The 137,614-nt window shown below is 34.3% G+C and overlaps 2 protein-coding genes across 2 annotated transcripts; one reads left to right on the top strand and one right to left on the bottom strand.

Annotated features, from left to right (window-relative positions):
• Positions 1 to 20,021: 20,021 nt before the first annotated feature.
• Positions 20,022 to 33,531, bottom strand: LOC145242010 (uncharacterized). The gene is made up of 2 exons (XM_080104901.1): positions 33,237 to 33,531; positions 20,022 to 24,200 (listed from the first exon to the last, which is right to left on the bottom strand). The coding sequence occupies exon 2, from the start codon at positions 23,339 to 23,341 to the stop codon at positions 21,923 to 21,925; it is 1,419 nt and encodes a 472-aa protein (XP_079961027.1). The 5' UTR covers positions 23,342 to 24,200; positions 33,237 to 33,531; the 3' UTR covers positions 20,022 to 21,922.
• Positions 33,532 to 52,412: 18,881 nt separating this feature from the next.
• On the top strand, positions 52,413 to 108,647 carry LOC145243055 (uncharacterized). The gene is made up of 3 exons (XM_080106161.1): positions 52,413 to 52,911; positions 60,426 to 66,588; positions 104,405 to 108,647. The coding sequence occupies exons 2-3, from the start codon at positions 65,173 to 65,175 to the stop codon at positions 105,752 to 105,754; spliced, it is 2,766 nt and encodes a 921-aa protein (XP_079962287.1). The 5' UTR covers positions 52,413 to 52,911; positions 60,426 to 65,172; the 3' UTR covers positions 105,755 to 108,647.
• The last annotated feature ends 28,967 nt before the right edge of the window (positions 108,648 to 137,614 follow it).

The raw sequence follows: 137,614 nt of genomic DNA, 5'->3' as shown, positions 1-137,614 counted from the left end.
AGGAAAAAAAAGAAATAATAATTAATTATGGTGTTTAGTTTGGTTATTGTGTTTTTTTCTTTAGGAAAATTCTTGTTTTTGTTTCTGACTTTGCAGAACATGATTGAGTTTTACTAAGGAACAGGGAAAAAACAATAACAACAATGTTTGGTGAATTTAAGCCAGGGAGCCATTATCTTCATGCAACCTGATCTGGTAAACATCAGGTCGATATTAGGTTTTCATATCGATACTTGTGTTATGCATATGTCCATTATCTCTGATTTTGATTAGTTTATATTTTTGCAGGGTGAGCACTTCCTCTCCTGAATGCCATTTGTGAAATCATTAATAAAATTACCAATCCTTTCTGCAATTCAACCATATTTTGTACAAATAAACTTCAGTCTATATCTGACTTGCCCACCAACTCTCAGTCATGAAGGTCCAACAGTTTTTATCTTGTTTTGTTCAATACTATACAGGGACACTTTATTGATTGTATTAGCAATAGGAAATGTAATCCTGCATGAGCGTCACATAAATCCTTTCCCAGATTCTTAAGTAGTTTTTTTTCAAATGATGCCACTCATGAAATCGTTCATAAAATTCACAATTCTTTTTGCTAGCAAATAATATTTGATATAAATAAACTTGATTCTACGTTTGACTTCTCCACCAAGTTGCAGTCACAAATGTCCACTAGTCTTTGTTTTCTCAACATCCAATGATAAGCACATCTGTATATGACACGCAAAACTGTCAATAACACTCTTGGCACACCCCTAGTTTTTACTCATCCTAACGCAAACCAATTAATGAATAGTACCTGGATTGTTTTGCTAGAGATTATTTTTTACATCACCTGACAGATAAAAATCATCTAATTATTGTGAAATCCATTCCAACTCATACCCCTTATCCATTAAAGCTCATACCCCTTACTCATGAAACATTCACGAAAGTGTCCTCACATATAATTGAACATTAAGAAGAGAAACTTGGACAAGGCAGGCGTAGATTAAAGTTTATTTGTACATAATATGGTCGGATTGTAAAAAGGATCATGAATTTTATTTATGATTCCATGGGTGGCATTTTGTTAGATACTGGACAAGTAAAACTACTCGTATATATATATATATATATATATATATATATATATATATATATATATATATATATATATATATATATAATGGTTAGTTGAGAATATCCGAAGATGGAAGGTCAGCTGGGGACAACTTAGTAAAGAATTACTAGACTGTAGAAATTAATAGAAAAGAATATGATGGTCACGACTCAAAGAGAGGATGGGCAAGAGAAGAGGACAGTCAGTTTGGAAGTATGTGAAAATTGTGATGGACTAACAAAATATGAGACAACAGTGATTATGACTTTCTTCCTCATTGATCACTGATTTGGGATGAAAATCAAATTGAATAAACCTTTAGTGCTTATTGAGATATAATTAACAGATTAGCTTCTTTTTTTTTTTTTAAATGTCGTTTTTAGCAAAAAACAATATTACGTACTTAATTGTTGTTTAAAATCTTGAAAATTCACCCAGTGGAAAGTCGTCTATAGTTAAAAGTAATTTTTACAGAAATTGGGTAAAATTTCATTTTTTATATGCTATGAAGTAGATGGTAAAGAGTTCATACACAGGAAACATAACCTGGAACGCATATTTTAGATTACATTATAATGGCGTCAAACCTTTGTATTCAATAGCGTTAGACTTTTTCTTTTTTTTTTTTTTTTAACTAAAAACACATTAGCAGTTGTTCTACTTGATGAATTTTCGTAATTTTTGGATATATTACTATTTTCAACATGGCAATTAAGTACGTAATATGGTTTTTGCTTAAAACGACATATTAAAAAAAATATCATCTGTTGACTATCGTAACAAGGACCAAACCGTTTTCTTTTTGTCTTCTCAGGCAGCATGCCCTCAGTCTGGAGGGATTACACATGGTGCGTATAGGATGAACAGATACAAAAGTATGAATACAATTTGTGAACATTAATGTTTCTGTAAAGCAATGTTGTTTCCTGCTTGTACGACATTAAGGCTGAAACACAACAATTTTATTTTGGCGGTGAGTGAGGTGGGGGGGAGGCTCTGTATTAAAGATTAAAATGCATACATTTTTATCAATGGAGATATCATATTTATAAAACAAGTTTTTTTTAACTTTCTGGCTCCCTGTCTGAGTTTTATGCTTACTTTGTCCGCCTCCACCTCCTTCACCTCCAAAATAATATAACAAAATATGAAACAATGTAAGTACAGCTCACTGACTTTTCATACATATTTATTTCATAATACTAATTAGCATTTAACAAATTTAGTTGGTTGTTTTGTTTTATGGCATATCAACCCTTTTCAGGTTATTTAATGCCGAATCCAGTAATTTTGAAAAAAAAAAAAAGTTTGTCAAAAAAGTTTTTATACGATAAATTCTTTATTGTTTTCAAATATTTATGCATGGATTATTGTTTGGTTGTTTTACAGCATATAAACCCTTTTCGAGTTATTTAATGCCAAATCCAGTTATTTTGAAAAAAAATGCTTCAAGTTCTTTGAGGTATTTTTTTTTTTTTTTTACAATATATCAACCCTTTTCAGATTATTTCATGCCGAATCCAGTAATTAAAAAAAAAAAATTTTTTTTTTCTTCAAGTTCTTTATATCTTCAAATACTTATTCATGGTGTTTGGTTTGATTGTTTTGTAGAAAGAAAATTGTTTTTGCTTTTGACTTTACAGAACATGATTGAGTTTTCAAAGAAAAAGGAAAAAAAAACAAAAAAAAACATTAATATCAATGTTTGGTACATTTTTAGGACTACATTCTGCACAGTACCCAAATGGGGCCTCACCACTGGATATCTTTTAAGGTCATCCCAGGACCTCAAAAATTTAATTGTTTTGGATCAAATATATTTAAAAAAAAATGTATTTAGCATTACATTGTATCCGATATCTGACGTCATTCAAACGCCCCCTCCCCTCCACCACCACTCTTTTCAAAACAGATATCTCCAAATTTGGGGTCTCAGAATTCAACACAATTTATAATTAATTTTAACAAATATATATATATATACTAACTGCATTTGCCTGATGTTGGCTGGGATGCACTGAAGTAATTTTAATTATTGATTTTTATTTGTTTGCACATTTTCAAACTTATACAGAAAAAGAAATAAAGTTTTAAGAGAAATTTGGGTTTATAGAAGACAGAATAATGCAAAGATGTAACGAATAGACTCACACCAGAAAAATTTAAGGTAAAATGGTGGAACCAGCTATGCAGTTTCACTTTATTGAATCAATACATGTGTGTGCGTGTGTACAATCACACACACACACACACACATTTTTTTTTTTTTACAAAGGAGTGACCACTTATCAAAGCCCGTAGTAATCGTTAGTAGTGGAAATTTGATAAATTGGATGACTTAAGGGGACAAATCATCAAGAATTTGTTCACATTGGACTTGAAGACGACCATGTTGTAATTAGTTGGAAAGCAGGAAAACGGAACAGAGTTCCACATATAACTTTCCACATGTAATATGTTTTTATGTTCTTTTGTGTCAGGTGGCATATCCGTGATACTATATATTTCGGGAAGTCCTCCCCTCGTCGAGGGTGTGTTTGACTTTCAAATTTTGGTCATAAGCTTTCCAATTAAAACAGAGTTCATCAAATTTTTATTTTTAAATGATTATTTTAAAATCGTTCACAATATTATCAGTCACCTGGTAGTATCGAAATACCCAGAATTCAAAGAAACCGCCATTGCAAATGGCTAATCAGCACATAATTACATAGCATAAATATATTATGTTTTTAATAATGTAGTTGAGCAACCTGGATTTATTTATATTTTTAAAAATAATCTCTACAATTTGTCATCATGTTTTCCACATTGTATTTGAAATGTAACAAATTATTGTAACCCTTTGTTAATATATCTACTTGCCGTATAACCATTTATCTAATTAGATTATTTCACCTCTTTTTAACCTAAAATCTTGATTTGATAGACAATCTTTTGATACCTTCACTTTGGTGTTAATGTTGTATTTAAATAGTATTTATAATTACCTGATATAACCTTTATAAGCATTTCTCTAAGTAGATTATAATTGTCTCTTTTTAGCCTATAACCTTAATTTTCTGACTAATATTTTAATTTCCTCACTTTGGTTTCCATTTAAGGTTTCTATTTGATGTCTATTCTCTGTGCTGATAGGGTTAATGATCAGACTTTAATTAAAGAAAACTTTTTGTATCGTTTTAGAAATGATCGTACACTGATTGATTGTTAATGTTGAGTTCTTTGTGCCTAAATAAATGATTTTTCCATAAATCATTTTACCATTTGTTTCATATATATATATAAATTGTCAAAAGTTTTGCCATTCTGAAGACGGGTGATACCCAGAAACACATGTCCATGGATGACTTTTTTGCATGAAAAAATATTTAATAAATATTTGAATAAAAATATTGAAATATTTAATAAATAAGATTATTATTATTATTAATAATAATAATAATAAAAGGATACGTCCCAAATAAAAGGGGCAACGTAAATAAACAAAGGGCAGGTAACTCCCTCAATGCTCAGACGAGACCACAGAATCGCTAATAAAAAAATAAATAAATCAATAATAGATCTTATATATATATATATATATATATATATATATATATATATATTTTTTTTTTTATTAGCGATTCTGTGGTATTTGATTGTTATGCTCGCTTGAGTGTTGAGGGAATTATCTGCCTTTTGTTTATATTCATGTTGCCCCTTTTATTTGGGACATATTTTTTTGTTATTAATATTAATCCTATTTATTAAACATTGTAATAATTATATATATATATATATATATATATATATATATACGTTTGCGTATTATTTTTTATTACCGTTTTTTTCTGTTCTGTTTAGTTGTTTATTAATTACCATTTCTACTAACTATATATATATAAATATATGTATATATATATATATATATATATATATATATATATATATATGGATGTTATTGGATATTGCTGAGTATTCTTTTTCATCTTCATGTAAACTTTTATTTTCTTTCAAAAACTCTTTTCTCTACCGTTTTAAAATATTGTGCTAACCAGCAAAAATAGATTTCATCTATATATTTCTTTTGCTAACGTTTTTTCTTCTGAGGAGAAGAGTCTATTTTTGAAACTACATGGAATAAAGAATTTTTCCACATTTATCTTGTATTCTTTGTATTCTATATATATATATATATATATATATATATATATATATATATATATATATATCTCAGCTCACTTGAGCTGGTCTGTGGCTTTAATGGCTTTTATGAGCTGTGACGATGTTTGGTTGTGGAAATAATTAGATATCATCTCATATTCGAAAATCTAATATTCTAATATATATATATATATATATATATATATATATATATATATATATATGAATTGAATATGAACATAATAATTGCTGAGCTTGGCATTATCCAGATAAGTCTCCTCTTGTGAAATTGAACTCTCTTTTTTCCTCTAACGCATTAAGCTATATATATATATATATATATATATATATATATATATATATATATATATATAGCTTAATGCGTTAGAGGAAAAAAGAGAGTTCAATTCCACAAGAGGAGACTTATCTGGATAATTCCAAGCTCAACAATTATTATTGGAACTTATACAACAGAACAACAAGAGTATGAAACGAAGTCACAAAACTATATATTGGTAGATATAGATTGTTTCATTTATTGAATAGAATACAAGCAATTACTCAATAAATGAACTAATCTATATCCACCAATATATAGTTTTGTAACTTCATTTCATACTCCTGTTGTTCTATTGTATATATATTTTTTATAAAAGCCCCCCCCTCTTGGGTTGAGCACTATCGTAAATAATCTTACTCGCTACTTAATTTAGCTGAAAAAATGCGAAGCTCGCGGTTTGTTTACAAACAAACGTTTGAGCCCTTTACGAGTGGCGGATGGATGTTTATTTAAATAGACATTCGGACAGATTAATTACGGCCACCGCTTCCGTAGTCAGGGGGTAGAACTGCCGACTGTCATCACGACGGTTCTAGGTTCGATCCTCGGCTTGGGATAGGTGTTAGTCTAGCGGCACTGATGAGTTGTGAAACAACGAAACAGGACTGTATGTCGATGACTAAAATATATTATATATATATATATATATATATATATAATACATAACAAAAAGTTATATTCCAAAATAAATGATATTGACTTATTTAATTTATTCACTTAATTCAGTTGACTTATACAATTCTTGAAGGAATAAATTATAAGATGATCAATATCATGAATCTTGGAATATAACTTTTTGTCATTTATTCTATATATTGCTCTGTAATCAGATTGAGTGCTTATATAAGGATTGATATATAATAAGAAAATATATTTCTACAGAAATATATATATATATATATATATATATTACTGTTCCATTAAAAGAATTCAGTTCTTTCAGTTATGTTTAATTATGATATTATTTCTCCTATTTCTAGGAATGGTTTCACCACTGACATCCGAGTAAAAAGAAACAATTTAGGCTTTTTAATGAAAGAAAATAAATTTGAGACAAAGTTAATTTGAAAATATGTATTTCATTTGTTTGACAAGATGTGATATTTGAGTGAAGTGTAATTCTAAACTTGTTCCTTTCAGCTGTTAACATAATTGAGGTGCTAAAAGTATACAAAACTAAAATGTTTTCATATTTTTTAGGGCTTCATATCCAATTACTTAAATGAGATTTTGTTTCATGCGAGAAGAGTAAATTACAGGCTGCAAAAATTTTTTTTTTTTGTGTTTCACTTTCTGCAAAACAGTTTTCTATACAGAAATAAAATTCTACTGTAGTCACAACCCATCACAAGGTGAAATTTAAATAATTTTTATGGAAACATCTGTTTATTTCCATTATTCTTTCAAAAAAAAAAAAAGAAAAAGAAATTGTAAAAAAGAAAAATGAAAAATGATGAAATGCAAATTTGTTTTCAACAACAAAAAAATATATCAAAAAGCAAATAAAAAAACAATTTTTAAAATCTATATACTAATGTGTTATTTATTTTGTGTTTCATGCTTACCTTCGAGTGACTGCCATTTAATTGTTATGGACTTCCATTTCTTGTAATAAATAATTTTACCAAAGAATTCTTTATAAGTTTTGGTTTCGGTTTCGATTATAGCTGATGGTACTCCAGTAATCTATTTTGTTTTTAAATAATTTTATCAAGAATTCTTCATAAGTTTTGGTTTCATTTTAGTTATAGCTAAAAGAACTCATTATATATATATAAGTTTTGGTTTTGGTTTCGATTCAAGCTGATACATCTAAGTCATACAGATATATTTTTTTATTTTTGAAATCGCAACTTTATAATATATAAAAATCGATAGAACATTAACTGTATAATAATATATACAAAATCTGCAAGAATTAAAATATACTATTTAAGCATACTTTAAGACTAGGCTACACCAGGCGTCCCTGCTAGCTTAGATAAATACTTTTGTAGTTTTAACAAAAGAGCAATGCCAACATATGAATGAGTCTCCTGTGGAATTTCCACAGATCCCGCTAGTAAAAAAATTAAAAGTATAAATAGAGAAAAATAACAGTAAAAAAATAAAAAATACAGAAAAATAGATAAAAAAATGAAAATAAAAAATTAAATAGAATTTTTCTTAAATAAAAACAAAAATTTGTTTTTAATGTTCTAACCCATTAAAAACTTTTGTTATCGAAAATCTTTTGTAAATACATTATTTCTACTATTATATAAAAGTCACTTTGTGTGTGTGAGTTTCTTCCTCATAAGTTCCGAAACGGCTAAGCCTATCTTTTGCAAATTTCACACAAAGGTATATGTCTGGCAGTGTTCTTAGATATGTTTTGGATAGAAATTAATCTGATAAGTATGGAAAATCGAAAAAATTTGATCCTAAAAATAGTCTTTCTTCCTTATAGACAAAAAAGAAGAATTTTTACATGGGGAATAATTTAAGTTACACCAATCAAGGGAAATAAAATCTCAGCAAATCATTTCTTCTTAAAAAAAACAGATTTATTGCCATCTGGATATACAGCTCAGTGATAGAACATTGTATAATAATACATATGCAATCTGCATGAATTAAAATATCATGTTTAAGCGTATTGTACGACCAGGCATCTAGCTAGTTTGATACTAAGATTTAGGGAGGGAGTCTCGCATCCGTGACGAACCCAAAGGCAGAAAAGAAAGTGAGAGAAAACGTGACATTTTTTTTTTTACAAAGTGGTCACCACTTATCAAGGCCCAGAAGCCATTCGTGGATAAGAGTTATTGTGTGTACAGTACGTTAGTGTTGAGATTTGATAAAGTGTCTTACTTAAGGAGGCGGTTCATCAGGAGTTTGTTTATGTTGGACTTGAAGACATCCAAGTTGTAGTCAGGTGGGAAACAGGCAAATGGAACAGAGTTCCACAGGCGTGCACTTCTAAGAAAGAAGCTTTGTTCATGGAATCTACGTTTTGGTTTTGGCACAGATACGAAGCCATAGTAAGTGAAAAGCATTCAAATTTATCAATGTCAATCAAAAAGTTGACTTGCTAAGTGAATGAGTTCACGCAGGCGTAGAAATGAACGTTGGCTGAAGGCCAGTTCAGCTTTCCGCTGTTTCATTTATTTGTTTCCCAACAAAAAGGGAGTGTCCAAATGAATAGCAATTGTCTGATATGAGGGGTTTCCCCAACATTGATAAAAGCTAATTGCTTTCTGGATTTCCCGGCACGAAAGGTCGGGAAGCTGCTTTCGCTTTCGATTAGTTTCGCTTTTATACAAAAAACACAAACAAACACATGAGCGGATGGAATAGTGTGAATTTTATAAAAGTTGATGAAAATAAATCTACTTCGCAAATTTTAGATATTATAATCTAAGGAGTATATAAAAAGTGCTAAAACATAGTAACCCTCTCGAGAACCTCCACAAAAAAAGCCTTTGCCGGACATACAAAAAATCGCGCCACTTTTGCTTTTTATATAGATAGAAGAAAATACAACTTTGTTATATATGGGTTGTGGAATTGCATTCACTAGCAAAAGATCTAGCTAATTTGCATATTCTTTTAAACATTCATTTTAATTAATTCCCTACTAGTTTTTCGGTTTTCTTATGGGACTAGCGAGGGGTACCCGGCGTTGCTCGGGTGTTTGGAGGTGTGTGTGTGTGGAAACTCCGGCGGTGTGTGTGTGTGTGTGTGGGGGTGAGGGGTTAAAAAAATGTTTTGGTAGGTAAGTATGAGGATCGAACCCGAACCGTTGAGGCAAAGTTGTAAATTAAAGTGTGAAAGAAAACGTGCGACGTTAACAATTGCCCCACTGCGACATGCTAACCGAAACACGTTTGAATTTATTTAATTACTTGGATTTGGCAGGTGCTCGTTTTAATGAGTTAATGAGATCAAGTTTGACTGTGGGATTTTTATTTTCCCCAAGATGTTATAAGAAAAAGATTAATGCAGCGAGCGACAAATGTTGAATATTTATCTTCCCGAAATCAAGCAAATTAAATAGACAGGCGAGCTTCATTGTTAACTGTGAGATATTACGATTTATATGTGATATAAAAAGTTTTAAAAAGTTGTGAAGCGACCGACCGCTTCTCTGAAAAAAGCCTTTTGTAGACATACAGAAAAAGCAAACACACATACCAACATACATACATTTTCGCTTTTATATTTATAGATGATGATCTTTATTTAACTATTACCATAATTATATTAATGCAGATATCCGACATGATTTATACTTGCATAATAGCTGTGTAAAAAGGTTATAGTAAGTACAAACCTCTTTCTATATATATTTATGTATGCGTATATTTGTTTAAAAATTTTGCCTACCAAACTCCTCTGTCAGTTTTTGGTCTACAGACATGAAAGTTAATATATTTCGAACCCATGCGAAACTTTATATTTGGGTTTTAGCTGGGGAAAATCGGTGCAAAATTGTGAAAATTAAAAATATGGAATTTGTCAGGTAAAAGTCGAACGACAGCATTATGAATATGCATGTGTAAGGTAATAGCTATTGGTTCATGTTTTAATTTTTAACCTTGCAGCAAACATGTCACCTTGCAGCAAACATGTCTTCATAGCTCAGGCATTAACGTTAAAGGAAAAAGTAAATCGTAAGCTAAACGTTTTGGTTTCAATTCTTGGTGGTAGCGCACGAGTCATTTTTTTTAAAACTTTTAAAATCATTACTATATCTTGGGTCCAGTATAAGATTATAATAAATACAAAATCTGCATTAATCAAAATATTATATTTAAGCATATTTTATGACTGGGCAATGCCGGGCGGCCTGCTAGTACTATACATAAATGTGGATTGGTTACAGAGACTACTTACAAAAATTTTTTTTTTATTAATTATGAAACTGACTGTATTATTCTTAGTATTTATAGTGTTGATAATATAAGTTAAACAGTAGTTGTAATATTTGAAAGACACTTCAATCTTTATAATTATATAAATACTTCAGATGTTGTTGAAATTATTCTTTTGATCTTAGAAAAGGAACAAGGGTGCTAATGGATTAAATCAAGAATAAAATTAGAAAAGAAAAATGAATAAAAAAATTGTTTTCAATTAAAGAAAAAGAAAAATGAAAAAAAATGAATGAAAAAAATTTTTTTCAATCAAAGAAAAAGAAAAAAATGGACAAAAATGAATAAAAAATTGTTTTCAATTAAAGAAAAAGAAAATTGAAAAAAAAACAAAATGAATAAACAGAAAGCGATTCGAACCTGCTCCATCTACAATAAAATCTGCCTTGCACGCTTGAAAGTCGAACACACATCTGAAGAAGGGAAGGCGTCCCAAAATATAGCATCATGGACACATCACCTGACCGCCTGACGCAAGTGAGAACATCCTACATGTAAAATATTGTATACATAAAAAAAAAAAATATATATATATATATATATATATATATACACATAAATTGAATCAATAAACATGAAACTGCATAGCTGGTTCCACCATTATATCTTAAGTTGCATCAATTTGAGTCTATCCATCACACCTTTGCATTGTTCTATCTTCTATAAACTTAAATTTCTTCATATATACACATTAAACAATGCTTTAAGCAAACTACATTTACCTATTATTGATTTTAATATTTCTACATTTCAACTCATGTGGCCATTGACTTTCTAGTCATATTTTTCTAGTAATTTTTTTTTGTTCACCCCACACAAGGCACATTGCCATTAAGCATAAAGAGTTACTGTGATAGAGGCCAGATTTATAGAAGGCAACCTGGGTGGGGCGTTAAATAGGATATCTGTTTATTATTTGTCTAATTTCTTGCACAAAATTTAAATTCAACAAACTCATAATTCCAAAACGTATTTTCAAATTCACTAATACTTTTGTGATAAAATCAATGGAAGACATTACAATAGGACTACTTCCCTGCAAACTGCAAGATGGTCATCTTCAAATATTTGTTATAAACCGTCCTCTTAAGTCATCAGATTTTGTTTATTCCATTCATCATTTTAAATCCTCTTGTAATATTCTTCATTGTTTAACTGACAATCCATCCATTTCATTACCCCCTTATCCTCTAGTGGCTTTTGGTCTTGATAAACGTCGACTCATTAGTAAAAAAAGTTTTTAAAAAATTAATTAAAAAGATATGTTTGTTTAAATACAAAATTGAAAAATATATTGCAGTACTTGTTCAGAATGATAACAAAACCTGAAAAATTGAATTTCAGCTAAAAGCAATGTCATCAACTTGTCATGTCGAAAATAGCAACATATCCAAAACTTACGGGAAATGATGAAGTAGAGAATTAAATATTAATGAAAATTGCTTTCGAAGAAAATCAGAAATCAAATAAACAGAATAGATCTTATGATTGCAAGGGAGGTAACTGCAATAATGGCTGCATCATGAAAGTAAATGTCATATGTAATAATTAGGGCTACGACAACCAGCATATTCTTTTCATTGTTTTGACTCTCGAGTGTGTATCCGACACAGTTAATCAACCGAGAACCACATCGCTCTAAATAAAAGCATATAAGATATCAACGGATACACACTCGAGAGTCTAAACAATAAAAAGAATATGCTGTTGTCCTGGCCCTAGTAATAATGTTTTAATATTTAACTAATTTCGACATAACAATTAAATAGATAACATTTGTTTCCAGTTGAAATTCAATTTTTAGATTTTCGTTATTCTTCCAAACAAGTACCTATATTGCTGGACATGAATTAGCAATGCACCTAAAGAAGGCTAGAGGTCAGATCAGAGGAAACATAGTAAAGTTATATCTATCCGTTGTCTAAAAAAATCAATGTAAATAATGGTGAATCTCATTTGGAAGAACTCAGATAAAAAAAAAATGCCAACTTTCAGCATTTTTGTGTTTTATTTTTAAATTTGTTGATCAACTGATATTAAATAAAAAAAAAATTTGGTATCTTATGAAATATTGGTTTTTAAAGACTTTTAAATTTAAGGGTCATCTTATATGACAAAATATACTGTATATATATCTATATATATATATATATATATAATATAAAGCTGAACGTCTCTGTGTGTGTGTGTGTCTGGTCATGAATAGGCTCCTATATGGTTGACTATTTAAAAAAAAACTGATTACATATAATGATAGATGATGTATCAAGGATCAGGAATGGTATGTTTGATCTGGCAGAACGGTGGTTCATTAAAATTGTGGGTTTTGCGTTCGCGCCTGGTCCACAAAGTATGGAAATAAAAAATTTGCAAATGGAGACAGAGATGGCTTTATTGTGGGGTTCAAATTCCGCGACCAGCGGCAATCATAACTTCCTGCATTGATGATTCGGGAAGGATGATACACTAGTGTCTGTAAGTATTAAAAATAATCATATATATATATTCAGTATTTTTATTCTTAAAGTGCCAAAATTTAAATTCACAACTTTATTTTGTTTAATTGCAGATTTGGTAACTATCAGTTATTTTAACTTCAGCTTAGATTGGCAATACATGAAGAGACCTACATCCAAGCACCATTCGCAAAATATGATTAAAATATGATAAATGATAAATGTGATTAAAAATGTGATAAACGATAATTATGATTAAATGTGATTAAAAATGTGATAAATGATAATTATGATTAAATGTGATTAAAAATATGATAAATGATAATTATGATAAATGTGATTAAAAATGTGATAAATATTAATTATGATTAAATGTGATTAAAAATATAAATTATAATTATGATTAAATGTGATTAAAAATATGATCAATGATAATTATGATAAATGTGATTAAAAATGTGATAAATGATAATCATGATAATGTGATTAAAAATGTGATAAATGATAATCATGATAAATGTGATTAAAAATGTGATAAATGATAATTATGATAAATGTTATTACAAAATGTGATAAATGATAATTATGATAAATGTGATTAAAAATATGGTAAATAGTTATTATGATTAAATGCGATTAAAAATGTGATAAATGATAATTATGATTAAATGTGATTAAAAATGTGATAAATTATATATGATAAATGTGATTAAAAATGTGATTAATATTAATTATGATTAAATGTGATTAAAAATATAAATTATAATTATGATTAAATGTGATTAAAATGTGATAAATGATAATTATGATTAATGTGATTAAAATGTGATAAATATAATTATGATAAAAGTGATAAAACATGATAACATAATTATTAAGATTAAATGTGATTAAAATATGAATTATAATTTGATTAAATGTGATAAAAATGTGATAAATGATAATTATGACTAAATGTGATTAAAAATGTGATAAATTATAATTATTATAAATGAGATTAAAAAATATATAAATGATAATTATGATAAATGCGATTAAAATATGATAAATGATAATTATGATAAATGTGATTAAAAATATGATAAATGATAATTATGATAAATGTGATTAAAAATATGAATAAATGCTAATTATGATAAAAAGTGATAAAAAAGTGATAAAATTAATTATGAATAATGTGATTAAAAATTATAAATGATAATTATGATTAAATGTGAATTAAAAATGTGATAATGATAATCATGATAAATGTGATTAAAAAATGTGATAAATGATAATCATGATAATGTGATTAAAAATATGATAAATTATAATTATGATAATGTGATTAAAAATATGTGATAAATAATAATTATAAATGTGATAAAAATGTGATAAATTATAATTATGATAAATGTGATTAAAAATATGATAAATTATAATTATGATAAATGTGATTAAAAATATGATTAATAGTAATTATGATAAATGTAATTAAAAATGTGATAAATTATAATTATGATAAATGTGATTAAAATATGATAAATTATAATTATGGTAAATGTGATTAAAAATATGATAAATTATAATTATGATAAATGTGATTAAAAATATGATAAATTATAATTATGGTAAATGTGATTAAAAATATGATAAATTATAATTATGATAAATGTGATTAAAAATATGATAAATTATAATTATGATAAATGTGATTAAAAATATGATAAATTATAATTATGATAAATGTGATTAAAATGTGATAAATTATAATTATGATAAATGTATTTAAAAATATGACGATAATTATAAATGGGATTAAAAATGTGATAAATGATAATTATGAACTGTTTGTGAATTTGATATACTCTAGAAACTTACCTCCTTCAACCAGAACTAAAATACCACACCTGGTATTACTGATCGATTTGTTTGTTAGTATATTGTATCACAGATTGGAAGCCACCAATGACATGTATTAGATAAGCTGATCACGGGGGAGACAGCTGTAACAAGAAAGGGAAAAATGAACAGACATCACTATCCATTGAGCAAGAACTTAAGGTGTGTCAACAAAACAAGCATATGTATGTCGTTGTGATGATGTACGAAAAATAAACCTGACCAGTGAGGGTTGAGGGGCAAGTGTTGCATGGAGAAAAATGATATGAGAATAATATGATGGATGTGCATATAAGTTTTGACTTCAGAAGAAGATTAAACCTGGACAGTATAAGAGGATGTGTGCAGAACAGGAGACTTTGGTGGTATGGTCACATTGAAACAATGGATAAGAGTTCTTGGGTTAGTAGACGCAGAGCAGTTGAGGTAGCAAGGTCAGTTTGCAGGGGAAGGTCAAGGAAAACATGAGATAAAATGATAAGGATGGATTTGAAAGAAGGAGGGATTAAGTAAAGACCTGGTCAGAGATGAGTTAATTTCGAAGTGGATTTCTAGAAGTGTCCAACAAATGCGAGCTTGTAAAGTGGGCGTGATGATGATGATGATGATGAGTATTTCTAGAATGCCACCAAAAGTATTTTCTGATAATGTTATCTATAGCATTACAGGATTAAAATTATTTATCACATTTTTTCCTCACAATTATTATTTATTATGGTTTATTATTATGATTTACTGTAATTTATTATGATTTATTATAATTTATTGATTTGTATTGATTTCATCATGATTATAATGTATTATAATTATGATTTATTATAATTTATTATGATGTACTATAATTATAATTTATTATAATTATGATTTATTACAATAATGATTTATTATAATTATCATTTATCACATTTTGATTATGTTGAATGAAACTGTTTCCTTTTGGCTTCCTCTTTCTATTCAGCAGAAGTCTTGCCGGTGTATACTAAGGAAAAGTTCCTTCTAATTAATAGTTACATGATTCAAGTTTAATTTTAAAATCATAAATAAAAAAAATGTCTTTATTTTGAAAAGATTTTTTTTTAAATATCTTGTAATAAAATAATTTTTTTTATTTTAAATTTAAAAAAAAAATATATTGTTGATATAAACTTTAAAAAAATTTCAATATCAAAACTAAAAAGATGTTTTTATTATAAGATAAAAAAAGAACATCCAAGATTAAGAGTATTTTTTTTATTATATGAAACGATTTTGAAAAAAAAAAAAAAATTCCAAGTAAGACTAAAAAAAATATATTTTGATTAAAACATTTTCTGAATAATAAAACCGTTCCTGAAAAAGAAGCATTTCAAAGTAAAGACCTTTTTTTTTAATTTTATGTATTGTTTTAAAATTAATCTGAAATTACATCAGCATTAATCAGAAAGGACATTTCCACAGTATACACTGGCAAGACTTCTGCTAAACAGAAAGTGGAAGCAAAAAAAAAGAAACAGTTTTATTTAACATTGTTAGGAAATAGGTTGAACATAAGAAAGAAATATCGTAAATCATATTGTAGACATGTTTTACCAGAAGTGAGGGCCAGCTGATCGAATCTGCATGTGAGTCACGTGATCAGATTAGCTGGAGTCAAAGAGTTTGGGTTTGGACGTAGAGGACAGCGGACAGCTTAACAGCCCCCCCCCCCACCTTCATGGGGGGGGGCACTGACGTGTGTGAAAATAAGACCTATGCAAGCAAAGGCATTCACTTTCCATTCTTCTGCGATCGACACTTGGAAGGTGAATAAAAACCATATAAAAACCAATCATCGTTTTGGAATGAATGAATATTCGTCCAAAACAGGTTTCCAGTCTCTCCTCCGAGAACAAGATGAATTCCAGGTGAACAAGATCAACGACGCCTGAAGAAGGTATGTCCAAAATACATGTACCACACACACACACGCACACACACACACATACATACACGCACACACAAAAGCATATGAACAATTAGATATGAATATATCACAAATAGACAGAACATTAGACGATCATACAACGGTACCTCCTTTTATGATAACAACATTAGCAAGGAGACCAGACGTTGCTTGAGGATTCAGTGTGGATCAATGAATGTTTCACACTTCCAAAACTTTTATTGTCCTCGAAATTGACGAAATTGCCCATTTTCCAATTAAATTGATTGATTGCTTCCTCTAGTTGGGGACCCATTGCAGTGCACTGGGAGGAAGCTCCACATGCCTCTCCGCAGTGACTTAGTTCACAATACATTTTAGTTTACATTGTACTGTAGAGAACCTACTGTTCATTTTATGAAGTTATTTTTATATAATGACTTGAATTAAAATTTTAAATGCAAAAGTCAAATATCATGGTTCAATTGTGCTCTCAACAGAAACATTCATTTTGAGCATGCCTGTTTTATCAAAGAATCTACTATTGACTTTTATATGCCGGGCTCTTCTACTTGTGTGGTGATAAAACTTCCTGAATGCACTTAGGCTCTGACTTTCGTTAAAATCAAACTGTTTGATTTTGGATGCTTATTGGAGGCATTCCCATACAAAATAGAAGAACACTCCCAGACACATTAAGTACATTTACATGAAATGAAAAAAAATATTGGCTCAGCCGTTTTAGAGTCCATAGGGAACAAAATTACACACACAAACATAATTTTTAAGCGATTAATGGGAATTTGTAGACATTACAATAAAAATCTCACAAGTTTGAATTATTGTTGGATTATTCCCATTGTTTCTTGAGATTATTTTCAAGATGGCAATGCAAGACAGTTGCTCCTCTCTTACTTATAAAATTTGGCTTTCTTAGAAATAAAGCTACTTGATCATTTTACATGATTTTTGGAATGTAATATCTTCGTTTCTTCATGGGTAGGTACAGATTTTTCTTTATTTTCATTTTTTAAATATAGGGAGAATATTGAACAATGCCGAATATCCTTTATGTCAATTTATTTTTGTGGATTATCAAAATGTTCACTTATCATGTGATCTTGATTTCTTTAAATTTATAAAACGCGTATTCAATTAGAAAAGACATTTTAGATTCATGTGAGATTCAAAACTCAGGTATTGAAATCGTAAAAACTACTGACTTAGTAATGTGTACGCTGCCTATCTTTTTTTTTGTCAACCCAACAGACAAGCTCCAACCAGGTTTCAGCCTCTCTCCCAATGTTGCATCCCTCTGCCTATTTTAAAAGTATTTTAATGGTGGATGCTTCGACGAATTACAAGCCCTTGTATGCCCCTCTACATAAATACTCCCGACAAACCCAACAAACAGCAAAATCCTGCCCCTATACAGTAGAGATCCACAGATGCCAGAAAGCCTTCTATTCTAATAGTTTCTGGCCCAGAACTGCTAGACTTTAGAATTCCTTTCTGGGTTCCTGCTTTCCTGACTGTACCGACATGCAGAAGTTCAAGTGTAATGTAAATAGACATCTTGCTGCAAAATTCCCTAGTGTCCCTGCAATTATGTCCTAAATAGTAACCCCCTATATCAAAATGGTACTGCGCCTTGTGTGGGGTGAAAATTAAAAAAAAAAAGGAAGAAAATGCATTTACAATATTTCTAATAGAAAAAGTAATGCAGGGTTCTTTGTGGAAGTTCAATCCTCAGTGCGGGTGACATTCAAAATAAAATTGTGAATTGCTCAGGATTTCTATCCAATTATGGCTGATGGAACAAGAGTATGCTACACTCATGGATCAAATGAAGGATTCCATTCAAAATTCTATGCAAATTCCCCAAGTTTAACAAAAAAAAATACATCTGAAGAAAGTTGGAGGTTACATTGATCAAAATATTGTGAAAATAACACTGAAGATGAAAACAGTATTATAGTTTTGAGTCGCCCGCACTGAAGATTGAACCTTCAATCTCCAGGAATGTAACTTTTACAACTGAATTTCACCAAGTACTCTATCCACTGTGCCATGGGTCTTTGTGGAAACATTGTGCAAATAATATGAGAACAGTAGTCTGAAGAATCCAAATAATATGAATAATCAATCCTTGTCTCCAAAATTTAGGAATGTAAAATCAACTTTAATTAACCGTGCTATGATTGTGATAGCAGCACTATTAAATGAAAATAAAAAAAAATATTCCGTGCCGTATTTTAGAGGCACCACACAATTTTAAGAGAAAATTATTTTTCTTCAAACATTTCAATTCTCAGTCTTTGTCACAAAGTAAACCTAAAAGTTTTGTTGTGTTGTCCTCCCTTGGTGTTACAAAATGGCCGACATAAAAACTGTTGTAAAATATTAAAGCTCAAATTTTTATTTGCATTATTCAGACTGATGAATTTGTTGTTAGTTTCACAAAGTTTTAACTGATGTAATCCTTGCCTTCTTCAGGTGAATCTTTTCAAAATTAGAAGTCTTTCTGTTTAACTCGGTAATCTTGTAAAATCTCTTAAAACCTCAAGCAGAACTAGTGAACAATGACAAAAACCAAGGCAGCAGAAGGAGCCGAAAGCCACAATAGTTTGCTTAACAGAGACTTCTGTTACTCCTGCTGAACTCTTGTTTTTATAGAAATTGCTCCAGACAAGGCATTTATACACTTGATGTAAAGATGTGTGTGTGTGTGTGTATTTATGGAAATCGCTTAAGACAAAGCATGAAGCCACTTAATGTAATCAGCAAACAAGAACAAAAGATGATTATCAGAAAGACAGGAGATATCTATTAACCTTAGTCTTGAAAACAACCAAGGTTAAAGGTAGGAGGAAAACAGTCAGTACGTAGAGAGTTTTACAAGCGTGCAGTTCTTGGAAAGAAGCTACTGGAATAGGAAGCGGTATTTCAATGAGATATAAAAACATCAAATTGATGGAGACTATTCTTCAAGGCTAGAAATTAGCCAACAGTAAGCGTTTGATAAATAGATTCCAACACAGAAAACAGCAATTTTTTCACCTTTGTCAGAAACATTGCTCATGGAATGTGATGACTAAAGGACAAAATAAGGGAAGCAAGAGTTACAAGTCTGCCAAAAGGAAAATCAACGTCTGCTTTTTACTCTACATGTTGACTCCACGATTGATTAGCATGCGTTTCTTCTTGTCTCTTCACAGACAATAACGTTTGGTTTATCAAACGAGTTTCAGAAATAAATTGTGATTCTTAATTTGTATGAAATTCCTCCATCATTTTTATTTGATATTTATTTTTTTCTGCAGAATTTCAATTTAAGCGTTTCATTCGAAATTCACTATTGATTTTCAAATTTGACAAAAATTTCCAAGTTCAAAAAGATGCACTCGGAGAAAAGTTGGAAGTTACATCAGCAAAAACGTGAAAATAATAAAAAGCATGAAAATAATAAAAATGTGAAAATTTTTTTGTTTCTGAATTTTTGCGATGAAGATTAATTAGTCATATTATTTGAATTCATTGGATCACTGTTCTCATCTTGAGTGTTATTTTCACAACGTGTTGGTTGATGTAACCTCCGACCTTCTTCAGGTGTATCTTGTTGAACTCAAGAATCTTTCTGTCAAACTGGGGAACACTCAAAAATACAATTCCCAAATTAGTTAGAATTTCTACCCAGTCATGGCTGATGGAATGAGAGCATGCTGTTCCATTTGAAATTCAGTGCATATTTTTTCTGAGTTCGACAGAAAAATTCCTAAGATACTCCTAAAGAAGGTGGAAGGTTACATCAACCGAAACATTGTGCAGATGATGAAATTCAAGATGAGAACAGTAGTTTGAAGAATCCAGATAATATGAATGAGACTTTGTAATCATTTAAAAAAAAAGTAATAACTATTCATTTATAATCAAATCAGATTGAAATTTTAGAAAAAAAAACGAATTAGAAAAATAAAATCAACTCTTCTTACAAATGTGTGTTTGAGAGACACTCCTTGCAGTACAGTTTTGTCATTTTGTAATTTTTTGAACAGTTCTTTCGGTTATAGTCAGCTAATATACTTCCTAACTTCTATCATGGCTGCTACTGGAAGCAGTGACTAGACAAATCAGTTCCTTTGCTTTTTTTCTCTCATGCATATATCTCCCCTGTGCATGGGCTTTTTTTATTTCATTTTTCTGATCATTTTTTATTTATTTAAAAATCATTGAAAAGTTTTGTTAGCCTTATTTTAATTAAGAATTATTGAAATTAGTTTTATTCTTTTTTAATTTTTGAAAACACTTTTTGCGCTCTTTTTTTCCTTTTTAAATAATTATTGAAAGCGAGTTTTTAAAATCTTTTAAAACTATTTTGGGATTATGTCTTGGATACGTTTTTTTTAACCTTTGAAGTTTTGTTATTTTAATACAAATAATTATATTTTTATACTTTCATAAACCTTTTTTTATATATAAATTCAAATTAAAAAAAATTTTATTATTAAAATTAAAAAACAAAATATTTCCATAAACATATTTCTTATAAAATTTCAGATAAAAATCTTTACTTTTTATTTTGTTATTAAAAGTGCAAATAAAGATTGTGTTATTTTAATCTTTTTATAATTTTGTTGATTTTTATTGTATATTTTTCAATAATGTCCTTTTCTTATATTTTATTTCAATAAATCACTTCACAATAGAAATACTAAAGAACAATAAAAATGAAGAACTGATTTTCTTTGCCACCGCTTCCAGTAGCAGCCATACCGGAAGTTAGGAAGTATGTTTGCTGACTATAACCGATCTTTCTTTCAAAATTAAAACACAAAAATCACATTTAAATTGAAAACTTGGCATTTCCATCCACCTCTACCATTGAACTCTATCAGCATCGAATTATATTCACTTCAGAGATGAACCCTTTTTTGATTCCATACTATTGATTGTCCTAACTCTGTTCGGCATGTACCATTCTCTTCTTCCTCATCACGCTGTATTTACTGCTGCCTAAATCTACTGCAGGCCAACTCTCCTCAAACCTTCTGCTATCCAACACTGCTGCAGCCTTACTCGTGCAGCAGTGCATTTTCACTGTGGCTCTGTTCTGATGCAGTCCAAATCTGTTGCAGCTAGATCACTGCAACTCCTTTGCTACTGCAGCCCAACTCAGCTACAGGCTGAATGGTGTGCATTTGGAGGCTGAGGCATGGGGGGATGATGGGGATGAGACAGGGGCGCTGGAGGCATGACGACATTAGCACCATTCGGGTTCCACCTGGGCGGCATGGGGAAACCTCTTGTTGACCAGCCGTAGTTATTGTCCCAACAGTTCGGGTTCATCTGTGAGTGAGGGTATGTCGATGCCATCCAGGATGAGGGGATGTTTAATGGCTGGGGTCTAATGGTGGGGAGTGGACTGGGTCGTTGCGGTGGAGGTGGGGCTGGGGCTGGCGGAGGTTGGGTTGGTAGTGGTGGGGGTTCAGAATTCTGTTGTGGGGAAGATGCTGGTTGGGAGTCGGCGACTTTCTGGAGCTCTTCAATCGTGTGCGTGCGTTCGTGGTTCTTGAGGTTGGTCACCTGCGAGAACGCCTTGTTGCAGACGACACAGGAAAAGGGTTTTTGACCAGTGTGGATCCGCTCGTGGTTGCGTAGGTTCGTCTGCTGGGTGAAGGCTTTTGAGCAGAAGGAGCACTGGTAGGGTTTGACGCCGGTATGGGTCCTTTCGTGGCTGCGTAAGCTCGACTGCTGACTGAACACTTTGGTGCAAAAGGAACACTTAAAGGGCTTCTCGCCAGTGTGAATACGCTCATGACTTTTGAGATTGATCAGCAGGGAGAACGCCTTTGGACAAAACACACACTTAAACAACTCCCCGGTGTGGATACGCCTGTGGTTGTCCAGGTTCGTCCGCTGACTGAACGTTTTGCTACAATCGGCACATACATACGGTTTTTCTCCTGTATGTGTCCTCATATGTATTTTGAGATTCCCCTGCTGGCTGAACGCCTTGCTGCAAACTGCGCAGATAAAAGGACGCTCACCAGTATGCACACGTTCATGGTTACGCCATTCTGTCTGCTGCGAAAAACTGCGCTCGCAAAACGCACATCGAAATGGCTTCTCCCCAGTGTGAGTCCGTTCGTGGTTCCGGAGGATTATTTCCTGAGAAAACGCCTTCTTGCAATATGGGCAGTAGAAATGCTTTGCTCCAACACGCTCATGGTTCTCTAGGTTGACCCTGCGAGAGAAACCCTTCCGGCACACACCGCATTTAAAAGGCTTCGCAATAGCCATCGTCCGTTGCACGGGAAACCTTGGGAATTCACTGTTTTGATTAGTCCCTCCACTACTACTACTACCACTACTGATGCTGTTGTTGTTGTTGTTGTTGTTGGTTCCAGATGCACTTTTAACAAGTGGTTTCGGCAGAAAAGAACTACTAAAACTGGAACTTGACATACCACCAATTGAGTACAACGGTAATATTGGATAAATCGGTTTCATCTTACTGAATTCTTCAGAATTGGTACTAATACTGCTAATACTGCTATTAGCATTCGGTTGGTCCATTTTTTGGTAATCCATATTGAATTAGTAATAATTTCAAATCAACATATATATATATATATAAGTTGGATGAAAATTAAAATTTTTTTTTTTTTTTTTACTTCTAGTAAAAACAAAGATCTCTTTTTCTTTTTTTTTTTTTTTTTTCCAAACAGAGAATTAATAATAATATATTTATAGCTATATTTGTATATATTTGTATATATTTGTATATATAAATATATAATTTATCAGTGTGGACACAGTATCAGATTTCCAAGGTATTGGAAGGTTTTCCGCAAAAACTTATCATGCTCATATATGTATATAATACACACGAAGACACACAAAATGGATACTGTATGTTTTTGTTAATTATATGGTGTGGAATCTTTTTTATATAGTGCTTTGTGTCTATGCTTTCTAATGTCGAGACATTTTGAAGATCAGACAAGATGGCTGTAGTCTTGGAACTAAAATCATCAATGATGCTGATGAACATTTTTGAAAAATTATGGTCTTTTACCCGCAAGGCGCCAGAAAAAATGATACAAAAGCTTTGAAATAAACGAAAAACTTTGATTCACTTCAAATTTATGATGTGTTTCAGTCAAAAAAAATAAAGATGGCGGACGTTTCTGATGTACAAATCACAGAGATTCTTAGCAGTTGTAGAAAAAAAAGCACGCTTTTTTTTTTCTAGAAAACAGGATTTCAGTGATTTGCCTATTTTTACATCATGGTGATGAGAAGATAATGTGCAATTGTGCGTGTGTAAAAACAAGAGAGTGCAAATGAGTAAAAAAACTGTATATGTAACAATTGTATCATACAGGGATGATCATGAATTTCCACATTAACTCCATGCAAGAGGATCCACCCGAAACACAAGCAGCATCTGAAAAATAGAAATTTTGATTTTGGTTAACATCGCACAAAGCAGTAATAATAAAATAATTCGAAACACGCAAATGGCTACAAGACTTCATCTCAGCTTGTTTTGAATAATAAAATAATAATTAAAAACAATTCATTTTTTTTTTTTGGATCAACTGGGTCAAGTTTCGTCAGGATCAGGGATCAGTTTTTCAATTATTTTTAATTTTATGCATTATGTAACAGGGTTTTACGTTGCGAGTGAAACAGTCACATTAAGGAGCGATTTTTTTCAAATGGCGACTAGAAATAATAAAACGCCTATTTTTGACGACTTTGTTTTTTACACCGACAATCTTCCAAAGCTCATTGCCGAGTGAAAAATGTCTTTGCAAGCTTTATTTTTGCTTACGTAAAACCAGCAAAGTCAAATCATTTAAACAATAAAAGTTAAATAGAATAATATACTCTTTTTTTTTTTTTTTTGGTGAAGACTGTTTAAAAAAAAACATCTGATGAAATTTGAATGTTTATACGTTCAAGTCTCAACATAAAATTTGGTGCAGATTTAGAATTACTTATTTTAAAAAAAATAGAGGAAAATCTTTATGATGTACGTACTCGTCACGGAATGAAGATGTCATATTCCAAAAGTCACATAGGTTTGGCTAGTAACTTTTCTATTTGGCTAGTAAACGAAAATATTTAATTGTCAAAGGTCAACTAAAGATAAATTTATCCATAGAACCCTGTATAAAGGAGTGCTAGTAGCTTACATTATTAATATTTATAATACATTAAACCAAGAGAGAGGAATGGGCTGAGCAGAGGTGAAAGATAGGCTAGAGAGGGATGTGGAAAGACAGGAAGGGGAAAAGAAAGAAAGAGACAGATTGAGAGAAGTAAAGACAGGATATTGATATTGTCAATACAGGGTGGAACGATTAAATTGTCGCCCTAGGAAAGGTGACATGATTCCATTTACGTTTGATGAAAACTGGCTTTCTTTTTTTTGTTGCAGACCATCTACTAGTTGGCATGTTGTGTACAAATCCCAAGAGCAACAGGAGCCTTCTATCATGTCTGAAAATGACACAATGTTCAACGAGTAAGATCAGAGATGCGCCGCTGTACAACTCATGCTCTCTATCGATCCACCAGGACCATTGCCAGCACCCTCAAAATGCAAATCCAGACAGTTCAACACTTGAGGGCACAGCTCAATGAAATTTCCGGCCAAGGTTATGGTCTTTGGTGTGGTTTCAAGTGAGGGCCACATCATGCCACCTCACATGTTCGAAGTTGACTTAAAAGTCAACACCAAAGTGTACCTGGATGTGTTGAAGAGTGTGCTGATCCTCTAGTGCAATCAGGTGGTTGCTGGCAGACCCTGGGTGTGGCAGAAGGACAGTGTCAGCCCACAAGTCCAAAGAGACCCAGGCTTGGCTTCAGAAGGAGGGCTACGACTTTGTACCCTTCTCTCACTGGCCCGTCCTCCCAGGCATGAACCCACTGGACTACTTCATTTGGTCATACATCGAATCAAATTTACACTTCTAATGATTACTATGATATTGTCCTTTTGAACACTGTACACTCTTTAACCCTTATCCTCGAGTGGCCTCTGGGCCTTGATAAGTGGTAATTCTTTTGTAAAAAAACAAAAAAAAAAACAACACCTCTATCCATTGTGCCACAGCTGAGATCCTAGTTGTAAGAGAGCTTTCTACTCCAATAGTTTCTTCCCCCAGAACCACTAGACTTTGGAATTCCATCCCGGGTTCCTGCTTCCCCAACTGTACTGACATGCAGAAGTTCAAGTGTAATGTGAACGGACATCTTGCTGCCCAACTCCCTGTAACGTGCATCCAGGAGATAAGCGCCCGCGTGTTTGCGTGTTGTGTGGGTACGTGGGAGAGACGGATGAGGGGAAAAAGACTTACCTCGAGACCAGCTCAGCGTTACCGACCAAAAATAGAAAAGAAAGACCAAGATGGCGACCGCCGTCTTTTGTAAAGTATGATGTCTCGCAAAGTCACACAAATTCTCGGAATATGCAAATTTAGCCGGCCTAGAACGACGATAAAAGCAGGTGAGGGGAAAGACGTGGAGAGTGACGATTGAGTTGGCTGGGGAATCGTGTGGCTGTTGCTTCTTGTGCCGTGTTGAGGATATCTTACCGTGTTAAAGAGAGAGTCGGGCGCCATCTTGAATTTTTCCTTACACTTTTTCCTTAGAAGCTATTTCGGCCATTTGGCCTCTAGGACTATGACCGAGTCGAAATTTGACTTAAAGCTCATACCCGAGTTTGACGGGTCCACGTCCATCGTCGACTGGGTTGAAAGGATCGAGCTGACGTGCGACCTTTGTGAGGTGAAAAGGGTACACACTGTGATTCCCCTAAGATTGGCTGGGGGTGCCTTGAGTGTATATCAGCAACTCAGTGCTGCCGAAAAGGGAGATGTCACCGCAATTAAAGCTGCGCTGTACAAGGCATTTGCCATGGATCCTTGTACGGCCTATGAAAAATTTGCTTCCCGAAAACTTCTACCGGAGGAAAGCGTGGACGTTTTCTTCGCTGATTTAAAGAAACTCGCAGTTCTGTTCGGTGGAGGGGTGTCGGAGCGGACGCTCGCGTACGCGTTTGTGGCGGGCCTTCCCACTCGGGTGAAGCAGCTACTGAGAGCCTCAACCAGCGTTTCAACAACGACCATGGAACACTTGATGGAACGTGCTCGAGCCATCATCAAAGATGAGGAGGACCTGGGGGAACCAGTTGTGATGGCGACACAGACAGGCCAGATTGGCGCTCGGGAGATTCCGAATCAGAACCCTGCAAGCAATGGGAAATGTTTTCGCTGCGGCCGACGCGGACATTTTGCAAGGAATTGCACCAACAGGGGGCGTGTGCGCTGTTTTAAGTGTGGTGGTTTGGGGCATCTAGCCCAAAACTGTGCGGGAAACGTATCAGGGGAGAGGACGTCAGCGCCGCCCTGCTCCCCGAGCAAAATTTGAACAAGGCGCAACCAGTAATGACCGTCTACATAAACAGGATACCCTGCTCAGCACTTCTCGACTCAGGCTGTTCGCATACTATAGTGAGCACCAGGCTGTGTCCAAGTTGGACGAAGAGGAAGATCAAAGTCACCACGATAGGAGGCGAGACCCAGACATGCTGTGGAGCTGGAACTGTCAGTGGACTACGACTCGCGCAATAGGGCCTGGATTGCATCTTGGAAGTGGACCGAGGGAATGGCACCGACTAAACTCAAGAATGGGGTTGCAGAGTACCCTATACCCAGTGAGGCCCGAGCAGAATACGAAAGGGAACTAAAGGCGTGGATCCAAGATGGCTGGTTAATCCCCTACCCTCTAATACCCTTGATGGCAGTAGTCCAGCATAACAAGTCGAAAGTACAGCCCGTGCTGGACTATAGGGAGCTTAACAAGCATATTGAAGCCTACACTGCCGATGCTGACGTATGCGCCAGTAAGTTGAGGGAATGGCGTCAGAAAGGCACTAATGTCTCAATATTGGATTTGCGAAAAGCCTATTTACAGGTGCGAGTTGATGAGACGTTGTGGCCGTTCCAGACAGTTTGGTTCCAGGGGCAGAGGTACTGCCTTACACGCCTTGGCTTTCGCCTAAATGTGGCACCACAGATCATGAAGACTATAGTCAACACAGTATTGTCCCAAGAAAAGCCCATGAGGGACTCAACGTCAGCTTACATTGATGACGTATACGTCAATGAAGATGTACAGTCTGCGTTGTGTGTCAAAGAAAAGTTGGCTCAGTTTGGTCTGGAATGCAAGAATCCTGAACGTTTAAGGGAAGGAGCACGTGTATTGGGATTGGATGTTTATGAAGAAGATGGCACCCTGCAATGGAGGCGTGGCAGTGAAATTCCAAGCATCCCCAACCTCGTTACAAGGCGGACCGTTTTTTCTTGGTGTGGAAAACTTGTTGGTCACTTACCGGTCTGTGGCTGGCTCCGCGCAGCTGTTGGTGTGATTAAACGCAGAGCAAATTTAACAACCACGGGTTGGGATGACATATCCAATGATGTCCTACTAACTCTGATGATTAAGGAGACACTGGAGAGAGTGAACAAGAAGGACCCTGCCTGTGGGCGATGGTGTGTTAACGGAGACAACGTAGGTGTGTGGGTTGATGCCAGTTCTTTGGCGTTGGGAGTATCGTTGGAGCAAGGAGGAAACGTGTTCGAGGATGCGTGTTGGCTGCGGCCCGTAACAGATTCTCAGCATATCAACCTGGCAGAGCTGGACGCTGTTGTAAAGGGGGTAAATCTGGCCCTGCAGTGGCAGTCTAAGAAGTTGACCTTGTACACAGATTCTCTCTGTGTCTACCACTGGGTGTCTGACACACTTTCAGGACGGACACAAATTCGTACCAAGGCAGCAAGCGAAATGTTAATACGGAGAAGGCTAGACACGCTAAAAAACCTGGTATCTGAGTATGGGCTATCACTGAGCGTCACTCTGGTGCCATCACATTGTAATCGTGCTGACCAACTGACCCGTGTACCTCACAAATGGTATGAAGCCGCGAAGATGGGAATGGAGATTACTGCTCGATCTTGTGCAGTTGCAATCGACCCATGTCAAATACAAAAAATTCATGCACAGAGCGGACATCCGGGTATCAAGAGGACCCTTTATTTTGTGAGGCGTGCATACCCAGCAGTGACCAAGATGGATGTCAGACAGATCGTCAGAAATTGTGAGGCTTGCCAGTCTATTGATCCTGCACCAGAGCGATGGCAGAAGGGTCGCTTGGAAGTTGAGAGTGTGTGGCAGCGGCTGGCCATGGATATTACCCATTACAGTGGCAAGCCCTTTCTAACTCTCATTGATTGCGGGCCTACGAGATTTGCGGTGTGGCGGCAGATGACCAGACAGGATTCAGCAAATGTTGTTCGCCACCTATCATCCATTTTTTTTGAGCGAGGTGCGCCGGAAGAGCTCCTGACTGACAATGATGCAGCGTTTTGTAGCCAGCAAGTCCGGCAGTTGTTAGATGAGTGGGGCGTCCGACTACGGTTGCGATGTGCGCATGTGCCGTCAGGAAATGGCATTGCTGAAAGAAGCCATCGCAGCATCAAGAGAATTGCTGCCAGGAAGCGATGTACTATTGCGGAAGCAACATATTGGTACAACATTATGCCAAAGGACGGGACGTCCCCTTCAACCGCACCTGCGAATGCTATTTACACATACCGAGTCGGAGTGAAGGGAATCAACACTACGCAGCCAACCGACAAGGGAACATATAACAGATATGAAGTGGGAGATCCAGTGTGGGTACGGCCTCCAGGAAATCGGTGCACCGACAAGTTTAAGCGAGGACACATATCTGGAGTGATTAGCCAGCAGTCTGTTTTGGTCGATGGAACCCCACGACATGTGCGAGATCTTCGCCCAGCTACCGAGGTGCGTCATACAACTACAGAAGAAAGCAGTGAAGCGTCTAGCGATGAGCTGCCGATGCACGGATTCAGTGAGCCCCTTCCAGAGACTGATAGCGATACTTCATCTGATGAGGCGGAACCAGATCCAGAGCCCGAATCTGAAACTGAATGTACCTCTTCGCAGAAGCACACGCACTAAAAGGCCACCCCCCCAGTGCTCTCTATGTGATCATCAGATCAGGGGGGAGTGTAACGTGCATCCAGGAGATAAGCGCCCGCGTGTTTGCGTGTTGTGTGGGTACGTGGGAGAGACGGATGAGGGGAAAAAGACTTACCTCGAGACCAGCTCAGCGTTACCGACCAAAAATAGAAAAGAAAGACCAAGATGGCGACCGCCGTCTTTTGTAAAGTATGATGTCTCGCAAAGTCACACGAATTCTCGGAATATGCAAATTTAGCCGGCCTAGAACAACGATAAAAGCGGGTGAGGGGAAAGACGTGGAGAGTGACGATTGAGTTGGCTGGGGAATCGTGTGGCTGTTGCTTCTTGTGCTGTGTTGAGGATATCTTACCGTGTTAAAGAGAGAGTCGGGCGCCATCTTGAATTTTTCCTTACACTTTTTCCTTAGACTCCCCACATAGTATCCCTGTAGCTTATGTCCCTGATAGTAGCCTCCTACATCAAAGTGACAATGTGCCTTGTTTCGGGTAAAAAAAAAAAAAGGACAATCATTACAATTGTGTGGCTTTTTTTTTTTCTTGGCCTTCGGGACAAGATCAAAGTGTAGTATCTGTTCTTCAGATGCTGCACTTCTATTTCTTGTTCTCTTTCGGTGGAGGAGAAATCCTTCACGACTGAGACAATTTTTATTTTTGTACCTTTTCTCCATGTTAAAAAACGACCCTGGTGTCTAACTCTGTCCCGTGGGGAGGCATAGTAAATAGGTACATTGACTGTTTCTCACATGGACAATTTATATTATGTGTTCAAGAGTAAGTGACCTTAAACTATATCCAGTGGTGAGGCCCCAATTTGCGGGCTTTGGGAAGTGTGGAGCCACCCTTTAATTGCCATTGTTCCCAGGTCGACTCTGACCCAGAGTGGTAGTACCTGTTAGGGTCCCAACTATGGGTTAAATAGAAACCGACTTGAAAACAACAAATATATTCTATTAAAAACTCTTTCTTTAAAATCTTTGGATTCAGCATTAAATAACCTGAAAAGGGTTGATATGCCGTAAAACAAAAACAACCAACCAACAAGAGTAAGCAAACCAGAAAATCTCTAGATCAGCTTAGAAAAGGAACAACAAAAAATTGGGTATCCAAACGTACTGGGAAATTAAGCAGATTAGAAAAATGCATTTTCTCATTTTGCGATTTTTTTTCCATTTCACCAAATTGAGCCACAGTAAGACATGGCAGGGTACAGCTCGTAAATTAATAAAAACAAATAAAAATAAAATGGTCTTGTTTATACATAAACTGTAATGCATCCTAGATTTACTGGGACTTGTGCATATTAACATTCCCGGTAAATTAATAGTTTTCATTTTAGGAGAGTTTTATCCATGGGAAGGAAAAAGCTACCCCCCCCCCCCATGTTAAGAACGGTTAAATTCATCAGGGGATGTTAATACATGCAAGTGCCAATTTAATTTTGCATAAATGGATTAAAAAAAAAAATTTTTTTGCACAATTTTATTAATGTAGATATAAATGTTAACTAACTGGCAGTCCAGCAATCCAGCATTGCCCAGTCATACAATAGGCTTAAAAATAATATTTTGATTTATGCAGATTGTGTAGGAATTATCATAGAATCAATCCTCTATTGATTATTATATTACGAAGGATAATTTGCCCGCTGGACTAATTCGCAAAATTTTTATTTTAAATAATGAAATAATAATGATAATGTCGTTCATCAAATTTTGTCTGTTTTTGTTTACTATATCACGTCAGCTGAATACACTGGTAAAATCACTCCCAATTAATGTTTAGTTTTAAAATATGCAAACGAAGAAATGATTTGCGGCGATTTTAAATGGCACCTCTTCTTTTATCGTAAATTGAACTCATTAATAAGAAAAAATTAAAATAAAATAGTGAGGGTTTGAACAGGGGATCATTCAATATGTAGACGAATGCTCTACGACTCAGCTATATCTCCAGATTATAATAAATCTGTTTATTTTATTTTATTTTTTTTTTTTTTAAAGAAGAAATGATTTGCTAAATGTTTATTATCTCCTTTGGCTGGTGTAACAACGTCAGATATTCCCCTGTAAAAATTCTTTTTTTTTTTTTTTTTTCCATCTATAAGAGAGATAGACTATTTTTAAGATCGGATTTTTTGGATTTTCAATACTTATTGGATAAATTTCTGTACAAAACATATCTAAGAACACTGCCGGACATTTAAATTAGCTTTGTATGAAATTTGCAAAAGAAAGGCTCAACCGTTTCGGAATCTATAAGGAAGAAACTCTTACACACACACACACACACACACAAATTAATAAGAAATAAATCCGATGAACCCAAGTCCAAGCGATAAAATAACAAATTAAAACATTTATATTTTTAAGAAATTGAATAAAACTTGAAGAAAAAAAGAAAAACAAAAAGTAATAAACAATATTTGAGTTCCAAATGGATATTAAATTACTTTTCTTTTTCTTTTTTTTAAGTTTTCTTACTAAAAAATAATAACACACATTAAAATAATATTGAAGATTCAGAGATATTTCAGATCCTACTTCTAAAAATCTTTTTTTCTAACCAAAAACTTATTACTTCACATTTTTAACTTACACGATTAATTATTTGAAATGTAAGCCTGTAACACAATTATTTCAACATTTCCATTAAAAGGAAAATAAGCGGATGTAAATGATAATTTAACAATAATTTTAATTGATGGTTATTAATTGATAATTATTTTAATTGATAATTTTTTATAAATTCCATTAATCAAAAGCACCCCTTTATTCTATCACATTTTAAAATTTACTTCAAAAAAATTTAAAAAAAAAAAAGGCTTCTTTTTGTAGTAATTAAATACAAAGTTTACAACGTGAAAAGAATTGTTTATATAAATATCTGCTTAAAATAATAAATAATTATAATGAAGCCAATGGATTTGAATGAAAGAAAAACAATTAGCTGTTTTTTTTTTTTTTTTTAATTATCAAAGTGCGTGTCCGGCTACATTTCAAGGAAAACTTCAAATTACGATGCTATAAAAATAATCATATACTTTTTATACTTATTAAATAATTAAACGCAAACTAAGTTAGAATTTAAATTTACATTTCACATATTGAGAAATAACAAAAAAATATATATATTTTAAAAATAAAAAAAAATATTTTAAAAGTTGCGCCCCTCTATAAAAACAAGCGGACTGACAAAAAAGACAAACAAATAAAAAAGTTCGAAATAAAAATATACATAAATTAATAATTTTTTTTTTTAAATTAGTAATAAAATTTGCAAACAAAAATGGTAACATATTAAAAAAAGATCAGTTTTTTAACAAAACTAGAGTGGAAATACCACATTTTTGACCAACATATTTTACGCAAAAAAACAAGTCGCGGTTTGCTTTTCAGAAAACTTACGCTATATTTTTTTTTGGTTGACCCAATAAGTATTTTCACCACAAGCACTTGAGGATTTTGGAAAAAATAATTTTTACAACATTTTATCTTCTTTGGAAAATATCACATACACATAAAATTATTTTGTATTTCAACGTCTGTGTGATATAGTGGTCGACATATAAAAGATAAAAGTAAAAAATAAGTTTGAAAAGGGGGAGATAATGGTAAAAAACATGTTCCGAATTGTTCACTTTATTTCTAAAAAAACGAGAAAAAAACGATGTAGAAAAACAAGAGAGGTGTTTATCAGAGACTTGTTGGACAGTACTTGCTCAGACACTGACCACTGACCACCGTCCATGGTCTTATGGCGAAAGGGGAAGGACACTCTATTGAGATTGTCCAGAACTTTATTTCGAGGGGAACAAAAGCACCCTTACACCGGTTCTGTCTTTGTTTTCGTGATTTGTGTTTTAGAAAAAAAATAGCGGAATTTTTTCTTAGTTTTTGCCGTGCCTCATATTATAGGCACGACGATGATCATTTTTGAACGCCTTATCAACGGAATTAAAAAAAAATTATTTAGAAATGGATTTTTCTTAGAAATTGTAAAATACCGGATAAAATCAAGTTTTGTACTTCTTTGTTGGCATTCTTCGTCAGCTTGGAATGCCCTGGAAAAGTCACTTCTGATTAATGGTTACCAGTTTTAAAATATTTTGTTATTTAGAAAAAAAAAAAAGAAAAAATTAAATATAAAAAAAAACAGCCAAGTTTGTTTGCATATTTTAAAACTGGTAAACATTGATCACAAATGACTTTTCCAGGACATTTCGGTTCAGCTGACGTAGAATGTCAACAAAGAAGTACGGAACTTGATTTTAACACAAAGTATCATGTAAATTAAAATTATTCATATATTGATATCAACTAAGGCGGCAGCACTTTTATGCCCGCCCCTGCCTGCCACCAATCACAATTAAGGAATAGAAAAAAAAATCGTCTGCATTGAATATTTTAAAATCGTTTTCAATATTAAAGTATTAAAAAAAGACGCGTCTTAATTTTCAAATGGTTGCCATTGATTGGTTAATTTAAGTCACCTGAGACAAACGCTTGAGTGTGATTAGTAACGGCCATACCGCTCATCTTAGAGTAAGTGACGCTGGGTATTTTCTGGCACTGCCCTGTGAGGTTGATGGAGATGCACGGTTTTGTGTAGTTCTACGAGACACCCACCACTCCACCAGAGACTTGTTTTCTCACGCTTTGAAAAGTGGTTAATATTGCTAATCTTAAGCTTGAGGCGCCCCTACCGGGAAATGCCAACAGAGCTTCTTCTCAGATATTTTATGTAGATCACAATGCTCAACCTCTTATTCGTTATCTCCACTTTCCAACCTCATGTCGCATCATTGTGCGATGGAATGAAGATAATGATATTAATAATAAAAACAAACAGTCGTGGGTCGTTTATTGTGATCTGAACCTGCCAGAGACTCGCCGGCCTGCGATGATGGATCAAATTCAGAAATTCGGAATAATGGTTTTATGCAATAAGTTGCTTTGAAATACTATATCAATGGCTATATTTTTTTTTGGTATACCCTAAAGTTATTTATTTATTTAGTTTCAACGTCATCTGATCTAAACTAATTCATTCACTTTGCTTACAGAATTAAGTTGACAATTCAGTCACGACCATCGTGAATAGGAGGCCTAGTTACTAAAAGTCACATGATCTGCTAACGTCATAAAATAAAGTAGAACAGCCAACACTACTAACTATTATGAAGAATGGTAATTTTCTATTTCAATTCTCAAAGAAATCGTGGAGAAATTAATAAAACTGGTTCAAACGTGACTACATTTTCATTTTCCAAAAGATAAAAAAAATTATTTTACATGTGGACACGTGGAGAATTTTTTCCGTGAAAATATTGTAAAGTTTTATATTTTTAAAAAGTGTATCTCATTCTTCTAGTTTAGATTAAAAATGCACTCATTTTTAAATAAGTTTTCAACGAGATTGTTTTACAATTCTTTTTCTTGCTAATACAACAAACATTATGATGAATTATTTTTTTTTAAGTGTATTTTTTCTTATGAAGATCTAAAAAAGAAATAGTGAATTTTTGGTCAGAAAGTTGTACATTTTTTTTTTTTAAATGTTTACCACATATCAAGGTCCGGAAGCCACTCGAGGATAAGGGTTAATGTGTTTATTGTAGTCATTGGGACAGTAGCGTAATAATCATTTTTTGTGGAAATTTGGTATAATTAGATTATTTAAAAGGACGGTACAATAAGAACTTTGGACTTTAAGATGAAAATATTGTAGTCAGCTGAAAAGCAGACCAGCAGAACAGAGTTCCAAAGGTGGGCAGTTCTAGAAAGCATTGTCTATGGAATCCACATTTACGTTTAGGTACTGATAGAGAGTGATGGAATTTATAGAAAGTGATTTTTAGCTAGATGAGTGTTTTTTATGGAAGATTAGCGAAGAGGGATCATAGATTGGAGCTCAGTCATAAAAATAGCGATAGAGCAGAGGCAGGATCGCAACGTCTGTTCTGTGGGAAAGAGGTTGCAGAAAAAAGAAAAGGACACTGCCCACTAGATTACGAAGTCGGTTTTGAACTCTGTCAAGGCAGGATAGGGTGCTCAGAGCAGCTCCGGCCCAGATGTGGCAACAGTACTCTGTCCTAGAACGTACTTGGCTCTATTTTAGTTTTTAAACTTGTTAAACAAGTTTTACATGCGATTTTTTTCAGTTTGTTTTCTTAATAATAAACTTTTTCACAGTATTATTCATATATTTTGAAGATATCTTTAGTTTTCGATATTTAAAGTCAATAAACGTAGCAAAAGTTTAGACTTATGATAAGTTCTAATTTAATTTCTTTCTTTTAAATTCATTAAATTTCATTGAAACATTTTTTGTATAATAAAACGAATGTTCCGAGTGTATTATTTCTGTCAGGAAGCTTTTTATTAGTATAATAATATTTTTTTATTAGTATAATAATATTTTTAAAATGTAATGTTTTTTTTATTAGTATAATAATATTTTTAAAATGTAATGTTTTTTTTAATATTTTTAAAATGTAATGTTTTTTTTATTAGTATAATAATATTTTTAAAATGTAATGTTTTTTTTTTATTAGTATAATAATATTTTTAAAATGTAATGTTTTTTTTATTAGTATAATAATATTTTTAAAATGTAATGTTTTTTATTAGTATAATAATATTTTTAAAATGTAATGTTTTTTTATTAGTATAATAATATTTTTAAAATGTAATGTTTTTTTATTAGTATAATAATATTTTTAAAATGTAATGTTTCTCCTCATTCAAATGTATGATGATGACAGGCAAAAATATTTAAAAAAAAACTAAAAAAATAAAACTATTTATATATTTATATAAGAAAACTTTAAACTAAAAAGTAAAACTATTTATATATTTATCTAAAAAAAACTTTAAACTAAAATATATTTATATATTTATATAAAAAAACTTTACACTAAAAAATAAAACTATTTATATATTTATATAAAAAACTTTAAACTAAAAAATAAAACTATCTATATATTTATCTAAAAAAACTTTAAACTAAAAAATAAAACTATTTATATACTTATATAAAAAAAACTTTAAACTAAAAAATAAAACTGTTTATACAGTTGTTAAAAACTTTAAACTAAAATAACAAGATTCTATTTTTTTTTGGGGGGGGGGGGGATCACCACTTATCCAGGCCCAAAAGCCACTTGAGGATAAATAATAATGAATGTAAGTTGGTAGTGTAATAATTGTTAATGGTGTAAATTGGGTAGAATTTATTTATTTATGAAGATGACTCAACAAGAATTTGTTTACATTGGGTTTGAAGGTTACAATATTGTATATAAGCAGGCCAGCAGAACAGTGTTCCACAGTTTTGAGAAAGAATTTTGTTCATAGAATCTGTATTTAGATTTAGGCACAGATAGAGTGTGGGGAAAATCGTATATAGTCGTTGTAGCTAGTCGAGTATTTTTGTGAAAGTTTGGCAAGAGGGTACCATAGATTGGAGTTCAGTCGAGCCCTTGCCATGAAAATAATGATAGAGCAGAAACAGGCTTGCAACATCTCTTCTGTAGAAAAGAGGTTGCAAGGCAGAGAAAAGAGCATCACCTACTAGATTTCAATGCCAGTTTCGAACACTGTCAAGGCTGGATAGAGCGAGCCGAGCAACTCCTGTCCAGATGTGGCAACAGTACTCCATTTTAGGGCGTACCTGGCTCTTGTACAGATAGAGGATTGCATCGGTTGCATGAGGGAACTATTTTGTTTAAATGTACATGCAGTATCATGTGTCAGATGGAGTCGTGCTTCAGCTTCTACACGCACTTGAACTTTCGCCGTTAACTGTGTGAATATCATGATACATCTGTGAAAAAGTAAAATTCAGGCACATGGAGGTGTTTTGATGCCAAAAAGAAAATTCAAATTAGTGCCTTTGATCACATCTTAATAGGATCTTGTTGTTTGCGTGTTGTTTCATAATGAGTGGTTGACTAGAATGGAACTAAGGATACAGCATTTGTTTATCAAATAACTACATGATTCGTGTTGTGTTCTAGTGTTCACTTGAATAAAAGTTGATACTTCTTTAGTAGTGGACATGTGATCTTTCTTTATGGAAAATGGTGACCTTCTTTTTCCTTTTTTCTTGTTCAATATTCTGTTGTGATCAAATGCAACTGTAACAGAGTATAGTGACTGTATGCAAACATTGAGCAGTGTGTGAAGTGACATCACAGTAAGGAAAACAAAAACGATGATAAAAAGAACATGTGCATGGATAGAGGATCACATGTCAGAGGTCGGAGGTCAGAGGTCAGAGAAATAGAGCACGATCACGTTTTACTTGAGAAAGTACCTGGAAATAAATGTTGTTGTTAGAACGGAAAAAAAATGAGTTGAGTTATTTACTTGTCTTCTGTTCCTTGCGACATACTCTGCTACAACATGTTGGGTCCCAAGTTTCTTGCATGTTAACGTATATATAAACCTGTACTATGTTACATAGCTAACTCTACTGAAGACATTCTTCATTCTTTCTTTCTAACCATTTAATCACATGACCTAGATGTTAAAAGTAATGTCGACATTTTAATTGCAGTAAATTGTAAGCTAAATAAAAAAAAAAACTTTCTTGTTTCCGATTTTTTTTTATTTTTGCTGTAGCGCCTTTCGATTTGATATTTTTTATCCTTTTTTTTTTTTTTTAACTATGTCAGTCTAGGCAGCAAATGTTTTGTGGACTAGGGGGTGTCTGTTTGTGGTTTTATTCCGCAATGAACACATGCAGTTTTTTCTTCTGCCTTCTCCATGTTGACTCCAGTAAATAATACAATGTTGCAGGGACAAACAAACAAAGGAAATAAATCCAACTCAGCTTTTCATTCTTTTTTAATACAAGTCCTTTATTACCGTTTTTTTTTTTTGTCTCTCTCTTGACGCACACTTAAAAAATCTCTCTCTGCCACTGCAGGGCCACATGTAAATAACGTAAACATAAACAAGTTCTTGATGAGCCGTTCCACTTGTTAACAAATTTACCAAATTTCCATTACTAACAATTACTATATTGTCCAATTGACTACTGTACACTCTTAACCCTTATCCTCGAGTGGTCTCGAAGCCTTGATAAGTGGTTATGCCTATGTAAAAAAAAAAAAAAATGTCCATCTTCCCAGGCAGCGTTTCTCTTTCTGCTCTACTACACGCCGGCCATAGACAACCATTTGTTGTCTTCAACTTTACACGTCCATCTTTGTCAACCGCACTTTTTCTTCTCCCTGACCACGTGGTTTCTTTTTTTCTTTTTATTATCGCGCCAGCTTCTGCACACTTCCTAATTTGCATATGTGCCTTTTTTCGGCTACTGCTGCTAATATCCTCGCAAGCCAGCTATCTTACAGTTCCTGTTGGTATTTTCCCATGCACTCATACACGCTCTGCTACGATGATGTGTCATGCCTCAAAGTAGTACGTATGCATGGCTCACCTTTTTCAAACGAATCGTCTCGTTCTTCAAACAGCTTATTTTTATGCAACTCCAAATCACCTACTTTGCATATGAATGATGAGAATTCACATTATTTTGCATGACCATTGCGCATAAAATCAATTGCGTGTCACCATTTTGGTTTTCCTATTGTTAAGTAACTAAACTTTACAAAATACACAGGTAAGCCATTTTTGCAATTAGTACAATTTTTCATACAGTGTTGGACATGAATTGATAAACAAAAAACGACATTATATGTTTTTTATATTTTTATATTTTTTTTATTTTTTTGTTTTTTGTTTTTGGAATCCAGGTGAGCATTTCAATTCTAGCCAAGCAGGCCGTAGGATTAGTTGGCCAAAACCGTGGTTAGCCAACAACTACAGAGGACAGTAATTATTGGGGATACAGTTATAGGACTCAGCATTCCTATCTGGTCGCATTCATCATCTGAAGAAGGCCAGAGGATGAGTTGGCTAAAACGTGGTGTGACAATAATTATGAAGATGTGGACAAAAATCTTTATAAATATGAATACACACAAAAAAAAAAAAAATGCAAAACGCAAATGTGAAGGAAAAACAAATAAAGATGTACAAAAATTGAAAAGGTTTTATTTTAGAAACTCGTCCTCAAATAAATCTATATATCTATAAAAGTGAAAGTGTTTGTCTGTCTGTGTACATTTCCCTACGCAATAACTCTGTCAATTTTTAGTCTACAGACTCAAAATTTGATACACAGGGTATTGAGATTTGGAAAAATCTTTCTAATCCATTTTCGACCAGAAATTTGGCTGTTAAGAGGTTAAACTTCAACGATTTGACCTTTGAAAACTCTACCAAACTCCTCCGCCAATTTTGGGTATAAACAATTGAAATTTTAGATATAGATTCCTTGGACATGGATCTAACTTAATAACTTGATTTGAGCCCAAAACAATAAATGTTAAGGGGTCATAATAGGGGTTAAAGTTTAAAAAAAATTGACCTCTGCGGTCTCTACCAAATTACTCAGAAACTTTCTGGTCTAAACATTTGAAATTTTACATAAAGGGTATTCAGAGATAGGGCAAGCTTTTTAATCGGTTTGGGTCGAAAATTTGAGTTACCAATATATAAATGTATGTTTGCATGTTTGCCTTAAACTTTCAACAGAGCGACGGATTTTCACAAGATCCATATCGTTTTGAAGCTCGACCCTTCAGATGACGAATACCGAAAAATTGGCTAAAAACATTAATTTCTTCATCCTCAATTGGGCACTTTTCTTCAGGGAATGGTCGCTTTTTTCACCGATATTTTCAAAAGTCATCCCCTCTTTTCGATTGTCCAGCCTTAATTTAAACCTACGTCACTTCTGGTTTGACGGTGGTCGTAACAGCAAAGACGTCAGGTTTTTTTCCCGTTCTTTTCCTCCTTCGAAGTACGGGTTCAAGCCTGCCTTCCTACTACCACTTTTTTTTTTTTTGCTCAACACACACCTCCAAACACCTGAGCAACGCCGGGCACCCATGCTAGTATGAAATAGATCTGTTGTGGTGTAAACATGGAAATGTGATGCTATGTATGTCTTTGGCTAATCTTTGGCGTAAAGTATTTCATGACACTTATATTTTTGTAATTTAAATTAAAAATATACTAATTTACGTTTTTCTTTGCTTTCAGGAGATCCGATCTCAGATACTACTATAACTAATAAAACGAAGAGACAATAGTGTAATAGTGTCTGTAAAAGTGAAACACAGCAATTCAGAAAGTACAAGATTTCTAAAAGTCACCAAATCTTTTGTTTGCAATAGTAGAAAGAGGCTAACTAAAACCAATGGTGATGAATTGACCATGAGCAAGAGTTTGTCAGAAGGGTGCACGGCACAATCAATGAAAATCCTGGCACATCAATGCGGCATCTTGCTAAAGATCTTCAACTGTCTGAAGAAACAATAAGGAATATTACTCATCAAGACCTCGGATACAAATCATACGTTCTTAGGCGAGATCAGTTCATATAAACAAAACCTCTCAAGAGAATCGTTTAATGCATGCAAAATGACTCTTTTCTCCGATAATCATTTCCTAACTCATCAGACCTTAATCCTTTGAATTATTACGTGTGAGGTATCGTTAAAAATGAAGTTAATAAGCATCCTCATAACATCAAATCATCTCTGTAGGACATAATAAGGCTGGTACTCACCCACCCCACTCCTGGAAATGAACAGGGCCAGTTTAAAGGAGAATATATTAAGATAGAAACTAAGCTGACGAAAACAAAGCGAGAATAAAGAATTGCTATGGTCCTGGATATGACCTTAAACTATATCCGGTGGTGAGGCTCCAGTTTGCGGGCTTTGGGGAGTGTGGAGCCACCCTTTAATTGCCATTGCTCCCAGGTCCATTCTGACCCAGAGTGGTAGTACCTGTTAGGGTTCCAACAATAGGTTAAATAGAAACCGACTTGAAAACAACAAATATATTCTATTAAAAAAAATTTCTTCAATCTTTGGATTCGGCATTAAATAACCTGAAAAGGGTTGATATGCCGTGAAACAAAAACAACCAAATAACTAAAAGAATTGCTAATTTGTATTAAAAAATTAGATTGATAATTTTAAAATTATAAACTGTTTTCCTAAAATTAATGAATTGAGCAAAGTTGAGAAAAGTTTGTAAACAGTAACAAAGTTCTAAAAATATAGTAAACAAAACAATGGAGATAGTTGACTGGCTCAACATTTGATACGTGTGAGTTCTAACAATTGAGTGTCAATGTTTGGACTGTAACACTGGCTGGCACTTGTCTTCATTAGTTATTGTTGAAATAATAAAATTAATACAAATGTTAACCTTTAAAAGGAAAGAACTTTATTTGCCTTTTTTACATTTTGGAGTGAATACACCTTTTGTTAATAATGTTCACCGGCAACATACGTCTCATTGGTTTCGGGGCTAAGAGTGCACTGCTTACTCTCCTGTCATGCTGGCTAGGGATTCGTTAAGGAGAAAGAGAGAGAAAGAGAGAAAGATGATAAGGGACTCTGGATAGCAGTTCCTGGTTTGTATTTGGTTTCTAAGAAAGAGAAAGAGAGGGTCTAAGAAACTATTATTTCTTGGGGAATGATATTATTTTCATCCTAATTCTTGGCTTTTAGAGGTGACTCAGGTCAGTCCTACAGGCCAACACATGCTAGCCACATGTGATATCAAAGGTTAACCTGTTATTTGCTTACCGATTGGTATATAAGCATGACAGTTAGCAAGTTAGAGAGAGTTTTTACAGTTAGTGCTCGCCAGAGACACCACTGGCATTTGCCAGAGAAGGCAGCTGACGGTTACTGGGAAATTTTATGGCCGCTTGCGCTGATGATGCCTGCTACCCCCCAGGGTTCCCCACTGCTAATGAACTAACCATCGAACTTGGAGATGTGAAATCGCCCAGACTTTGCCAACTAAATGCGGTTCAGATCCGTTTTTAAATGACTTGTGGAAATGTATCTTCTTTCCTTTTTAACTAATAATTATCATCGTATTCAAACCAAAGCGTTGAGTTATTCTTTTTCTTCTTTTCTTGGCTGAAATGACCATTTTCACCCAACGACTTAGACCATGATGACCAGTGCCATACGATTTGCCCCTATGATCTTTTTTGGGTAAAAATTTGGCTGCCAAGAGGTCAAAGTTGAAAGAGTTAACATTTACAAACTCTATAAAACTCCTCGGCCAATTTTGGGTCTAAACAGTTGAAATTTTAGATGTAGGTTACCTGGACACGAGTCTAACTTTTTAATATATATATATATATATATATATATATATATATATATATATATATATATATATATGCACATAAAGTTATGAAAAGTACATAGGACCCAAGCAAAGCCGGGCTGAACTGCTAGTATGATACATAGATAAAACATAATCAAATTTATCATGAACGGCTGACCAATCCTGCACACTTATAATGCATGGTTATTCTAGAAGTGTAAGCCATGTTTAGTTTCAGGACAGTTTCCGATGGTTAGTTGTTCTACACAAGTCCTGGAGATGACTAGGTCTCAGTAGACAGTTCTCGAGTTGGAATCCACAGAGCAAAAGATTCTTCCCGTGCTGACATGAAGAAAACATATGCAAAGTTGCTACAGAAAGGTTTAATATTTATGGAGCAATTCTGGTTTCTGATTGGTTGGTAGCAGAACGTGAATCAATTCGATTCGTCAGTTCCTAGTAGCATTGTTTATAAATAGAATCTCCCGACTGTGGAGGATCATACTCCATTATAAGACAAAAATATTGTAACAATTATGTTTCACTCATTGCAACTTTCTGTTATTAAGAATGGTCTTTTGCAATGCTGCGATATTCTTTCTGCAAAAGTATTCATTTGTCGACAGTTGCCAAGTACAACTATTAAGTTGAGAAGAAAGAAGTTTTTGTGGAATTTTTAATTTTGATATCAAATGATGTATTTTCAAATAAGTTTTCGTTACAATACCTTTACCTTATATATCATTTTAAAGAGCGTTTTTCGCTCTATCGAATCATTTAAATTACAATCGTTTTAAAACAATTGTGATGTTTTTTCAGAACGTCGAATAAAAGATGGTAAAATAGCAAATTTGCACAATTTTCTTATTTCAATTCAAGCTAGGCTGAAAAGCTACTGAAACGAAGTGTTTGATCCAGGAACCACTTCTGAATGCACAGCACAATGGTAATTTAAGAAATTTTGTACCGGCGATGAAAATCTTAAAGATGATGAGTGTAGTGGTTGGCCATCGGATGTTGACAACGATCAATTAAGAGCCTTAGTTGAAGTCAATTCACGCACAATTGTTCAAGAACTTGTTTCTGAATTAGATATAACATATATGACGATTTCCAACCATGTGAGAGAGATTGGAAAGGCAAAAAAACCTCAATAAATGGGTGCCTCACAAATTGAACAACAACAACCAAAAGAAACGCCATTATCAAGTGTCATCTTTTCTTCTTTGACATAATAAGAAGGACCCGTTTGTCAACTAAGTTGTGACTTGTAATGAAAAGTGGGTTCTTTACAACAAACGGCAATGCTCAACTCAATGGTCAGACACTAACAAAGCTCCATGACACTTCCTGAAGTCAGAGTTGCACCAAACGAAGGTCATGGTGACTGTTTGGTGGTCTGCGACCGGTCTCATCCATTCGTTTTTGGAATGCAGGTGAAACTATTACAGTGGTGAAGTATTGTCAGCTAATCGATGAAATGCATCAGAAACAACAACAACACCCAGCATTAGTCAACAGAAAGGCCCAAGTCTCCTCCACGACGATGCTCAATTGCATGTTGCTAAACCAACCCTGCAGAAGTTAAACAAATTCGGCTACGAAACTCTGCCTCGTTCACGATATTCTCCAGACCTCCCACCTACCGACTACCACTTTTCCAAGCATTTCAACAATTTTCTGCAAGAGAAATGCTAAAAAAACTTAAGCAATATAAAAACCACCTTTATCGACTTCATCGACACCAAAACGCAAGATTTTTAACCTTATTGGCATAAATACACTTGCTTTGTGTTAGCCAAAGTGTGTTGATTCTGATGGTGCTTATTTCAATCAATAAATTTTTGTTTGAGCCGAGATATGTTCATTTGAATTTAAAAGTTAAAAACCACAAGGAATTTCATGTTAACCTGATTGCTTTTATGTCATGATTGTACATATGAAGTTTAGTATTGCGTCAATTGAATTGCAACGTGATTTTTACGAATGCTAAAAATGGTTCTAACTGCTTACTCTCTTTTTTCCTCCATTTTGGTTTCACTTTCTTCCTCACTTCCTAAAGTAAATAAGTTTCACAGGAACATGCGAACTCCAAATTTTTTCCAACCAATAAACATCAAAATAATAAGTCGATATGAAAATGGTAAGCCAGTGCAAAGTTAGAAACTTTTGTCAAACAAACAACCAAAATCTAGAAACTCAGAGAATTCTCAAGCTACACCTTGAACAGGACTCAAGAATGCAGCTCAATACCCCCTCCCCCCCCAACTCTGGCCTTTGGTCTGAGGAGGCAGAAAGGACTCAATGACACATACAAGCTTTCTCCATCTTGCACACACATTCCTACTCACTAGAAGCAGTCAAGTAAACAGGAACAAATTGCTACACACAGCTATACACACACTAACAAGAACAAGGTAAACCAACACACACACATACACAATGCCATGCTGCCAAATACTCACATATGTATATTACTTACACATGCAGTCACACTATGAAAATTTAATTTGTTACTGCTAACCTAACTTTCTTCACTAAACATGTATTTGTATAAATAATTAAAAATAACTTTTATACTCTTGTATAAATGTTTTGTTATAAAATTTCGTTTTTCTCATTTTCACTCATAAAACTTTACTTATGTTTTAATTAGCACTTGATAACTGGTGACCCTTCTTATTCTTTCAATGTTTCATTTATTTACATTTTTATATGCACGTCTGTCTAAATCCATTCATTTTCTTTATTCACTAAAACATAATATTTCATCTCAATTTTTATCAATTGACGGTGTGGTTTTTGGCAATACCCAAAGACACTTATCATTGTCTAATGTGACCTTTATCAAGGCCAGGTACCATGCCACAATATAACTGATTTTTTGATGAATATATCAGTGATTGAATGTGATTATCCAGGTTTGTCATTTCCATGCTAAAAATGGCCAATCTCTCTCCATCCCACTTTTTTTGGCCTTGTGCCATACTTTATACATTTTTATATAAACTAGCTGGGTAACTCGGCATTGCCTATGACTGAATGATGATCAACGAATGTTTTACACTCCCATATTTTTATTGTCATTGAAATCCCCATTTTTAAATCGAATCGAGTTGATTGGTTGAAACTTGTGGTGCTGTTGGATCAAAATAATCAACATTGATTGGTTGCATATATTGACCTTTGACCAATCAGTTGTCTCCTGGAGCTGAGCACCTGTTCGTTTATTTAAGCTAGTGTTCACGAACTGTGCACACAAAGCTGCAGTGAGTGACTCAACTTTCCAAATGAACCCTTGTTAGTCATAACATTACTACACCGATTTCTTGTGGAAAAAAAACCTCTGGTCATAGTTGCTTAGCTACGAGCGTCTCAATAACAACACGTCACAGTCATGGACTACTAAATATAGCGATAGCTTGTTAGTCTAACTACGTAAATCGTATGTGATGACATAAGGACATCTTCCTCATCCCGACTGTTGCTCCATGAGGGAAGAGAGAGTGTCAAAAAAATATATATATTTACGTTACACGTAACGGCATGGTCCTGAACAAATTCATCCCCACAATCCCGAAAATATTGCTGAATTGACATGCTATGCCACCAAACAACATCGTTGAATGGACATGCTGTGTTCCCAAGCAACACCGTCGACCAACATGACATGCCACTGAATAATCTTGTCGAATAGACATACCACGATATGAAATGCAATAACGCAAGACATATTATCAGAGCAATTTTTTTCAACTGCCCCCCGAATGACTCATCGGCCCGTTTTTTTATAATTGTCGGGCGAACTCAATCATTGCTTTGGGGTAAAATGGATGCAGCTCATTAGCAGACTTTTGATTTGCAATCTAAACGTCCTGGGTTCGCTTTTCGCTGCAGCTAGGCACAACTCATACACACAATTCTTGTGCACTTGTGTTTCAGCTGACTACAATATGGTTGTCTTCAAGTCTAACGTAAACAAGTTTTTGATGAGCTGTTCCATATAAGTTAACAAATTTACCGAATTTCCATTACTAACGATTACTATATTGTCCAATTTCTACTGTACACTCTTTAACCCTTATCCTCGAGTGGCCTCTTGCCTTTCATAAGTGGTGATGCCTATGTAAAAAAAAAAAATCTTCCGTGCATGCTCTTCAACCCTCGTCCCTGATCTTGAGATCACACAAATGACGATGCTGGGCAGATTGTTTTTTCCTGGTTCTTCACCTCAATGGTACAGGTTCAGGAACTTCTTCAGTGATACCCTCACCTACCACATCATCAAACTCTTCCTGCTCTGGATCCTTGCATGCATCATCTTCTGAGGAGCTTTCTTCATCTGGTTGTTCGTACAGCAGTGGAGCTTTGTCATCTGATGAGGTAAGTTCGTCACTGATTATGCAATTATGTCAGCATGCTGAGTGCACATCCTTTATGTGGTATGGTGTTCCATCAACTGAGATCGAGTGCTGGCTATTTATTTTATCACTGTTCCTGTGCTGAACTGTGTCGTACATCTTCCCCACAGACTATTCGCCCAAACCACATCTCCCTCCTTGTGTGGATTAGCAACTGTAGTGTTGGGCACTATCACTTCATCGATACCCTTGACACAGATCCTATAATTGTATAGCACATTTGCAGGTGCCGTCATGGCTGTCTTGTCGTCCTTAGGCATAACATTGTACCAGTATATTGCCTCTAAGATCGTAAACTTTGTTCTTGCCGCAATGCGCTTCATTGTGCAATGGGACCTCTCGATTATTCCGTTTACGGAGGGTACATGAGCGCGTAAAGTCAGCAAATGTCTTTTTGCAAAATGCAGTGCAATTCGGTGAGCAATTCGGTGAGCAGTCTCCTTTCATAGAATATGTTCCGCAACTGCTTAATGACGGTAGCAGAATCCTGTCGGTGCAACTGCCTCCAAATAGCAAAATGGTTAGGGCTACAGTCTATCAACGTCAAGTACAACTGAATACCAAAATGGGTTATATCCATAACAACCCTGCTCCAGGTTTCCAGGATGTCAAACTTACCTGACCACAGCACACACGTTCTCTGGATTCTGTCACTTTATAGATCTCATTTAACCACCACTGTGGTACTCAAGTAAGTTGGTCAGCTCTGTTATCATGAAACTTAATGAGCCCTACATGAATTGTTAGTGCATATTCCGAGGCCAAATCTCGGAGTGTAGAGTTTGGTGTGCACTCTCGTCTGTCACGATAACACAGGTAGAGTCCGTTCGTAAATGTATGGTTTTGTAATGCAAGGTTGACGCCTCGCAACACAGCATCAAGCTCAGCTTAATTTATGTGCTTGTCTTCATGCACTGCTCGGAGGCAGCTTGTATCCTATGCCATCGAACCATTGCTTTCCACAACCACGCCTGGAGCAATGGAACTAGCGTCCACGCACATTGTAACACGTAACATGTAACACTGTAACATCTTCTCCACAGATACACCAGTCACCTTTCACTGGATCGACCTGGGCTGCTCTCAAGCAAATGTCTTTGATCATCCATGCTAGAACAGAGTCTTGCACTTTGTCATCCTACCCAGTTGTCATCATATGAGCTCTTTGTTTTACAAACGCCATGGCAACGTGTAATCAGCCACATACCAAGAAATGACCAGTCAGTTTCCCACCCACTGAAAATATAATTCGGTAAGTAAATCTATTGGATACTGCTGGATTGTCATTTCACGCCGCCATAGCAATTTTCTGTGCTTCTCCTGGACATGTAATCCCAATATGCGTGAGCCAAGTCTCAGCTATACTGGGGTCTTGCTTTTCCAGACCAAACTTCTCCAAATGTTCCTTGACATGGATTGCAGAACACACACTTTCATTCACAAAAATGTTGTCAATATACAAAGACGTAGCCATGTTTAGAGTCTTATTCTGGCTGAGAACGGTATTATTAATGGCCTGCATTATTAAAGGGGCATCGTGCAACCCAAATCCGAGGCGGGTGAAGCAATATCGCTGTCCCTTGATCTCTACTGTTTGAAACGATCACAGAGATTTGTCAACATGTACTTGCTAATAAGCTTGGCGTAGATCCAGCACTGCAACATTTGGTTCCTATTGTCACCATTCCCTCAAGTTTTGTAAGCAAACATAATCAACCACACTTTCTGCATGTTCTCCTGCACAACTGCCATCAAATACAGGTATGAGCTTTGGATCGAAGGCCATGATGGCCAAAATAGCTTGTTACTTCATGAGGGAAAAGAGTGCCAAAAAATAATATATATTTATATCACACGTGACACAGCACGGTCCTGAACAAATTCGTCCACACAATCCCAAACAATATTGCTGAATCAACAGGCTATGCCACCAACCAATATCGTTGAATTGACACACCACGATATGAAATGCAGTAATGCAAGACACGTTATCAGAGCAATATTTTTCAACTGCCACTCCCCTTGAATGACTCATCGGCCCGTTTTTTTTATAGTTGTTTGGCGAACTCAATTGTCGCTTAGGGGTAAGATGGATGCAGCTCATTAGCAGACTTGATTTGCAATCTGAAGGTCCTAAGTTCACTTTTTTGCCGGAGCTAGGCACGACTCATATACTGGCACACAATTCTTGTGCGCTTCCATGCATGCTCATCACATTGACCTTTGAACATTTTTTAACTCTTTTCTTTTGGTTGTTCATCAAGACATAAATAATCATAAATTTTGTCATTTACTTTTCAGCTTGCCTAATTTCGATATAATTATTTATTATATTATATTTATATATTATAGGTCATTTATTTGTGCTGCAATCTCGTGATAAGTGACAGAATTTTGTTTTCAAGCAAGTGGTGAAGCTCTTTGGAGTCTGGAATATTTGTATTATTCAGATTACTGCTCATATCTTGAGTGATATTTGCACAATGTTTCGGTCGATGCAACTTCCAACCTTCTTCAGGTGTATCTTGTTAAATCCGGGAATTTGCAGAAAATTTTGAATGGAACTGTTTATTTAATCCATAGGGGGTAGCATGTTCTCGTTCTGTTGGCCTTGGCGGGGTAAAGCCGATACTGCTTTTAGAATGTGAGATGCATAGTAATAATAAATGAAAATGTTGCATGGAAAAACAAAACACAACAACGAAAGGATTTATTTATTTGAAGAAAAAGTGTTGACAGTGTCCAAGTTTGGAAAAATGAAGGGTTAAAAAGTCTTTGGGCTGTCGAAGGTTGATTTTGCAGCAATTATCTTCAGGTAAAAGTCATCAACGCTGGAGCGTCCAGTGGACTAGGACAGGTAAGAGAGAGAAGGGATGTCTTTCTTCAATGATTCTAGACTTCTCTCTGCTGACCAACCGTGATTCCTAAAAGGGCTGAAAAAGTTCTACAAGGAATTTATGCACCCTGCAAACTAATTGATTAGTGCGTGACCAAATCACCTAGCAGAGACATTTCTTCATAAGAGAAAATAAGTCTTTATTTTATTTGTGACTTGCACACTGCTTTTCTTCTACACTGTTTATCTTTTGGTTAGACGAACAAGTGAACCATAATACTCGACTATCATTTATCCATTAAAGTTTCATTTGAGACAGAAATTACAGTGCTTGTATAGTTTAGTGATCTTTTAAACGAGCGCGTTTCAGGTGAAAACATTATTATATACTTACCTGTTATGTTGAAATAAGTACAAATTCCAAAAATTATGAAAAATGGACCAGTATAAGATGTATTTGATGGATTTTTAACAAAAAATCAAACACAATTATGTTATGAGATTTTGTGTTTAAAAATGGTGGACTCTTAATTTAAATCAAGGGCAGTAAGTCAGTTTGTCATACAGAATTGGTTGCACAACTCTTCCACATTAAAACATACTATAAAACTTAATTCGATAAATTATATTTTTTTCTACTGGATTATTTTTTGCAATATTTGGGTCTCATACTAATTTCGAAATGACACGTAACTATGTAATAATCTTTTTACCTGAAATGCGTTAGATTTAAAAGAACGCCAATCTACACAAGTACCGAAATCACTTCCTAACTGACAGTTTAACGGCGTTAAAATCATTTTTGCATAGAGGAGAGAAAAATTGTCCGGCATGATGTTTACATCCTAAAACTTTGCAAGATTTAAAAATTATGTCTTTAAATTGAAAGGAGAGAATATTTTTTCTTACTAGAATTAAAGTCCACAAACAAAAGTCGGTCAATGTGCTCCGTTATGCCAACTGAAGACGCCTGAACATTTTCTAAAAAAAAAAAAAATGACGACTTTAATAGGTTTTGGGGTATGCTGAAAACAAATATCGCAGGGAAAATTAGCGCAAACAGTTTTCAAGATATAAATACCTGCATTATACAATGTATTTTCTAGTAGTTTGAATTGGCTGCCATCTTTGTTGTTTCAATGAAATGGTTCAGTGAGCATGCGCAGAAGAACAGTGAAGTTAAGTCTACGAAATGCAAACGTTTATTCAACGTCATTTCTAGCTAATTCCACCAAAAAAAAAAATAGTTTTCGAGATATAAATGCAATGTAATTTCTAGTGGTTTGAATTGGCTGCCATCTTTGTTTCAATGAAATGGTTCAGTGAGCATGCGCAGATGAACAGTGAAGTTAAGTCTACGAAATGCAAACGTTTATTCAACGTCATTTCTAGCTAATTCCACCAAAAAAAAAAAAATAGTTTTCGAGATATAAATGCAATGTAATTTCTAGTGGTTTGAATAGGCTGCCATCTTTGTTTCAATGAAATGGTTCAGTGAGCATGCGCAGACGAACTGTGTCTACGAAATGCAAACGTTTATTCAACGTCATTTCTAGCTAATTCCATAAAAAAAATTACTTTCAATAAAATTTCGTCAATGTGCACTGGTTGTCCAACCTGTTTATTCCGGAAGCCATTCTTAACATGGGGAGGTTGAAAATAAGAAAATGCCTTTCGGAATACCCCCCTCCAACCTCATGTTAAGAACGGCTTTCGGAATAAACACCCCCAACCTCCCTATTTTAAGAACAGCTTTCGGAATAACCCCCTCCCCAACCTCCCCATGTTAAGAACGGCTTTCGGAATAAACACCCTAACCTCATGTTAAGAACGGTTTTCAGAATTGCGCTGAAAAAAAAAAACTGAGGGTTTGCTGCTTACAAATGCCGCCCGTTCAAACATGGCCGTTAGTGATTTACATTTCAAAATACAGGTATTTATATCTCGAAAAGTATTTACTTGCGCTAATTTTCCCTGCGATATTCCTTTTCAAGATACCCGAAAACCTATAAAAGTCGTCGATTTATCAAAAAAAAAAAAAATGTTAAGGCATCTTCAGTTGGTTTAACGGATTGACCCAAAAGTCTAGTATTATGGTTCATTTGTGTTGTAGTTGTACTTTGTGACCCCCGTCACTATTGTATTCAACGAAACCAGGCATCATTTTATTTCTGTCACAATTTCGTTTTAATATTTACATTCTGTTTTCGCTTTATCATGAAACCAAGAAAGTCCATAAACTAACCGGTGACGCCGGTAAATATTACCCTCCAAAAGAAACACCCGTCCTGGACGTAGTGACCACCACTATATGGTGTAATTTTAATTAAACGTAATTAAAAACAAACACAAATTTGTGGACAGATTCAAACACTAAGCTTCTAACTTCTTTTCAGTTTATTAGATTTCGTACATGTTTAATCATCTCCTTTCTTTAAACTGGAAATGAGACGAAAACCTAAAGGTCTCACAGTTTTTTTTTTATCCGGCGAGATGTTTATGTCGGAGGGACAACTTGCTTCTTCATGACCGCCCATATACTCTGTCCTTAATGGTCATATTTAGTTTACATTTTTTTTTTAAACCGAGTTTTTAAATAGCCAAGGTAAGTGAATTAAATAAAAATACCATGTCGTGTGTATATATGGTGTGTATGTATTTGTTGGGATGTGTAGCAAGACGCAATATGATTAAGTACTATTCTTGTTGTTATTATTATTGAAAAAAAAAAGTACTTGACCAAACGAGTTTGGTAAAACTAAACTTAATTGCGACTTCTTTCTTCATCTCTATTTTTCTTTTCTTAATTTTTGATATTATTGCTATTCTCCTTCTATAAGCAATTATTTATCCCTTAGCTTCAGAAAACATCCCCCCTTTTTTCTTTTCTTTTTACAACTAAAAAAGAAAGAAGAAAAAAGTACACCCTCTTGGGGGTTGGATGGGGTCATAGTCTACGGCGGAGAACATAAAAATCTTACGTAATGTCAGTTGCTGAAAGTACAGTGTTCTTCACTATGGACGCATTTTTCTTTTTTTATTATCGTCTCTTTTTAAAAAATAAATTATTTTATTTTTTAAACATGAGGTTTAGATTTTTTTTCTTTTGGTAATAATTTACCAATTGTCCGGGTCTTGTCAAAAGAGTTTCTTTCGTACGATTTCAAATCAACACCATTGAAATATGGATTTTATTTTATATTCTTTTAAATAACATATATAAACGTAAAATTATTACCAACTTCTTGACCAGGGCGACCATTTTTATTTGTATTTTCAAAATGGCAACCGTGTTCTGTTCGAAATAAATAAAAACAACAAAAAAAAAAAAATTAAAAAATGGTTACTCGTTCTGTCGTAGACAATATCGTCAATAAATGTGTAAGTCGAACATTTTCTGGTTAGGAAATGAGGGTATTAGTGCAGAGAGTGATCCGCGCTATTTTTTAAATCGTATTTCCAAGTTTAATTAAAGTTTTATATGTTTTTTAATTAATTGTAAGGTTGAAGTATAGAATAGGTACAAAACAGTCTCCCCTCCCCATGTTAAGAATGGCTTTTTACATAATAACGTTATTATTTACGTCCGGATCACTCTCTGCACTAGTACCGAAATGAGTGGTCATTTTACCTCACTTCTACTATAAAGTATAAAAAAAATATATATATTTGAAAAAATTCAGGTGTTTTTAGGGTGTTGATGTATAATTTGCTCATAAAAGCAAAAAAAAAAAAAAAAAAAAAAAACTGTTCATTTTTTTTCATTGGATACGTTGGGGCAAAAGGTACAAATTAATCTTTGCTTTAATCCCTTCAATATTGCGTTATTTAATATCGAAATCAAAAGAAAAGAAACCATAACGAAATGATTATAAATGCCAAACGGAGAGATCGCGAATTACAAGGGTTCATACCTTTCCTTAGTAAGTGTACCTATTTACTATGCCTCCCCACGGGACAGTTAGACACCAGGGTCGTTTTTTAACGTGGAGAAAAGGTACAAAAATAAAAAATTGTCTCAGTCGAGATCCTCCACTGAAAGAGAACAAGAAATGGAAGTGCAAACTGCAGAGTGCACTGCAGTGCAGTGGCTGCAGTGCAGCGTTCTAAATCGTGCAAAAGTAAATATATAATAGTTAGTTCCATGTTTGACTGTTTGACAGAGAAACCCGATTCAATCTCGGAAATGGCCGAAGCAATTTACGACTAGAAAGCCACTTTCTTTTCTTTTCTCCGTATTTATTGCAAAATGTGAACAGAACTGTTTAATAGAAATAAAATAAATAAAAATAAATAAAACTAAATAAATAAATAAATAAATAAATAAAACCCAAGTTTTAAGTTGAAGTCAAAAGTCGGTTGAGTTCAGTTCAAAACGTATGGAAGCAGGAAGCGGTAACCCCCTGTGGAACTTTTTATTTTCGTATTTTTTTGGCATGTTTTGAAGGCTAAACGGACTTAAAAAGGTTAACCGAAAAAAGTCAATGTTTCCAAAGTGGGAGGATTGATTTACGAGAACGTTGCATTAGAAACGAAAAGCAAAAGCACCCCTTAAAAATGTTAATTATTATTATTATTTTTTTTTTTTATAATTTGGTAGATTAGTGACCATTCAATAATAATCCACTGAAAAATTTTTTTTAAAAAAGACGAAAATAAAAAAAAAATTACATCCGTGCGACCGACGGTTCAAATTTTGTAGAAGCACAATTTTCTCTTTTCATTTTTTTCTTTTTTTAATTTTTTTTAACGGACGGGATTTTTTAATTGTAATCTAAGCTTTTGTATACTTAATGTCGTCTGCCTTTTTACATTTTTTTTTTTCCGCCGCTTTCAAATCATAAACTGCTTCAGTCATTTCCGGGACTGATTCCAGATTCTCGTAACTAACTCCGTAAGTAATGAATTCGTCTGGGTGCCCATGTAGCGGTCACATTCGAAAGTGAAATCCCTAATAACCGCTACCTTTTATCCATTCAGAACCAGCGCCAACTTTGGCTCACACAAATGCACAATGGCGCGGTCGAAAAATGCTGATTATCTTTGGCTTAGGAGTACAGATGAAGCATCCAACTGGACTTTTTCTTTATAATCTTGAATTACTAGGTAAAAATTACTTTTAACAGTGCTTAATACATAGGTAGTAAGTTATCAAAATATATATGGCAATTAAGCTACATAGAATATTCCGCGTTTCATTCTCATGAGAAGCATAAGCCTGACGAATTCTCATGAGAATGAAATGCGGAATATTCTGTGTAGCTTAATTGCTATATATATTTTCATAACTTACTATATATATATATATATATATATATATATATATATATATATCCACTCTGATGAATATATGAATCAAAACAACTTTTCTTTCAATCAAAATAGCAGTGAGTGCCCATGTGACCGAAAGAAAGTAAAATGAGCCGCAGCAGCTGGGTTCAAACCTGAAATGCGAAAGAAGAAAAAGGAAAAAAGTAACTGGCTAACGCACTAGCTGTTATGGCCATGACGACTTATGACGTCATGACATTGCAAAATAACGTTTTTAAGCAGTTTCAGTTTGCTACGCATGTGTGACTTGTTAAAAATGCGACGCAAAAAGTGACCCCCCCCCTTGCACGAAATGGTCCAGTTGACCACCACAGAATTCATTTTTTTTTCTAATTTTCACATATTATGCATCTGAGGGATCGCTCTTTCAGATGGTGCCAGTTTTGATCTGGTTGGATGCGACTGACGAAAGTTTTTAGTAGACATACAAACACACACACGACTTTCCTTTATATAATAGAAGATAGCATTGAAAATGACTGAAAAACCGCCCCCCCCCCTCGCCATGACGAAATCTGGTTCAGTTGATCTCAAAAGAATGAATAATCTATTATTATACGAAAAGTTTGAATTTGTTAACGTCTCAAATTTTAATGTCATGACGTTATTTCTATCAAACTTTTCAAATTTGATAACTAAGGTTTTGGTTTCAATTCTAGCTGATGACATCTAAGTCATATTTTTTTAAAACTTTTGAAATCACTACAATATATTGGGTACAATATAATAATCAATGAAGTATTGAATCTATAATAATAAATACAAAATCTGCATGAATTTAAATACCATATCTTACAACCAGGCAACGCCAGGCACCCATCTAGTATTTTATAAATTTTAGATATTATTCTAATCAAAAGTATACTAACTTTGTGGATTTTTGTTTTGTGGTTTTTGACTTTTAGCTGAACACACACACACAACTGCCTATTATTATTATTATTATTATTATTATTATTATTATTATTATTATTATTGTTATTATTATCTTTCTTGTAAAATGAAAAGAAATATCAGTCTGATCTTTTTGTTTAGACCTAAATAATATTGCATCCGACAAATCAATGTTTGATTTTGACTAAAGTTTTTTTGAGAAGCATGTTGTAGTTTGCTTGATGCATAGTGTGAAAGGAGTTGTGTTTGAAGGCTATATCAACGTGGTTCATAGAAAACACCATGGACACATAAAAGAATAATGACAATATTAGAAGAAAATTTTCAATAATTTTACGTTTATTTACAAACATAATGTCTTGTATAAGATGGTAGGTGTTGATGTCCCCAATTTTCGAAGATAGTATCTCTTCTTCAGGGGAGAAAATAAAAAGAAACGTATACAACTGTTCGGCGAGGCTTTTCTTTTGTCTGTTTTATTTATTTATTTATTTCCGGAAGTCAGTGTTGCAGACTGGCTGTCAAATCAATTTTCAGAATATGAGTTTTGATGGATATTAAATATTGTTACCATGGTACCATCTGAAAGAGCAATCTCTTGGACGCATAATATGCGAAGTGCACGCCTGTGGAACTCTCTTCCGTTTGCCTGTTTCCCACTTGACTACAACTTAAATATCTTCAAGTCCAACATAAACAAATTCCTGATAAACCGCCCCGTTAAGTAATCCAATCTATCAAATCTCCATTACTAACGATTACTACAATATTATCCCATTGATTACTGTACACGCAATAATCCTTATCCTCGAGTGGCCTCCAGGCCTTGATAAGTGGTGACTCCCATTTAAAAAAAAAAAAATATTAGGATTTATTGTAGCTTTTTTTTTTTTTTTATGATTAATTTTTGTGTATTAATTACATGTTTAACTAAACATATTCAATAATTATGAAAATTATTTTTGTCTCATGATAGCCAGTACAATAAAACTATAATTTTTACTTTGAACAACTATGACGATTCCACCCGAGCAATACTGGGTACATTCATCCATCTATATATAAAAGACAAATGTATGCCCACTTTTCACATTATCCAAGCAAGATGACGATGATGAAGACAATACCAACGAAGATAGACAACCTGGGTTTGTCAAATTGAAATCCAGTTGGTTTCTTAGTACCACTTTACTTTCACTTATGGATGTTGGCCACCTTCAATCGGTCTCTCCTGTATGTAAGCAATTCTAGAAAGAATTGGGGGAAAATCAATGGCAACAACAGAATCGAGCTGATAAAAAAAAAATCATATCATATTGATTTGCATAGGTTTACTTTATCTTGTCATGGTTTTGAAACTCATGCTCTGATGTAGGCCATGTAATCTTGAAGAGTGTTTTGGCTGGGGTCAGAGTGTAGTATCTTTTTTGACACTACAATTCATCTGTTCTGTGCATGGTCAGTGAATGAGAAATCCTTCTAGACTGAGGCAATTTTTACTTTTGTCCCAAAACAAAGTATCCCTGTCTGGGGTGGGGGGGTGGGCTAGATTTTCCCGGCATTAAAAACCGATTTTGTGTTTAATTAGGCCTTTGTCACGTAGCAAGTAAATAGGGACTTTAAGGTATTGCTGAACATACTGAAATACAAAAGAGTTTTGTGTCTAGAAAATAAATGTTAAAAATCCTACTTTAAATAATTTTTGTTTTACTTAAATTTTCTTGATTTATGTATTAACATATTTTATTTCATTTCTTTTTCTTTTGCAGTAAAATTATATAAATGAAAACATCATTTATAATTGTTGTCATAAGTAACTACAGTACTCTGGCTTTGCTACTACATCAGTTTTTGTCGTCATTATGCCAGAAAGATAATGTAAAGAGTCTGTAGGATGCGGCATCAGTCTAATATGCTGTACTTGTGCGAGATTGGTTGAGCTACAATCTGCTTGGTGGATGGATTGGCAGTCATGGACTGCTTGTGTAGTCATCTAGTTCACCAGATTTGATCCCTTCTGACATTTTTCCTGTGGGATGTTGTCAAAGACAAAATCTACTGAACAAAGCTCCGTAATGATGTTTATCTTTCTTCCCATGGTGGGAAGATGTGACACAAGGATTGGAAAATGGAATTTGAAGAGTGAACAGCCTTTAGGAAGACCACTCGAGCTTGCAAAAAATGTATAGGCATCCAATTAGCATTCCCTGGTAGAGGCATCCCAGGGGATTAGCAATAAACTAATCCCTTCTTAAAGAGAAAGCAAAACTTGGAAGGAGCCATATTGTTGACTCAGTTGATTCCAAAAGAATGAATATTTTCTAAATTTTAGATATTATTCATTCGCGGCAATGCAAATCAAGAATATACTTTGTGGGTGTTTGTTTTGTAGTTTTTTACTTTTAGCTGAACACACACACCAACAGGAAAAAGGGCAATGCTAGTAGTAGTAGTATTGTATGGGTTAAACCTCTATACCAGTATTTTTTTTAGCAAGTCTGAGAAATTGTCTTGAGATAGATGGCGTGTCGCATAGTCTCTTTCCAGTCGGGTAACTGGACAGTGTAGGATCAGATGGTCTATGTCCTGGGGATGGAGGCTTCCTTGCACTTTGGGCAGATTGGGGAGTCTATTTGTCTCCACCTATGTTTGTTTACTGCAGTCCTTCAGTGTCTGATCCGGTTTGCGGCTACCTACTGCTTCCTACTATTTGTAGCAAAACCTGGGAGGTGCAAAGTTTGGTCTTCAATGATTTCATTGATGAGTATTGTTTCTTTATTCCTCCTTCCATGTCTCAACTGAGTTGAAATTTTTGATTTTTAGTTGTGGAAGAGCTTTTGGGACTTGCGTCTGGAGATATCTGTGGCATCTTTTAAAATTTGTTGGATTGGTAAGTTTCTGATGTCCTCCTCAACATTTTTAATCCATTTTTGAGTCACCTCTTCTTTCCATATGTGGGGTGGTATGATTGAGCTTGCTGCTGGTAGCCATTGTATTGGGGTTGACTTCAGACATCCTGAGGTAATATGCATGGTTTTTCAGAGTTTTTGTCAATTGATCTTGCTGTCAATGTTAATCAAGTATATACTAACTTTGTGGGTGTTTGTTTTGTAGTTTTTGACTTTTAGCTGAACATACACTCACCAACCCGAAAAATAGCTTTCAACAACGGCCTAAACTTTGTTTGCTTAAGTGCCGAAGGAAAAACTTCATGACATCATCAAACTTAAGGAACAAATAATAGCTACCATTGCTCAAGTGTTAGAGTTGTCAACCAAAGTATGTCACTCAATCCCTGAGAGAGTTTGAAATGTTTTTATGGAAATCGCTCCAGACAAAGCATAAAGCAAGTTGATGTAAGGAGCTAAGACAAAAATATTACTTCAAGCCCAAAAAGTTCTAACGATAAGTAAGTGTGAGATGGAATATTTTGACCCAGAAAACAGCAATTCTTACTTTTTTGTCAGAAACATTGCTCATTAAATGTGAGAACTAAAGGACAAAATAGGGGAAGTGAGAGTTATACATTTGCTGCTTTAATAAACATCATGTTTTATGTGTGTCCATTGTTTTTATTGCTTCTATATTACATTTATTATGTTTAAATAAAATTATATAGTTATTTATGGCAAACTGTGCGAATAAAGATATGTGGTTAATATATGGAATTAGTCAATAAGCATGTGAACAGACTAGTTAAAATAATAAGCAATTAATTTGTTTGTTTAGCTACTTATCCATTATTCTATATATTAGCAATTCCATTTTGTTTGAAAATTTCATGTAATGTTTTAAATCTCACTACACACATATACATATATACACATACACATATACATATATACACATATACATATGTACACATATACATATATACATACTTTTTATTTTCAGTTCCATATCTCGATGTCATCTGCAACTACCAATGCACAAAAGATGGTTCACGATGCCAACAACGGATGAGGGTCACTATCAATAACAACACTCTTTGACAGTTTTTCTCCATGCTGAGAAGATGCCCCAGGATTTCCAGAAATATTTATTTTTTAATGGCACAAAGGTTTTCTTGTGATGTTAAAAATAAAAAACCGGGACATTTCTGGAAACGGACCGGAGATACAAGAAACTTTCAAAAGATCTTCATTCAAATCTTCACACGAACTGCGATGCTTTTTGTACGGCTTTGATTGCCTTTGTTAGAAAGAGAATGATTTGCTTTCCTGCCCAGACCAGAACATTTTTCAACAATGACTTTGAAAGCCTGAAACCTTGGATGTGCAATAACACGGATGATAATTTTACTGGAGACGCATCCATTCTTACGATGTGTTTATTCAGTTTGCGTATTTAGTGATGGAAACGCTGGTTTCAAACTTAAGCATGATAGAGCAACGGACAGGTGGACAAAGCCTCTTTATAGAGATACATGGTTGATTTGAAAAAAAACAAAAACATTCTTATCTGTTTCTATCACACTATAGAAATTGTGGAATCACTTTAAAATAATTAAGACACTACTAGTACGACTACGACTACTATTACAGAAATCATAGAATCACTTTGAAATATAAAATAAGTTCACTAATACTACTTCTACTACCAATACTACCACCACCACCACTACTACTCCTACTACTACCAATACCACCACCACTACTACTACTACTACAACTTTACTCCAGAAATCATGAAATTACTTTCAAATAATTATATAGTCACTACAATAAGAAAACAATACCGCTACTATTACTGCAGAAATCTATATAAATAAAACAGCAGATTTATGTGTGTCTGTCTGTCTATAATTATTTAATTAATAAACTCTTAAACTACTGGTCACATAACACTAAAATTAACAGGAAATAGAAATCATATACCAAGGATGGTTTATAACGAGTAAAATCTTTGCTTGGATGGATGGATAACGCTTACAGACTTATATTGGCAAGTTGAAATGCAAATTGTTCATTTCAACTTGGGGACATATTTTTACTTCTTTCTTTCTACAAATGCTCAAATTCAATTCATTTCTTCAAGTCGTTTAATATTAAATCTTTCTTACGTGTCTCTTGATAGCTACATCGGCAGGAGACGCAGCTGGATTGCCAAATGTTTTGGTTTCGATTCTAGCTGATTGTACCCAAGTCATTTGTTTAACTTTTAAAATCACTACTATATAATAGGTACATAGCGAATTGGCTCTGTGATAACAAATACGAAATCTACATAAAATAAAATGTATTTAAACATATCTTATGCCTAACGAGGCTGCCCTCCCCGCCCTACACTATTAAAGAACTTCTATAATTAACTTACTCATTTTTTATTTCAATTTCTTTTCATTAATAAATATTGGCAAATAAATAATATTTTTAAAAAGTGGGGTTGGATTTATTTTTAGCAAAATTTTTAGCTGGCGTTTGTGAGAGGTGTTTGGTCAGAATTCAAATAACGTGCTACGCAAGTAATATAAGTTGAAAGAAAATTTTAAAATATCCATATAACATTTAGAGACATGACAAATACTTGCAATCACCACGGCATACGTTGTTTGATGGCAGATGCATTATGGCTTCCTTTGAGAAGTTTTCTCTTAAAAATTGATCGAGTATAACTGAATATTTTAAAGCATCCATTTGTATAACGATTAATGAAGACAGTAGATAGCAGATATGTATTGTCGCTATAAAAAAGATTTTGTGTAAAACTTGACCAAGTCCATCAACAGATTTTTACAGCATGTCCTCGTTTTGTTTTTTAATATTTTACTTTAGTTAGTTTGAAGGCATCAAGGGACCCTCTTCTGTAACTTGCACTTGATTCTGTTACATGTAAAATTTATATCCGAGGGCTTGTTTGAGAATAGATGCTGTCCATTTAATTGATGCTATTTATACTTTACTGCAGCTTGGTCCTTCATGGGTAATGTCTAAGTAATTATTTAGTTTTTTTTTTTTTCATTATTATCATTAAACCAGTTGTTCCTATCACAACTTTAGTATTCCTTTTAGGGACCATGTAATTTTTAAGTCGCTCTTCAAGTCTTGATATTTTGTAGTTTTTTTTTTTTTCACATCTGGCTCCGTTTAGAACATAGTCATTCAGGTTCATCTTTTTTTAAATTTTTTATTTAACTTCAGTAAGTTTTAAGATATCAAGGGAGCTAAACCCTCCTGGAGCTAACACTTGATTCTGTTATGATTCAAATTTATATCCGAGGGCTCTTTTAAGAATAGATGCTGTTCCCTTTATGGCTGCTATTTGTATCTCGTTACAGCTTGGTCTTCCAGGAATTGCTTCTAAGTATTTCTGAAGGTTCTTTTTTATTAAACCAGTTGCTCCTATCACAACCGGTATAATGTTTATTTCTTTCAGAGACCATGTTGTTTTTGTGTAGCAATCACAATTGTCAAGTAAATATGTGTACAATGCAGTTAGATTCAAAGTTCGCATATGAAACTATAAATTAGTTTTATTGCTTCTCTTTTTTTTTTTCCTCATTTAAACATAATTGTAATATATTTTACTTTGAATTTTAAAAAATAACTGATTTAATTTTTTCTTTTTGTTTTTCGGTTCAAGCTTTACAAAGATTATATTGATTATTTAAGGTTTTATAGGATTGAAATATATTCCATATTATCTGGATTCTTTGGATTACTGTTCTTATCTTGACTGTTATTCAGACAACGTTTCAGTCAATATAACCTCTGACCTTCTTCAGGTGTATCTTTTCAAACTTGGGAAGCTGTACAGAATTTCGAATGAAACCCTTTATCTGATCCGCAGGAGTAACACGTTCTCATTCCGTCAGCCAAGTCCTAATTGTATTTTTGAGTTTTATTCACTATGAGGATTGAATCTTCAACCTCTAGTAGAATGTGACTTATAAGTATTATATCAAGTACTTTATCCACTATGCCATGGGTCATTCAGAAATATAAAACATATTAATCTTCTAACATATTATGATTGACAACCTCTGGATTTCATAGACAGTGTTAATATGAATCACACGATCAACTAGTGGCGCCATCTAACAACTGAAAAATGCCATTGAATATATATAAGTGTTAACCAGATCAAAGGTTACTTAACTCCAGCAATCCAACAAAGAACTAGTTTTTCAATGTGATTTCACTATAAAGGATACGTGTATACCTTTATGTCTATTCTAGCTGGTTTTGACTGTTTTGGCTGCTTAAAATACTTAAAACATTAAAAATAATAAACATTTCATTCATAACTTTGTTGTAAACACGAAAACAAAATCTTTAATTGATATAAACATTAACATTTTGGGGTAATTTTTACAAAAATTTACTTTTTATCATAAAAGAAAGAAGAAATCAATTTGCCTTCCTGCTTACAATTTAGAAATAGATCACAATAAAGTTGGTCCTTCTAAAAAGAAAAGAACATTTGAACACAAATACTAAATATAAATATTTTACCTCACAAATAAAACAGTGTCATGAAAGAGAATTATTTGTTACATTAAAATCAAAGTAATTATTGAATTAAGAAAAAAAAAGAACATGAAATGATAATTAATAAAATGTCCTTTTTCAAAACCAATATGCAAATTAGTTAAACTTGTGACTGTTATCGCAGAAATAGTACTTTAAAAAAGATTGTGCGTCTATTATGTAAATTTGAATAAACTTGAAATAGGATGTTTTGACTTTATCGTTAGCACAAAAAATTGGCCCAACTTTTGCATTTATTCATTTAGACAATCTAATTTATTCATTTAGACAATCTAATTTATTCATTTAGACAATCAGTTATAATTTAATTTTTATTAATTATTAGCTGTACCCAGCCACGCGTTGCTGTGGCTCAGTTTGGTAAAAGCAAGTATTAGAGCGATTTGTGTTGTGTGCACACATACACAAACACGACTGTAATAACTTGTAAATATGATTTACATAATGTGCATAAGCACCATTTTTATTAATATCATCTACGATTTATTTAATGAAAAATAAAAATAATTTTAACCTATTTTTCTCTCATCTTTTCTACAATTTTATTAAGATAGTGACATAGGGAATTATTCAAATGATAAAATTTGGTATTCAATAATTTTTCTCTTTTTAAAAAATAATCTCTTTCAGCTAATATAAATTGTTAGAAAATTTATTTGTTTTACTCTATTTTTAAATCAACAAAAAATAAATATATTTTTTGACTGAAAAATTTCACTTTTATGAGTTGGACTTCTAGATTAACAGATTTACATTCTAGAACGAGCAGAAAAAAATCCTTTCTACGTTTATTTTGTTAAATATTTTTGCTAACACCACATTATGTAGATATTGGTTTGTAGTAGGAATTTAGTGACAAGGATATTAATATAAAACTCATATTAAACTTTTTTTTTTGTCGTATTAATTTTTTTTTTTGTCGTATTAATTTTTTTTTGTCTTATTAATTTTTTTTTTTGTCGTATTAATTTCTTTTTGTCTGGGTAATTAATATTAAAAGTTAGACAAAACAACGATGAGTACAAATTAAAATTAATTGTAAATTATTATTATTTATTGTGAAAATATACACAAAGCAAAAAAAAATACTGCTGATTCCAAAACAGAAACGAACATAAAAACAAAAACGATCACAAGAAAACAATCTGAAAATGACCATGTACACGGACCAACCCATCTACTCCGACATGGATAATCAGTACAACTACCACAGATGTGGAATGCCCTCCTATCCATCCAGCAATCAGCCGCATGCCGTCACCTATAAGTCCCCGTCACACGTCACCAAAAAACCATACAAGTGTGAGGTGTGTCGGAAGGGCTTTACACTGAAGGCATATCTAAATAAACACGAGCTGGCCTCGTCGGCAGGCAAGCACTTTAATTGCTCGTACTGCGGAAAGGTATTTAGCCAACGTGACAAGCTGAAGAACCACGAACATATACATACTGGGGTGAGGCCATTTAGCTGTGATGTGTGCGGTAAGGCATTTAGTCAACGGACGCACCTCAACAGTCACCGACGTATTCATAGCGGAGAGAAACCCTTTTTGTGTTTGGTGTGCCACAAGGCGTTTGCACAGAAGTCGCACCTCAACAACCACGATCGAACACATTCGGGCGAAAAACCGTTTATGTGTCCGATCTGTCATAAGGCTTTTAGCCAGCGGACGCACCTTAACAGTCACGAGCGTATCCATTCCGGCATAAAACCGTTTGTTTGTTCGGTGTGCCAGAAAGCCTTTGCACAAAAGGACCACCTCAACAACCATGAACGAATCCACTCTGGTGAGCGTCCCTTTGCATGTGACGTGTGCACAAAGGCATTTAGCCAGCGAACACATCTAAATAACCACAAGCGCATACACACAGGCGAGAAGCCATTCAAGTGCGACATATGTCAGAAGGCGTTTAGCCAGCGAACGCATCTGAACAAGCACCAGCATACGCATAGTGGGACGAGGCCCTATAGCTGCGAGGTGTGCAAGAAGTCCTTTTCGCAGAGGTCACACTTGAAGAAACATGGATACGCCCACACTCACTCACACAGCCACTCTCACAGTCACCATTCTCATCCGCAGTCACATGACCATTCCCACGGTGGTTGCATGAACGAACACCGACCAGTGTGTTCTCATTGTCCCAGCCATGGACACTGTCCTTGTCATTCACATAGCCATTGTTGCCACCACAACCACCACGGTCAACCGCAGGCACCCCAGCCACAAGTATCACTCCCACAACCACCACCAATTCTGATGCAACAACAGCAGCAACAGCAACAGCAGCAGCAACAGCAACAGCAGCAGCCTCAACCAGCGCCTCCGCTGCCCACATTACAACCAGGTATGGTTCAGTCCCAGCCGCAACCAGTGATGGCCACAGTAGCGATTGTTAACTCCTCATGCAACCAGAACCAAATAGTTGGGCCAACGTCTGATCCTAACCAGGGTTGGGTTCAAGGATATGGTGTAGATTCATCTCCGTGGGCTGCCAATAGTGTGTGGGGCAGCCCTCCACCTGCTCCCTCTCAAAACATATCAGAATGTAATATAGGGCAGAAACAGTAAAGGGAAATGAGGAAACCTGGCAAAAAAAAAATGTTAAAACTTATCTCCACTCTATGTATATCATATATTTGTGCATAAGTCGGTCTTATATATATTGACTCTAGTTTTTAATGTCGGTAAATGTTTTAATTTCTGAGGAATTGAGCTTTAACAATGTATGAATTTTAACCCATCAAAACTCTTCATTAACATCCACTTCCATCCCCATTGTGAGTAAAACCAGAAGTTTGGTGTCTTTAGTTGAAATTTGATAATTTATTTTTGCACAAGTCTATGACTCTATTTCCCGATGTGGGGAAAATCTGACTCAACAAAAAGATGTGCTCTGAATTGGGGAAAGGATTATAAAAAATTGCTTCAGTTGCAAAAAATTTCTCCTTCACTGAGGAACAAGAACAGAAAAGATTAAATGTTGCATCAGAATTGGCGAGTTGCTTTTTTTTTTTTTTTTTTTGACTGACTTTGGAGTCAGTAGTCAGTTTTTTTTTTTAATCCGCCCTCAAATGTGGTTAAAATAGAAAGGTTTATTTAATTAATCTTTTACATTAAGTGTTGCATTTTAGCATTGAATAACCCCAAAGGGTTGATATGCCATAAAACAAAAACATGCAAATACAACCCACCTTTCATTTTAACATTGTGAGATGAAGAAAACATGTATCGATACACGGTGATACCCCAAAAAAATGCAACAATTCGTGATGAAGTATCATTTGTTTTTGCAAAAAACTATTTTCAATTTTCGTTTCTCAAAAATCGATCAGTGCTTGTTTAGATAGACTTGACAGATCAATATTTTAAAAATATGTTGTTTTAAGCAAAAACAACAGTACATAATGATCATGTCGAGAATAGTAATATATCCAAAAATTATTAAAATTCATCAAGTAGAAAATTATTTATAGTTGAAAGTAATTTTTACAGAAAATTGGGAGAAATTGCATTTTCCCTAGATATAAACACCTTGAAGATTGCAATTACAGGAGACATACTTATTTACCTTTTTGCCAATGTTAGGCTGATGATTTGTTTTAGCCGATAGCGATAGACTTTTTTTTACTAAAAACACAATAGCAGTTATTCTACTTGATAAACCTTCCAAATTTTTAGATATATTATTATTTTTCGACATGACAATTAAATACATATTTTTTTTGTTTAAAACGACATATTAAAAGAAAATCAATTTTTCGACTCTATCTTAACAAGCACTGATCTGTCTTATAGACATGTAAATTTTGTGTGGCAGAAGTCCTCCCCCTCCATATACCACCAGCTCAATAGTTCATAATGTGCTCGATTCAACCTCCTTATAGCTACTCATAGCTGCTCGCACATTAGCTCCAAACATTGTTTCACTATCATGATTCATGAACTATTTGAGTTAATACACTAAAATAATTCTTTAATGGTAAGATTAATTTTTGAAAAAAAAAAAAAATGTACATATTATTTCATAACATGTTTTAAAACTGCAGTTCACATAAGCTCAATAATTAATAGGTTATATCAATTTGAGCTTTCATATATTAATATATGTCATATATATTTTCTATATTCAAAACATTATTAGAATTCAAAGTATTTAAATCAATTTCTGAAAATAACGTTTCCTATATGTATGCACATTTCAGAGATTACAACTTTGTTTATTATTAAAATTACATTCTTGTATAAATATATATTGTATGATGATGATTGCAACGTCTTGCCAGACGAGTGCCACTCCCTCGGACACTTAAAGTCCATGAGCCCAAATGCCTGAGAGAGTATCTATACAAAGATAAAGTTACAGAGTCTTAGCTTTGTATGACAGCTAAATCTCTCTCTCGGTTCAAAATGTTAAGATCCAGCAACAAGCAAGAGCAAGATAGCCAGCAACAAATTAAACTGCAGACCAGCTTAATGCGGGTACTGGTCTCCCGCTTTATGTTTTTTTAAATCAGAGATTTGCTTCTCCTAGAAAGGTTGCCTTCACCACGGCTTACGGGAGTCCTCTCCACCCCAACTCATATATACATACACACAAATATACACGGTGCTAGTTGGCCGTTGACCCCGAAAAAGGGTTCATCTGCCCTTTGAAAAGTCTTGTTTTTAATCCTTCAGGGAGACTAGCTGCCCTCCTCACCAAACAAGTCTGGTGGGGGAACCAGTTTAGTCGCCGGTGACCCGACCATGAGGCAGGTAGTACTGGGTTACATGGTACTAGTAGCATATGAGATGACCTGACACAATAAATATAAATATATATATATATATATATATATATAATTGAAGAATTTTGAGAAATCGGCTTATGCAAGTGCTGAGTCTATTTCTATTTAACAATTTTAGTTAAGGCTTTCTTTTTTTTTCTTTTCATCCTTATATAGTTCAATTCTCTTTTGTAATTATAAACTTTTTAGAAATCAGATTATATAGGTGCTAAGTCTGTGATAAGTTAAATTTATTTATTTTTTTTTAATTTAAACTTCATTCTTTATATATTGTTTTACTCAAAGCTTCTTACGCTATATTTCTACAGTCAAGCAATGTCGCAGTTCACAAAAGCCATGTCAGCCAACAAACCGAAAGTCCAAGACCTGAGTCTCGCTTCGTCCTAATTTTGGCTCATTAGTTAAACACATCTAAACATCATGAGTTCGGATGTGTTTGAGCCTAAATGAGTGTGAAACTTGAGTCTTGGACTTCCAGTTTGTTGTCTGTCATGGCTCATGTGAGCTGCGACGTTTCTTGACTGAACATAATTATATCATCTCTCGCATTCTAAAAATTATATATATATATATATATATGTATATAAATTATTTATTTAAAACCTCTATATTACAAATTTCAGAGACTTACCATGGTTTTATTGCAGGGGATCTGCCTATTAAAGGATTTTAAATATCCAAAGAAATCATCACAGACTCTCAAAATGAAAAACAAATTTTGTGAGTCACTGATGATTTCTTTGCATTTTTAAAAGCCATTGCAATAAAACCATGGTACATCTCTGAAATTAGTAATGTATTGTTTTTTGAATAAATAATTTGTATTTTAGCTCTCACATTTGCGATCAAGCACTTTATTGATTTTGTTTCAATGCACCCTGATGCCCTATAAATATACGAATAAAATATACTATTTTAGTTAATATACTAAAATAATTCTTTAATTCTTATGGTTGAGATTAATTGTGTAAAGAAAAAAAAAAGAATGTTGATATTATTTCTTAACTCCGAGTTGTTTCAATATTGCAGTTCACATAAGCTCAATAATTAATTGGTTATATCAATTATAGCTCTCACTTATTCATAGGGTAAAATTTATTATAGAATAAAGAACTCTACAAATTTTTTTTTCTTGTAGACCTGTTTTTATAGGCATGTAAGTTTTATGTGGTATAAGTATTTTTTCCTATATATGCCACCAGTATATATAGTAAAAATATCTGCTAAGGAGACAAAATTGGAAAAATATAGCATTTGCTAAGCATAAGTTGTCTCTTCTACATTTGCGCAAATATAAATTTGTAGATTAAACAGCAGTCTTTGGATGAGTATGGTTATAGATCACATGGTAATGGATAACCTTGGATAACTATGTTTAATTTTGATTCTTGCTAATGGTACCTAAGTTATTTTTTTTACTTTTGAAATCAACTATATATTGTGTACAATATAAGAATCGATAGAAAATTGGTTATACATTAATAATAAATACATAATCTACATAAATTAAAATATCATATTTAAGCATATCTTTTGACCAGCCAACGTCAAGCGACCTGCTAGTATATATATATATATATATATATATATATATATATATATTTAAAAGAGTGTAGCCATCAACAATTGTGGGTTTTTCAGCCTTTTATCATTTTTTATTTTTAAATATTTTTATAACGCGTTTCAAGCTTTGTACAGCTCTCTTCAGATATATTTTTATATAAAGGTTTTTTAAGTGAAGGGTTATTCTGAAGAACATTTTACATCTAATGATTCTGAGTGTATTTTTCAGAGAAATGTCAGTCTCAGACTTTTGTCGCCAATGGTCAGCGTGTTGTGGGGTCCAATTAGAGTTAAGTTCTTTTGGAGGGGAGGGGGCTATTCATGAATACGTGTTTCTGAGTTTACTTATCATAAGCATGGCTAAACTTTTAACAAGGTTTGAACTCGTAACAACTCGATAAATAACCTGGTGTTTTACCATCAAACCATGGTACCTCGTCAAATTTTATGCACAATTTTTATCGCTTTTAAATGTAAGATCTATTGTTGCTTTACTTATGTTTTTTATTAGCGATTCTGTGTTATTTGATTATTACGTTCATCTGAACGTATTGATGGGGTTATTTGCCCTTTGTTTATATTTAAATGTTTAATAAATAAAATTAATAATAACAACAAAAAAACGTCTCAAATAAAAGGGGCAATGCGAAGAATGTAAACGAAGGACAGATTACTCATTCAGGTGAACGTAACAATTAAATAACACAATTGGTAATAAAAAAATAAATAAAATCAACAATGGATCTTATATATATATATATATATATATATATATATATATATATAGATATGTTTTTTGGGTATGCTCAAAAGAAATATAAGTGCTTGATCAATAGAATGTGAAAGCTAAGGTACAATTTATTTATTTATTTATTTAAAAACTATATTAACATATTTAAGAGACTTGACATGGTTTCATTGACATAGTTAGACCATTACTTATATATATATATATATAGTGAATGAATGACAAAAGTCTATATTCCAAAGTTCATGATGTTGACCATCTTACAATTTATTCCTTTAATTCAGTTGACATTTACAATTCTTGACAGTATTTGTTCGTAGCACAAAATCAATCATTTAATTATTATATCAATTAGTGAATCTATTTTGCCCTTAACTCATCAGAAGAAATAGCAACAATCAATCCATCAAAAGGAAATAAAGTGCGTTTTAACATGATTAAAATTCGAAAATTGGAAGAGAAGCTGTAAATATATTTATAATATGTTTACATTACGCCATTTTGAATTCGGAAAGAATATAAACTTTTGTCATTCATTCATTCTATTGCTCTGTAATTACATTGAGCTTCTTAAATAATGATTGGTATATATTATAAGGAAATAAAGCATATTTCCACAGAAATATATATATATACATATATATGTTAATTGACTAATAATTTAGTTCAAGTATATTTTAACATGAACTAAAAACCAATATTGTTCCAAAAGTGCTGAATGTGTGCATAGAGCTTATAAATAAAATTATATAAATATTGTCAAGGGTCTATGCAAATCGATCAACATTTCTATGTCATCGTCAGGACTGCAATATACATACATACATATATATATATATATGAAAGTAAACTTCTTGATATTGGGACAGAATCAAACACAAAAAGCAGATCTTGTGCACACAAAGGTCTCAATATCATTTCACACAGAGCTTTTTAACAATAATAAAGAATTAAATGTTAATATATTACAATATGATGCCCATATATGTTTAGTAGACAGATCCCACTCCCCTAATCTCAAATTATAAAAAAGAATATTCAAAAACCAGTTCAAGATTATAACTTTAACATAAAATGATAACTGCTTGCAAAAAAACGTTTGGGAACACAAATATTTTTTTGTTAAACATTTATCAAAATATCTTGAGACAATTTTATGTTAAACTTGCATAAAAAAAAAATGAACACTTTAATTTAACTTTTTCAAGTGTTTTTTTTTAAATCTAAATATGTTTACTTGATAATAATTAGAATATATTTTCCAAAATGCTTGAATAACATGAATTTAGAGAAGCTTATGTTGTCGTTTAATTGGGCCAAAAGAATATTCCATATTACAGTAGAACCTCGGGATATGGTGGCCCTATATACAGCTTAATCGCGTTGATACACCAGTTCTTGTCAGATCACTGAAGTGAAGCAACGCTGGGTGACCATTTGGGAATTCTAGGCGTTGTATGTGCTCTCCGCATTTGTTCCTAGTTGTCCTGTACATATACTTCACTTGCCACTGGTATTGAACAATGTCGACTTGGGACAGGTGTGGTTGGAGATTGCGCACCTCCTGCCACAAAATTTCATGCACAGGCACCCCTACGTGGGTATTCATAGTTTGTCAAAGACTGAAGGAACCTTGTCATTTCGGTGGCCCTAGGATACGTGTTTTTTCAGGTTACGATGTGGAATACAATGTTTTTCTGGCTCTTGATTACGGTATTTGCCCTGCCTTATGGTGTTATTTATAATGTTATTTAATTATATACATATGTATTATCTACTGTATTATATACTGTTATTAATTTTTAATGCTGTATTCCGGTGTTCTACTGTATTTGATTGGATAAATATATTCTCCAAGTGCAAACAACTGTTTACAAATAATAAAAAAAAAAATTTGACCTATTAGAAATCATTAATTTATATTCAAATTTTCTTGTTTTCAACTTGAAAAAATTTATTCAATACATATATAAGTCAACATTTGATAAGCTATGATTATTTAAAAAGTTCATGCATTTACTGAATAACTTTTTCAGTTGCTGAATTTAAAAACCCTCTGATTAGGATGTCTCAAATTTCATGAGATGTTTTGCTGGCTTGACAGGCCAAAACTATACTCAGGGCATTCCCTTAAATAATGGTAATGAAGAGCTTCATGATAATCCTCTGTGTGACACATCATAAGTTAATAATTCAAATTCAAAATCTAAAAACAATTACAAGTCAATGCGACATTAAAATGGCCTGATGATACGGTTCGTACAGACTTAAAAAAATCCTTGAATTTTGACTTTTGCCTTGAAAGACTTTACCTTGAAAAATCCTCCAAAATATGGAAAATGTCTTGAAAGGCCTTGAAAATTCTATTCTTTATGTCCAGTAAAAATTTGTGTTGAAATATTAAAAATAAAATAGAAATACTATTAAATTATTTTTAAGTATAAATAAAAATGCCATTAGAATATCTTTTAAATATTGAAAATAAAATCGAAATACATTGTTTTGAAATTGCATAGTAGTATTATGAATACAAGAATTGCATCCCTTTATCACAAAATTACCTCAGGTAATTTTGTGATGAAGGGACGTAACTCTCTTTTTTTCTTTTTTGACCTGGTCTGCTTAGTTTTCAATTATCACAATTTTTTTTTCTCGGGGTGAAGGGGAGTAGCGGCAGCCGCCATAAATATAAATCGCTGCCCCTCTCCCAATTTTTCTGCGGAGGGGACCCTCCAATGGTGAATTCTTTTTTATCACTTTTTTGAATCGTTGTGGATTGTAAAACAAGCCCCAAATTTTGTTTTGAAAACTTGAATTTTGTCTGGAGAAGGCTTTGACAAACTTTGAACAGTCCTTGAAAATTGGCATTGAAAATCTGTACAAAAATTGGATGAGTTTTACTCTTATCAGTTAAACGAAAGAAAAAATGTATTTACAAATTTATTCAATCCCTACTGGATGGATGTTCATCTGCTGGAGCAGACGAAACCCATCTGATCACCTTAGGAATAATGGATGACACGTCCTGGGAGTTTGTTTGAAGTGAATCTGGTTTGCGCAAACCCAACCCCATTCTCAACCAGTCTGATCCAGTGACAGGGCAGGTTCGAGACAGCTGAAAACCAGGTGGGATGCAGAAGCTGCCGATAGTGTAGACGTCCTCCTATATACAGCGCTTGTTATTCCCAAATGGTCACCCATCTAGTATAGGCCAGACTCAATGTTGCTTAACTTTGGGAATCTAACAAAAATCGGTGTGCTAATATGATCATGCTGTATTGCTGTCTACCATGGAATAAAAAAAAAAGATATAATTAAAAAAAAATTTTTACTAATGAATCACCATTTCTCAAGGCTGAAAGCTATTCGAGGATAATTGAATTTGGTACAAATTACTTGAATTAGATTGCATTTTCAGCACTGTTTATGCTAGCAGTTGAAAGGAATTTATTTAGCATGACACTGTATTTGACATAGTTCAAAACGTTATGTCTTTCAGAATGTACAAAAACAAAAAAAAACATATTTCCAAATTGACTTGTACAGAAAAACATTTTTTTTTTCTACATTAAAACATTCAAAGCCATTTATATTTGCTTATCACAAAATATATTCTGTGAACAATGTGCAAGTTTATTTGCCAGAAATTAATAAAGAAAAATTAAATTCTCGATTTTCTGGAGGGGATGGGGCTTCTTTATCAATAAATTTATTTCTAGTATTAACCTTTTATGACCTGGATTATGATGTAAATGATCAAAAATATTTATTGTTAATTTTAGATGACGGCATACTGAATGTAAGCAATGGACAGTTGCAATCTGGAGGTATCTGGCGTCTATCCAGATATCAACTAATACATACAAGGCGTGGTTGAATCAATTCCCACTTTATTTATGCCGTTGTATTCATTTATTTAGAATTGAACTAATTAGTTTAACCAGATCATAAAGGGTTAATTTACTAGAGCGTTTCTATATTAAAAAAAAAATAGAATCCCCTCAATACCATCCATGAAATCATTAATAAAATTCACCAATACACTCTTTTAAGTAATACACAGATACATCCATCAACCAAAATGCCATTCATAGAATCATTAATAAAAGTTACAATCCTTTCTGCAATCCAACCATATTTGGTACAAATAAACTTTAATCTATGTCTGACTTGTCCACAAAGTTTCAGTCATGAATTTCTAAGTTTTTTGTTTTGTTGCTATGCAACTATGTGAAGGAGCGGGAAACTTTGGTGATCATCTCATCAGTGTGATACTATGTGGCCCCACCAACAGGCGCAACCCCAAACGTGTATGCTGTGGATTTTTTGTTCATCTTCTTATGGTCATATCGTCATTTTCTCAAAATGATGGAGATGCATGCTGGTCCACAAGCATAAAAATAAACTAAAACACAGGAAAAACACAAATGCTGATGCTTCACATATATGTTGATTGGATTCTGCATGTGTGTTTCTACCCGCTAATGTTCACATGCACGTTCTGTCGAGGCTGGGTGTGTTTATTGTCATCAGTTCATCCCTCCATCTCCCTTGAACATCCAAGTGACCAACTGCTCTCCGCTGTATCCAAAATCCAATTGCCTGCACCTGAGTTCACGCCTCAACTGACTAAGCATCAGACATCCTCCCATCAAGTGCTGTTCCTATTGTTCGATTCTTAGTCCATTGTTCAGTCCTTTTGCTATCACCATTTGTCACACCCTAATTTAAACCGTACCCTTATTTCTCATTGTCTGTGTTAAGAACAAATTCCTATCCATTGTCTATTGAGAAGGTCTTTTATTACTCGCTAAACCTACTTCTTTTCTTTTGTCATCCTTTATTTTTTTTTCCTACCTCTCAAGCACTCAATGACCTCAGTTGAACATAGTATCCACCAAGTTTCAATTATGAATTTCCAACAGTTTTTTGCTTTCTTACCATTCAACTTTGTGGAGGGGGAGGGAAATTTTGGTGATCGCCTCATCAGTAGGGCATCGCCTCCTGAATAGACTTTACAGTTGCTGGACTATAACGTGCCCCCTCAGTTGTGTTATTTCATAGATAATGTCTATCAAAATAATTCCCGGACTATTCCTGAGCTGAAGAGAATCATCATGGACAAAAGCAAGACAATGCTAAGACAAAAGTGTGTCAGAGTTATTGAAAAAATTTTGTGTCGTATTCAGATGTGCTTATTTTCAGTTGATGCTTGTCCACCCAGTTTTAGTCATGAATGTCCAACACTCTGTTCTTTCATTATTCAATAATAAGCACACCTGGATACGACATACACAATCACCAATAACTCTGACATATTCCTCTCATAGCACTGCCTTGATTTTGGTGGTGATGGCCCTCTTAAGGAATAGTATAGAGATTGTTTTGATGAACATTATCTTTGTGCTAAATGACAGATAAAACTCTACAGAGTTAAAGTCTACTTAGTGTAAAGCCCATTCAAGATCACACCTCTTACTTATGAAACAATCACCAAAGTGCTCCCTTACTTATCACTGAATAAAACAATAAAACAAAGACTGTTGGGTATTCATCACAAAAACTTGGTAGACAAGTCAGATGTAAACTGAAGTTTATTCATACCAAATATGATTGGATTTCAGAAAGGATTGTGGATTTTATTAACAATTCTTTAGGTGGCAAGGTTTTTTTTTCTCTTGAGGGGGGAGTATTAAGTCACCCCATACCTTATACATTTCTCTGTATTATAATTATTTTATGATTTTATATAAATGTAGTAAAAAAATGTTTGGATCAAGTGTAGATTCTGCACTCAAATTATGCTAGCAGCTGAAAGGGACAGATTTAGCATGACACTTATTTGAGATACTGGAAATACGTTTTGCCCCTTTAATTTCTTTTTTTTTTTTTTTTTTTATCATAAAATTTGGTTGTGTTAATTAAAAATATGATAATGAAATGTTTTCTGTACAGACTCAGAAAATAAAAAAAAAATATCCCCGGTGATTTCTTGTCTGGAAGCCAAAAAAAAAAAAATAAATAAATAAATGAAAAATAATAATAATAATACCCACCCTTACACACACACACACATAAATGAATTCTTACAATTTTACTGATTGGATAATTTAAAAAGATTATACAAAAACTTTCATTTTAAATGTGATTGTTTTAAAAAATTAAAGTTGTCAGCCATATTTGATTTGATAACATTTATTTCAATGGTTGTGGAATTGAATAAATCAAAATCAAATTAGTAAAATAACTCAAGACATTTTATTTATCATTGACACAAGCAGTTATCATTTTATTTTCCTTGTCTCATATTATGTATTTGCTATTTTTATTAAGATTCGAAGAATAGCAAGAATGTATGAAATGAATATTTAATAAAAAAAATATTGATGATTTCTTTTTTATATCTAAAGAGTCAAGATCAACTTTATGACAATTTCCACCGAATGATCATAGTTAGTCTTCCTTTGAACCTGAATCTCAATCCTATGTAACATTTAGTCAAATAAAATGATTATTTCGATTATTCAATCATTATTAAATTCAATTTGCTTGTTAAATTGAACAATTTTTTGATATTGTTATTTTTTTTATTTGTTCTCATCGTCAGATGATTTTGAGTCCGTACTCATTTGATATTTCGTTTCAGAATTTTTGAGATGATAATTTTAACTCAAAATTATCAAATGTCATTTCTTTTTATTGTTAACATATATGATGCTTTATTTTCATAAAAAAAAGTAAGAATAAATTCATGAGTTTTTTTTAGTACTTAAAACTTACTTTAGCAAAGGTTTGTTTACGCCAAATAACAGATTTTCACTAAAATTTAAAAATATATATGTAATGGGTTCATTATATTCTGTGATCGTTAATGAATAAATATTGAAAATTTTAAATAAAATACTTATGAAATACGTTTGAAAGCCAAATTACAACGCAATATTATAAAAATAAACAAACATTTACTTTGTGTTATTTGAATTTATTAGACTACTGCTCTCATCTAGAGTGTGATTTTCACAACGTTTTGGTCGATGTAACCTCCAACCATCTTCAGGTGTATCTTGTCGAACTCAGGAATTTGGACAGAATTTCGAGCGGAACCCTTTATTTACTTCACGGGGGTAGCATGCTCTTATTCCATCGGCCATGACTGGATAGAGGTCCTAAGTAACTTGCAATTTTATTCAGGATAATATCACTTATACAAATGATTTTTTCCAAGTACTCTAATCACTGCGCTACGAGTCCTTGCGGACAATTCTGGTATGAATTTTAGGAGTCTTCAATATCAATTTGTTTAAAAATAATATTTCGGCGCTATACACTATCTTCCGAATTGGAAAATACAACCCTGATTGAAAATTTATAAAAATCGGTTGATCCTCTGAATTTGGGTGAATTTTTAAATGAAGGGAAGGAGGATCAAAATGATTATACATTTTGAGGATCAGCCATTCATTTTGCACGTAACTAATTTTAACCATTTGGATTATTCAGATCACTATTCTCTTATGTTTAATTTGTGCGGATATACTACATAATCATGGTCAAGATCAAAGTGTAGTATCTGTTCTTCAGATGCTGCACTTCCATTTCTTGTTCTCTTTCGGTGGAGGAGAAATCCTTCACGACTGAGACAATTTTTATTTTTGTACCTTTTCTCCACGTTAAAAAACGACCCTGGTGTCTAACTCTGTCCCGTGGGGAGGCATAGTAAATAGGTACTACATAATCATGTGGACATAATCATTTTTTTTTTTTTCACATGGTATTCACCACTTATCAAGGCCCGGAGGCCACTCAGGGATAAGGGTTATTGCGTGTACCGTAATCAATGGGATAATATCATAGTAATTGTTAGTAATGGACATTTGATAAAGTGTCTTACTTAAGGGAGCAGTTTCTCAGGAATTTGTTTATGTTGGACTTGAAGACATACAAGTTGTATGTAGGTGGGAAACAGGCAAACGGAAGAGAGTTCCACAGGCGTGCACTTCTAAGAAAGAAGCTTTGTTCATGGAATCTACGCTTAGATTTAGGCACAGATAAAGACTGGGGAAAATTATTGACAGTGATTTCAGCTAGACGGGTGTCTTTCGTGAAAGATTGGCGAGAGGGGACCAGAGATTGGAGCTCAGACGAGCAATTGCCATGGAAATAATGATAAAACGATGACAGGCTCACAACGTCTCTTCTGTGGGAGAGAGGGTTGCAGGGAAGAGAAAAGGGCATCCCCCACTAAGCTACGAAGTCTATTTTGTACTCTGTCAAGGCAGGATAGGCTGTTTTTAGCAACTCCTGCCAAGATGTGGTAGCAGTACTTCAATCTTGGACGTACTTGGCTTTTATATAGATAGAGAATTGCATCAGCAGTGAGATATCTACTGGAGCGGTAGAAGGATCCCACCATTTTTCCAGCGACCTTGGCAACAGATTTTATGTACATGTTTCATTTCAGATCAGGAGCAAAGGTCAGTCCCAGAAGCTTGTCAAAACAAGGAGCCTCCCAAAGACAAGAGTCATCCATTTCAATTGATGCCAGATGGGGATCAGAGTATTGATGATGTAAAAATAGAAGCTTGGTTTTGGATGCATTAAAAGTAACCAGCCACCTCTTCCCCCATTGTACCACGCGTTCAAGATCAGAGGCGAGAGAATCAGTGAGAACTTTGTCATTTACAGCCTTTGATGTGTTGCCATATATGGTTGTATCATCAGCATAGATGTCAACGAATGATTTAAGTATGTGTTTAGGGAGATCATTGATGTAAATCAGGAAGAGAGTTAGGCCGAGCATGGACCCCTGAAGGACACCAGCATTAATACTGTGGCCTTCTGATTTCTGCTCATCAATCACTACTCTTATGAGCCTTACAGAGAGAAATAATTTAATAATTGAGAAAACATTTCCAGTTATACCATAGCTGGAAATCTTGTGAAGTAGACCTTTATGCCATACCTTATCGAAGGCCTTTGATATGTCAAGGGCAATTGCCCTAGAAAGGAAGCCTTTGTCGAGAGATTTACTAATCCTATGAGATATAACCATTAGCACATCTGCTGTAGATCTAGCAGAACGGAAACCATATTGTATGTTACTAAGGTTATTTCTGCTGAGGTGGTTGACTACTTCTTTATTTAATATGAATTCCAGCAGCTTACTCATGACACACAGGAGACTTATTGGTCTGTACTGAGAGGGAGATGACTTTTCACCCGAGTTCTTAAATAATGGCATACTGATAAGGTTTTCCAGGGTGTTAGGAAGCACTTCTTAAGGCAACGCTTAAACAATTTTGTAAGTTTGGGGGCAAGTTTTGGTTGAAGCTTTTTCAACAATATAATTTTTAAAAATATTTTTTATTATATTTTCACCCCAAACAAGGCGCATGCCCACTTTGGTGTAGGGGGCTACTATCAGGGGCAGCAACTACTGGAGCACTATGTTGGGATTTGGGTAGCAAGATGTTGGTTCACGTTGCACTTTAACTTCTGCATGTCAGTACAGTTAGGAACCTGGAATGGAATTCCAGAGTCTAGCGGTTCTGGGGAAGAAACTACTGGAGTAGAAAGATCTTTTACATCTAGGGATCTCTACTTTGTGGGGGTGGGATTTAGCTGCCTGTCGGGTTTGTCGAGGGTGTCTACGTCGTGGGGGCACAAGTGTCTGCAGTTCGTCAGAGCATTCACCATTAAAATACTTGTAGAACAAGCAGAGGGATGCAACGTTTTGTCGATGGGACAGAGGCTGAAGCTTAGATACCAGTTCAGGGCCTATCAGATTGGCGACTTTTTTTAACCTTGTCAAGGAGCGAGAGACTAGTAGCAGATGCACCAGCCCAAATGTGACAACAATACTCCATACATGGGCGAATGGTGGCCTTATAGAGGTACAGGATACTTTCAGGTGTCAGTAGTTTTCTAGCACAGTAGAGAGAGCCTACCTTTTTCGCAGCGGCCCTGGCAATGTTTTCAATATAATTGTTTCAACTCATGTTTCCTGTGAACATTAGGCCAAGCAGTTTGAAAGATGTACTCTCAGACAGGGAGTCACTGGCCATTGCTATTGGTGGCAGAGAAGGTTTCTTGTAATTATTGAAGGAAACCAGTTTAGTCTTGGCAGCATTGAATGTGATCATCCATTTATGTCCCCATTCCACTACAGATTAGAGATCATCCTCTAGTGTTTTTGCCATTTCCTTAGATATGTGTTCATTTGTTTTCCCGTCATGCCTGTTATAGAGTGTAGTGTCATCAGCATATATACTCATCTCAGAGGCAATTTTGTCGGGGAGGTCATTAATGAATATTAGTAATAATAGAGGTCCAAGGATAGACCCCTGAGGCTTTGTCCAGTGAATGGTATATACATTCAGAGATTACAGTGAGGATATCAGCTGTGGAACGGGCTTGTCTAAATCCATATTGTTTGTCAGTCAGAAGTTTAGCATCTGTAAAGTGCTGGACTAGAGCATGGTTAATTATGGTCTCATTTGGAATGCCGTCTGGGCCAGTTGCTTTACTGGAATCAAGATTCTTGATTAGCTTGGCGACCTCACACACAGATATTTGTATGTTGCATAGCGTGTTGTCTGTTATAGAAAGAAATACGTGGAATTGATGTCCTTCGTCGCATAGGGTAGAATTAACTGCAAAGTTCGTGGTAAATAGTTTGGCCTTGTCTGATGCTGATGAAATTACCTCGAGTCCATTGATGATGGTTGGGATAGAATGCACGCTTCTGTTCAGGATCCTGTTTGCTATTTACCAAAACTGGTGGGAACCAAGCCGCTGCTCAGCTACTTTGGATTTAACAGACTGAGCATATAGCTCTCTTGCATTTTTTATTACTCTTTTACAGTGGTTGCTGGCAGTCATGAAAGCTTTAGTCTCAGTACATCTATTACGTTGGTAGCAATGGAAAAAGTGATTTCTGTGCGCGATGGCAGCAGCACATTCTGGGGAGAACCATGGCTGACTGTTAGGTTTTTGTTGGAATTTTTTGGATGGCATGAATCGGTCTATGCCTACAATTAACCATTCACTCAGGTCTGATACTATAGAGGACACATCCTTTTTAAACATGGAATGCAGAGGTAGATCACATATGAATGTATGGAAGCTATCTCAGTCAGCCATAGAATATCTATTATTGTTGTTGTTGCTCCTCCTTCTCTTCATTCCTGGATATGTGAAACACTATTGATGATGAAGGTTGCTGAGAATGTGGTAGGGCTTTTGCAGACAAGTATGGCTCAATGGAAAACGGTGCTGACAGTAAACAGAGAGGAGATGAGGCAGGTAGACGTGGGATATTTCAAGGAGATTTGCTATCGCCACTTCTTTTTGTAATGATAATGATGATGCCACTAAGCATCCTCTTAAAGAGAGAAAAACTGGGGTATAACTTTGGATCTGGTGACAGACGCTTCAACCATCTACTATTTATGGATGATTTGAAAATATTCGGTAGAAATGAAAAGGAAATGGAGAGACTGGTAGAACTTGTGGGGACATACTCAGAAGACATTGGGATGGGGTTTGGGATTAGTAAATGTGCGGTGCTGGTGATGAAAAGAGGAGTAAAGGTTCATTCGAATGGAATAGTGCTGCCAAATGGAGAAATCATGAAAAAAATAGAAGACACAGGGTATAACTATTTTGGAGTATTGGAGGGTGTAGGCATCATGAACAGAGAAATGAAGGAGAAAGTCACGAAGGAGTATCTTAGAAGAGTGAAACTAATTGCAAAGTCGAAACTGTATGGAGGAAACCTAATGAAAGCAGTGAATGCATGGGCAGTCAGTGTTTTGAGATACAGTGCGGAAATTTTAGAATGGTCTGACATGTCGTGGATGTCAAAACAAGAAAAGTTTTAGCAATGTTTGGTATATTTCACATTCGAAGTAGTGTAGCAAGGCTGTATCAAAAGAGCAAAGACGGTGGGAGAGGATTGAAAAGTGTAAAAGATTGTGTTAGAACCGAGGAGATGTTGTTGAAAGAGCATGTAGTTAGAAGTGAGGAGTGGATGCTTAAGGTTGTGGCCAATGAAGTGGAGGTATGTGAGACCAAGGCTGATTATGTGAAACGTATGGATAGAGAAAGGGCAGAGGAACTGGCTAGGAAGAAAATGCATGGAAGGTTCTTCCATAATATAGCAGAAGTGGCTGATGAAAGATCATGGCAATGGCTTAGAGCTGGGTATCTGGCTTAGGATACTGAAGCTTTGGTTTGTGCAGCACAAGAGCAGGCATTAGGAACACGATTGTTCAAAAAAGTGGTTCTAGGAGAGGAAGTTGCTGCAGAATTCCGGATTTGTGGTAAGACCTCAGAGTCAATTGCGCACTTTGCAGCAGGGTGTAGTGGATTGGTCCAGAGAGAGTACCGCAAAAGACACGATCATATGGGACTCTGGATATATTGGGAGGTGTGTAAGAGGGTTGGGATGAAGTGTGCTAGAAAATGGTTTGAGGAGGTGCCTAAAGAAGTGAGAACAAGTGAGGATGGCAAGGTAGAGGTATGGTGGGACAAAAGTGTCATAACGACCAAGCAATTCGAACATAATCATCCGGATTTGGTCATCATTGACAATGTCTAAAAAACTGGCAGATTGTAGACTTTTCAGTACCCTGGGACAGGAATTTGAGAGAGAAGGGGAATAAGAAGTGGAGCAATTATGCTCCTTGGCCTTGGAGATAAGACGTATACACGGAGTTAAAACACAAATAATCCCGGTCGTAGTTGGTACACTAGAAGTAGTATCAAGTTGTCTGGAAGGATAATTGAAAAAACTACAAATCTCCGATGTTTTAGGCGGCTTTCAAACCTCTGCAATTATAGGTACCACCAATATCCTTACAAAAACCCTTGATCTTTGAAGCTCCTGGTTTGAAGCCGGGATTGAGGGAAATCCTCTGGAAATGAATCCCATCCCTTTCCAGAGAGACGTTGATAATCGAAATCAGAATTATTATTATTATTATTATTATTATTATTATTATTATTATTATTATTATTTAATAGGATTTTCAAGTTAAATTTAATTTTTATAGTATCTTTTGTTTATTAAATTGTTAGGTAAAAGTACAGAATAGTTACAAAATGTTCTCTCCATTTCCATGTTAAAAATGGGTTTGTAAATAATAATGTCATTATTTTAGCACGGTCCGTATTCTGCATATGTTATATATTACAATACCCCCACTCCCACCAAGCTTCTGTGTTGTTTGTTCTATTTTAGTTCACAACAAATGAATTCATCTAGGTAGCCTACTAACGACATAATAACACGTGCCTTTCTTAAACCCTAAGTCCAGGTGGCAATAAAAAAAAACCGGAAAGGTGTGCGCGACGTGAGTATGACAGAAGGACCGTTAAAAGTCAAGTTATCTCTCTACTCCCCCCCTTTTTTTTTTAAATAATAATTGGTGAAATAATACAATTTTAATTGGATTGAATATTAAATAGTTGGATCAAATTATCAGCGGTGAAAAGAATTCGGATCAATATCTTCGTGCGGACGACCGGTGCAAATAAACAAACAAACAAAAAAGCTATCAGCTTTATTGATCTATTGATCATTTCCGATATTCTACATATTTTAGTTTTGGGGGGGAAAATGTGCAAGAATTAAGAGCAGATTGAGTCCGTCCGAAAAAAAAAAAAACAAAAAAAGAAGGATCTTTTTTTTTGTTTGTTGTTGTTTTTAAGAAGAGAGAAAAGACGATCGCGAAAAATGGTGTAGAAAAATGCCGAAGAAATTGGTAAGAAACGATAATACAAACCGAACATTATTATTATTTTTAAATGTTTGATCATTTTTTTTGTTACGTCAAATTTATCTGAGGTTTAAAACAAAAATTTATTTATATTTTTTTTTTCAAGTATCAAGGCAATAATTTCGATTAAAAAAAATCGCGAAAACATTGCCAATATGTTAATTCATTTCAATAACAACCTTCTTCAAAGAAAATTTTTTTATCATTAATTGTACGTAATAACAAACACGCAATAAATAACGACACAATAAATAGTTAAATTAATTATTTATTATGCATTTGTTTGTTTGCTGGAATAAATTGTCAGTTGAATAAAAATGTTATTTAGAAACCCGTTTTAAAAGCGTTTAGAAGCGTTGTTATTACGCTTATGTACGTTTTCAGCGTCCAAATTATTTTTTCAAAAAACGTCATTTTTTGAATTGGAATCGAAAATCATTACAAATTAAGGTGCACTTATGTTACCGTGCTATTTTTTTTTTTTTAATAGTATTTTCAAGTTAAATTGAAGTTTCACGATATCTTTTTATTATTATTATTATTATTATTATTATTATTATTATTATTATTATTAAATTGTTAGGTAAAAGTACAAAACACCCTCCCCTCCACATGTTAAAAACGGCTTTCTAAATAATAACGTTATTATTTCAACACGGTAACATAAATGCTTAAGTACCAAAATTTAATGATGTTTATTTTTTTAAGAGAACTTGGTATTTTGCTTTGCTAACTTTAATATTAGTCCCCCCCCAAAAAAAAACGCAAAAGAAAAACACATTTAAATAAAAATAATATACTTCCACAGAATTTGAACCGAGCTTAAAAAAAAAAAAAAAAAAAAAAAAAAAAACTAACCCTACCTAAATTTAAAGTCTAATTCAGTAGTACAGGTTAGTTTTGTTTACACGACATCAACAGTCAACACAGCTAAAAATAAATATACAACAAATAAATGATACCAAAGGCAAGATAAGTTACTCCTCTACCTACCCGGATAAGTTTTTGTATAATTTAACTTATTTTAAAGTGTTTATTTACTTGAAAGCGAAAGTAGTGTCGAATCTGTTGAGTTAGAATAATAAAAAAAATGGCGAATTCGTTGCAACCATTTGGATACTCGATAATCTCTCAAAAAATCGAAAATTAAACAAAATATTCGTAGAACATTACATATTCGCATGGTTGGTGTTGGTGACATTGAATGGTATTCTACCAGTATTTTGTTTAATTTTGGATTTTTGAGCGATTACAGAGAGTTCAAATGACTGTAACGAAACCGCCAGTTTTTTTTGGGGGGGGGGGGCGGGGTTGTTCTAACTCAACAGACTGTGCACTCTACTTTTCTTTCAAATTAAATAAACGCTTTAAAATAAATTAAAAAAAAAACAACAACAACAAAAAAACAGGTAAATAGAGGAATAATTTATCTTGCCTTTGGTAACATTTATCTGTTGTATATTTATCTTTTTTTTTTATCACCCCTCTTTGTTTTGTTGGCTATTGTAAAAAAAATGCCTAATTAAATTTGGATGATTATTTCTACATTCTTATCTAATCATAAACTTGCAATGGACAAAAATGTAGTATAGTTAACAACAAAAGAAAAAAAAGGAGGAGGTGCTAAACTAAGTGTATCAGAATTTTGAGGGAATTTTTGACATCCCTCGCACAAAACTGCGAATAAAATCTAAAAAAAAAAAAAAAAAAAAACCTCGTAATTTCTCTTTTTAAAGTGGGTTGTTTATTTTCTTTATGGAATATACTTCCAAATTAAACTATTAAAGTTGTTTAAAAAGTAATAGAAATATTATTTTTTATTAAAAAAAAAAAAAAAACAGTGTTTACAAAGTGCCGGCGCGTCTTCATGCAGCCATTTTTTTTTTTTTTTTTTTTACGTAATGAAATCAATTGAATTTTACGAGTTAAATATTTTTCAATTTTTAAACTTAAAAAATCTATCAAAATTTTTCTATTGGCTCAATTTTTACGATATTTTCAAGGTCAATGTGAAATTTTATGCTCTTTCCGATAAACCAAATATAATATTTTTGACAAACGTTTTTTTTTTAAATTCATCCCCCCCATATTGAAATGTCTATTAAAATTTTAATTAATTTATGTACCAAAGTTTTATATATCACAAGTTGAAGATAAAAGATCAATAAATAATATATTGTAATTTAAAACAACAAAAAAAGAATAGTTTTTTTTAAAAATTTACTTGTAAAGTCCAAAGTATAAAACCATTTTTTTTAAAAAAAACCATGTTGAATTTTTTTTTTCTTTAAGTGGAAGTTTATGTTATGCTTAGAATGTCAAGTAAATATGAGATGCTTACAACAATTTTTTCTATTTCATATAATGTTTTCTTTTTTTAGATATAAAACCCCCCAAAAAATTCAGTCGATAAAGAAGTATTAAAATATATCAATCAAAAACTCATGTATTTCATTAAGAGAGAAAAAATTTTTTTTTTTTAAATCGGTCAACTGGTTTTTTTGTTTAATAATAAAAACTTATAAGTGAATAATTTCTGTTTTTTAAGTACGAAGAACTGAAATACTAAATTTGGTTTACAGCACGCATTAAAAAGACATATAAATTATGCCCCTTCTACGCGCCGCATTATAAAGGCGAATAAAATCAGATTTATCTCCCTTTATTTGAACAGTTTAAAAAAAAAAATGTGAGTTCGCGTTTGTTTTTAATCCTTGTTTAAAAAAAGTATTTTATTTAAAAAGGACATGGAATATAAGTATAAATATGGTTAAATTCTTAACAATGAACAATTGAACTACTCATCGAATACTAGTTTTTATAGATAAGTAATTATTTGGAATTTATATATATTTTTTATAATTGAAGGAAGTAAAATTTCGTTGTTTTTTTTTTTTTAATCTTTTTTAAGGAAAACCGATTAAAAAAAAACAAATATTGCATAATTTTCTATTAAAGCTGTTATTTTTTAAAATTTAATTAAAAAAAAACTTAGGGTTTAAATTACATTTTTCAAGAAGTTATAAGGTTCGAAAGACAGTAAGTCTAAATATTCCATTATTTACCACAAATTTTTAATGACGATTTCTGACCTTACTAGTGCCAAACATCAGAAAATGTTATATTCTATTGTTGGATGCTGAAATCATCTACAACCAATTTATTTCATAAACATTTACACATTCTTACGTAATAACACGCAAACAAATAAATGACACAACTTATTTATTTATTAAATTAAGTGGAAGTTATTTATTTAAACGATCCAACAATAATTTGTTTGAATGTGATAATAACGCGTTTTCGACGCCAGGTAATGGACCCTTCTTCATCTTTCCAAAAATTTTATCTAGTTTTACAAGTCTTTTGTTGATAAAAAAAAGAAAAGAAAAAAGCCGACTGTTTTAACTGAAAAGGTCCTATTTGTGTGCTGAAATCATTTTTGAAATATTGTTTTTTTGTTGTTGTTATTGTTTATTTCTAATGCGCTGATGAAGCCCAAGTTTGTGCAAATTATAATTTGATCAATAGTTATATTCTTATATGCCAACATGGGGGTGGGGCTGGGGCTGGGGCTGAAACGATGTTGTGACCACTAAAAGTATAATAATATTCTACTAAATATAAGTTCAATTGACCTGTTATGGGGAAAGTATGGCGATAACTTCCCCTTCCACTCGCTCATCAGTATGTCCCGTATTTAAAAATTCAAGTGATCGGTCTTCTCCCTCTCAATACAGACTAATCAATCTTCTGTGCGTCATGAATAAGTTGCTGGAATCTGTGTTAAATAGAGAAGTAATCAATCACCTCAGTAAAAATAACCTCAGTGACATGCAATATGGTTTCCGTTCTGCTAGATTTGCTGCAGATGTGCTAACAGTTAGGTTTAACAAACCTCTCGACAGAGACTTCCTTTCTAGGACAATTGCCCTTGACATATCAGAGGCCTTAGGGTATGGCATAAAGGTCTACTCTACAAAATCTCCAGCTGGAAATGTCTTTTCAATTATTAAATCATTTCTCTCTGATAGGTTCATAAGAGTAGTGGTTACATCAATGATCTCCCAAATCACTAAGATCATTCGTAGACATTTATGCTGACGACACTACCATCTATGGCAACACTTCAAAGACCGCAAACGACCTAGTTCTCTCTGATTTTATCTCCTCTGATCTTGATTACGTAGTGCAATGGGGAAAGAAGTGGCTGGTTAACCTTAATGCATCTAAAACCAAACTTCTATCTTTACATCATCAATGCTCTGATCCCCGTCTGGCATCAATTGAAATGAATGGCTCTCGTCTTGGGGAGGCTCCTTGTTTTGACAAGCTTCTAGGTCTGACCTTTACTCCTGATCTGAAATGGAACACGTAAATCCGTTGCCAAGGCTGCTGGAAAAATGGTGGATTCATTCTACCACTCCAGTAGATATCTCACTGCTGATGCAATTCTCTCCTTGTACCAAGGATAGAGTACTGTGCAGGAGCTGCTAGAAGCAGTGTATCCTGACTTAATACAGTTCAAAATAGATTTTGTAGCCTAGTGGGGGATGCCCTTTTCTCTTCTCTGCAACCTCTTTCCCACAGAAGAGACGTTGCGATCCTGTCTCTGCTTTATCATTATTTTCATGGCCTAACTTTTATGGAAAACACTCGTCTAGTTGAAAATACTATCAATAATTTTCCCCACTCTTTATCTGTGCCTAAACCTAAATGTAGATTCCATGAACAAAGCTTTTTTTTCTTAGAACTGCATGCCTGTGGAACTATTTAGTTTTCCAGCTTTCCAACTAACTACAATATGGTCATCTTCAAGTCCAATGTGAACAAGTTCTTGATGAGCCATCCCCTTAAGTAATCCAATTTACCAAATTTCCTCTACTAACGATGACTACGACATTTTCCCAGTGACTACTGTACACTCATTAACCTTTATCCTCGAGTGGCCCCAGGCTTTGATAAATGGTGAATCCTTTATAAAAAAAAAAGTAAAACTTTCCGAAAATGATTAAATACTTGTGTATTTATCCCCAATTAATGTTGTATATTGAAAGAAAAAAATTATAGCTCTAGTATCGCACTATTGAGCTATCTAAATGTGAACTTTGTTATTTATTTATATGTAATCATTGCCCCAGTCTATAGTCTAAATTTCAAGATGTTGACCATTTTACCGTTTATTTCTTTAAATACGTTGAAATACACAATTCTTGACAGCACCTGTTTCGTAACACAGAATCATTCATGTAATTATTATGTCAAGTTTTTTAATTTATTCTGCCCTTAACTCATCAGAAGAAAAAGAACTTATCAACTTTAAAAGAAAATAAAAGAATATGGGCATGATTGTAAAATTTGAAATTAGAAGAGAAGCTGCAATTATTTTTCAATTTGTTACGCCATGCTTGAATTATATATAAGAGCAAACAGTTAATAAAACATGTTAAAAACTCTTTGAAAAAGAGTTAAAAACATATTTAATCTGGAAAGGAAACACTTAATAAGTGGATAGTCCTTAATCCGCGGAGTTTCAAAGAAATACTTTCCTTCTTCATCAGAGGGTAGGAATTAGAAAAATGCAGGATAGGATTTTGCATCCAAAAGTATTTGATGAAACTGCAAGTAAGTCAAAGATCTTACTTGATAACAAAAAGTGAAGCAGAGGGAATATATAAATATTTTTTTTTTTTTTTTTACATGAGTGTCACCACTTATCAAGGCCCAGAGGCCACTCGAGGAGAAGGTTTAATAGGTATACATTAGTCATTGTGATTTTAGCATAGTAAACAGTGGGAATTTTGTAACTTGGATTACTTAGGGGGACGATTCAATTAGAACTTGTTCACATTGGACCTTTTCTTTTTTTTTTTTTTTTCATAGGTATCAACACATTATCAAGGCCAAGAGGCCACTCAAGGATAAGGGTTAAAGAGTGTACAGTAGAGATTGGACAATATAATAATCATTAGTAATGAAAATTTGTTAAATTTGATAACTTATATGGAACGGCTCATCAAGAACTTATTTACGTTAGACTTGAAGACAACCATATTGTAGTCAGCCGGAAAGCAGGAAAACGGAAGACAATTCCACAGGCGTGCAGTTCTAAGAAAGAAGCTTTGTTCATGGAATCTACGTTTAGGTTTAGGCACAGATAAAGAGTGGGGGGAATTATTGATAGTGTTTACAGCTAGACGAGTGTTTCTTGTGAAAGTTTTGCGAGGGGGGACCATAGATTGAAGCTCAGTCGAACACTTTCCATGAAAATAACGATACATCAGAGACAAACTCGCAACATCTCTTCTGTGAGATAGAGGTTGCAAGGAAGAGAAAAGGACATCTCCTACGAGGCTACGAAGTCTATTTTGAACTCTATCAAGGCAGGACAAGTCCTTTCTAGCAGCTCCTGCCCAGATGTGGCAACAGTATTCCATCCTTGGACGTACCTGACTCTTATATAGATAGAGAATTGCATCAGCAGTGAGATATCTACTGGATCGATAGAAAGATCCCACCATTTTTCCAGCGGCCTTGGCAACAGATTTAATGTATGTGTTCCATTTAAGATCAGGAGTAATGGTCAAGCCCAGAAGCTTGTCAAAACTTGAGGCCTCCTGAAGACGAGAGCCATTCATTTCAATTGATGCCAGATGTGGATCAGAATGTTGATGATGTAAAGAGAGAAGCTTGATTTTAGATGCATTAAAAGTAACCAGCCACTCCTTTCCCCATTGTACTACATGCTCAAGATCAGAGGAAAGAGAATTGGAGAGAACTTGGTCGTTTACTGTCTTAGATGTGGTACCATAAATGGTAGTGTCGTCAGCATAAATGTCTACAAATGATGTAAGGATGTGATTTGGAAGATCATTAATGTAGATCAGGAAAAGAGTTGGGCCCAGGATGGACCCCTGAGGGACACCGGCATTAATACTGTGGGCTTCTGATTTTTGCCCCTCAACTACTACTCTTATGAACCTATCAGAAAGAAATGATTTAATAATTGAGAAGACTTTTCCAGCTATACCATAGCTAGAGATCTTATGAAGTAAACCTTTATGCCATACCTTATCAAAGGCCTTAGATATGTCAAGAGCAATTGCCCTAGAAAGGTTGCCTCCGTCGAGAGATTTGCTAATCCTATGAGATATAACTGTAAGCACATCTGCTGTAGATCTAGCAGAACGGAAACCATATTGAGTGTCACTAAGAAGGTTATTTTTGTTGAGATGGTTGATTACTTCTGTATTTAACACAGATTCCAGCAACTTACTCATGACGCACAGGAGACTTATTGGCCTGTACTGAGAGGGGGATGAGCGATCACCTGAATTCTTAAATACAGGGCATACTGATGAAATTTTCCAGGGAGATGGGAAACTATTCTCCTTAAGACAACGTTTAAATAGTTTTGTAAGTATGGGCGCTAGTTCAGGTTGAAGTTTTTTGAGTACTATAATTGGAATACCGTCCGGGCCAGTTGCTTTACTGGAATCAAGGTTTTTGATTAGCTTGGCAACATCACGTACAGATATACGTATATCACATAGTGTGTTTTCAGATAGAGGAGGAAATATTGGGGGTTGGCGGCCTTGATCGCAAAAGGTAGAATTAGCTGCAAAGTTCTTGACAAAGAGTTTGGCTTTGTCTGATGCTGACGAGATTACCTCAGGTCCATTGATGATAGTTGGGATGGAGCACACGCTTCTGTTCAGAATTCTGTTTGCTATTTGCCAAAACTGGTGGGAACCAAGCCGCTGCTCAGCTACTTTGGACTTAACAGATTGAGCATACAACCATCTTGCGCTCTTTATTACTTTCTTACAATGGTTGCTGGCAGTCCTGAAAGCGGCTTTAGTTTCCATACATCTATTACGTTGGAAACAGTGGAAAAAGTGATTTCTGTGCGCAATGGCAGCAGCACATTCTGGAGAGAACCATGGCTGGCTGTTAGGTTTTTGCTGAAACTTTTTCGAGGGTATGAACCGGTCAATACCTACGATTAACCATTCCGTCAGGTCTAATATTATAGAGGACACATCCTTTTTAAATATGGAATGTAGAGGTAGATCAGTTATAAATGTACGGAAGCTATCCCAGTCAGCCTTAGTGTATCGATATACTGTACGATGGAGAGGTACGTCTGGGGACTTATTACATTTCATTTTTATCTTAATTGATACAACAGAGTGGTCGGAAGATCCAAGAGGTGACAGAACAGAAACTGAACATAGTTCAGGGCAAGTTGTGAGAAAAAGGTCTAGAAGGCTTGCATACTGGCCGTCATTGTCGGGCACACGGGTGGGTTCCTGAACAATCTGAGTGAGGTCATAGGCAATGGAGAAATCATGACAGAACCTCCCCTCATCATCGGTCTTGTTTGAGTGGGTCAACCATTCGACGTTGTGAACATTGAAGTCTCCACATACGTGAATGTTAGCTGAAGGATAAGCAGATAGGACTTGGTCAATTTTCTCAGATATGCTTTTAAAGATAGTAACTCCGCTGTTGTGGGGGCGATAGAGAGTAAATAAAAATGCCGTAGTGTGAGCTAAAGCAACCCGGAAGCACATATAGGGTAAGTTAGGATCTTCCCTGGAGATGTCCCTACCACATGGAAAGCTATCTTTAATATAGGCACATATTCCATGCCCATGGCGATCTTGGGGGTCAGATTTAGAAGTTAAGTTAGAGTATCCTTTAATTGCGAACTCTTCTAGGGAAATAGCCTGTCCAATGCCAGTTTCACTTAAAAATAAAAGGTCTGGTTTAGTCTCCTGTAATTGGGTTTTAACCTCTGGAAGGTTAGAACGTAGACCCCTGATGTTGGAGAAGGAGACATGGTAGTAGGGGTCTACGTTGGAAGTTGGAGAACCGGGTTTAATCGTGTATTTTTTCTTGAAACTTGTCATGATGAAATTTTGAAATTTGTGGACTAGGTCGTCAGATTTACTTAGAGCAAGACAGAGAGGGGAAACTAAGAGAGAAAAAGAAATGAAGAATTTTTTTTTTTTTTTTTTGTAGCTAATGATAAGGTAAAGTCATAACAATTACCCACTAGTATGGCATCGAGAGGCCCCACCAGAAGCTACTGCATGGTCCAGAATCCATTCACCAAATGGCAATACAGCAGCCCCAGTACTTTGCACCTGCTGATAGGACAGCCTCCTTAGTGGTTAATCCAAGGTTCGGGTCCCTGACTATCAGGCGGATAACGTCAGCCCAGACAAAACGTTTACCTCCAGCACCCTTACTAGTGACATGGCTACAAGGATAGACATAGAAACAGAAAATTTCCGCCATCTCTGCCAACTGTTCGCACAAAATACTGCCAACCTAGAAAACAGCTTTTTCTTCTCCCTTTGTCAGAAAAATCACTCATTAAAAAATGAGGACTGAGGGACAAATAAGAAGAAGCGAGAGTAACAGGAGCTGCCGATAACGCATCCACAATGCGTTTTCTACTCTCCATAAATATATATATATATATAAATTTTAATTGATTAAGTTCAAATATATTAGCATGAGCTAAAAATCAATATTTCTCCAAAGTACTCAATACGTGTGTAAGTGTGTGTGTGCAGTCAGCACCAACCCTATTCGGGTTTAACCGGCTTCCTCCAAAGGAGGAAGTTTCATGGGAGTATGAAATTCACAAGCGGTCCCCAGTCGCATGTATATCCCCGTTAGGGGAGATGACGATGTTAGGTTTTTGCAACTTTTTGCAGGGATGTGTCGACGTCCTCCTACATACAGCACCTGGAATTACCAAATTGGTCACCCATTTTAGCAATGACCAGGCTGAACGTTGCTTAACTTTGGTGATCTGATGGGAACCGGTGTGTCAACATGATTATACGTGTGTAAAGCTTAAATAAATTTATATCAACATTGTTAGGAGTCTACATGAATTAATTAATGTTTCAACGTTTTGGAGTCCTGACGAGATATGGAAATGTTGAAACATTGATCTTCTCACTGTAACTTGTGCTTCCAGATAAACTTTTCCTGAATTTTACGAATAGTCAAAGTTGAACCGTCAATGCTATCAGACGTTATGTCTCTTTTCTCATTTCCAGCCATGACTTGGCATAGTTTTCAAAACACTTACAGGACGATATTCATTGTGTTGATGAAACTGTATTAATAACATTGATTTCACACATTGACCTCTTCACCTGTCCTGTGGCGGTTGCCATTAGGGCACTACAGATGACCTGTCAACCAGTTCTCTCCATCCTTCCCTCTCCTCCGAATGTTTGACCACCTCGCTCAGCTTCAATCCTGTCCATTCTGTAATGTTGTCTTCCCTCTTTTTCTTCCTCCTCTGACCGTTCCCTAGAGCTCTGTCTTGGAAAGCCTTTCTCCTCTTGTTGTTGACTTCCTCATTTGTTATCTGGTCTTTGTAAGAGATGCCAAGCAGTCTTCTAAATCATCTCATTTCTGAGTCCTGATTCCTCTTCTCTAATTATGCTATAAACGTCCATGTTTCACAAGCATACAGGAAAACTGAGCGGACAAGGGAATGCATGAGTCTTATCTTTAAGCTGAGCTTGATTGCCTTGTCTTTTCAAATGATGTTCAACTTAGCCAATGTTGAATGTCATATCAAAAATATATGTTGACATGGCAGTTTGCAATCGTCGTTGGCAGAACTCCGGTAACAGTATACATTTTGCTCACTGATACTTCCTATGGTGCGAAACATGAATGATGAAAATGATGAACGTGATGCCTATGTAAAAAAAAAAACAAAAAAAAAAACAAGTCCTACTACAGCACGGAAGAGGCGGTTGCAGCCGCCACTGGGGATAGTGGGACGGTTCACAGGTTGTTGACCTCCAGCTTTTCTTTGGACTCTTTTTGCTTCCTGTTGTTTTTGAAGATTTCAGTGTTTTCATATATTTTTCTTCTCCAGCTCTTCCTGTTGGCTTCCCAGTTGTTTGTGTCAATTTTGGTTGCCTTAAGAATAGATTTCAGCTGATATTTAAAGCGGTGTTTTAACTTAAAAATTTTTTTTTTATTACATTTTCACCCCAAACAAGGCACATTGCCACTTTGATGTAGGGGGCTACTATTAGGGACACAGGCTACAGGGGTACTAGGTGAGGAGTTGGGCAGCAAAATGTCGGTTCATGTTACACTTGAACTTCTGCATGTCAGTACAGTTGGGGAAGCAAGAACCTGGAAGGGAATTCTAAAGTCTAGTGGATCTGGGGAAGAAACAACTGGAGTAGAAAGATCTCGAACATCTAGGGATCTCAACTGTGAAGGGGTGGGATTTTGCTGCTTGTCTGGTTTGTCGGGGTATTTATGTTGAGGGGATACAAGTGCTTGCAGTTCGTTGGAGCATTCACCATTAAAATACTTGTAGAACAGGCAGAGGGATGTTACATTTCGTCGATGGGACAGAGGCTGAAGCTTAGATGACAGTTCAGGACCTATTGGGTTGGCAACTCTCTTTTGAACCTTGTCTAGGAGTGAGAGACTAGTAGCAGATGCACCAGCCCAAATATGACAACAATACTCCATACATGGGCGAATGGTGGCCTTATAGAGGTACAGGATACTTTTGGGCGTTAGTAGCTTTCTAGCACGGTAGAGAGAACTTACCTTTTTCGCAGCGGTCCTGGCAGTGCTTTCAATGTAATTGTTCCAACTCATGTTTCCTGTGAATGTTAGGCCGAGGAGTTTAAAAGATGTGCTTTCAGATAGAAAGTCTTTGGCCATTGCTATTGGTGGTAGAGAAGGTTTCTTGTAGTTATTGAAGGAAACAAGTTTAGTCTTGGCAGCATTGAATGTGACCATCCATTTTTGTCCCCATTCCACTACAGATTGGAGATCATTCTCTAGTGTTTTGCCATTTCTTTAGATATGTGTTCATTTGTTTTCCTGTTTTGTCTGTTATAAAGCGTGGTGTCATCAGCATATATACTCATCTCAGAGGCAGTTTTGTCGGGGAGGTAATTTATGAATATTAGTAACAATAGAGGTCCAAGGATAGACCCCTGAGGCACTCCCGCATTTATATCATATTGTTTAGATGTACGACCGTCGATGACAACCTAGATTTTTCTCTTATCTAAGAAGGATTTAATTATGTTAAGTATTCTACCAGTGATACCCTCATGCCATACCCTGTCAAAAGCCTTAGATATATTTAGAGCTACCGCTCTTCCCTCCCCTGCTTTGTCAAGTGAATGGTATATATGCTCAGAGATTACAGTTAGAATGTCTGCTGTGGAACGGGCTCTCCTAAATCCATATTGTTGGTCGGTCAGAAGTTTAGCATCTGTAAGGTGATAATCTAGAGCTTGGTTAATTATGGACTCAAATATTTTGGCAAAAAGTGGGAGGAGGCTAATGGGGCGGTAATTTACTGGGTCAGTTTTTTCTTGAAAACTGGTACAACAGAAGCAGTTTTCCAGCAGGCAGGAAAGCAAGATTCATTAAGGCATTTGTTGTAAAGTTTGGAGAGAACCGGAGCTACTTCAGCGGAGCACTTTTTAAATAGCACAGCCGGGATGAAATCAGGTCCACATGCTTTTGAAGTGTCAAGATGTTTTATGATAGCATTCACCTGAGAAGGGGTGATTTTCAGATCATCTAGTATGGCTTCTGTCCGCAAAGGAAAGTCCAAGAAAGGGTGGTTAGCAGGGTCCAGTGTGGAGTTGGAGGCAAACCGACTGGCAAGCATGTTAGCCTTCTCGGTTGCTGAGCAAACAACTTCACGATTGTTGGATAGTGGGGGAATTGTTGATTGCCCATTATGTACTACACTGTTGTAGATTTTCCAGAAGTCACGGGTTCCTAATTACCCAGGTAGATACTTACTAGCTATGGTCTATACTTAGATTTACAGCTATCTATATTACATAGCAATAGGTGTCTCTTCCTTAGTTTTGCAATGATAAATACAATAAACCTAAATTCTTTCTGATATTAATTTTCATTTTTTCTTAAATTTTCTTTTTAAACATCAAAACTTGCACCGACATCTTCCAAATCTCATAAGTCATTAATACCATCAGCTGACCATGATATATTACGTTGATCTTCCAAGGATGGAATACTGTTGCCATATCTGGGCAGGAGCTGCTAAAAACAGCCTATCCTGCCTTGACAGAGTACAAAATAGACTTTGTGGCTTAGTTGGGGATGCCCTTTTCTCTACCCTGCAACCTCTCTCCCACAGAAGAGACGTTGCGAGCCTATCCTTGTTTTATCGTTATTTCCATGGCAGGTGCTCATCTGAACTCCAATCTCTGGTCCCCCCCTCGCCAATCTTTCACGAAAAACACCCGTCTAGCTGAATCCACTGTGAAAAATTTCCCCCACTCTATATCTGTGCCTAAATCAAAACGCGGATTCCATGAACAAAGCTTCTTTCTTAGAACTGCACACCTGTGGAACTCTGTTCCGTCTGCCTGCTTCCCACCGGACTACAACTTGGATGTCTTCAAGTCCAATGTTAACAAATTCCTAATGAACCGCCCCCTTAAGTAAATACTTCATCAAATCTCCACACTAACATAATGTACTTGCAATAACACTTATCCCTGAGTGGCTTCCAGGCCTTGATAAGTGGTGATCACTGTAAAAAAAGAAAAAAAAAAATTTGCTCTGTTGGAAGTAAGATGATACAAGACTTTTATTTCATTATTTGATGTCGTCTGCTACATTATTAGGATGAGAATTAGATATTATTTGGATGAGTTTATTAAACGTGAAATAAAAATCAGTTGTAAATAATTTTTATCTTTAAACTAAAATATTTCTAAGCCAATTTAAATGTTCCATTTGCCCTAAAACTAAGGATTTTTTTTTAGAAATTTTTGTATAAAATTCTGTCGCTAATTAGATTTTTTTTTTTTTTTTTTTTTACATCGCGGATTACCACTTATCAAGGCCCGGAAGCCACTCGGGGATAAGGGTTATTGTGTGTACAATAATCAATGGGATAATATCGTAGCAATAGTTGGTATTGGAGATTTGATAAAGTGTCTAACTTAAGGGGGCGATTAGTCAGGAATTTGTTTATGTTGGACTTGAAGACATTCAAGTTGTAGTCAAGTGGGAAACAGGCAAACGGAAGAGAATTCTGCAGGCGTGCACTTCTCAGAAAGAAGCTTTGTTCATGGAATCTACATTTTAATAAAGAGTGGGGGAAATTACTGACAGTGGTTTTAGCTAGACGGGTGTTTATCGTGAAAGATAGGTGAGGGGGGACCAGAGATTGGAGCCTGGACGAGCATTTAGTCACACACTGTTTTCGACCATTTATCTTATTTATTTTATGAAAAAAAAAATGTTTTTATTCAAATCTTATATAAAATTAAACATCATTGAATTTCCTTTTGTTATAAAAAGACTATGAAAACTTTGAAATTTTCTTAAACAAAAAACATTTGAGAATAAAAATTTAATTTTTTTCACTTGTTAAATAACGATCAGAGTAAACAAATATGAATAATTTTGGTTGGAATAAATAAGTGAAGTCCTTCCCTGTCACCCTCTTCCAGTTTTTAGGTTGGAAATGTTTTGAAACTTGAAGTTATAAATTCTGCTGAATGGTAGGTGGAGTTATAAATGTTGCTTTATGTTGGGTTATGAATGTTGCTTTTTTTCTTTTTTTGACAAGCTTCTAGGTTTGACTTTTACTCCTGATCTAAGATAGAACACGTACATACAATCCGTTGCCAAGGCTGCTGGAAAAATGGTGGTATCATTCTACCGCTCCAGTAGATATCTCACTGCTGATGCAATTCTCTACCTGTATAACAGCCAAGTACGTCCAAGGATGGAGTACTGTTGCCACATCTGGGCAGGAGCTCCTAGAAACAGCTTATCCTGCCTTGACAGAGTTCAAAATAGACTTTGTAGCCTAGTGGGCAATGCCCTTTTCTCTTCCCTGTAACCTCTTTCCCACTGAAGAGACGTTGCAAGCTTGTCTCTGCTTTATCATTATTTTCATGGCAAGTGCTCGTCTGAGCTCCAATCTATGGTCCCCCCACCTGGCATAACTTTCATGAAAACTGAAACCACTATTAATAATTTCCCCCATTCTCTATCTGTGCCTAAACTTAAATGTAGATTCGATGAACAAAGCTTTCTTTTTTAGAACTGCACACCTGTGGAATTCTATTCTGTTTTCCTGCTTTCCAACTGACTACAATGTGGTTGTATTCAAGTCCAATATAAACAAGTTCTTGATGCCCTTAAACAATCCATTTTACCAAATTTCCACTATTAATGATTACTACAACTTTTTCCTAGTGACTATTGTACACTCATTAATCCTTATCCTTGAGTGGCCTCAGGCTTTGATAAGTGGTGACTCCTTTGTAAAAAAAAGAAAGAAAAAAATGTGGAGTTATGAATGTTGCTTTATGTTAGGTGAAATTGTAAATTTATTTGATCATAATTTCCAAATTCTTTTGCACTAGTGTTGATGACTATCTTATTATAAAGATTTTATTTTTTGTTGAAATTAACTTTTATAATTTTGATTTGATTTTTCAGGAATGTCTTGGATGAAAAGTCTTAAGGATTTCTATTTCAACCAACTTGGAAGATGACAAATCAAGGAATTTAGATTTATCGATTCTGTCACAATCTTAAAAAGCTCTTCTTTCTGTAGATATGTTATCGTTCATATGAAAACATGGTTCCTTCCTTTGAAGAATATTTTTACCGTTTTGTTTTGAAAATAGTATGCATGTATTTGTTTATCATTATGCCATATTAATCCAAAGATTGTATTGGAAGCATTAGTTTTCTTGATATTTTTGTAGTCAGAATTCTTTCGAGAAAAACATCAGGTACTTACAGAAGGGGCCATGAGAAGGTTGTCATAATTCTAGGTGAAAGTGATTTTTTGTGGAACGAACTGGATTTGAACTTGGAACCCCCTGGTTGTCAGTCAGTGCTGTTAATCACTTGACCACCGTCACCGCCCATCTATTTATTATAAACTTAATTGTTCAGAATCAAGAATATATGTTAACATTATGAATTAATTGTAAAAATTTCACACAAATGCTGAGTAATGGTCTCAATGCACTGATGTTTAAGGAACTAAATTTTTCCTATCAGAATCCCTCCACTAGTCCAGTAGACTGTGGAAGTGATGCTGCTTAAATTGTCTTGATCTTTTTCAATCTCTCAGAATTTCTGTTTTATTTCTCCTTGTCAAGAAGTTTGGGATCAATTCTGTGGCTGTGATTAGCATTTCATATATTGAACGCTTTATAATGGTTTTCTTTTTTGTTTTTTTTTGATTTTCATTATTTATTGCTGACATTTTCATCTGTTATACCATAACACAAAACTGTATAATAATGCAATGGATATTTACTTATCATTTCTATAACAAATGTTCGTAATATATGTCTGTTTCATATGTGGATTTTACAATAAAAATTTCAAGCCTGACAGACTGACAACCAGAGACACTTGGACACAAAAAAATCTTTATTTGCGGTTAGCTGAAACATGTATCGAATTCTGTCATTTCAATAGTGAGCCTTTCTCAGTTTTCCATTCTCACAACTTGGGAAATACGTGGCATGTCTTGAAATTAAAAAGGAGATTTTAAAGATTCAAGTTTTTTCAGATTTGTACTCTTCTGTTGATTAACTTTGATGCATATGAATTCTGAATCTGAGGTGTCATTACCAGCCAGTATCTAGTTGGTGCAGATCACAACAAACAGTCCATGACTGTCTGTTATGCTTGCTATATTTGCAGACCTTGCATGACCACTACGACTGCCTTTCATACATATGCTTGACTTAAGTGTTAACTTTTCTTTGATTGGTTCAAAATAAATAGAATTTCCAATTACACCCAATCGATGAGCATTTTACATCAAGAACTGGCAAGCCATCAACCATGATTTTTTGATTTAACCACGAAAGAAAACACTAGAAATTCCTAACACATATCGAGAAATTTGTTCACACAGCCAGGAAAGTGTTCCAGAAAGAATAAAAAAATAAGAAAGACATAATCTTTTATGAAAAATAAACAACCATTAATGTAATAAATTCGTATAAATCAGCACAGTACAACCGTTTTGATCAGCTTGATTTTCCTGTTGGCATTGGTTTCCCTAATTCTAGAAAAAAATTAAGTACCTACAGGAGGGACCACTTGAAGGTTGCCAACATCTATAAGTGAAAGTGGTGTCATAAAAACAACTGAATTCGATCTTGGCACAACCAGATCATCAGTCTTAATCATTATCCACATCACTAGTGCCACCTCCCTGATAATTAATAAAGACGCAGAAAAATTATTACGAATAAAAATAACAAAATATTCTATTTTTTGAAAATGGGCAAATTTAAAGATTTATTGCACATAATATAAGACTGAAAAAAAAAAGGCAAACATTGAACGTGCGCCTGTTTTCATAAACTGCAGACAATGTTTATGTTAATACATTTATACGTTCGACTCCGAGCACAACGCATATGTAAATATTGTCATACGGTACGACGAAATGCAACTTTTTAATTTCATTATCTTTCCACATTGTTGAGTTCAATTATTGCTTTATTTATCTTAAGCTCAACATTTGTTATATCGTGGGTTTTCTCCCACTAAAAAAAAACCATGCAGCATATTAGTATTGTGTCAACTTAGCATTTGCAAGTCACACAAAACCAATACAAGTAAAATACAAGACGAAAAAAAAAAACCAACAAAAAACAAATAGTTGGTCCTGTAGAGTAAATTACTTCAAAAATAGTTGGATTTTTCTTTTTTGTAACTTTTTTTTTTTTTTTTAGTTTTTGATATTTTTTGTGACGTTTAAAAAATATTTTTTGTTATGACTCTTATTTTTTTTGTATTTCTATATTTCATTGTGACTTTTATATAAAACTAGCCTGAGTGTCCGGCATTGCCTAGGTGTTTGAGGGTGTGTGTTGAGCAAAAAAAAAAAAAGTAGGCAGGCAGGCTCGAACTTGTACTATGAAGGAGGAAAAGAATGTGAAAAAAAAAGAAAAAACGTGACGTCTTTGCTGTTGCACCCATCGCCAAACTGGAAGTGACGAATGTTTAAATTAAGGCTAGTCAATTGAAAAGAGGGGATGACTTTTGAAAATATTGGCGAAAAAAAAACAACCACTCCCTCTAGAAAAGTGCTTGGTTGAGGGCGAAGGAATTAATGTTTTTAGACAATTTTTCGATATTTGTCATCTGAAGGATTGAGCTTCAAAACAATACTGATCTCGTGAAAATCCGTCGCCTCTGTCGAAAGTTTTAGGCAGGCATACATACATACATACATACATACATACATACATTTAAACAGATAAGTGAGATTTATATTATAGATGTACGATATATTTTCAGTGATTTACTTCCCTTTGTTGAGCTTGCTTTTAAACAGTAACCATATAATAGGAGAACTACAGAAGTGGAACTCTTCTATCGAATCATTTAAAAGGTCCATTTGACATTGGATTTTTAATGGCTTAGATTGCACTGTGCAACACTAAAAATAAAGAACAGAACATTTGTAACCATTTTTAAATGCATAATGGCATGGAAAATCAATTTCTGGCCTTCTTTTTGTTAAATTAGTTTTTTGCAAAATTATCACTTTCAAAAATTTTGCAAAGAATTTTAGTGATGTGAGTGATGAACAATGTGGAACATTTCATCAGGATATTTCAGTGATGGAGAAACATTTTTTAAGGAAAATGGAACTCTGGCATGTTGGCAGATTACTGCTGGAATATAAAAAGGGAGGATGACACTCAACACAAGATGTTTAAGAGGACAAATGTTATGTAAACTGACAATTCTATCTTTTTCATTCCTAATCAATAATAATAAAATATGATTTATTATACATGAAAACGGTGCCTAATCAAGAGAAATAAGGTCAGCATTAATATCAGGATGCTTTTCTTACACCGAAACGGATCTTATATGGCATGTACTTTTTTAAATTTGAAATTTGTTGCATCGTATTATTGACGTCTTGTCTATATGATCACAGCATAATCATGTTGACACACTTGTTCACATCAGATCGCTTAAGTTAAGCAACGTTGAGCCTGGTCAGTACAAAATGGGTTACCATTTAGGAATATCAGATATGTGGAAGGACAGCAACATATCTCTGATTTCGGGCTGAGAACTACAAGTAGAGGTTGTGCTTCTATATAGTGTTTGCCTTTTTCAATGTCAGAAATCATTGTTTGCAACATATATGATGATAAAGATGCGTGTACTACAATCATTTTACCAAAAAATTACCTGATTGGATGAAACTAAATATAATCCAAAATATCATCCAATCACAGAAGGTGTTTTATATCAAGATTGGCAATAAGCATTGAAGTTATCATGAAAGCAAGTCATGAGCAGTAAGCAAATGTGAGTTTGAATTTATTTTATTCACACAAATTTGAATCTGTTGATAATTTGTTCAAGTAGAAAAGCTTTGTTGCAGCAACAACAATTATTTGAAAAAATAAATCAGAATGGCTTCTGAAAATGAGAAAGTCTATCATTCTGACTACCGGGTAAATTCTTCATTGTCTAAATTTACAACCATTGCTGAAAAAGAGCTCTCTAGTATAAACATGTTTGGCAAAGATTTTGACGAGCGACCAACATTAGTGCCGATTCAGAGAATGACTACTCCAAGCCTTAATATCGGAGAGACTGTGTTCCCGAGTGATATGTACACTGCCAAATCCTATTCTTCAACTTTGGTTGCATCAACGTCCGAAAGCAACACGCCGGACATGGCTGATATGACAGCCTCAGCAGAGGGGCAAAGCCAGTTTCCACAGAACAACAGCGTATGCCAGAACGCGTTCTGTTCTGAACACCACAGCCAACAAATTGATCCAACACCATTATCCTCTTCCTCCCTAGAGCAAACTGACATCACAGCTACCTCTAACAACATGGCAGTATCTCCGGTAGATCCTGCTGCTTGCAAGACGTCGAAAGAACTCTTTTACTGTGATTTTTGCAACAAACAGTTTACGCAGAAATATATTCTTGAGACCCACCGGCGTACACATACCGGGGAGCGTCCCTTTGAATGTAACGTGTGTTGCAAACAGTTTGCCCGTCGCGACACGCTGCAGATCCATCGTCGCACCCATAGCGGCGAGAAGGCATTCCAGTGTGAGTTCTGTCTGAAGCAGTTTGCACAGAAACATTATCTCCAGATCCATCGTCGGATTCACACAGGAGATAAGTTGTTTCACTGTGACATCTACTTCAAGCCGTTCACGCAACGTGATTACCTCGCAATTCACAAGCGGTCGCACAGTGGAGAGAAACCATTCCAGTGTGACTTCTGCATCCAGAGATTCGCACGGAAGGATACGCTTCAGATCCATCGGAGGATCCATACTGGAGAAAAGCCATTTCGTTGCGATGTCTGTCCGAAGCAATTCGCCCAACGTGACAAGCTGCATACTCATCGCAGGACGCATTCTCGACGTAAGAGTTTCCAGTGCGATGTCTGCCTCAAGCAATTTGCACATCGTGATTATCTCCAGATTCATGCCCGATCACATACAGGTGAAAAACCCTTTCAGTGCGACTTCTGCATCCAGAAATTTGCACGGAAGGATACGCTGCAGATCCATCGGAGGATTCATACTGGGGAAAAGCCATTTCAATGTGAAATCTGTGGAAAAAAATTTGCCCAGTCTGACAAACTCCGACGCCACAAACGAACGCACCCAGAACTAATGAAAAATGAAGGGAAGAAAATCTCCGCTAGAAACAAGCAGTCGTTGACATCCACAACACTCCTTGAAAAACCCGATGATTATTCGCAAAATAATTATTTATCGGTGCTATAAATATATAAAAATATCCAAGTGTAATTAAAAAGAAAAAGAATATTTTTTAAGACTTTTTTTTCATGGAAATCGTTCCAGACAAGGCATTAAGCCGTTTAATGCAAACAAATACAAAAAAATATTACTTCAAGCTAAAAATTAGTCAATGATAATTGTTACATGGATAGATAACACAAATTCATCTCTTGATGCAACCAGAACTGATGAAATAGGAAGAGAAGAAAGTCTCTGCTAGAAACAAGCAGTCGTTGACGTCCGCAACAGCCCCTAAAAAAAAACAAAGATTATCTGCAAATATTAATTATTTATTGGTGCTATAAATAAAAAAAAATATATAAATAAAAATATCCAGGTGTAAATCAAAAAAAAAAAAAGGAATATTTTTTAAGACTTTTTTTTTTTTTTATAGAAATCGCTCCAGACAAGGCATGAAGCCATTTGATGCATGGAGCTAAAATAAAATAAAAATATTACTTCAAGGTTAAAAATTAGCCGGTGATAAGATTCAGAACCAGATAACATAAATTCGACTCTTGACGTAACCAGAACTGATGAAATAGAAAGGAAAGAAAATCTCCGCTGGAAACAGGAAGTTGTTGACATTCGCCTCTAAAAAACGATTATTTGCCAAATAATTATTTATGAGTGATATAAAAAAAAACATAAGTTTTCCTAGACTGACAAACTTCGATGCTACAAACGAACGCACCTTGAATTGATGAAAAGGAAACGGCAGAAAATATCCACTAGAAACAGTTGTTAACATCTGCAATGCTCTCTAAGAAATTTGATGATTATTCACAAATTATTTATGGGTGCTATATAAAAAGAACAAACATAACCTCCTTCTCTACCAGACAAATAAAAATATCCCGGTGTAATTTAAAATAGAAATAATTTTTAATACTTTTTTTTTTTTTTTTTATGGAAATCGCTCCAAACAAGACATGAAGCCGTTTGATGTAAGGAGCTAAAAGAAAAAAAAATCAAGGTCAAAAACTTTCTAATGATAAGTGTTAGATGGAATAGATTCTGACCCAGAAAACAGCAATTCTTCCTCCTTTGTCAGAAACATTGCTCATGAGGACTAAAGGACAAAATAAGAAGTGAGAGTTATGACGTGTCGAAAGTGAACCCAACCTTTTGAACACAATTAAAAAAAAACAAAATTGATATTACAGGTGGAACACCAACTTTCCAGCAACGAATAGTCTGGTTTTTCTATAAATCTGAACAAAATCACAAGTGGTTCAGTTTAATGTCTGTTTTGCCTGCTGCCATATGTTAGACAACTTTTCAAAATTGATTTCTAAACTAACCTATCTCTGGCCAGGTCTTTATTTATCCCTCTTTCTCCCAAATCATTTCTTATCACTTATCATTATTGCACAACATATACCATCATAACCATTATATTCCGTTTTACATGTTGGATAACTTTAAGAAATTGACTTCTAAACCAACCTATCTCTGGCCAGGTCTTTATTTATCCCTCTTTCTAAGTCCATCCGTATTACTTCCTCTCATGTTTTCCTTGATCTTCTCCTGTGAACTGATTTTACTACCTCAACTGTCATACATCTACTAACCCCATCCGTTCGTTCAGTGTGACCAAACCAACAAAATCTCCTGTTCTGCACATATCCAGATTTAATAAGAAAAACTGAATAAATGCTTCTCTATGAAAGCAAATTGAGATACAAGGCCGGTTTTTAATGTGAGGGAATTCAGTTCCCTAAAACAGGGACACTCTCGATTGGAACAAAAATAAAAATTGTTTCAATTTAGGACTTCTCCTTCTGTAAACCAGAACAGAATAAACGAAGTGTAATATCAAAACAGATGCTACACTTTGTTTCTAGCGAAAAAAAGTTATTTTAATAAATGTTGAGTAGAAAATATTAAGACAAATCCCCCCCCCCCAATTTTTTATCCTAAAATTAAAAAAGAATGCTTTGATTTGAAATCGATAAGTTGGACAAATATTTTAACAATGTATTTCTTATATGAGATGTGAACTCTTTGTCACTTCATTCAACGACCACATTAAAAATGCGGAAATGAAAAACAGACTTGGACGATCGGTTGGGCCATGTGAAAATCTGCTGACCAAAAAAAAAAAGAGGACAATGAAGTGATATGGCCATGCCACGTGAGCATCGGGTTTTACAAACACAATTGTGCAAGCAACCGTACAGGAAGACAAAGAAAGAGCGGGACAACATCAGAGAGAGGATATAGCTGATGCTGAGAAGTACACTCTCGAAGGCACAAAATCAGGAGAGCTGGAGAAAATTGGTTTCCAGGTTATCTTTGATGCCAAGGGACAGATGATGATGATTATGATGATGATAGCAAATGAATAAGATGTTTGTTGTGAATAAAAAGGTCACTGCTTAGCAAGTGCTAAATTCACCAAAAGGAATAATGATGTGAATGAAAGCGATAAAATACAGTTAATGAACCAAACATGTTTATATATATATATATATATATATATATATATATATATATATATTAGTGTTGGGACGATTAATCAGAATCATTATCGGAAATTGAAAAAATCGGGACTTTTGGGGTTATTGAAATCGGAATCAGAAAAATGTGTGCTTATTTTCCAATGCCAAAAACGATTCTCCTACCAGTAAAACTGAAATCTATAGATTGACCCTCACAAGTGTTTTTTTACGTTTGAAAAAATATATGCACTTTTAACATGTGTTTTTATGATAATCGGGGAAAATAACAACTTTATAGTTAAATATTTAGAGATTTATAAAGAATTGGAACCAGAATCGGTAATTTAGTATGAAATCAGTAATTGTATTGGAATCAGGAAAAATATTGGAATCGTCCCATCACTAATATATACACACACACACACACACACACACACACAATGCCACCAAAAAGAAAGTCAGCACTTGTCATTTTTTCAAAAACTGCAAATTTAAGCTAAATTGAACGTAACTGTTCAACAAGCTATACCTCATTTGATTTGCCTTTTATTCCTCTATAATTTTACCTGTTCATATTTGACTTTTAATTGAAGTATCCTAGTGTTCCCATAAATTTAAAAAATTAGCTTCAAATCAAGAAGGCAAAAAGAAACTCTACACAACAGAAATTTGTTATTTAAATGTAATTTTAGAACATTAATAAAACACAAATCCAACAGGAACACAATGGACTAGTTATTATTTAGTAGCATAGCCCTTCTGCAATTTGATAACCTGCAAATAACGGACCATTCTCTTTAATTAGTCTGTGGCAATACTCTGGCGAAAGGGCATCCTACTTCTCTTTAATTTTTGTCCAAAGTTGTTTCAGATTTGAAATTTTATCATTGCGTAGCTTTTGCTTGATGTAATGTGAGACGTCTTTGATAAGATTGTGCATGCTAATCCAAACACGGAATATCATGCTCTTCAAGTAACCTCTTGACGTTGCCAGCTGTGTGAATCAGAGCTTTATCCTGCATAAAGATGAGATTATCATCCAAATTCTGGCCAAAGTAAAGTAGAAAATGCTCAGTCAACATATTGTAGTTGTTCAAATTAATTTAACCTTGCAAGCAACCTATGCACCCTGGACCATTGGCACTAATAACACGCCACACCAAAACTGAACCTCCACCACCTTGCAGCATTGAAACTGTGCACCGAGGATTAAATTCTTTCTCTTTCCTTCAACGGACATACTGCCTACCATCACTGCCTATCCTATTGAACTTGCTTTCATCGCTAAAAATCACTTTTGACCAATATGAAGAGTCACGATCTTCATTGCATCTGACGAAATCCAGACGGCGCTTTCTGTTCTTTACAGAAATCATTGGCTTGCGTCTTGCAACACAGCCTCGCAAATTAAATTCTTTCAATCTGTTCTCAACTGTAGAAATAGAGCACTTTTTAACAAGATTGCACTGTTGTTGGATTTGGGGAGCCGTTTCAAATCTGTTTCTGAGGCTGTGGATCTTGATAGCATTATCTTCCCTGTAAGAAGTAACTCTAGGATGACAAGATTTAGGGGCATCATGAACACTTGATGCTTTCGCACAGTTTTTTCATTGCATTTCAGTCTGCAGCTGATTTGTCGATTGGATAAATCAGAAAAGTTGAGATTAACGAGCTCCTGACGTTCACTAAGAGAGACTAGAGGTATATGGACTAAATGCTACATTGTATAACCTAGGAACAAAAACAATTATGATTAGAGGTTCTAAAATGTGGCTATTTTATGATTAGAAATGCTAAAAGTTTATTTTAAGCTCATTTGTTGCTACAGAGTTTCTTTGAAGCTGATTTTTTAAGTTGACGTGAACACTAGGATACTTCAGTTAAAAGTAAAACATGAACAGGCAAAATTATAGAGGAATAAAAGGCGAATCAAATAAGGTATCGGTTGTTTAAAGAGTTACATTCAATTTTGCTTAAATTCATGGTTCTTGAAAAAATGACAAGTGCAGATTTTTTCTCTGGCGGCACTGTGTGTGTATATATATATATATATATATATATATATATATATATATATATATATATATATATATATATATATAAACAAAATTGGAAAAAAGTAGAACTCGGTCATGTTCAATCAGACATGCTTGAATAATGGCTTACTGTGAAAATATACAAATATATATAAATTTACAGTTCGGGTGTGAAAGATATTTTGCGTGAATAAATTGTTTGGAAATGATGAACAGATTCAGACAATCACTTGGGCAATATGAGAATTTGCTGACCATGTCACACGATCATCAGGTTGCAGAAAGACAATTCTTTAAACAACTGTACAGGGAGGATGAAGGAGGAACAGACAAAGAATTGGGGGGGGGTGAGAATAACATACAAGAATGGACAGCACTGAGTAATATAATCAGAAAGGAGGAAGATCAGGATGGCTGGAGAAAGCTGGTTGTCATATCATTTTTAGTGCCCAAATGGTTATCCTGACTCCGGGACAGATGATGATGATGATCATCATCATCATCATCATCATCACATGCTATATTATGAAAAAAAAAAAATCTTTTTTATGTTTGAAAAAGAAAAGAAAAATAATTTACAAGAGAAAACTTTGTATTATTTGGATTCTGCAGACAACTGTTCTCATCTTGAATGTTATTTTAACATTTTGATTGATATAACTTCCGACCTTCTTCATATGTATCCTTGAAAATCAGCACAGAATTTCAAATAGAACCTTTTATTTAATCCACGTGGGTAACATATTCTTGTTCCATCAGCCATGAGTGGGTAGAAATTCTAAATAATTCGCAATTGTATTTTTGGGTCATTTGTATAGGCGATTGAAGCTGTAATCTTCAGGAATGTAATTTTTATAACTGAATCTGACCAAGTATTCTATCCACTATGCCACAAATCCTTGCAGACAAGGACAAATGATTTTTCTTTTTCTTATCCCTTCATATGTGGTTAGCCATACCCGACTTTTTAATCACGCATCGTATTACGACTTTTCAATGTTCTTCTGACTTTACTTTTTGTGGACGGCAAGTTTCACTTTTGTATAGTTTTCCACATTTACATGCGACTTCATGCAATCATTATTTTTTCCTGTAGGAAGCTTGACTCACACAAGCTGTTTCCAGAGAGTCGAATTGCTTTTGAATACTGTCCTGATGCCATATGGATTACATATTCTTTGAATTTTTCAAATAGGTTCTTCGTGTATGGTATACAAACTATGCTGAGTTTTTGAATGGTGTCCTTTAGTGTTTGGTCCAGATTTCTTAGAGCTGATATCATGCCCTTTCGAGAGTCGTTTTGGTGGAGGGTTTCTCTTAAACTGTCCCTCTTCACTTAATATATATTGCTATTACTACATATTGCTTTTGCTCGATGTTGTAGGTAATTGACGATTTCTTTTTTTACATGATGGTGGGAGTTGTTTAGTCCAGTGAAAGTTGGCTGTTGATATACAGGTGACATAAACCCTTGGCCAGTGCAGGTAATCAGCACATCTAGGTATGATACTAAGTTCCTTTTCCATTATGAACCGTGTAGATGGATGGATAGAGTTCACATGGCCAATAATGTTTGAATATTTTCCTCGTAAGGTCAGAGTATTAATGAGGTGTCCGCATCTCGCAGCCACATTGTTGGTTTTAGTGATCTTGATCTTGATCCTAATGCCATTTCCTCAAACTATTCCATATATATATATATATATATATATATATATATATATATATATTGATATACTGAGGACAATAGTGGTCTCATCACTAAACCTTCTTCCTGCCGATATATATCAGATCCCATCACAAAGTATGTAGTTCCTACACAGAAGGTCAACATCTCCATTACATTTGCAGTTGCGATACAAGCGCGTTCTTTCAGTGAAGCATCCAAAGTCAGCTTATCCCATACTTCTGTCAAAGTCTTGTGAATGGGTATTTTCGTGAACATCTAGACTCACCATCTGGTTGGAATGAATGGGAGTATTGTTGATTATTTTGATGAAGTGAGATGAATTCTTGACATATGATGCAGATTTGCTGATGATTGGTGTGATTATATTTACCAGAAATCATCTCAATGGATAGCATACTGAACCTCAGACACTGACAATGGGCCTTAATGGAATACCGTCCTTATGAATTTTAAAAAAGGTTGTATAGGTGTGGTAGCTGGCTGTAATGCTAAACTAGTTGTATGTATTTTGAAAGTGGTATTAGGTCCTTGTTCTTACTGAGGAGCTGTGACAGCTTTCTTTTGGTTTTCAAAGTTAGATTCTTTTATACTTTACAGTAGCCACCAGGTTCAATCAGATCTGCCAATTTCTTGGAATATTCCACTCTATCCATCAACACTGCATTATATCATCATCATATTGACCTTATAGCCAATTCTTCTTCCTTTGAGAAGTTCAGTTTCGGAGGCTTTGAATTTTCAAGTGCTTGTCTCACTTTCTACCTAAGCTCATCTCCTTGTGCCATGGGTTTATTCAAATCTGCCTCCTTTATTGGAGCTATCATATCTAAGTATCTGGGCAGGAACTGCTAAAAACAGTCTATCCTGCCTTGACAGAGTACAAAATAGACTTTGTGACTTAGTGGGGGGGATGCCCTTTTCTCTACCCTGCAACATCTCTTCCACAGAAGAAACGTTGCGAGTCTATCCTTGTTTTATCGTTATTTCCATGGAAGGTGTTCATCTGAACTCCAATCTCTGGTCCCCCTTCGCCAATCTTTCACGAAAAACACCCGTCTAGCTGAATCCACTGTGAAAAATTTTCCCCACTCTTTATCTGTGCCTAAATTAAAATGTAGATTCCATGAACAAAGCTTCTTTATTAGAACTGTGAAACTCTGTTCTGTCTGCCTGCTTCCCACCTGACTACAACCTGGATGTCTTCAAGTCCAACGTAAACAAATTCTTAATGAACCACCCCCTTAAGTAAACACTTCATTAAATCTCCACACTAACGTACTGTACTTGCAATAACCCTTATCCCTGAGTGGCTTCCGGGCCTTGATAAGTGGTGACCACCGTGTAAAAAAAAAAAAGAAAAAAAAAAAGTATGGAATCCACTTGATGGTTATTGTGAAGTTGAGACCTTTGTTTATCACTGATTCCTCAGAGGGAGTTAACTGACGTTTACTTTGGTTGACAATGACTTTTATTCATGAATAATGAACATGAAATCTTACATCCTTAGCTTTTAGATTTTCCAATTTCTTTATTTAGCAAGATTTGACCTCATTAAATTCTTTCTTATATGATATGTCCATGTATTCTTTCATGCAGATTTTGTCATCAGTCCTAGATATACTTTTCGGGAAGTGGGTAAGGGTGTTTGAGATTTGGTCTGTAATTGATGTTTATTTCATCAGTTGTTGTGGATTCTGTCTCAGACAAACTTATGCTCTATTCGTTTTGCGATCTATCGTGTTCTCCTGGAACTGACTGATAGTTTCAACGTTAAGTCTGGTTGCACTAACTTAAAATCATGGCATCTGCAAAGGAATGGAAGGTGGTTAGTCATTCTTTTCAGTTTTGAATAGAGTTTTCAAGACTTTTCCATTTTCGTATTACTTTGGGTACCGATTTGATATTGCAGTTCTTAATTTTTTAGATAAAAATTGATTATTCGTATTATTTAGATTCTCACGATTATTTTTCTCATCTTGAGTGTTATTTATACAACGTTTTGGTCGATGTAATAGAATTTCTTTAGGTTATCTTGTTGAACTCTAGAATCTATGTGCCAAGCTCAGGAATTTGCATAGAATTTCAAATGAAATCATTTATTTAATCCATGGGGGTAGCATGATCTTGTTTTGTCCGCCATAATTGGGTAGAAGTCCTAAGTAATTCGCAATTATATTTTTGGGTCACCTGCACTGAGGATTGAACCTTCAATTCCATGCTAAGAATCTAACATTTACAACTGAATTTCACCAAGTACTTTATCTACTGCATCACAGACGGATTTGTGGTGCAAGTCATTCAGAATATCACACTGAGTGACTCCTCTGGGCCACAATAATATTACAAAATTATGCAAATGCAACGTTTTACTGACTAATCAACAATGTTTTCAAGCCCCTCAAGATTTAGTCAATTTCTGTTGTAAGTTGGTTCCTTGTTAACTGGTGTTTGTTGAAGATGGTGCCCATGCGCCTATCAAAGTTTAAGTCAATAATGAGCAGATCGACCTTTCACTTTTCATAAGCTTTGTCATCCTGTTGGAGTCCAGGTACACTTTATTTACTACAAGGTTATAAAGAATTCCCGTTAGATTGAAGAAGGTCATTACTAAAATAAGGTTGAGTAACTATGCTCATTACAGTGTTGTTTCACCGGCCACCTTACATTAACCCTTATCTTCTAGTGGCTTTCAGGCCTTGATAAGTGGTGACTTCCATGTAAAAAAAAAATATTCAATCTTAGTCTAGAAAAAAATATGTGTAGAATATAATAATAGACTGATAAAAAAAAACACAACAATTTCTCATTTTTAAACTACTAGCAAGGAGACCCGATGTTACCCAGGATTAAATGAGGATCAATGAATGTTCCACTCTTTAAATTCTTTTATTGTCAGCAAAATCGATCAAATTACCTATTTTTTAAAAATTCAATCAATTGATTGCTTACTCCAGTCGGGGACCCATTGCAGTGCACCGGGAGGAAGCGTCACATGCCTCCCTGCAATGACTTAGTCCATAATACATTGTAATCTACATTGCATTGTAGAGAACCTACTGTTGATTTTATAAAATTATTTTTATATATAATGGCTTGAATTAAAGTTTAAAATGTAAAAATCAAGTATCATGGTTCAATTGCACTCTAAACAGAAACATTAATTTAGAACGTGCCTCTGTCTTATCAAAGAACCTACTGTTGATTTTATATACTGGGCCCTTCTGCTTGTGCGGTGATAAAATTCCTCAAATGCACTTGGGATGTTAGGCTGTATAAGGGTGTTAACTTTGGTCAGAATCAGACTGTTCCTTCATTGATCAGATTTTTTCTGTTATTGATTTTTGATACTTATTGGAGGCATTCTGATATAAAACCTATCTAAGAACATTCCCAGACACAAATAGTACATTTGTGTGAATTTTCCAAACAATTGGCCCAATCGTTTCAGATTCCATAGGGAAACAACTCTCTCACACACACACACACACACACACACACACACACACACACACACACACATACTCACACAGAGTAGAGATAGAGATTTTTGACATTCAACTTCATGTTTAGGCTTGTGGCCATAATAGAAATTATTTTTTCTATCTTTAATACTCACATTAGACATCCATCATCTCATTCTGATATCATTTCTCCCCATGCAACGCATGTCCTCAATCATCTAGACTTTGGAATTCCTATTTTCTGCTTCTCTGAATGTCTTCTTTTTGTATCGGGTCATGTTCATGCCGGATGTAATCATGTTTAATATTCTCCATAAGCTTCAGTCCATTGTTGATCCAATTTCCTCTGAAGACATCACATGATTTTGAACTTGGCAGAATACATGAGGTGGGTTGCCATTACTTTCTCCAGCACAGTGGCATCTGACTTGCCTGTTTGCACCTATCCATTTTCCTTAGATCATCCGCATAGCTGCAGTCGTATAACGTAACTCTTAATACCATGGAATCGTTGATCTGCTAGAGATTCATCCTCCTCCATGGCCATCCAACATCCTGTTGCTGACGTTATCAGAGTTACCTTCTAAATGCATGTCTTATCTCTACTCTACTAACATGCAAAACTTTAAATATAATGTGAACAAACATCTTGCTGCTGAACTCCTCACATACTCCGCTGTAGACGTTGTCCCAAATAATAGCCCCTTTCTGTCCAAGTGGCAATATGCCTTAACAAGAACAACAAAAAAAAAACAAATGTCTAAAAATTATGGACAAAAATTATGGACCATAAAATTATGGACATTGATATTAAATTCTGATGAATTCTAATTGATCATATAAAGTTATAACGCTAATAATTGTTAATTCTTGAGAGGAACTTTCCTCTTTTTGGGATCTTTCCAACACTACAACCACTGATCATGACTTCAATTTTTGGAACATTCACCTTTACTTTCTCTAGAATTCTTCCATTGTTTTACAGGCACGTAATATAACATCTCTTCCGCACAATGCATATGGAATTCCCTGGAACATGTTCAAAGGCACAAGCAGCTCAAAATTGACGCTAATTATGAACTGTAAAATTATGAATCATAAAATTATGAATCATAAAATTATGAACCGTAAAATTATGAACCGTAAAATTATGGACCATAAAATTATGGACCATAAAATTATGGACCATAAAATTATATGAATCATAAAATTATGAACCATAAATTTATGGGCTGTAAAATTATGAACCATAAAATTATGAACCATAAAATTATGGACCGTAAAATTAGGAACCATAAAATTGTGGACCATAAAATTATGAATCATGCAATTATGAATCATAAAATTATGAACTGTAAAATTATTAATCATAAAATTATGGACCATAAAATTGTGAATCGTAAAATTATGGACCGTAAAATTATGAATCATAAAATTATGGACCATAAAATTGTGAATCGTAAAATTATGGACCGTAAAATTATGAATCATAAAATTATGGACAATAAAATTATGAACTTGGATATTAATATATTAAACTTGTGCTTTATAATTGTCTTAAGTTAAAAACAGATGGGTATATTTGAGAAAAATATATCTCTAGTTCAATACACAAGGGATACTTGTATCACTAAAATGAATATCAGTTACCCCTGTATTAGTAATGAGTCAATGCCATTATTTTTACTGATTCTGATATAATACCAAGTTTGTTCTAAATTGTTGATTCCGATTCTTGAAAAATCTCTAAATATTTAGCTATATATATATATATATATATATATATATATTTAGTTATAGAGTTCTTCTTTTCAAATGGTATATTTTTTTTATTATTGGAATCCTTTGAGACAAGTAATTTATTTTATTTTATTTTTTTCAGACTGTTATCCTCATCTTCATTGTTATTCTTGTCTCACCCACGTTTTGGCCAATTATTCCTCTGGCCTTTGTCAGATGGTACAGACCCGACGATGGAAGACCAGATAAGAACAAAAAACTTGGATTTATAAAACACAAAAAACAAAAACTTGATTGCCCTTTGGCACTTGTGGTGCAATGGATAGATACGTTGAATCTCTACAGTTCCAGGTGAGCATTGTCTGAAAATAGTGGTTTCAATCCTACCCAAAGAAGGCCAGAGGATTAGTTGGCCAAAACATGGTGAGATAACAACAACTATGGAAGGCAGTAATTACTGGGGATAAAGTTACAAGACTCCGCATTCCTATCCTGTTGCAGTTTATCACCTGAAGAAGGCCAAAGGATTAGTTTGCCGAAACGTTGTGAAATAACAACTATGGAGATGAGGATTACAATTTGCAAATAAATAAATAACTCATCTCAAAGAATTCCAATAATAAAATGATACAGTTCTTCTTTTTCTTTTTTTTTTTTCATCATAAAAACCCATGTATTAGGTTGGTGCAAAAAAAAAAATGTCGTTTTTATATCTATATATAGTTGAACGTCAAAAAACATTATTTTTGCACCAACCTAATAATATGTACACATGTTTTGATAAGTGTAAAAATACAGTCGTGCAGTGGAAAGATCTACATTATTTTAGTTTAAAAAAAGCAATAAATAGTTATCGTTTGAACATATCAGCAATGGAAAATTAAGGTTAAAACAAACAAAAAAGGAAAAGTTATTAAAAGAATCGTTTTTGGCATTGGAAAATAGACACTACTTTTTCCAATTCCGATACACCAAAAAGTTCAGATTTTTCCAATTCCTGATTAATCCTTTCAGCACTACTATTTATGATTGCTATGACTTGGCATTGTTTCATGGCATTGTTTTGTGACATGTTAGAGAAGATCTCAGGGCACAATACTATGTCACATCACAGCGATTAGATACCACTGTCTTTGACGGCTGATCATGTGATCAACAAATCTTCTACATGAAAAGCAAATTTTTGCCAATTGTTTTCCTACAACATTATAGAAATTATATTTTTTATTAAGAATATAAATAAAATGAACTCATTTTTTCCCCGTCGGATTTTGACCTTAATAGGATTAAAAATCAAGATATTTCATGCAAATATAATATGCACAAACGGCAGAACAATATCTGAGGTGTGTTATAGGCTTATTATTTCTCAAATTCCTCGATAATCTTAGATTTCTATACTTTTTCTGCTGAGAAGTCACGGCCAAAATCGGTTAAGATCAATGGAAGTGGTAAAATATTTTCTCTCTAATAAATTCCTCCTCCCCCTGCCACCACTTAACACCGTTTGGGGATCGTTCACAAGGAACAGTTGAGAAGAGAACACCGGTTTGGCTTCGTAGTTCTTTCATGTGAAGTTATTTAAAATCACTAAACTAAGCTGCATTGCTCTGTGGCGTAGTGGTTAGCGTGCTGGACAATTCACATTATATTTTCACGTTCGCGCCGACCTACCGTAGTCGTTTTTTTTTTGTTTTTTTTTTTCCTAAACAACTGGAATGGACTTTTCTTGGTGGCCGAACTGTTAACGTTGCAGATGTTTTTTTTTTTTTTTTCACACTTTATTTTCCTACTTTTACTCATGACTCCGGGTTTGATCCTTCCTACTTACCTACCATAACATTTTTTAAAACTCCCCCCCCCGTCCCGGAAACAAACACTCGGGCAACGCCGGGTACCCCCGCTAGTTAAGAATAAAAATAAATAAACTAAAACATATCTAATGTTTTTTTAACATTACTATATTTAATACTAGCTGTCCCTAGTCGGTGGTGCCTGGGATACAATGAAGTCATTTTAGTTTTTAATTTTTATTTGTTTGCACATTTTTAAACTTAAAAAATAGATAACTCTTATTGTATTACTGAATTTACGAGATGAGGTGTGGTATAGCAGATAAAGCACTTGGTATAATACAGTTGTAAAGTTACACTCTTTTGGAGGCGGAAGGTGCGGGTGACATCTAAGATACAATCCAAATTATGTAGGACTTCTACCCAATCATGGTTGATGGAACGAGAGCATGATATCAGCCATTGATTAAATAAAAGGTTTCATTTAAATTCTGTACAAATTCCCGAGTTTGACAAGATACACCTAAAGAAGGTCAGAGGTGTCACTGACTGAAACGTTGTGCAAATAAAACTCAAGATGAGAACAGTAGTTTGAAGAATCCAAATAATATAAAAAACTATTTTATTTTTCAATTTAAAATGACTTCTCCCCTTTTACTGAATTTTATTTTAAAAATTTCTTCAATTTAAAATGAGTTATCTCCCTTGATGATTTTTTTATTTTTTGGTGATTATTTAAAAATGTTTCATATTAGCAGTCATCCAGGCTATATTGAATAAGTAAAAAGAATTGTAGCTAAATATCTTATTATATTACAAACTAGCAGCTATGTTGCGTCGGCACACACAACACCGAGTCAAACACAAAATCGAGTACACTCAACATCATCATCAACGCTTACCCTATGAACTCGGAGTATGGGAAATTCCCATATGCACAAAACAAAATCACTGAAAAAACAAAAATACCCTAAACATAAGGATGATGAGTAAACGTTGGATAAAATGATGGTTAAAATTATGAACTTGCCAGGATTCGAACCTGGAATCTTCTGATCCATAGTAAGACACATTATCCATTGCACCACAAGTCCTGTCCATATATCAAAAGATGTTACCCTGACTGTATATAGACAGTGCTAAATTCCATTGATATGGGCAGATAACTTTTTCGACAAGTTTACAAAACGGCCCAAAAATTCTTATTTCGAGCTTTTTGTGTGACTCAGCGTTGTTCGTTACGAACCATATATAGATAAGGACAATCTAGGGACTCGCACCTTTCAGGGGGGAAAAAGAATTTTTCAATTCGGTGCATCCGTTCGAAAGTTTTATTGGTATATAGGCACACACACACATAAATAAACATTTAGAATGTTATTAACGTAGAGATAACATGATATGGTATATAGAAATGATAAAGTTTTACATATTTTAAGGGAATAATACTTATTCACCATTAAAAAAAAAGCAAAACGAAAAAGACATGACAAGTGCAAAGCATCGACTTGTTTAGTTCAATCTAGAAGTCAAATTTTTTTTATACAACTTTTTGTTTTTGTTTATTAAATTTTTATTTTTGTTATCTGTAATCTCGTTAGTATGAAAGATTATGTGATATAAAAAAAACTGCATTAAAATTAGACGACTCATTTGTACAGCGGCCATCTTGTTTAAATTTGATTAAAGCAATTTACAAATCAATTTTTGTCTTTGTCGGTTTTTTCTAATAGAAAAGTTTGAAAAGTGGCATCTTTATATTAAAACTTTTACTTCTCTTATTCTGTCTTTCTCTCTTTCACATTTTACAGCATCCATCTTGCTCATTTTTTTTCCTCTGCACATCCAATTAGTCTTTTTTGTTGTAATGCATTGAAATCATCATCATCATCATCATCATCATCATCATCACCATCACCACTACCACCACCACCACCATCTATATATTAATATAGTTTTACTTATGTGTGTCATGGTTTCCAAATTATAAAGTATTCAATCAGGAGATTCTATTTATTAAAAAGGAGGATAGAAGGTGATAAAATATTATGAACATTAAATTAGTGTGTGTGTATAAACTGTGTCCATCGCTTTATTGCAGATTACAAAATAATCAATATTTCAGTAAATATAAGTTATAAAAAGCTGAAAATTACACCATCCAAGGACTGTATTAAGGTGAGATAAATCCTAAAATTTCATCAAAATTCATGTTATATTTAAAAAGTTATGTTATTTTTTTAATATTCAAGGAATTTTCACCGTCCATCGCTTTATTGCAGGTCTCATAAAATGCCAAAAAAGGACGTTTAACAGCTATCGAGAAGCAGAGGATTATTGCAGGACTAGCAGAAGGACTCTCGATCATAAATTTAGCCACAGAACTAAAAAGGGATCCCCGAACTTTAGCTACATTCGTCAAGAACCCCAACATCAAGTCCAGGAAAGATAAGGGCACAAGGAGGAACCTTTCTGATCGGGATCTTCGAAAAATTCGTAGATAGATTGTGCGCAACCCAAACAGCACCAGTGCAACAATTTTTGCAAGGGCTGGAGTCATACCAAGGTCCATACAAGCCCGATGCAATGTACTGAATGAAATGGCAAGGAACATCAATCCTATTCCAAGGCCTCCATTGAGCCAAACCCACAAAGAAAAACGATTGGCTTGGGCACAAAAATATATGAAAATGGATTGCCAAAATGTTCTGTTTACAGATGAGGCTCGTGCTACCCTTGATGGACCGGACGGATGGGCTAAAGTTTGGAATCCAAATGGAACTCCAACGCCTTATAGATTTCGTCGCCAACAGGGAGGTGGAGGCATAATGTTTTGGGCGGGAATTATTGGGGATAAGCTATGTGGACCATTCCGAGTGCCAGAAGGTGTCAAGCTCACCAGCAATGCCTACACTGCCTTTCTAAATGAGAATTTGTTACCATGGCTAGATGATCTTCCCTTGTCACGTCGTTTTAAGATTATTTTTATGCATGACAATGCCCCATCTCATGCTGCTAGGGCAACTACATCCTTCCTTGGATCTCAGGGCTTTGTTGGAGAAACCCTCATGTCCTGGCCACCGTGTTCTCTAGACCTTAACCCCATCGAACACCTATGGTCAATATTGAAACGTGGAGTTTATGAGGGAGGAGAGCAGTTTTCTTCAAAGGATGCCCTTTGGAACAAAATAGTCGACGTTGCCAGAACCATTACTCCATCTCAGATCAAACAATTGACCTCCTCGGTGGACAAAAGTTTGTTTAATGTAATTTCAAAATATGGGGGATATGTGGACAAATAATTCGTTTGTTTGACACTTAGCCCTCGGGATGTGCCTTTGTTTTTGTTAATTTTCCCCAGAAAATGTGTTCAATATGAATTTATGATGCTTTGGTATTGTTTTATTGAGCTAAAACATTATCTTAGAAGACTTGCAATAAAGCGATGGACGGTGAAAATTCCTTGAATATTAAAAAAATAACATAACTTTTTAAATATAACATGAATTTTGATGAAATTGTAGGATTTATCTCACCTTAATACAGTCCTTGGATGGTGTAATTTTCAGCTTTTTATAACTTATATTTACTGAAATATTGATTATTTTGTAATCTGCAATAAAGCGATGGACACAGTTTATATATATATATATATATATATATATATATATATATATATATATATATATATATATATACGCAAACAGTTAATAAAACATGTTAAAAACACTTTGAAATGAGTTAAAAACATATTTAATCTGAAAAGGAAACACTAGATAAGTGGATAGTCCCTAATCCGCTGAGTTTCGAAGAAATACTTTCCTTCTCATCAGAGAGTAGGAATTAGCAAAATGTGGGATCGGATTTTGCATGCAAAAGTATTTGATGAAACAACAAGTAAGTCAAAGAGCTTACTTGAAAACAAAAAAGTGAAGCAGAGGGAATATGGTGAAGACAAAGGTGATTATACATGAATGGATAGTCTGGTGGAAGATAAATAATCCAGTGACGGTAAAATCCAAATATATAACTTCAAGAAAGTTAATTGAATTTCCATTTACACAAGTAAAATTCAACGAAATCCCGTAATTGGAAGATGGTCCAAAATAATCCAAAGGCAGAAATCCATGGAATAATTCACAAAAATGTGTACAAGGGGAAAAAAGGAAAAAATTCCAATAATATTAATAAAAGAAAAATAAGGTATGCTTTTCACTCTACTGCCGAGGCATAAATCTTATATATACACACACACTAATTTAATGTTCGTAGCATGTTATCACTTTCTATCCTCCTTTTTAATAAATAGGATCTCCCAGATCAATGAAAAACTCAATATAAAAAAAAATAAAATAAAATGATGTCGCTTTTGAGGCATACAAGAAACTAAAATATACCTTCTTGGTCTTCTAGCTAGGATCCAAGGGTTGTACCTGTTCTGTCTAAAGATGGTATAATGATATCGTGGGGTTTTCGTTAGTGTTGGACGTCCATACAATGGTAATATGTCACAGACTCCTATAAGGATATTAAAGATGAACCGTAATAACCAGATATATTCTGACGCTACATTAACTGGATTACTTAGATAAATAATTTTAGTTTTAATAAAAGTGCTACAATTGCAGGGTCTCCATTCATGCTGAATGCCCACAGAATACCTTTATTACGTTGATATATATATATATATGAAAGATGCTGCTGTGGAATTTTCACAGGTCCCTCTAGTTATTATTATTATTATTATTATAATAATAATAATCATCATCATCATCCTGATTTCGATTTAGAACATTTCCCTGAAAAGAGATGAGATTCCTCACTCCCAGCTTCAAACCAGGCGCTTAAAAGATCAAGAGTTTTCCTAAGGATATTGGTGGTACCTACAATCGCAGAAGTCTGAAGGCTGCCTAACACATTAGGGATTTGTATTTTTTTCAAATGTCCTTTCATACGACTTGATACTATACCTAGTGTACCAACGACCACAGAGATTGCTTGGGTTTTAACCCTATATGTCTTACCGCAGTCACATTCTATGATTTGCCACCTCTTTCAGACGTTGTCAATAATTACCAAATATGGACAATTATATTCCAATTGCCTGGACATTTCACATAAGGGGTACTGAGATTTGGGAAAATCTTTTTAATTGGGTTTCGGCCAGAAATTTGGCTGTCAAGGGATCAAAGTTCAACGATTTGATCTTTGAAAACTCTACCAAACTCCTCCACCAATTTTGGGTCTAAACACTTGAAATTTTAGATGTAGGTTACTTGGACATGGATCAAACTTTTTAATTTGATTTGAGCCCAAAACAATAAATGTTAAAGGGTTAAAATTAAAAAAAAAAATTGACCTCTGTAGTCTCTATCAAATTACTCAGTCAATTTTTGATTTAAACAGTTGAAATTTTACATAAAGTGTATTCAGACATAGGTCAAGCTTTTTAATTGGTTTTTGACCAAAGACTTGGCTGTCAAGGGGTCAAAGTTCTAAAGATTTTACCTGTGCGGTCTCAAGTAAACTATTCAGCTAATTTTTGGGTCTAAACATTTGAAATTTTACATAAAGGGTATTCAGACATGCAGCAAGCTTTTTAATCAGTTTTTGAGCAAAAATTTTGCTGTTAAGAGGTCAAAGTTGAAAGAGTTGACCTTTGAAGACTCTACCAAACTCTGCCAATTGAAATTTTAGATGGAGTTTACCTGGACATGAATCAAACTTTTTAATATATATATATGTATGAACAGTACATAGGATCCGAGCAAAGCCGAACTGAACTGCTAGTATATATATATATATTTAAAACATTGATAAAAATAAACTTGTAATCCATTTCTTCATCGTAACAAGTTCAATTTTTTTAAATAACAGTGATAACAGAATTCTATTTAAAAATTTTATTCTATTTTGGAGTAAATTTATTTTAAAATTAATTTCACTCATGTATCGAGTATTGCTGTCACATTTGGGCTGGTGCATCTGCTGCTTGTCTCTCACTCCTGGACAGGGTTCAAAAGAGAGTCGCTAACCAGATAGGTCCTGAACTGTCATCTAGGCTTCAGCCTCTGTCCCATTGACGAAATGTTGCATCCCTATGCCTGTTCTACAAATACTTTAATGGTGAATGCTCTGACGAACTGCAAGCACTTGTACCTCCTCAACATGACTACCCCCAACAAACCTGACAAGCAAATAAGTCCCACTCTTTTACAGTAGAGATCCCTAGATGTAAGAAAGCCTTTTACTCCAATAGTTTCTCCCCAGAATTGCAAGTCTTTGGAACTCCCTTCCAGGATTCTGCTTTCCCAACTGTACTGACATGCAGAAGGTCAAGTGTAATGTGAACAAACATCTTGCTACTCATCTCCCTTCATAATGCCCCCGCAACTTATGTCCCCAATAGTAGCCCCTACTTCAAAGTGGCACTGTGCCTTGTTTGGGTGAAAATTGAATAAAAAAAAAATTAAAAATTAATCTCTCCAGACAACAGCATGACATAATCCGCATTTATTTGTATGTTATCTTTGACAATCAGACAATGTCATTATAACAAGTAAGGTGATAACTTGTTTACAAACACAATTTTATACAGACTAATAGGATCAGGAGAAATTCCACGGTGCCTTCTATATAAATCTCTACAATTGACTACTGCTGTTGAAGAAGAAAAAGAAAAAAAAAATGGTATTGTCAGCATCAATTGGCACCACACCTAAATGGTCTTGAGGGGTCAAGGAGGATAGAAAGACCGAGGAGAGAAAGCACTAACAAGACGTCCACTGGATGAGTGTGAACAGGACTGGGATCTTGGGGAGGCTTATTGCTGCCCAAATTCCAGTGAAGATAAATGGTTGCTGCCAGCGAGAAATCAATTTGTTGCAATAATGCAAATTTATTTGCAAAGGTAGTCGAAGGAGATGGAGAGTACTTGAAATTTGGGGAGACATGTTGTCACTCAGATTCCTTGTGTTTAAGTTGGAGTCTTTTTTGAGTTTGTGTTCTTTTAAAAAGCGGAAAAACTAAAACAAAAATTAAATAAGTTGGTCAGTTAAACAAATAGAGTGAGTTTAGTAGAAAGACAATGGAGGGCAAGTTGTTCACTAAGGCGCACAAAAGAAAACTGAAATAGGATTATTAATCAAGGTGCGACAGATGACTGTAACAAAATGATCGGACAGTATAGGTTAATATATTTAGGGTTAGTTTACGGACAGTTTTAGAAGTGTCAGTGAATTTTGTGACAGACAGTTTACAGACAAACTGCGCAAAAACTTTATTATGTACTTACTTGTTAGGTTAAAAAAAAGACCTACACCAAAATTTACACAAATTCATCTAGTATTTTTGTTTTTAAAAATAAATCCCTATACAAATTTAGAAAGCCATTCTTAACATGGGGATTTGTTGATTCTTAATTTGCTTGAATCAAAGTTTGGTTTATGTCCCTTGTCCACTGACCTTAATAAAGCCGTAAATGGCCGCCAAAACTTTCAGCCTATAAATTTTTTTTTTTTTTAAACAGAAATACTGGATGAATTTGCGTAATTTCTGGTTTACTGCCTTATTTTAAACTGAGAGGTAAGTGTGATACTTTCAACGATAATCCGCTAAGTGTAAGGAAGAAAATAAAAAAAGAGGAAATGAGTTGATCAGCAGAACAAAAGTTTATATAGAATGAATTTAGTAGAAAAATAATGGACAGGAAGTTGTTCACCAAGGAACACAAAGGAAGCTGAAATAGGATTGTTAATCAAAATGTGGCAGATGATGGGGGACAAAAGGACCGAACAATAGAGGTTGATATATTTAGGAGTGGTTTATTAACAGTCTTGAGTTTTGCAACAGTTGAGGACAGTGTCAAGTTTGGAACAGCTGACGTTTCGGAGGAACCTCGAGAGAGATCGGAGAAATTTGAGTCTAAGCAAGGTGAGAATAGATCAGACAGAGAAGAAAATCACTGAGAACCAATGCAAACAATGTTTGGGATTCCTCCTTCTCCATTACGCAATGATATCACGCACACACTAACACATGCACACACTAACACACGCACACACTAACACGCACACACTAACACACACACACACACTAACACAGAGTTAAACTGATTTACATCTTGTGTTGTTTATTATAAGAAGGTGATCGTCTGGTCACAGATTCACGGTTGTAACAATCAGTCTAATCTGCCTAAAATAAAATCCTCAGAGAAGAAATGGGATGGCAACAGACCATGGTTATCGCAAGAAACTGTCTGCATAATTTTTGCGTATGATTTTGCATAACAGAGTGATCAACATGTTTCCAGAATTTCCTCTTTTGATTTCGGTAGATGTTTTCCTTGTGGGAGAAGATGCCGAGCATGTCTGGTTGCAGTCAGTGTTTTACCTTGTTCATCAACTTTTTGTTTGTGTCAATTGCATTTTTTTTTTTTTTGCATTGCTGTCAACAGTTTTCATCTTGTATGAAATATAGTGGATATCCTTGTAAATCATTATATTGCATACTCATATATATATAAAAAGAAGGAAGGGGGGAAAGGAAGGAAAAAAAGGGAAATTAAAGAGAAAAATAAATAAATAAAATTTAAATCAAAATTAAAAAGTTAAAAAATAAAAATGAAAAAAGTTAAAAACAGCGTTTTTCCTCTGCTTGAATATCCCAGGTAATTTTTTTTTTTTTTTTTATATATTCTATTTATTGCTTTGCCCAGCAGCAATAGCTGCTGGTGGCGCCAGGGGTGGCAGTCCCGCTTTAGCCACCGAAACTGTGTCATCACCTCTGGTTAGCGGCTGATGAGGGCAAAGTAAAAGCACATGTGGTCACATGTTGTATGTAGAATATATATATATCCCCGAAATAGTGTTTGATGGTAAACAACTGATGATCCCTTAAAAGAATAAATTATTACTGGTACTATAGTGAATTCGAGAGAGAGCAAGTTGATGCAGTGATTGCAGGTGATTGAAAGACTTACTGACTAGTTTTCTAATGAATGATAAAAAATATTTTTTTTTGTATAGTTTTAAAGGTTAAAAACTTCCAAGACTAATATATATATATATGTATGTCATATAGCTGATAGCGTTATCTAATGTGTGTATATATAACATGTTTCTTTTAACATATGTATAATATTCTTTTCTGTGTTGTTAATATGTAATGTGGATATATAACTAGGTTCTATGTTAGCTATTGTACATCACACAACCAGGTCAGTCTTATTTCAAATCTTATTATCAAACTATTTAACTATAAATATTTTGTTTTAAATATCTATCCCTAACACATTCTTCTGCTATCAAAATATTTCATGTCTCAATAACATTGGATACATCACAGTTCATCCCTGCCTCGCTAGCATCCCCCAGGACAATCCAATGCTGCTCAAGAGCCACAATATCCAACAATCAATTTAATGAGCTTTTCATCTATACCTTGTTCCTTTGCAATCGAACGTATTGACTTGCTATGTTCATTGTTGATGAGGCTCTTAACTTCAGCAATGAGCAACAGTGTTCCAATGACCTTAAATCATGTATTTTTTTGTAGTAGAGATTTAGAAGGCTATCACAATGTGAGGAATGAAATATAGTCGTTGTTGGTAAAAGAAGATGAGAACAAGTGGCAATTTACAAATCAACAAGTACATACATATATGTCTATATATATATATATATATATATATTCAGTTGTATTAGGTAAAAATGTCTTACTTGTTATGTCTGCGACAATATCCATTATTAATTTTGGAAAAAAATTCCCTTTTCAAATGGTGAACATAACAGATCGATTCAAAGCATGCTAGATGGTGGAGCGGAAGTTGGATAGCTGTGTGAGGCCTTGGAGCAAATGTGAGGAGGGGAGGATTTATGTATGGTCTGATTAAGTAATTAACATGTTTATATTTTTATTTATTTATATATTTTTTTTAGTTTATAACTTGTTGCTTAAGCGTGAGCTTTTTTTAATTTTGTATGTTCTCTATTTTGTTGTCTTTATTATTATTTATTTATTTTTTTCTGCTGATATGTGGGATGTCTTGGCTTATCTAGGTCACATAGGTCGCAAGTAGCTTTTGAAGGATAAAAGTAGGGGTGGGATGTGAGAGAGGAGGAGAGGTGGGGTGCGGGGTGGTGCGCTCCCAGTCGCCTGCTGGGTGTTTAGGTTAGTGTTGCCAGGAGTAGGAAGATAGGTGGGGAGGAGGCACTGGGATGACATTACTTGGGAGTTGTTTATTTATTTCCATAGAATTATAAGTGGTAATAAATGGGACATTTTTTTTTTCCATTTAATTCTTTATTGTTTATTAATTTATTTGTGTTTGTTGCTAGTGTTATGCGGTTTTAATAGGTGGGTCGCTTGAATCAAAGTTTTTTTTTTTTTTAATTGGTTTATGTTACTTCAGTTAGCTATTTTTTTTATTTTTTGTTTTTAATATATACTGTATATGCTGTTTTTTACTTATTTATTAAATTTCTTTTTTTTATATATATATATAATTTATATGGGAGGGGGATTGTAGTAAGGTCCTATATTGACTGTGAGTTGGGGTGTGGGCAGTGTGTAGTGGTGTACCTATTCTAATGGGTTATGGTTGTAATGGTAAGTCTTTGGTGGGATCCGTATGGTAAGTTATATAATGAATGAAGATTCGAGCTCCAGTCTGTTGTTGAGTTCTGGCCGTAATTTGGATATTAGTAATGATTCTTTTATGCGAAGATTCCCAATATTGCGTTCTGTGGTTAAGATATTGACTTTAATAGATGTATTAGTGTTTCTGTAGGTGTTGAGGTGTTTGCGGAATGATGATGCTTGTGTATGTGTGTGTTCCTTGATTCTTATGTGTAGGGGTCTCGTGGTGCTGCCCACGTAGAATTTTCCGCAGGCAGAGCATTCTAGTCTGTATACTACATGTGTGTGGTGGCAGATGGTTGTGGGGTATGCGGGGCAATGTATTTTTTTATCTCTGATGTCACTTTATAATTCAATCCTGAATCTTCTAATTCCTTTCTGACAAATTGCATCATCGTTAATGCTGAAAAGTCGAAAATCTCTTTGTTTGTACTTCTGGCATGAATTCTAAGAACTGTATAAATCTTCCACAAATATGGAGGTTCAAATTTGTTCATAAGCAATTATTCTAAAAAAAAAAAAAAAGAAGATTCACAATTCTCCTAAGTCACAAAAACTCTGGGGTGATCCTGGTCTTTAGCTCATCCTTTGTTTTCCAACTGGATCTCTTAGCACATGCGCACGCATGCACACACACACAAAAACAAAACAAAAGCAGCGGTTAAAAGTTGCGAACAAATATTACCTGAACCATCATATATTAATGGTTAATTGGAGAGAGAAAAATTACATCTCAACATCTTTACTAACTCAGTGTTTGAGAGATCAAAAACTTCAATGGAACATTTGAATATCTATGTATCTGATACAGAGATCAAGTGTTAGCCTCTAAGTGACTAACACTTGATTTTTTATAACTTTAAAGTAGCTGGGCAGGAGCTGCTAGAATCACCTTATCCTGCCTTGACAGAGTTCAAAATAGACTTCGTAGCTTAAAGAGATGTTGCGAGCCTGTCTTTGCTTTATTGTTATTTTCATGGCAAGTGCTCGTCTAGCTGAAACCACTATCAATAATTTCCGACACTCTTTATCTGTGCCTAAACCTAAATGTAGATTCCATGAACAAAGCTTCTTTCTTAGAACTGCATGCCTGTGGAACTTTCTTCCGTTTGCCTGCTTTCCAGCTGACTACAATCTGATTGTCTTCAAGTCCAATGCAAACAAGTTCCTGATGAACCGTTCCTCTAAGTAATACAATTAACAAAATTCCCACTACTTATGTTTACTCTGGTATAATCACATTGACTAATGTATACCCAGTAACCCTTATCCTCGAGTGGCCTCCAGGCCTTGTAAGTGGTGATTCCTGTGTAAAAAAAAATATACATATATATATATATATATATCATAGTGCAGTTGATATTTGGTGTGTATATATACAGTGATGATCATATTTATTGGCACGGTAAAATAAAAGTTAAATTTTGTCTAATAAATTCTAAAAAAGGGATTAAATTAAAGAAAATAACAAAGTATGTTATGTATTTTTAACTGGCCTTTCCGATGCAGCAATCGGATTTTAGAAAAAATAAATAACACAGGAACAACAAACATAATTGCAAAAAACCCTTGTTCAAAATTATTGGCACGATTTATTTAATAATCAATTGTATAGCCTTTGGCCTTGATTACCTTCCTCAGTCGCTTTTCATAGTTTACAACCAAGTTGTTGCACTCTTCAGTAGTAATTTTAGCCCACTCTTCCTGACAATAATCCTCCAATTGAATAAGATTCTTAGGCTTCCTTTGCATTACCCTCAATTTTAATGTTCTCCATAAATTTTCAATTGGATTAAGGTCTGGGCTTTGTGATGGCCACTCCAAAACATTAATATGATTGTCCTCAAGCCATTTCTTAGTCAGTTTAGCCGAATGCTTTGGGTCATTATCTTGCATGAACCACCAACGACGACCAAGTGAGAGCTCTTTAGCAGAGTCTTTCAGGTTTTCATCCAATATTTTAACATAATCTTCCTTTTTTATGCTACCTGTGACCTTAACAAGTCGCCCTGGTCCAGAGGCAGCAAAGGACCCCCAAAACATCAAACTGCCTCCACCGTGCTTCACTGTGGGTATGGTGTTCTTAGGCAGGAAAGCTTCGCCAGATTTTCTGTAAATATAAGACACTTTATTATGGCCGAATAACTCTATTTTCGTTTCGTCAGTCCATAGAACACGTTTCCAGAATGCAACATCTTTATCAATATGACGTTTTGCAAAGGCTAGCCTTGCTTTCAGGTGCATAGGCTTCAATAAGGGAGTCTTTCTCGGACGACATGCTTTTAAACCAGCTCTCTTCAAAACTCTACCAACTGTATGTCGAGATACATTCACTCCAGAGGTGCTCTGTTCATCAACAATCTCCCCAACAGAGATCCTTGGGTTTTGTTTTACTTGTCGAACAATTTTCCGTTCATCTCTTGGGGAAAGAATCCTTTTTCTCCCTCTACCCTCTAAACTCATAACGTGGCCTTGCGATTTGAACTTGTTTATTATGGCTCTAACAGTGGATTTGGGAAGGTTTAGCTTCTTTGAAATCTTATCATAGCCCTCCCCATTGGTATGGCATGCTACAACAAGCTTCCTGACGTCTTCGCTGTGTTCCTTAGTTTTAACCATGGCGATTGAAAATTATAATTTAGTCACTTATAATAGTTTAAATAAATCGCTATCTAAAAATTATCTGAAAAAAATTATTCACTGAATTAGCGTTAAACAAGCATAATATGGCTATAAAAAAGTTCAGAAAGCATGTAAACCGGAAATTGATTGATATTATACTGATACTAAAAGAAAAACAAAGCCGTGCCAATAATTTTGAACAAGGGTTTTTTGCAATTATGTTTGTTGTTCCTTTGTTATTTATTTTTTCTAAAATCCGATTGCTGCATCGGAAAGGCCAGTTAAAAATACATAATATACTTTGTTATTTTCTTTAATTTAATCCCTTTTTTAGAATTTATTAGACAAAATTTAACTTTTATTTTACCGTGCCAATAAATATGATCATCACTGTATATATATGGAAGCATTAAAAGAATAAGATCGATTCTTTAAGAGGAGTCTTATCAGGATAATGCAAAGCTCAACAAATTCTTTAATCTTATGTTGAGTATCAATAAAATAAGAAAACGACAATATGAAAATATTTACTAATGTATACAGATTTATTCGTTTATTCAATAAGGATGATACATCAATTAGGGATATAGGATAAGTAAAACTCTTTATACCATGGTATTTCAAAGCCTAATGCTTCTCATCAGAAGAGTAGAGAAGATGCTAGATAACATAATAGGGATGCGACGTCCAGCAATAGATGCATTAGGAGTGAAATAATTGTGAGAGATAAAATAGAGACTGTTTGGGGAGGGAATGGGAGAACTCAATTGATCTCACTGATAAAGGACGAGCCTAGTTTTTATTATATAATGAACGTAGGTGTATAGCATATCTGCCATGGTGGGTTTAACGTACGTGCAATATGTGTGATTAAACTCTTGGGAAGAATATAAGGAAAGTGATTGAAAGAGGATGCTTATCTTATATGTATTAATGGGTTATAACTAGGGCTATAACAAGAGAATATTCTTTGTTTTAACTCTCTAGTATATATCCGACACAGTCATAGTTAATTGAGAACCACATCACTATATAAAAGCATATAAAATATCAACATACACACACAAGAATCAAAATAATGAAAATATTCTTTTGTCATAGCTCTAGTTATAACTATAGAAGGGATTTACTTGAAATAAGGGATTTATGCTAGTTCCATACATTATAGTGTTGGTATTGGAATTATAACATATTGGAATTATAAATGAAGTATAAATTATTAGGAATAATTAATATAATAAAATAAAAAGGTGAAGGGATAAATTATATATATATATATATATATATATATGTATATACATACCTATACACAAATATATAACATAGAAAAGGGGTGTAAAAAAATGCGAATAAATCTTTAGACATATCAGGATATATGAAACGCACACCAATATTACCTATGCTAGACATCACAAGTATATTTGTGTCTTCGCTCCTTTCTCCTCTTCTGAAGAGAAGCATAAGGCTTAGAACTGCCATGGTAAAAAGTGTTTCTATCTCTTGGTTTTCCTTATTGAACTGACAAATTTATACCTATTTTATATTGAATATATATAAGGTCAAGTATATTGATAACATAAAATTGTACTTCAAAAGCCCTTAAGAGCTTTTATAACTAAAAATATATAAATATTAAGAAAAACCTAAGTGGATTGACCAATGTTTTGATGTGAATTTGTACTGTAGGTTCTTCATATATATATTATATACATACACACAAGCACACGTATAGCAGGTGTCCAGTATATATATATATATATATATATATACATACTGGACAGACCTGCTATACAAAGGACATTGAACACTTTTTCATTATTATATGTCAACTCCATCATGGGCAACGCCGATACCCCACAACAATTTAAAAAATAGAAGATAAGGTAATCCTACTTAAGAATGGATAAAAACGTGAAAACGTAAAAAGAAATATGACACACTCCCCACCAGATATTTCGGCAGAAAGGAGACAAAGAGTCATCCCCCCCCTCCAACGTTATCAAGGCCAGGAGCCACTCGAGGATAAAGGTTACTGGGTATACATTTGTTATTGTGATTTTAGCATAGTAAACATTAGTGGGAATTTTATAACTTGGATTACTTAGGAGGACGGTTCAATAAGAACTTGTTTACGTTGGACTTGAAGATAATCAGATTGTAGTCAGCTGGAAAGCAGGCAAACAGAATAGAGTTCCACAGGCGAGCAGTTCTAAGAAAGAAACCCTGTTCATGGAATCTACGTTTAGGTGTAGGCAGAGATAAAGAGCGTGGGAAATTGTTGATAGTGTTTTTCGTGAAAGTCTGACGAGGGGGGGACATATACTGAAGTTTAGATGAGCACTTGCCATGAAAATAACGATAAAGCAGGGACAGGCTCGCAACGTCTCTTCTATGGGAAAGGGGTTGCAGGAAAGAGAAAAGGGCATCCCCCACTAAGCTACGAAGTCTATTTTGAACTCTGTCAAGACAGGATAAGCTGCTTCTTGCAGCTCCTGCCCAGATGTGACAACCGTACTCCATCGTTGGCCGAACCTGGCTTTTATATAGATAGAGAATTGCATCAGGAGTGAGATATCTACTGGAGCAATAGAAGGATCCCACCATTTTACAGCGACTTTGGAAATAGATTTGATATAAGTGTTCCTTTTCAGATCGGGAGTAAAGGTCAAGCCCAGAAGCTTGTTAAAACATGAAGCCTCCCCAAGATGAGAGCCATGCATTTCGATTGATAGCAGCTGAACAGCAGACGATGTAAGGATAGAAGCTTGGTTTTAGATGCATTAAAAGTAACCAGCCACTTTTTTCCCCATTGTACCACATGCTCAAGATGAGAGGAGAGAGATGAAAGGCCAAAGAAGGCAAAAACTTACAAACACATTTGCTTATGATGTCATGATATTGCAAAATAAGCATTTTAAACAGTTTTAGTTTAATACATGTGTGTGACTTGCAAAAAAAAAAAGACACGAAAAACAGAACCCCCTCCCTTCCAAAAAGTGGTCCAGTTGACCACCACAGAATGAATCTTTTTTATAATTTTATATTATGTATCTGGGGCATTGCCCTTTCACATGATACCAGCTTCGACCCAGTCAGATGCGGATGACAAAAGTTTTTAGCAGACATACAAATGTGCACACGTCCTCATATATATATATATATATATATATAATTATACACACACTAGTATGGTTACCCGGGTGGAGAGAAGTGTTATACTAAGAATATTGAGCAACCCCCAGAAAAAAAAACAAACAAAAAAAACAACTTTTGTTTCATTCAAAATAGCAAGTACCGTGTGAGCAAAAAAAAAAAAAATATTAGCTGCAGTAGGCAGGCTCGAACCTATAATGCGAAAGAGGAAAAGGTGAAAAAAGCTGACACGCTAGCGATCATGGCCATAATTTATGACAGGTCGAAAATAAAGTTTTTTAAATGTACATTGAGATTGCTAGGCGTATGACTTGCGATAAAATATTGGCGTAAAAAGTGACTCCTTCCAAAAACCGACCCAGTTGACCAACACAGAAGTAATCTTTTTGGCTAATTTTTTTTTTCATCCAATTATTCTAATGATACCAAATTTGTCACGGTCCGATGCACTTGTCAAATTTTTGCAGACATACAAACACACACTTTCTCTTTTATATAATAGATTAGTATATTTATAAAAACATAATAAAAATAAATGTACTATAATTATGCGGTTTCTTTATAAAGCACTTTTTCATAAGCATAGGAGTTTTAGTGCATTTACATCTAGGATACTACAACTATACAACCATTATAAGAATACGTCATATATATATATATATATATATATATATGTATGACGTATATTACCCAATTTGATTGTTATATTGAATAAAAACGTGCTCAATATCATGAAAAGTAAAACAATTATAATAATACGTCTTCAATCAACATTTGAAAACTTGGCAATGTCAATGCGTTGAATTTTGTAGTGGATTTAAAAACGGTTTCTTTAATGTCAAAGGACAAAGCTATAAATATAGAGTAAGGATAAATATCAAAAAGTTATCGTAAATGCCAGCTTCATGCTCATGTGTTAAATGTCTTGAAGCACAACATTCAATAAAGGAAAAAGAAATGTTTCAGCTCCCTCTTTCTTCTCCTCCTGAAATATCTACAGAAAACAAAAAACAAAAACAAGACAGAAAAAATTGGTTATCAAATTTATTACTTTTCTTATTTTCAATATAATTTTATGAAATCACAAAATGTGTTCATAGTAATTTGTCTTTATTTTTTTTATTTTCAACTATAGTTATAATAATAATAATCATAATAATGAAAGTACATGAATAGTGTTCAATCAGTTATATGCAAATTATAGATCAGATAAATAGGTTTTCAGTTTGTTTTATAGCAGACCATTTTTAATGCAGAAACAATATATATTGTATACAAATAACTGAACATAAGTTGCTTTATCCATACCTGAGAGGCACGGGGGGGGGGGGGGTAGAGCATTAATACATTGTTTACGTGCAAATGGTTGTAAAAGATAAAATATGATTTAAACTTGATATAAATCAGTTTTCTAACTCCGTGAGGATATCCATTGGATCAACCATGCACCTCCCTACCCCCTTTTGGATAATCATGCAACAAAAATTCTTGGTTGCCTAGATTTTTTTTTTTTTTAATTTTTAAAATATTTATTATATATTTGGTAGATTTTACCAGCATGTAAAATGTACTTACAGCTAAAGAGAGCTGAAGACTCTTCTTAAGCACTAAATCCGGGTTTCTTGTCCAAAATTCAAAGAATGGTCCGAATCTCGACAATGAGCAAGACACCCAAAATCCAAAGACGATTCTCATTTCCTAAATGAAAATCTAACAGCCCAAAAGATAATTGGAGGGGGGGGGGATGTAGAAGGCTTTACTTACATTGCATCTCTTCAGACTATTGTCTGCATCACTATTAATATGCACATGTTTATTCAATTATATTTCACCCTTTATTCACACCAATCCTTTAATTCATGAAGCTCGATGTAACTATAGAGCATATACAAATAAATGACAAATCTATATTACAAAACAGGTGCTGTCAAGAATTAAACATTTTAAGATGCTGAAAGAAATAAATGGTACGATGGACAACATCTTGGAATATAGACTTCATCTCATATATATATATATATATATATTATATATTATTTGGACTGTTTCAGTCAACATGTTTTCAGGTTTACAACTTATTTAAATAACCTGAGCTTTTTTCCCCTGTATTTAAATATGACTCCTTTGTTGATTATATTCTTTATTGGATGACTTTTTTTTTTTTTTTAAACTGATGACAGATTTATTTTTTAAATGCTTCCTTTGCATTCTTTAAATTTTTGATTTAAATTAAATTAAAAAAAAAAAGAAAAAAAAGTCTTATTTCAT

Source organism: Euprymna scolopes, chromosome 21 (genome assembly GCF_053919585.1).
Source record: "Euprymna scolopes isolate OS-2025 chromosome 21, ASM5391958v1, whole genome shotgun sequence".
Classification (NCBI taxonomy): domain Eukaryota; kingdom Metazoa; phylum Mollusca; class Cephalopoda; order Sepiida; family Sepiolidae; genus Euprymna; species Euprymna scolopes.
The sequence above is the reverse complement of the archived record's forward strand: the minus strand, read 5'-3'. Positions and strand labels throughout refer to the sequence as shown.

Coding starts and splice junctions, on each gene's coding strand:
- LOC145242010 (XM_080104901.1), bottom strand. CDS start 23,341: ATGGATTACCAAAAAATGGACCAACCGAATGCTAATAGCAGTATTAGC.
- LOC145243055 (XM_080106161.1), top strand. CDS start 65,173: ATGACCATGTACACGGACCAACCCATCTACTCCGACATGGATAATCAG. Junction 66,589..104,404: donor GTAATATAGGGCAGAAACAG/TAAAGGGAAATG, acceptor AAAAAATAAATC/AGAATGGCTTCTGAAAATGA.